The sequence below is a fragment of the Myxocyprinus asiaticus genome, chromosome 29 (genome assembly GCF_019703515.2).
Source record: "Myxocyprinus asiaticus isolate MX2 ecotype Aquarium Trade chromosome 29, UBuf_Myxa_2, whole genome shotgun sequence".
Classification (NCBI taxonomy): domain Eukaryota; kingdom Metazoa; phylum Chordata; class Actinopteri; order Cypriniformes; family Catostomidae; genus Myxocyprinus; species Myxocyprinus asiaticus.
Genome location: NC_059372.1, coordinates 11,879,531 through 12,023,709, shown reverse-complemented (window position 1 = coordinate 12,023,709; position 144,179 = coordinate 11,879,531). Strand labels below are relative to the sequence as shown.

The 144,179-nt window shown below is 37.9% G+C and overlaps 10 protein-coding genes and 1 long non-coding RNA gene across 14 annotated transcripts; 5 read left to right on the top strand and 6 right to left on the bottom strand.

The window, feature by feature from the left end:
* Nucleotides 1-14,579: 14,579 nt before the first annotated feature.
* LOC127419929 (transmembrane protein 18) lies at nt 14,580-19,337 on the bottom strand. The gene is made up of 5 exons (XM_051661753.1): nt 19,162-19,337; nt 18,845-18,962; nt 18,562-18,616; nt 18,364-18,457; nt 14,580-14,920 (listed from the first exon to the last, which is right to left on the bottom strand). Exons 1-5 carry the CDS (start codon nt 19,252-19,254, stop codon nt 14,822-14,824), a joined length of 459 nt encoding a protein of 152 aa, XP_051517713.1. The 5' UTR covers nt 19,255-19,337; the 3' UTR covers nt 14,580-14,821.
* Nucleotides 19,338-25,983: 6,646 nt separating this feature from the next.
* LOC127420062 (cyclin-T1-like) lies at nt 25,984-43,311 on the top strand. Of its 2 annotated transcripts, none has more exons than XM_051662014.1 (9): nt 25,984-26,176; nt 28,090-28,171; nt 28,273-28,401; nt 33,445-33,505; nt 34,091-34,153; nt 34,244-34,289; nt 37,563-37,726; nt 38,072-38,142; nt 38,665-43,311. In XM_051662014.1, exons 1-9 carry the CDS (start codon nt 26,007-26,009, stop codon nt 39,901-39,903), a joined length of 2,025 nt encoding a protein of 674 aa, XP_051517974.1. In that variant the 5' UTR covers nt 25,984-26,006; the 3' UTR covers nt 39,904-43,311. The 2 variants fall into 2 exon arrangements, with proteins under 2 accessions (XP_051517974.1, XP_051517973.1); XM_051662013.1 differs by having other exon boundaries at nt 34,223-34,289.
* Nucleotides 43,312-45,058: 1,747 nt separating this feature from the next.
* On the top strand, nt 45,059-54,921 carry LOC127420065 (melanocyte protein PMEL-like). 2 transcript variants are annotated; one of them, XM_051662017.1, is made up of 12 exons: nt 45,059-45,163; nt 46,109-46,222; nt 50,129-50,275; nt 50,437-50,577; nt 50,673-50,834; nt 51,290-51,655; nt 51,748-52,020; nt 52,109-52,243; nt 52,345-52,450; nt 52,529-52,734; nt 53,813-53,903; nt 54,121-54,921. In XM_051662017.1, exons 1-12 carry the CDS (start codon nt 45,109-45,111, stop codon nt 54,257-54,259), a joined length of 1,935 nt encoding a protein of 644 aa, XP_051517977.1. In that variant the 5' UTR covers nt 45,059-45,108; the 3' UTR covers nt 54,260-54,921. The 2 variants fall into 2 exon arrangements, with proteins under 2 accessions (XP_051517977.1, XP_051517976.1); XM_051662016.1 differs by having other exon boundaries at nt 53,810-53,903.
* Nucleotides 54,922-55,050: 129 nt separating this feature from the next.
* Nucleotides 55,051-58,561, bottom strand: LOC127420066 (tubulin alpha-1B chain). Its single transcript, XM_051662020.1, has 4 exons — nt 58,403-58,561; nt 56,548-56,770; nt 56,307-56,455; nt 55,051-56,225 (listed from the first exon to the last, which is right to left on the bottom strand). Exons 1-4 carry the CDS (start codon nt 58,403-58,405, stop codon nt 55,245-55,247), a joined length of 1,356 nt encoding a protein of 451 aa, XP_051517980.1. The 5' UTR covers nt 58,406-58,561; the 3' UTR covers nt 55,051-55,244.
* Nucleotides 58,562-63,158: 4,597 nt separating this feature from the next.
* On the top strand, nt 63,159-66,307 carry LOC127419765 (tubulin alpha-1A chain). The gene is made up of 4 exons (XM_051661474.1): nt 63,159-63,284; nt 64,295-64,517; nt 64,610-64,758; nt 64,861-66,307. Exons 1-4 carry the CDS (start codon nt 63,282-63,284, stop codon nt 65,839-65,841), a joined length of 1,356 nt encoding a protein of 451 aa, XP_051517434.1. The 5' UTR covers nt 63,159-63,281; the 3' UTR covers nt 65,842-66,307.
* A 1,432-nt stretch (nt 66,308-67,739) lies between these two features.
* Nucleotides 67,740-72,643, top strand: LOC127419766 (tubulin alpha-1C chain). The gene is made up of 4 exons (XM_051661475.1): nt 67,740-67,843; nt 70,981-71,203; nt 71,297-71,445; nt 71,532-72,643. Exons 1-4 carry the CDS (start codon nt 67,841-67,843, stop codon nt 72,504-72,506), a joined length of 1,350 nt encoding a protein of 449 aa, XP_051517435.1. The 5' UTR covers nt 67,740-67,840; the 3' UTR covers nt 72,507-72,643.
* Nucleotides 72,644-76,617: 3,974 nt separating this feature from the next.
* Nucleotides 76,618-101,884, bottom strand: LOC127419764 (junctophilin-2-like). Its single transcript, XM_051661473.1, has 6 exons — nt 101,039-101,884; nt 96,553-97,372; nt 85,808-85,926; nt 83,317-84,266; nt 78,153-78,249; nt 76,618-77,977 (listed from the first exon to the last, which is right to left on the bottom strand). The coding sequence occupies exons 1-5, from the start codon at nt 101,415-101,417 to the stop codon at nt 78,169-78,171; spliced, it is 2,349 nt and encodes a 782-aa protein (XP_051517433.1). The 5' UTR covers nt 101,418-101,884; the 3' UTR covers nt 76,618-77,977; nt 78,153-78,168.
* Nucleotides 101,885-105,232: 3,348 nt separating this feature from the next.
* Nucleotides 105,233-122,191, top strand: LOC127420256 (ganglioside-induced differentiation-associated protein 1-like 1). The gene is made up of 6 exons (XM_051662338.1): nt 105,233-105,432; nt 108,809-109,001; nt 116,057-116,230; nt 116,842-116,936; nt 117,452-117,566; nt 118,421-122,191. Exons 1-6 carry the CDS (start codon nt 105,253-105,255, stop codon nt 118,762-118,764), a joined length of 1,101 nt encoding a protein of 366 aa, XP_051518298.1. The 5' UTR covers nt 105,233-105,252; the 3' UTR covers nt 118,765-122,191.
* On the bottom strand, nt 111,332-122,474 carry LOC127420257 (uncharacterized). The gene is made up of 3 exons (XR_007893782.1): nt 122,186-122,474; nt 117,442-117,538; nt 111,332-113,439 (listed from the first exon to the last, which is right to left on the bottom strand). It is a non-coding gene; the product is annotated as an uncharacterized LOC127420257 (long non-coding RNA).
* A 967-nt stretch (nt 122,475-123,441) lies between these two features.
* On the bottom strand, nt 123,442-125,965 carry LOC127420255 (molybdate-anion transporter). Of its 2 annotated transcripts, none has more exons than XM_051662337.1 (3): nt 125,815-125,965; nt 125,530-125,640; nt 123,442-125,163 (listed from the first exon to the last, which is right to left on the bottom strand). In XM_051662337.1, exon 3 carries the CDS (start codon nt 125,042-125,044, stop codon nt 123,599-123,601), a length of 1,446 nt encoding a protein of 481 aa, XP_051518297.1. In that variant the 5' UTR covers nt 125,045-125,163; nt 125,530-125,640; nt 125,815-125,965; the 3' UTR covers nt 123,442-123,598. The 2 variants fall into 2 exon arrangements, with proteins under 2 accessions (XP_051518297.1, XP_051518296.1); XM_051662336.1 differs by having other exon boundaries at nt 125,530-125,587.
* A 2,843-nt stretch (nt 125,966-128,808) lies between these two features.
* LOC127420468 (nuclear receptor subfamily 1 group D member 1-like) lies at nt 128,809-143,976 on the bottom strand. Its single transcript, XM_051662788.1, has 8 exons — nt 143,404-143,976; nt 137,279-137,566; nt 137,036-137,124; nt 136,408-136,552; nt 132,520-133,094; nt 132,127-132,312; nt 130,403-130,613; nt 128,809-130,289 (listed from the first exon to the last, which is right to left on the bottom strand). The coding sequence occupies exons 1-8, from the start codon at nt 143,417-143,419 to the stop codon at nt 130,093-130,095; spliced, it is 1,707 nt and encodes a 568-aa protein (XP_051518748.1). The 5' UTR covers nt 143,420-143,976; the 3' UTR covers nt 128,809-130,092.
* Between the last annotated feature and the right edge of the window lie 203 nt (nt 143,977-144,179).

Genomic DNA, 144,179 nt, shown 5'->3' with positions numbered 1-144,179 from the left:
TTATAAATTTGATCTTTTTAAGATGTTTAGCAGAGGCTAATCAGATTGTGATGCTTTCCAGATGAAAAGATCTCAAATATACATCTCAGAGATGTACGAGTACTATCTGGGACAACTATGGACTTCTAACCAACTATTATTTTCTCTGTCACTTATGAAGCTTATGGTGCTGTGTAGCATGCCCTTTCGAGAACATGTTTGGGGTGAGGAGAAAATTCATGTGTTTATCAGGCCATGCATTTTTCATTCATGTTAAATACATAATTAATGATCTCATAACATTCACCCTACTTCCTGAGCCATCGTTTTCACCCCTGGTTTCACATTAATTAATCATTTTGTTTTATTCTGCATCAACACAGCCTGCTTCTGTCATAACAAATGGTGACACAGTCAACCAGCCGTCCAAGAGATGTCCCCACCCATCCCAGTAAACCCCAGTAGGCTGTGTTCACGAGTGACGAAGATATTGCGCAGACATAGAGATTGTGCGATATGTGCAAAGAATTCATGTGCTATTTTAGGAGACATTTTGTTTGCACTTCAATAATTCTGACATCATTGTTATGCAAATTGTCTGACCAATCAGATGAAGAGATACGAAAAAACTGTTTAGGTTTGTAGATTGATAGTGTACAGACATGCGTGTATGGATTTACCACCATTTTACGATCACATAGATGATTTAAGGGAAGATAAGATTTAGTTTGAAAGAGTATGTTTCTGCAATACACAATATAACTTCATATAGTCTTGAAAACTTCTTGGCAGTGACAATGATTTGGAGATCTTTTCATCCACAAAGAGCTCCAGCCGAAAGATAAACAAAGAGATAAACCTAAATAGTCATTATGTGCACTGTAAAAAAAATCTTGTTGTTTTTACAAAAAAAAAAAAAAAACTGGCTGCTGATACAATAAAAATGTAAACAATTTTACAGAACAACTTGTACATTTTTACAGTTTAAAACTGTGGTTTTTACGATATATTTTATGGTGCAGTACCGTCCCAGTGAATTCTGGGAAAGCCCGATTACTGGTTACATATACTCTCGTTAAACATAATATCAATTTTAACCGTTAATTATATGGGAAAATGCCACCCGGATTGAGGCGGGTAACTACGCCACCACGAGGACTTAGAGTGCATTGGGAATAGCATGAAGCCTCCACACGCACGATGTTTCTGCGGTAACACGCTCAATAAGTCACGTGATAAAATGCGTGGATTGATGGTCTCAGACACAGAGGCAGCTAAGATTAGTCGTCCACCATCTGGATTGAGGCGAGTCATTACGCCATCATGAGAATTGGGCATTCCAAATTGGGGAGAAAAGGGGAGAAAAAAACTCTCCTAGATCACATCTAATTTTCCTCAACTCATGTTGTCTGGAGTTTTTTGTAAACTGAAATTTCTTGAAAAGATATTTTATTCAATGTTTCATCAGTGGAATGATCCAAAAACACTTTAAACGGGGGCCTGGGTAAAGACGCTGACTACCACCCCTGCAGTCACGAGGCAGACGCAGAGCCAACTGAGATTCGTCCTCTGCCACCCGGATTGAGGCGAGTCACTACGCCACCACAAGGACTTAGAGCACATTGGGAATTGGACATTCCAAATTGGGGAGAATAAAAAACAAACAAACAAAAAAACACTTTAAACAACTGTACAGCACATTGAAGTGACGGTCAGTCTTTCTCTCACAGCCTCGTTGTCATTCCCATCAAAAATCAAAGATGGTGCTGCTGTGAATAAGGTCTATTTCTCATGGGTTCTTATTCAGAAATGCATGCATATAATGGCAGAAACAGCAGCCTTTGCACTTTGAGTTGAATGAGGACACCTTTGAATTTATGTTTGTTTCATTCTCAGACCTTTAGCAATCCTGTCTTGCCATGGTTAAACAAAAAAGTGTGTATGTGTGTGTCCAAATTTGTGTTTTTGAACAGGAGTGTCATAAGTGTCCCTTTGTATGCCTTTAAAGTGCAAATGGAGACACCCACTGAAGCCTACACACATTGTTGTCCAGTTTGAGAGAATCCTTGTCGATCTTTAATGATGCTTTCTGGAGGAGGGAAGACACACTGCACTTTTACATGATACAGGGCAGAAAGAGAGATTAGATAGTTGGGGAGAGACTGGGAGAAAAGGTCAAACCATTGGTCGTTGAGTGGCCAGATGATCTTAAGAAAAAAGATGGACACACCCACCTTCTTCACTCCCATCTGTTTGAAAGTAGACTACACTTCATACGCCCATGTCAACCACATGTTTTCCTGGTAAAAAACAACCTTTGAAATTGTCTTTGCTGGCTTTGGGCCAAAAAGACAACACAGAGAAATGAGTGGTAGATATAGGGTTGGTCCTGGAATGTTCTGTTTTTTCCTCCCAAAATGAAAATTAATCTTAATATAGCCTCTCCCAAGTAAAAAAAAAAAAAAAAAAAAAAGTCTAAATAAAGTTTAAACTTAAGGAGAGTAAATGGACAAAGAAGAACATTTCTTCTCCGACTGCAGACATTCTGGCCTCTCCAAATCTGATTTGTAGAGGACATGGATTTTTCTTGGTCACACACAGACAATGATAAAGTCTCTGGCTTGGAGAACACAAAACCCATAAGTGAGTGCAATGTCCCAAAGGAGCTTGTAATGCAAACAAATGTGGATGAGACAGAACCCAGATCTGCAAAATTCAACATCAGTTTGAAGACAGTATGATCGTTCAGCGTTTAGGTCAGTGAACATTATTAATGAACACAGAATCACATCATTTCCATGCGGACATACATATACTGGCGGACAATGTTTGGAATAATGTACATATTTTGCTCTTATGGAAAGAAATTGGTACTTTTATTCACCAAAGTGGCATTCAACTGATCACAATGTATAGTCAGGACGTTAATAACGTGAAAAATTACTATTACAATTTGAAAAACATGTTCATAACTTCTTAATCTACTTCAAAGGTTTCTCATCAAAAAATCCTCCACATGCAGCAATGACAGCTTTGCAGATCCTTGGAATTCTAGCAGTCAGTTTGTCCAGATACTCAGGTGACATTTCACCCCACACTTCCTGTAGCACTTGTCATAGATGTGGCTGTCTTGTCGGGCACTTCTCACGCACCTTACAGTCTAGCTGATCCCACAAAAGCTCAATGCGGTTAAGATCCATAACACTCTTTTCCAATTATCTGTTGTCCAATGTCTGTGTTTTTTCTGTTTCAAAAGTGGCTTTTTCTTTGCAATTCTTCCCATAAGTCCTGCACCCCTGAGTCTTCTCTTTACTGTTGTATATGAAACTGGTGTTGAGTGGGTAGAATTCAATGAAGCTGTCAGCTGAGGACATGTGAGGTGTCTTTCTCAAACTAGAGACTCTGATGTACTTATCCTCTTGTTTAGTTGTACATCTGGCCTTCCACATCTCTTTCTGTCCTTGTTAGAGCCAGTTGTCCTTTGTCTTTGAAGACTGTAGTGTACACCTTTGAATGAAATCTTCAGTTTTTTGGCAATTTTAATCATTGTATAGCCTTCATTCCTCAAAACAATGATTGACTGACAAGATTCTAGAGAAAGCTGTTTCTTTTTTGCCATTTTTGACCTAAAATTGACCTTAAGACATGCCAGTCTATTGCATACTGTAGTAACTCAAAAACAAACACAAAGACAATGTTAAGCTTCATTTAACAAACCAAATAGCTTTCAGCTGTGTTTGATATAATGACAAGTGATTTTCTAGTACCAAATTAGCAATTTAGCATGATTACTCAAGGATAAGGTGTTGGAGTGATGGCTGCTGGAAATGGGGCCTGTCTAGATTTGATCAAAAATGACTTTTTTCAAATAGTGATGGTGCAGTTTCTTACATCAGTAATGTCCTGACTATACTTTGTAATCAGTTGAATGCCACTTTGGTGAAATAAAGTACCAATTTCCTTCCGAAACAGCAAATTCTGTACATTATTCCAAACTTGTGTACATACATACATGTCATTTACTAATTTCGAACAAAATCTGTCCTAAAAGAAGGTTTTTTGGAAATTCAGGAAAACATTGTACCTGTTAATGTGGCTGTTAATCACCTTCATACAGCCATTGGTCCAGTCATTGCTGGGTGTGAGCAAATTCTTCATTGTCGCCAAAGGTTTGCTGCAGGTTCACTACTACCAGTGAAGAGCAGCAAACTTCTGGCAAACATTTGTGGCGAATCGCAAGCTCATTTGCATGTAAAAAATAATGAGTGGTAAATTTGCGGCAAGTTTGTCAGAACTCTAGATTTTTTTGAGGGATGGTCACGTATAGAGTGTTAGTGTAAGCATTAGCATGAGTGCCATGAATGCAGAAAGTAAACATGATGAATTACACATTATCTACTGGATATACACTACTGGTCAAAAGTTTTGAAACACTCAGTCCTTATTATAATTTTTTTTTTCTCACATTTTAGAATAATAGTAAAGCCATCAAAACTATGGAATAACATAAATGAAACTATGGGAATTATGTTGTGACTAAACAAAATACAAAATAAATCAAAACTGTGTTATATTTTAGCATCTTCAAAGTAGTCACCCTTTGCCTTGAATTTGCAGACATGTACTCTTGACATTTTCTCAACCAACTTCTTGAGGTTTCACCCTGGGATGCTTTTTAAACAGTACTGAAGGTGTTTCCATCTATGTTGGGCACTTATTGGCTGCTTTTCTTTATTATTTGGTCCAAGTCATCAATTTCAAAAACTTTTTTTTTATTATTACATTTTAGTTTTATAATGAAATACATTTATATGATGGCACAATTATATTTTTGTCTACAAAACTAATTTCAAATATTTAAGCATACGCCCTTCAGATCAAAAGATTTTTAAGATCATGAGAAACATTTCAGGCAAGTGACCCCAAACTTTTGAACGGTAGTGTATATATTATATTAAATCATAACAGAGTGGTCAGAACAGCTTCTTTTTACTGATCTCATGTGGATTCTGTTCATAGAATGAGGCATTAAAGGTGCTGTAATTTGCGGCAAGTTTGCGGCTAGTTAATGGTTAATGCAACTACAGTAACTACGAGGACACATTTTTGTTTGCTTTTTACAGAGTCTAGAGCTGTCACGGAGACTGTTGAGATATCTCATGACACTTATTTCATTAATATCTTTCAGGGAGTTTACTTTTTTTTTAATACCTTTCCATGGGAAAAAAAAGGTTACAGCACTTTTAAGAGGTATTTACTGATAACACATTTTAATGTCACATTGGTTGTTTTACATGAGTCTGATCAAAAACAACAAAAAAGAAGCATTTAATTTTAATTACAGCACAGGTGCATTAAAAAAGCAGTGCAACTCTACTCTCGTTAATATGCGCTCAACAAAAACACTTCTGATGCTGTTAACTGCTGGTATTCTTAAAAAGTACTATTTTGTTCTACATGCCAATGTAAATACTTGTAAATAGTACAAATTATGCATGAAAACAATAAACATATGACAAAATATAGTGAATATAATATATGCAATTTCAAGAGATTATATTTTTTTGATGGAATGCATGGAATTTGAACATTTTTAAAAAGCTAAAATTTGACCAAAACTATGAAAATCTAATGATAAAATAAAATGTGTAAAATTAATATTTTGTAATATACCACGTTAGATGGTCCCATGTATTATTAACAGAATTAGTTGAGAGATCATTTATTTCATATGTAGATCTAAGCAAAATGGTCATTATAACTGAATTATATCCAAATTAATCGAATCAAATTGAGAGCATGTGAATTGGAATCGAATATGGAAATCCTTATCAATATCCAGCCCTAATAAGGATGCCAATACTGATCGAAAAATAATAATCAATATTAATGATTATGATTACGTTAAATGATATTTAGTCTTTGGTACACATCTTTGGTTTTGTGTCAGTGAAGTGGTACTTGAGCCTTAATTAAGGCAAAAAAGGAAACACTGATAAAACAGAAAAAACAGAAAATCTGGCTGAAAAATCCCATAGAATTACTTTGAAGAACGGACCCAAGCCATAACAGAATATCAGATTTGGGGGTGGGTTCTTTTGAGTTGGACCAATAAGTAACCATGTAACAACCACCCAGAACACTATAGCAACAACCCAGAATATCCTGGCAACCACCCATGGGCAAGCATCACTTACACTTTCTTTAGAAAATGAACAAATCTTGTTGTGGAGTTGTAATATCAGTGACACAGCGAATAAAACTTGTGTCACATTGCAATGCAATACACAACAACAATCCAATGAAAATAAATGTGACTCAGCTATATAATTCATTCTGAGAGCAACCTGTTTGCTACATCTTAAATTTCTCAGGCTAATGGCTTGTCTGCTAACTCACGATTTAGCTTTTCTGTGACGTGAATATATTCACATTCATCTATGCATCCATCAGTCTATACATTTTTAGCCATTAACCCAAGAAGAGAAATTCCTGTTTTCTGGGATCGTAGAGTAGTTGTAATCAACGTCATCATTTCCTCTAAATGAACATATCCTTTACATTACGATAAGTGCTGTGTGGCAGCACAGTTCCTGTTAGCGTCGTGCCACTTCCTGGATTATCACTAGAGGCTGGAGATCTGTCTAGATATTCTCTAGATGGGCATCAAAAACCTTCAGTGTTAAATAAATGCTGCCAATCAATCAAACCAATATTATGCAATCAAAGCATTAATTATGCTTTCAAGGAAATCATTAATAGGGGTTTTCTGACTTATCGATTATGTGTGCGGGTAAGAGTGGGTGCCATCTCCAGTTTCTCTGCAGGAATCACACTGACCCACTCTGCTCTATGATGGGAAAATGTAGCTTTTGGATCACATGACTGGATGGAAGTGTGATGCAGTCAACGTTGGGGATGCTGGGAAAGAGGAGAAACCTGATCAGTTCTTAGCAGCTGCTGGATGGCATAACTGCCATGCTGGGCTGATAGTCTTCAAATAAACCACCCCACAACCAATCAATAGCTATGATATGTTTACAGTAAACCATGTTGGTTTAAAGCACAAAGATGGAAAGAGCACATGCACATTAACACACTCACAGAGAGAGAGAGAGAGAGATTTTCATTTTGGTGCAATGTGTCACCATGTTGTCCTTAAGTTACAACAATGAGAGAAAAACATTGAAAAACATTTATGCTGATGGTTTTTCACCAAGGTAAAAGTCTTCTTTGATATTTTCTATATTAGACACTTTGAATCTCTTCTGTTATTGAAAGTAAGACTATCAATCTTAAATTATTATTTAAAAGATTAATTCCTTAAAAAAAAAAAAAAGAAAATATATATATATATATATATATATATATATATATATATAGATAGATATAGATATAGTATATATATATATATATATATATATATATATATATATATAATTGTAAAAAAAAATGACATTAATTCCTAAAAGAATTACCAGCTAACTGGCCAGTAACAAATTTTTTTTTGTTTCATAGAGGTATACTGGCCAAAGCCGATTTTTACTCGCATGTTTTGCTTCACGAGTGTTCATTTTAGTTCCTGGCTGGTTCTCATCAGTCTGTGGTGTTATTGTAGACACGATACTGCAAGCTGCCTAATACACATATTTTAGATTTTTTTTATTCTTTCTGTAAATATTTATGTGAATCAGAAACAACCTTGCATAAGAAAACGGTGAAAATTCAATGTTCTTTCCAATTTTATTCTTAGACACTAATGACAGCACTGGTAAACATTGGTAAATCTTTAAACACTTAGTAGGGTGCCGTTTATATGTACAAGAGTAAAAGCAAACTCATCATCATCTATCAGTGCCATTTCTTGCTGGGTTCCCTCTTAAAGAGTTCATAAAAATGACTGGACGAGTGCAGTTTTCTTTCCTGTATTGATGTATTTCTTATTGAAACAGGAAGTTGGGGGCAATTAGACATTGAAGGGCTCATCCCTTTTTTCCTAGCCACTAGCCTTTCGTTCACATCACTTCACCAAATTGTGGGTAAAGAACATTTCTCATTCTCAGAAAGCAGCTTCTCCTTTGACATCCATTCAAAAGTAGTAGTGTAGTATTTGTAGTAGTAGTAGCAGTTGTTTTTGAATGGCTTTTAACAGCATGATATATAGCCTATGTTTTCCCTACTACAAAGAGTTCTAATATGGAGTGATTAGTCATTTACAACTCAGATGATTGGCTCAAAATCATGTCTCCGGAACTGAGTACCCATGAAGGAAAAAAAGGCTGCACCCAGATCGTATAATTCCAGGGTTGCATGCACTGTATCTGAGCAACTGCCATGGAGATTAACTGCACTGTTGACAAATAGCTCTTTCATAGTAGATTATAACATTTAAGGCCATATACACACTAACCTGTTTTTGTTTGAGAACTTGTTTTTAGTTTCCTATCTACAAAAAGATCACATGGGAAGTCGGCATGTTGCTTCCGAATGTACCAGTACTCTGACATCAGCCTCATTAAGCCAAGTTACTAACAAGCGCCATCTTCCATCAGACATTTTTGCACCAGTTCAAAAGTGTTTTCCATCTCCTGTGACTAAGCTGTGCAGGAGACCTGTGTTCTTGTCCCATGTTAAAATTAGGAAGTGATCATGTTCACTGTGGAGATATGGGTGTGGCCGAGTGACATCTGTGGAGAGGGAAGCCAGGAGAGTGGGAATGGTAAGGATTGACACCTGTGGGAAATTATCTCTGACAGCTGTTTTATGTTAACAGTGAGAGCTGGAGGGAGATAAAAGGAGCAGGCAGTGCCGTAGTGGGGGAGAAGACTTGAAGCTGAAAATGCTGTGGATGGCAGTGGTTCTTTACATTTGTGTGAAACCTTATAAATAAGGACTCTACATTGAGTTTTGTGTGAAAGCTGAAATAAATCACCCTGAAGAGGGTAAGATGGTTCCCGCTTCCTAATTTTCCCCTTTTAACTGAGAGTGTCACATTCGCATACTGTAAATAGTGACAAGCGCAATTCAGTGGTTCCATTTTCCCTCTAAAATTTTATTTGTACTCAACTGACTGTTAGGTTTGGGGTAGGGGTTTGGGTTAAGGCAGTGTTCGAAGTGGAACCGTATTGGTGTCAGTAATCCTTTATTTCCCCTGTGCGTTTTTCCATCCGTCCGGGTCAGGGGGTTGTCCCCCTGCACATTTCTCCATCCTGGTGACTACTGTCATCACAGAAGAGCGATTTGTGTTATGCCAAAATCGGACTCCCTGCCAGATTCTTATGCTGCATTACATTCAAAGTCAGATGTGGGAAATTCTGACTTGATATCTCAGATTTCCAACAATAAAGGCATTCCACTGACCAATGCTCAGAAGTTGACGTATAAGCAAACAAAACTGCTATTTCCCCGTTAGCTTAGCAGTTGTCTGATTGTCACCAGAGATGTCTCCTAGCAACCAAGCTGATAAACGATGCTGCAATTCTAGCATTTGTTGTACAAGTGTATGATTATCAAAAGACAGTATAATTTACCATATTTTTCACACTTGTCTCTGCAGATTTGTATATGATGTAATGTAGGAACTTTGACTTGACTTTGACTGAAGGATATTACATTTTATGTATTTGGCAGACACTTTTATCCAAAACGACTTAGAGTGCATTCAAGGTATACATTGTATCAGTTTGTGTTCCCTGGGAATTGAACCCATGATCTTGGCATTGCTAGCACCATGCTCTACCAATTGTGCTTCAGGATCTACCTACTACTTTTAATAAGCTATTTAATAAAAGTGAATGTTTATCATTAACTTTGTACATATCCCCGCTTGCCGCCATGTTTGCGTGAAGTCATACACCTGTATCTCTGCGAAATCAGAGTGGAAGTTTTCTGCATGAGTTTCCAAGTTGGAAGTCTGACTTCAAGGGGCATTCCAGTGCACTTTTCCTTATAGGAAGTTGAAAATTCCAACTTTCCGAATTGAATGGAATGCAGCATTACTACCTATTCTTACTATGTGACTTGATTGGTCCTTTTCACTAAAGCCCACCAGTAACCCTAATCATACGTCAGAAATCAGCACAACACCGTTACTGTGATGTCATTTTGTCATAGTTGCTGGTACTGTGTACCGTTGCTTACTGGGTTAATATTGCATTCCTCTTTACTGTATTACATAATTTACAGCTAAATACAACTCGCTTAGTGCGCACCTCTGTTAGCTCAAGAAAAATCAGCCTACTGTTTCCGAATTCATTGTGAGATCAGTGTGTTTCCTAACCTCATCATTTTCCAAAATATGGGGAGTGTTTTCAAAACACTTCATTTTTGGTGGAGGAAAACGCTATTTCAGTATGAATGAGAGGTGTACATTTAGCAAAATCCATGTATTTTCAAACAAAACCTTAATAGGCCACATCCATCTGTTTTCTTTTAAAAACTCTATTTTAGACATTTTATTCTGTTTTATTTCTCTATCTTTTTTTTTTTTTTTTAAACCTTATTTTTTTCAAACAGAAAAGTATTATTGTGGACGTGGCCTTACATTATTAGAGGACATTCTCAATCTAGTGGGCATTTTACTGGATACACCCATAAGACCCATGAGTGATCTGTTTTCCTTGAAGAGAAAGGCTGTATATTTTAAATATATATCTGCTAACAATTAATATTAATGTTTTACTTTTAGGAGTAAACTGGCATATAAATAGCCTCAAAGCTAACAGAGATGTATTACAAGGCACAAAATCCAATTTTGATTTCATGTGGTTTTTAATATTGTGCTAAAGTTGACACCTTGGTTAACACCAAGAATAAGACCCAGTACATAGTGGGTTCCATCAGTTCATAGTGAGTTTGACATTAATATCTCATCATTTATCCAGGATGTTCAAATTCAATCATAACCATCCATTGTCACCCTGGGGAGGTCTGGAAACAGAGTTGAGATGGAAGGAACATGTTAAGAATGTGAGAGTATTTGTTCACCCCTTGTTGTTTTAACTTGGCTCTTTGGCGTCCGTGAGTGCCTGGAGTTGTTTTAGGCTTGCTGGATGGTTTGCAGATGCTCAATGTGAAATCCAGTCTGAAGCCTTTAGAACAGGGTGATCCAAAGCTACAGAGAGATATCAGAGAGAATGGTGGTCAAGGAGTTGAAATGACAGTGCATTCAGAAAGTATTTAGACCCCTTCATTTTTTTCACATTTTATGTAGCAGCCTTAAGCTAAAATGCTTTTTTTTTTTTTTTTTAATTCACATCAATCTACACTCCATACCCCATAATGACAAAGAAAAAAAAACAGATTTTTGATAACTTTAACAATTTATTAAAAAGAAAAAACTGAAATATTACATTCACATAAGTATTCAGAACCTTAAATCAGTACTTAGTTGAAGCACCTTTGACAGCGATTACAGTCTCAAGTCTTTCTGGGTATGATGCGACAAGCTTTGCACACCTGGATTTGGGCATTTTCTGCCATTCTTCACCGCAGATCCTCTCAAGCTGTGTCAGGTTGGATGGGGACCGTCGGTGGACAGCCATTTTCAGGTCTCTCCAGAGATGTTCGATTGGGTTCAAGTCCGGGCTCTGGCTGACCACTCAAAGACATTCACAGAGTCATTCCGAAGCCACTCTTGCATTGTCTTGGCTGTGTGCTTAGGGGTCATTGTCCTGTTAGGTGAAACTTCGGTCCAGTCTGAGGTCCTGAATGCTCTGGACCAGGTTTTCATTAAGGATATCTCTGTATTTTGCTTCATTCAACTTTTCTTCAATCCTGACCAGTCCCTGCCACTGAAAAACACCCCCACTGCATGACGCTACCACCACCATGCTTCACCGTTGGGATGATGTTGCACAGGTGATGTGCGGTGCCTGGTTTCCTCCAGACATGATTCTTGGAATTGAGACCAAACAGTTCAATCTTCGTTTCATCAGACCAGAGAATCAGAAGAAATGGGATGTGCCTGAGCTAAATTTCAAGTGTCATAGCAAAGGATCTGAATACTTATGTCAATGTGATATTTCAGTTTTTTATTTTTAATAAATTTGCAAAGCTATCAGAAATCTGGTTTTTGCCTTGTCATTATGGGGTATGGAGTGTAGACTGATGTGAAATATATATATATATATATATATATATATATATATAGATAAAAATAAAAATAAAAATTTAAATGTTAGGGCATAAGGCTGTAACATAACAAAATGTGAAAAAAATGAAGGGGTCTGAATTCATTCTGAATGCACTGTATATCCTCATCAAATTATAATCTGGTAACAGAGGAATCTGATGAGAAATATTTGAGAATACTGAAAGATTGAAAAAAAGATTTTTATATCTTGGCACATCTGAACTCAGTCTGTGCACAGAAAATATATTTTTTTAAATAGTTCTTCTGTCAAGACACCATAAATCTTCTGTTGTTCCATCTACAACTCCTAAATCTTCCTTTTAAGTGCACAAACAGACATCTGAGCACTCCCTGGAGTGCAGAAAGCATCGGAGGAAAGCAGAAACCTGCACCTGCTTCAAAGCTTGTACAATTCCTCTCTTGGTCTGAACATAGAAACAGCATGGAAACCAGACCCCAAAAACTTCAGACATTATGAAAACTCACACACACAAGGGAAATACTGGACCAAAACGCAAATCCACCACAGCTTCCTCACATTGAAGCATAAGAACATTTAATCTCAGGGCCATTGAGGAGGATTGTTAGGATTACATTTGACATAACTAGAAAAGAACATCATATAACATTACAAATCGGATTTGAAACACAGAATACATTTTACAACCCACAGCTGAATCTAGGCGTCAGAGCTCTCACTTTCATGTGTGTAGAATGATGGAGAATGAGAATGATCAGTAAATCCCGTGAAGTATGACTTCATTTCATTGCTTTGGGCAGCAATAGTGACTTTGAAGTTTTGCCACTATTGGCTGCAGGTAGAAAACTAAGACTGTTAAGAGGTGTGATATCTGATCAATATCACCATCATTACACATAAACATTTCTAAATCTTGTAAAGGTGCTTCAGATGCAATCCTAATCATTATGAAAGTCATTTCCACCTCAGTTTGTTATATAATCCTGAACTCTTAAAAGTTGCTTATAATACTTCAATTATGTATGCATGCTTGTGACTCAGAGCATATTGGGTGCAGTGCAATATTTATGGACTATGCCAAACCCTGGGGAATTGGTATATTACCTCCCTCTACTGGTTAAAGGAAGTTATTTCACTGACACTAGTGAAAATGGACATGGAAAATGGATTTAAGAATTCCCATTTGGTATGTCCCCCTTTTGACAGCATGCACTCAAACTGAAATGGACTCCACAAGTTTGTTTAAAACTCATTTATTCTCTGCTTTTGACATCAAACCATGAAGAGTCATGCGCACAACACTTGAGTACATTGGTTAAGCTGGTAAAGGTGTTTATATGCAACAAGAAATCGGGGTTATGTGCAAAAATCTACATGCGTTGATCAGTTTATTCTTAAAATAATATTCCTGGTTCAATACAAGTTAAACTCATGGACAGCATTTGTGGCATAATGTTTATTACCACAAAAAATTATTTTGACATCCCTCCTGTTCTTTAAAAAAAGCAAAAATCAAGGTTACTGTGAGGCACTTACAATGGAAGTGAATGGGGCCAATTTTTGGAGGGTTTAACGGCAAAAAAGACAAGCTTATAATTTTATAAAAGCACTTACATTAATCTGTTAAAACTCAATTATTATTATTATTATGAGCTGTAAAGTTGTGTAAATAACGTTTACAGTCATTTAGGGTTTGTTGATTATATTGTCATGGCAACGAAGTTGTACAATTGGCTATAACTTTTAATAGAAAAGGTTAGTTAGCAATTTTCTCACACTAAAATCATGTTATTATGCATATTGTTTAATGCATCTTGTGGCTTTACTTTTGAAATAGTATTTTAACGTTTACAGATTGGCCCCATTCACTTCCATTTTAAGTGCCTTACAGAAACCCAGATTTTTTTAAAAGGAGGAGCAAGTCCAAATTTATTTTTGTGGTAATCGATATTATGCCACAAATGCTGTCGATTGATCTTAACTTGTATTGAACCCAGATTGTTCCATTAAGCCATTTATGACCTTACACTGGTTTAATGCATTTACATGAACACGTCTGCTTATTAAGCTTAATCGTAATTTTTTTTTTAATGAGCTGATTTTTAGTTGCTGGTGTGTTTAGTTTTTAAACAGGTTTAGAGTAACAAAGTTGATTATATTTGACTAGTGACCTAGAAATAATGTGGAATTTTCATCATTTCACATAACTTTTGTTTTTTTCTTCCAAAATTCTAAAACTTTCTTCATTTCCAGGATTAAATAAAGAAATGTGATCTCATTTGGTCCCCACTGTCCGTCCTAGACTCTGAAGTAGTGATACTATCACAGTACCAAAGTGAAATGGCTTCTAAATAAAACAGCATTCATATTATTGCATAAATATACAATTTACATTTTACACATTCATTGCAAGACTTTACAAGTTTATAGAACCTGTTCAATTTAACAACAGACACGTTAAGCTATAAATCAGAATGAACTACAGTATATGTACACAAAGCAGTTTTTATAGTAAAGTTGGTGGCTTTGTCCAATAGGTCTTTGGTAAGACATTATCTTCCATGGAGCGTTTGTTAGCTGGCAGGGTAACAGGGCAATCAGAGTTAAGTACTGTATACAAGACCCTCCACCACTTCATATTTGTGTCTGTCCTTTTGCCATACTCAGTGACAGCCACATGTTCCCTCCACCACTGGACACTACAATGTTAGGACATAGATGTGTGTCTTCTACTGGGATTTTTTCTGGCTCTCTCTGGCAGCTTTTCTCTTTAACTGCAATGTCTTCAGTTCTGTCATGGTTGAAAAGGTTCTCCATACCCACACAGCCTAAAACACACAAAGTAAACACATATGCATTTATATATATATATATATATATATATATATATATATATATATATATATATATATATACACACACACACACACACACACACACACCAGCCACTTTATTAGTTACTTATTTACACATATTTTAGTTACCCTACTGTAAGTGAGAGTGCGAGCACGAAACAAGTTACATAAAAAAAATATTTTTAATTATATATTAAATAAATGTAGCCTGTATTATATTAAATATATCTATACTCTATATTGAATATAGACACTCAACGGCCACTTTAGTAAGTACACATTTACATCTACTTATTCATACGATTATCTAATCAACCAATCATGTGGCAGCAGTGTAATGTATAAATTAATTCAGATATGGGTCAGGAGCTTCATTTAATGATCACATCAACCATCAGAATGGGGAACATTTTTTATTTAGATCATGGCATGATTGTTGGTGCCAGACAGGCTGGTTTAAATATTTCTGTAACTGCTGATCTCCTGGGATTTTCATGCACAACAGTCTCTAGAGTGTATAGAACAACCAGTGAGCAGTAGTTCTTTGGACAAAAACACCTTGTTGATGAGAGAGGTCAATGGAGAATGGCAAGACTGGTTTGAGCTGACAGAAAGGCTACGGTAACTCTGATAACCACTCTATACAATTGTAGTGAGCAAAATAGCATCTCAGAATGCACAACATGTCAAACCTAGAGACAAATGGGCAACAACAGCAGAAGCCCACTTTGGGTTCCACTTCTGTCAGCCAAGAACAGAAAACTAAGGCTGCGGTGGGTCTACCATTTGTGTACCTCAGCAGAAATCCAGATTTGTCAGACCAGGAGATGTTTTTCCAATCGTCTACATTCCAGCCTTGCTGAAACACCCCCAGATCATCACCGATCCTTCAACTGGTCATCTAATGGTTAGACAGAGACCTGGAGAGGCCTACAAGCCACAGTGTCTCGCACCCACTTTGAAATTTGGTGAAGGATTTGTGATGATCTGGGGTGCTTCAGCAAGGCTGGAATCAGGCAGATTCGTCTTTGTGAAGGATGCATGAATCAAGCCACATACATAAAACTTGCTTCCTTCTGCTCTGACAATGTTCCCCAACTCTAAGAATTGTTTTTTCCAGCAGGACAATGCTCCATGCCACACAGCCAGGTCAATCAAGGTGTGGAGGACCACCGGATCAAGACCCTGTCATGGCCAGCCCAATCTCCAGACCTGAACCCCATTGAAAACTTCTGGAATGTGATCAAGTGGAAGATGGATGGCCACATGCCATCAAACAAAGCCGAGCTGCTTGAAATTTTGCACCAGGAGTGGCATAAAATCACCAAACAGCAATGTGGAAGACTGGTAGAGATCATGCCAAGACGCATGAAAGCGGTGATTGAAAATCAGGGTTATTCCACCAAATATTGATTTCTGAACTATTTCCAAGTTAAAACATTAGTACTGTGTTGTTTAAAATTGAATATGAACTTGTTTTCTTTGCATTATTCGAGGTTTGACAATACTGCATTTTTTTTTTTTTTTTTTTTTTTTGACCAGTTGTCATTTTCTGCAAATAAATGCTCTACATGACAATATTTTTATTTGGAATTTGGGAGAAATATTGTCAGTACTTTATAGAATAAATTGAAAAAGTTAATTTTACTCAAACGCATACCTATAAATAGTGAATCCAGAGAAACTGATGTTGCAGTGGTCTCTTGATTTTTTATATACAGTTGTGCTCAAAAGTTTGCATACCCTGGCAGAAATTGTGAAATTTTGCCATTGATTTTTAAAATAGGACTGATCATGCAAAAAAACTGTCTTTTATTTAAGGATAGTGATCATATGAAGCCATTTATCATCACATAGTTGTTTGGCTCCTTTTTAAATCATAATGATAACAGAAATCATCCAAATGGCCCTGATCAAAAGTTTACATACCCTTGAATGTTTGGCCTTGTTACAGATACACAAGGTGACACACACAGGTTTAAATGGCAATTAAAGGTTAATTTCCCACACCTGTGGCTTTTTAAATTGCAATTAGCGCCTGTGTATAAATAGTCAATGAGTTTGTTAGCTCTCATGTGGATGCACTGAGCAGGCTAGATACTGAGCCATGGGGAGCAGAAAAGAACTGTCAAAAGACCTGCGTAACAAGGTAATGGAACTTTATAAAGATGGAAAAGGATATAAAAAGATATCCAAAGCCTTGAAAATGCCAGTCAGTACTGTTCAATCACTTATTAAGAGGTGGAAAATTTGGGGATCTCTTGATACCAAGCCAAGGTCAGGTAGACCAAGAAAGATTTCAGCCACAACTGCCAGAAGAATTTTTCGGGATACAAAGAAAAACCCACATGTAACCTCAGGAGAAATACAGGCTGCTCTGGAAAAAGACGGTGTGGTTGTTTCAAGGAGCACAATACGACGATACTTGAACAAAAATGAGCTGCATGGTCGAGTTACCAGAAAGAAGCCTTTACTGCGCCAATGCCACAAAAAAGCCCGGTTAAAATATGCCAGACAAAACCTTGACACGCCTTACAGCTTCTGGCACACTGTAATTTGGAGTGACGAGACCAAAATAGAGCTTTATGGTCACAACCATAAGCGCTATGTTTGGAGAGGGGTCAACAAGGCATATAGTGAAAAGAATACCATCCCCACTGTGAAGCATGGTGGTGGCTCACTGATGTTTTGGGGGTGTGTGAGCTCTAAAGGCACGGGGAATCTTGTGAAAATTGATGGCAAGATGAATGCAGCATTTTATCAAAAAATACTGGCAGATAATTTGCATTCTTCTACACGAAAGCTGCGCATGGGATGCTCTTGGACTTTCCAGCACGACAGTGACCCTAAGCACAAGGCCAAGTTGACCTTCCAGTGGTTACAGCAGAAAAAGGTGAAGGTTCTGGAGTGGCCATCACAGTCTCCTGACCTTAATATCATCGAGCCACTCTGGGGAGATCTCAAACGTGCGGTTCATGCAAGATGACCAAAGACTTTGCATGACCTGGAGGCATTTTGCTAAGACGAATGGGCAGCTACACCACCTGCAAGAATTTGGGGCCTCATAGACAACTATTACAAAAGACTGCACGCTGTCATTGATGCTAAAGGGGGTCATTTAATTTTTTTCTTTGTTGCCATGTTTTGTTTTATGATTGTGCCATTCTGTTATAACCTACAGTTGAATATGAATCCCATAAGAAATAAAAGAAATGTGTTTTGCCTGCTCACTCATGTTTTCTTTAAAAATGGTACATATATTACCAATTCTCCAAGGGTATGCAAACTTTTGAGCACAACTGTATGTGTGTGTGTGTGTGTGTGTGTGTGTGTGTGTGTGTATATATATGACACATCCTCTGTAAACTTAATGAGACGAAATGTATTAAAAGAATATTATAAAAGGAAAAACTTACCACAATAATAACAGTGTTGATCAAGAGTGGAACTGAGTATACTAGCGATATGAACATTCCTTTTGAATCAAAGTATTGGAACTTTGAAAAAGACCTAAAAAAGACATTTAATAATATTTTATATATATATCTATATATAAATAACATAACTTCATAGGCTTTTATGGTTGTGGTGTGTGTGTGTGTGTGTATACTCACCTCCAATTCATTGCAGCCAGCTCGTTCAGGTATTCTGCACTGTAAACCATAGCAACTGCAGACAGATGAAACGATATTTAAACTGCTGTTCTTTTAACAAAATCTGAAGTGATGGGCTTTCAATCGAATAATGGAGGAGACACGAGACACATCATATTGTTTGACTTTTTGTTCCTGTTTGTTGTCTTTCCTGTTTGTAATAGTTTTGTGAAGTTCCTTTGACATGTTATATATTTACCATGATAAACCACGGTCATTAATATTTCCACTGGCAAAAACTCACCCATCAATAGAAAGTGGCATATCTGAAGGCGATAGTACTTGCAGGAGAGGATGGTGAAAGCAAAACAAAGGACATGAAGCACCAATAGACCCATCAGCCAGGGCTCAGACCAGTCAACCTGGAAATACGATCACATTTTTACTCTTAGTTCCAACTAAATTATATATATATATATATATTCGTCCTCCTTAACATTCCCTATTTATTCCACATGGCCCCAGTTATGCTAAACAATGATAACTGGAAACTTGACCATTTCCAGGGTTAGCTCTTTCTTAAACACGAAATATACAAATCTAATGTTGGTCTAAACTTACAGACTGGAGAAAGGTCCAAGCTGATGTAATGCGAACATTGCTGTATCCATCAATGGGAACTGAGCTAATATTTTTTGATTTTGGCTCGGTCATTTTGTTTCTTTTTCTTGTTTTATGGCGGTTATCAACCCAGCTTTTAGTGCATTTCCGCCACCTAATGGGTTGAAGTGTGGAGCATTGATGTAATGGGGGAAAAACACCCTATCGGCTAAATCCTGCCATTCAAATTTGTTTTCTTAAAGGTGCACTCAGTAATTTTAATCCAATACACGTTTTGTCAAATTCTGCAAATATCTCCTCACAGAATCAGAATGAGCTTTATTGCCAAGTATGCTTACACATACAAGGAATTTGTCTTGGTGACAGGAGATTCCAGTACACAACAATACAAAAACAATACAAAAACAGCAGCAAGACATAGATAATAATAAAAAATAAAAAATAATTATACACATACAATTATACACACACACACACACACACACACACACACACACACACACACACATCACACACACACATACATACATACATACACGCATACGTAGTGCAAATCTAATACAAATCTGTTATCTGTTATGTACAGTGCAAATACAAATCTGTTATTTATTTTTTGTATTCAATTTGTAATAATTTTTTTAAAGTCTTGTTGCTGTTTTGTGTTGTTGTGTACTGAAAGCTTCTGTCACCAAGACAAATTCCTTGTGTGTGTAAGCATACTTGGCAATAAAGCTCATTCTGATTCTGATGTTATATTGATATTTTTAATTATTTATTATTAAAGCAATAAAATAAAAATGATGATGATAATAATAATAATAATAATAATAATGTATTAGCAGCTCAAAAAGAAACGTAGATGCTTCCGCATTCGTCACGATCTATCTATTTCAACCACGCCTCCTCGCCGGCCGTCCTGACATTTTCCAGTAGAGGGCGTTGTTGATAGCAGTTTATTCAAATACGGCGACAGACATATCAAATATGTTTAATATTCTGTGTTTTCTCAATTTGATACTGATTTTACATAACATGTTTTTTTTAACACTTCAATCCTTAAAAAAGAATGAAAATGATGTGTAACTGAGATAACAACATCCACGTTTTTAGAGAGACGTGACCATAGATGTGTGTGTGTGTGCGTGTGCGTGTGCGTGTGTGTGTGTGTGTGTGGACGTGACGGTCAACTAGCGTGTTACGACAGTAAATCACCGTTTGCGGATACCATGCAAATGAATGGAGAGTGCCGTAAACTGACACCTACATGTCGCACAATTATCAGCGTGTTCTATTATAGTAATGATTTATCGTAGTAAACTCCACACATAGTTCCTTACAAAAGGATTTTTAGTATAACATATGTTGAAGATTAGTGGACAGGCGGCCAATGCATTAAATGATGAGTTATTTCCTCACAAAAGCAGTTTATTCAGCACACTGAAGCATCTGTTCCATAGAAATCCATTATAAAAACGGCCTCTTGTGTCATCGCCTGTGTACCGCCCATAGAATGTCTATGGGTTCGCCGCGTATTTCATATATTTTAGGCTAACATTGTAGGCTCACCCATAGATATCTATACGGGCTCACCTATGTAGAAGTGTTCTGGTTTTTATATTTTGGTAGAAGGTCTCTGGTGTAGCTGGTCACAGTCTTACATTATATTTCAAAATAAAGGTCCTGTGCAATTCTTCTGCAGGCGGCTGGAATGACATTGCAAAGAAGTTAAGTTTAGTTAACTCACAAATGTTATGACAAATTTAGACCGTCATCCGTAAATTGTATCATTATTATTTGATAATATTGTAAAATGTTAAATGTAATGTCCAATGGTATGACCATTTAACTTTTACTTTTCATTTGAACCATACAAAGAATAGCTGGTCCTGGCTTTATATACACTATATTGCCAAAAGTATTCACTCATCTGCCTTTAGACGCATATGAACTTAAGTGACATCCTATTCTTAATCCATAGGGTTTAATATGACGTCGGCCCACCCTTTGCAGCTATAACAGCTTCAACTCTTCTGGGAAGGCTTTCCACAAGGTTTAGGAGTGTGTTTATGGGAATTTTTGACCATTCTTCCAGAAGCGCATTTGTGAGGTCAGACACTGATGTTGGATGAGAAGGCCTGGCTCGCAGTCTTCGCTCTAATTCATCCCAAAGGTGCTCTATCGGGTTGAGGTCAGGACTCTGTGCAGGCCAGTCAAGTTCTTCCACACCAAACTCGCTCATCCATGTCTTTATGGACCTTGTTTGTGCACTGGTGCGCAGTCATGTTGGAACAGGAAGGGGCCATCCCCAAACTGTTCCCACAAAGTTGGGAGCATGGAATTGTCCAAAATCTCTTGGTATGCTGAAGAATTCAGAGTTCCTTTCACTGGAACTAAGGGGCCAAGCCCAGCTCCTGAAAAACCACCCCACACCATAATCCCCCCTCCACCAAACTTCACAGTTGGCACAATGCAGTCAGACAAGTACCGTTCTCCTGGCAACCGCCAAACCTAGATTCGTCCATCAGATTGCCAGATGGAGAAGCGTGATTCATCACTCCAGAGAACGCGTCTCCACTGCTCTAGAGTCCAGTGGCGGCGTGCTTTACACCACTGCATCCGACACTTTGCATTGCACTTGGTGATGTATGGCTTGGATGCAGCTGCTCGGCCATGGAAACCCATTCCATGAAGCTCTCTACGCACTGTTCTTGAGCTAATCTGAAGGCCACATGAACTTTGGAGGTCTGTAGCGATTGACTCTGCAGAAAGTTGGCGACCTCTGCGCACTATGCGCCTCAGAATACGCTGACCCCGCTCTGTCATTTTACGTGGCCTACCACTTCGTGGCTGAGTTGCTGTCATTCCCAATCTCTTCCACTTTGTTATAACACCACTGACAGTTGACTGTGGAATATTTAGTAGCGAGGAAATTTCACGACTGGACTTGTTGCACAGGTGGCATCCTATCACAGTACCACGCTGGAATTCACTGAGTTCCTGAGAGTGGCCCATTCTTTCACAAATGTTTGTAGAAGCAGTCTGCATGCCTAGGTGCTTCATTTTATACACCTGTGACCATGGAAATGATTAGAACACCTGAATTCAATTATTTGGATGGGTGAGCGAATACTTTTGGCAATATAGTGTATATATAGACACACACACTGGCAGCCAAAAGTTTGGAATAATCAAATCAAATCAAATCAAATCACTTTATTGTCACACAGCCATATACACAAGTGCAATGGTGTGTGAAATTCTTGGGTGCAGTTCCGATCAACATAGCAGTCGTGACAGTGATGAGACATATACCAATTTACAATAACATCAAATTAACACAACACAATTTAAACATCTGTTATACACATAATTACACTCAACAATATACAAATAATAACATACACTGTACAGTATACAATATGCTGTTTTTTTTTGTTTTTTGTTTTTTTTTACTATATAGATACACATTATTCAATAAAAATTAAAAATAAAAAAATATATAAAAAAGTATATATATATATATATATATATATATATATATATATATATATATATATATATATATATAGAACGTACAGTATTGTACTGTATTGACATTCAGGCTGTCGGTTGATAGTCAGTTGTTAAGAGAGAACATAATATAATAATAATTATATAATTTATGACAGTCCGGTGTGAGATATAAGAGTAAGGGTAATAAAGTGCAGTGCTGATGTATTTTCATCGTGGGAGATCAAGAGTTCAGAAGTCTGATTGCTTGGGGGAAGAAGCTATCATGGAGTCGGCTGGTGCGGGTCCTGATGCTGCGATACCGCCTACCTGATGGTAGCAGTGAGAACAGCCCATGGCTCGGGTGGCTGGAGTCTCTGATGATCCTCCGAGCTTTTTTCACACACCGCCTTGTATATATTTCCTGGAGGGAGGGAAGCTCACCTCCGATGATGTGTCTGGCAGTTCGCACAACCCTTTGCAGTGCTTTGCGGTTGTGGGCGGTGCTATTGCCGTACCAGGCGGCGATACAGCCAGTCAGGATGCTCTCTACAGTGCAGGTGTAGAACCGTGTGAGGATGTGGCGGTTCATTCCAAACTTCCTCAGCCGTCTCAGAAAGAAGAGGCACTGATGAGCCTTCTTCACAACGACTTCAGTGTGGACGGACCATGTGAGTTCCTCAGTGATGTGGACACCCAGGAACTTGAAGCTGCTGACTCTCTCCACTGGTGCTCCATTGATGGTGATGGGACTGTGGTCTCTGTCTTTTCTTCTGAAGTCCACCACAAGCTCCTTTGTCTTACTGACGTTGAGGGAGAGGTTGTGCTCCTGACACCAGTGTGTCAGAGTGTGCACCTCCTCTCTGTAGGCTGTTTCATCATTGTCAGTGATCAGACCTACCACCGTCGTGTCATCAGCAAACTTAATGATGGCATTGGAGCTATGTGTTGCCACACAGTCATGTGTGTACAAGGAATACAGTAGTGGGCTGAGAACACAGCCCTGCGGGGCTCCAGTGTTGAGGGTTAGTGATGAGGAGATGTTGCTGCCTATTCTAACCACCTGGCGTCTGCTTGACAGGAAGTCCAGGATCCAGTTGCACAGCGAGCTGTTTAAGCCCAGAGCCCGGAGTTTCTCATCTAGCTTGCAGGGCACTATGGTGTTGAATGCTGAGCTGTAGTCTACAAACAGCATTCTCACATAAGTGTTCTTTTTCCAGGTGGGAGAGAGCAGTGTGTATTGTAGATGCAATGGCATCATCAGTGGAGTGGTTGTTGCGGTAAGCAAACTGCAGCGGGTCATGAGAGAGAGGCAATACAGAGCAAATGTAATCTCTGATTAGTCTCTCAAAACATTTGCTGATGATGGGGGTCAGAGCAACAGGACGCCAGTCATTTAAACAAGTTATTTTGTTTAAATAATGTACAGTTTGTTTAAATATTGAATAATGTACAGATTTTGCTGTTTCGGAAGGAAATTGGTACTTTAATTCACCAAAGTGGCATTCAACTGATCACAAAGTATAGACAGGACATTACTGATGTAAGAAACTGCACCATCACTATTTGAAAAAAGTCATTTTTTATCAAATCTAGACAGGCCCCATTTCCAGCAGCCATCACTCCAACAACTTATCCTTGAGTAATCATGCTAAATTGATAATTTGGTGCTAGAAAATCACTTGCCATTACATCAAACACAGTTGAAAGCTATTTGGTTTGTTAAATGAAGCTTAACATTGTATTTGTGTTTGTTTTTGATTTGCCACAGTATGCAATAGACTGGCATGTCTTAAGGTCAATATTAGGTCAAAAATGGCAAAAAAGAAACAGCTTTCTCTAGAAACTTGTCAGCCAATCATTGTTTTGAGGATTAAAGGCTATACAATGCTTAAAATTGCCACACACACACACACACACACACACACACACACACACACACACACACACACACACACACACACAAAAAAACTGAAGATTTCATTCAAAGGTGTACACTACAGTCTTCAAAGACAAAGGACAACTGGCTCTAACAAGGACAGAAAGAGATGAGGAAGGCCAGATGTACAACTAAACAAGAGGATAAGTACATCAGAGTCTCTAGTTTGAGAAATAGATGCCTCACATGTCCTCAGCTGACAGCTTCATTGAATTCTACCCGCTCAACACCAGTTTCATGTACAACAGTAAAGAGAAGACTCAGGGGTGCAGACCTTATGGGAAGAATTGCAAAGAAAAAGCCACTTTTGAAACAGAAAAACAAAAAGAAAAGGTTAGAGTGGGCAAAGAAACACAGACATTGGACAACAGATAATTGGAAAAGAGTGTTATGGATCTTAACCCCATTGCACTTTTGTGGGTTCACCTAGACTGTAATGTGTGTGAGAAGTGCCCGACAAGACAGCCACATCTATGGCAAGTGCTACAGGAAGTGTGGGGTGAAATGTCACCTGAATATCTGGACAAACTGACAGCTAGAATTCCAAGGACCTGCAAAGCTGTCATTGCTGCATGTGGAGGATTTTTTGATGAGATCTCTTTGAAGTAGTTTAAGAAGTTCTGAAATTTTTTTCAAATTGTAATAGTAATTTTTCACGTTATTAATGTCCTGACTATACACTGTGATCAGTTGAATGCCACTTTGGTGAATAAAAGTACCAATTTCTTTCCATAAGAGCAAAATCTGTACATTATTCCAAACTTTTGGCTGCCAGTGTAATTATATATAATTACACTGGCAGCCAAAATATATATATATTTAGCATATTTAGTATTTATTTAATTATATATTTTTATTTGGGAGAAATAATAACAATTATATATATATATAGCATATTTATTTTTATTTTGGAGAAACTCTGTTAAAGCCTAGGTGGGTTGCTTATAATTCCAAAGTAAATTACATAGTATACACGTATGACAGTATTATAACAGATATGACAGTATTATAACATGTTCAATTTAATGTCCAGCAGAATGAAGACTTAACCTGGGGCTTTTACTTTTCATTTTAACAATATACATGTGTAACTAGTCCTGGATTGTTTTTAGTCATTAATTTTTTGACTAGTCAAAAAATAGTAATTATATTTATTAATTTATTTATTTTTAAAACACAATATTTGGGGAAAATATTAATTGAACAGGTCTTTTAAAATCCCATGTGTGTTGCTTGTGATTCCAGAGTAAATTTCAAAAAGTATCTTTCCTTCCGTTTTTCAAACATATTTTCATTCGTCTTTATTTTACACTGAAACAACTTCCAAGTCAAACACGTCAGACAGTCGCGTTCCAGAACCGTCGATGACGCGCTTCCTGTGACGCAGTGAGATTTTAAAACATTGTACTTCTCAGTAATGGCGGCTTCGTTCCCTGCGCCTTCGGTAAATCACAATAAATGGTACTTCACACGCGAACAAATCGAAAACAGCCCATCTCGCCGAGCGGGACTTGATCCCGACAAAGAGCTGTCGTATCGACAGCAAGCCGCGAACCTGCTGCAGGACATGGGACAGCGACTCAACGTGTATCTTTCTCATTTTGTAAGGCGTCGTTTCGCTATAGCCGCTCAGGATACTGAAGCCGGTTTGGGCGGCATGGGTGGTGTTGAGTTTCTCCATTATAATGTCATGAAAACACTTCTGTATACAATAAACACGCATTTTTATGGGGAGGAAGTGGATTTGGGCGTATTGAATAAAAGTATTGTGTACAAATATATTTGTATGCTTAGTTTAGGCCTCAAGGCCTAGTTGGAGGTGTCTCCCCTACTGAACAATAGCACAGCCGGTGGCACTCACTTCCCCGCCATTAATTTGTTAACTATGTAATTTGTTTGAATCATTTGTTTACATTCCAGAGTCAGACTTGAAAATCTTTTGTCTATGCCATTCGTTCATATATAGTGCAGTTCTTAGTATAGACATGGCTTGATTTGCCCTGTTGAATAGAAGTTCTACTCAGGAGATATTTTGGGATAGAATATAAGCTTTCCTGCTTTGTTTTTGCTTTAGGTTAAAGATGTGCTTTAGCTTTAAATACAGATAGTTCTTGTGCAAGCGCTTTCACTCTCTGCCATTGAATAATAGTGCTAATATGAAAGATGGGAATCAATGGGCTGTTTTGTCTATTGCAGATTTTATGCATTTGTTATTTATGAATTATATCCTCTAACCCTTTAAAATACAAGGATGTAGCTAAGTGCTCAAGATGGTAGTCAGATGTACATGTTTAAAAGTGTGTTCCGGGTTCTATACAAGTTAAGCTCAATCGACAGCATTTGTGGCATAATGTTGATTAATACAAAAACATGGACACGTCCCTGATTTGTGAATAGGGCCAGTCTATCAACGTTAAAATGCACACTGCTTAAAAAGTATAGCGACAAAATGGAAACATTTACCAACGTTATGGCATTGACCAGATATAGTTTACAGGTGTTAATATTGGCTATAACTGTACACAGATAAGGTTAGTAAACGATTTAATCAGACTAAACCCTTGTTAGCATGTATAATGTTTAAGTTGTATTTTAAAGGGTTAGTTCACCCAAAAATGACAATTATCTCATTGTTTTCTCACCCTCATACCATCCCAGATGTGTATGCTTTTTTTTTTTTTTCTGCTGAACACAAAGATTTTTAGAAGAATATCCCTGCTCTGTAGGTCCATACAATACAAGTTTTTTTTTTCTTTCAATATTTAAGTCCTTTTTTAGTATAAATTCTCCTCCCTGCTCAGTAGGTGGCGATATGCGCAAAAAATGAATCGCAAAAAGCAACAACAAAAAAAAGTGAAACTGGAGATTGATGGTTAAAAAAAAAGACTTAAATATTGATCTGTTTCTCACCCACACCTATCATATCGCTTATGAAGGCATGGATTAAACCACTGGAGTTGTATTGATTTCTTTTATGTGTCCTTTATGCTTTTTGGAGCTTCAAAGTTCTGGCCACCATTCACTTAACATTGTATGGATCTACAGAGCTGAGATATTAGTCTAAAAATCTTCATTTGTGTTCAGCAGAAGAAAGTCATACACACCTGGGATGGCATTAGAGTGAGTAAATATTGAGAGAACTTTAATTTTTGAGTGAACTATGTTTATTGACTGGCCCCATTCACTTCCATTGTAAGTGCCTTACTGTAACTGGTTTTTTATTTATTTTTTATCAACATTATGCATCAACTACTGTTAATAGAGCTCCACTTGTATTGAACCCGGAACATATTGAACTCACTGACATTGAAAAACCCATATTAAATGGCCACTTATCTGACCTTTCCCCCTCAATGTCTAGTGAATATGGCCTTGTTAAAAATATTGTAGGTCTCACTTCTCTGAAGTTATTGAGATTGTTGATGTCAGTAGTTGTGGTGTTGTCCTTCTATGATTGTAATATGTCAAAACTATTATAATCCTTAACTTAAGATGAACAGGTCACAACTTACAATAAACACTGCCATTGTGTATATGCATCGGTTCTACATGATCCAGTCTTTCACCCGCTTCCATCGGAATGTGAGTGCCCTTTGCAAGCTTTTCATGCAAGCAGGTGTGTTTTTGAAATGGCTAGTTGCATCGGTCTCTATCATAACCTCTTTGTTTTGTCATATTTTCAGGTGATTGCCCCTGCAGCTCTATTTCTAGCAGCGAAGGTGGAGGAACAGCCTCGGAAGCTTGAGCATGTGATTAAAGTGACCCATGCATGTCTGAATCCTCAGGACCCGTCGCCAGACACTAGGAGTGATGTAAGTTATGCACTCACAATGTCAGTCTGCAAATGGTGTGCGATTACCTCAAAACTGAAACTACCCATGAGTGTGAGCAGTTCCATGCTGAGCTAGCCAAATTAAAATGAAGATACGTCGTACTTTGGATTTTAAAACTTAACTGACAAGAGAATAGTTCTTTTGCAGAACTGGTTTTTATTATTTTCTCATGTGCTCTATGAGTGGTTGATTTTCATCAAGTTTTTTTTAGTTAATATAATTACATTTTAGGGATGCACCGATATTAAAAATTTTGGCTGCTACGGATTTTAAAAAAAATCTATACCAATACCGATATTTTGCCGCTTACCTTATTTTGTCATCAGATCACCATTTTGTACAGGAATTATGTTCTTAAAACATTTACAAATATGTACAAAAGCTTTTTATTGTTATAAATTTTTTTTATTTCAATTGAACACGGATTGGATCTGTTAAACACATGACAGGCCAAAATTTTAAAGAGAGCCACAATGAAAGATAAATAGAAGATAAAAAGATTTTAAAAAAATATTTAAAAAATAACTAAATATCAAAGAATGATGATTGATGTGAAAAAAAGATTATTTTGTACTTCTAAAACATTTTTGCACTGCTGTGTTTGCAATTCAAATCAACAAAATGCCCTTTCAAAGAGTTAGTTCACCCAAAAGGGAAAATTCTCCCATCATTTACTCACCTTCATGCCATCCCAGATGTGTATGACTTTCTTTCTTCTGCTGAACACAAACAAAGATTTTTAGAAGAATATCTCTGATCTGTAGGTCCATACAATGCAAGTGAATGATGATCAGATCTCCAAAAGCTCCAAAAAATAGATAAAGTCAGCATAAACAATCCATAAGACTTAAGTGGTTTACTCTGTGTCTTCTGAAGTGATCCAGTTGGTTTTGGGTGAGAACAGACCAAAATATAACTCCTTTTGAACTGTTCACCTTGACAGCAGTCTCCTTTGCAATCATGATTTCAAACTCAGTTAAACTTCATATAGTGCCATCTAGCACTCTGCGCATGCGTCAATCACTAAGAAGTGTAATCACGCTTGAAATCATGATCGTGCTTAGAGAGACTACAATGACAAGATGTACATTGAAAAAGGAGTTACATTTTGGTTTGTTCCTACCCAAAATCAATTGGATCGCTTCAGAAAACATTGATTTAATCACTGGAGTCGTATAGATTACTGTTATGCTGACTTTATCTCCTTTTTGCAGCTTCAAAGGCCTGATCACCATTCACTTGCATTGTATGGATCTACAGAGCTGAGATATTCTTCTAAAAATCTTTGTTTGTGTTCAGCAGAAGAAAGAAAGTCTGGGATGGAATGAGGGTGAGTAAATTATGAGAATATTTTCATCTTTGTGTGAACTATCCCTTTAAGTTCTATTGTGGTATAATGGATAATGGAAAATGCCGTCCAGACCGCGAGAGGGTGCCGCTTGCTTACACAATGCTGACTGAAGCACTGACTGAATCGTTGAATGCAGTCTATTTTTAAGCTTTCAGGGTTAGTAATCGTGCAAGACCATATTATGTTTTCAATATTAACTCAATCAGTTGTGCAGCCTTAATAGATACTATACCAATGTCTAAGAAGTTTGCTGGTTTCAAAGAGTTTTGGATGGTTTTACCTTGTCATGTATAGGTAAGTGCTGCTTTCACAACTGTCACATCTGAAACATTGGTTTTTCCTCATTAATGTGAGAATGAGACTGATTAAAAATTCAATATTACATGTTCCTAGGAGTGCCAACCTTTTTTCAATTTGTGGCTGTCATTATTTCTGGACTGTGCATTTGAATTCACAGAGTTTTTACAATGTGTGTTTTGATAATTATAAATCAACCATCGGTTTTTCATATCACCGTTTTCATGCTTAAAACCGATTTGTGGATGGTTTTAATTTGGTCAATGATTGGCCAATAAATATCAGCAGCTGATTCATCGGTGCATCCCTACTACATTTCTATTTTAAAGATTTATAAATAAATAAAAATATTTGGCTTTAAGAAAATTCTTTAGGTGATACAAGTCCATGGAATTGATATCAGACCGTGGGTGTTTGTTTCAGCTAATCAAAAATATCAGATTTGATCAAAGTCACCAGAACCACACTGATAACATTTGTTTTGTTTTTTCTTCGTTTTTTTCGGTTGTTTAACCCACATAGTCTAATGAACAATAGCCCAATATTACAGTCTGTTTGCTTTTACCTAAACATTGCTGAAATTAATTAATTTTCTTCCACATAGGTTGGTTATTTATATTTTTTTTAACTATGCTTTTACGATATATATCTCTCAATGTCATATACTGATGAATTGGCATAGAATGAATGATAAGGTGCTAAATTATGGAGGTAGAATGATCTCAAAAATAATATATTTACAAAATACAGTTCATAAATGCACAGCACAATACACATTCTCAAAATCAGATTCATAAATTAAAAATTCAATTCATACACATACAAGTGAGGGCACAAATATTTCCCCAATTGTCCACACAAATACTTCTCACTTAAATCAATTCAAAACGTTTTTTCAAATATGTATTTATCTTGTTCATTTTCATAAAAACATTTGTGAATGTTGTTACATTTATTTATGGATTGTTGAATCTGCATTTGCAAATCATCACATGCATGTGGATTGATTTGGATTTGTGTGTGGCTTTTTCAGACTTTCCTGCCAGGTTTCAATTCTCAAATTAAATTTTGTTTTTTTAAGGAAGTCCTCTTTAGCCAATCACATTGAGCTTTTAATCCACCAATCACAACACACCTTGCTGAGCTCTGGTGGATATCGTCGGAGATTCTTTTATATATGTAGATAACAACCTTCGTGGTTCTAACGAACGAGCATAACGGATAGTAACGGTCAACTAGTGTGTTACAACAGTGAGTCAATGTTTGAGGATAGGGAGAGCCGTAAAGTGACACCTACCTGTCGCAAAATTTTCCATGACTTCCCTTATAAAACATAAATTTATCGTAGTAAACTCCACACATAGTTCATTCCAAATTGATTATTTAGTTGTTTCCTCACAAAAGCAGTTTTTCAGCGTACTGAACCATCTCCTCCATAGACATCCATTCAAAAAAAGAACAGCCTCTTGTCTCCTCGCCAGTGTACTGCCCATAGAATGTCTATGGGAGCACTACGTTATGCTATTTTAGGCTAAGCTTGTAGGCTCCCCTGTTAGAAGGGTTCAGATATCGTTTCCCTGTAACCATAGTTACTCATTCATTCCTATGAGAACAATGGGAAGAAATATCAGATAGAATTGGCTATTTAACAACGAAAAAGTTGACGAAAAGTGGTTGTAGTTTTTTGCACTTCAGATAAAGCTATATATATATATATATATATATATATATATATATATATACAGCTATAATAAAATTATTTTTTACCGCCTTTCTCCAAATTATTTTTTATCACCTTTCAACCTACAAAATAGAAGCCTAAAGAAGAGGTTGTGGCTGTAGTCGACCAAATGCAGGATACATAGTTTAGTGTGTTTGAGAAACATCAGACGGGATTCAGTTGATCATCATATCATCACATCATCACAACAGCAGTTCCAGTAAAGACATAATGGTGAGTTAACACCAGAGAACAAGACATAACTTGACATGATCGGAGTGGACTGCTGCTTATATTGGTTTTCATACTTTAATTAATCAAACCTTGTGCTTAACGTTCAGTTTGGCGAAGTGTTTAATTAATGAGGTAAAGTTGCTGTAAATGTTTAGGTACACAGTACTGGTTATGAATGTATACTCATCACCATTAGCACTGTCTTTACTGCCAAACAAAGTACTTATTAAGAAGAAAAAAATCATGAAAACTACTTATGATTGTAGGATAAATTATTACATTGCATATTACTGCATATTTCTTGTTTAATACAATTTATTTCATCCACATCATTATTGCATCCATCATCTTTGTGTTTTTTGTTTATAGTTTTATTGTATGTGTACTATTTTAACTTTACCAAAGTTTAAGCCTTCTTTCATTGTCCACTGAGGTTGTAAATTGTAAAATTAAAATAATTAAAGGTCTTTCATTGAAATCGCATTAGCCATATCACAGGTTTTACCTCTATTTTTCAAAATGTCATTAATGACACTTTAATGATCATATTAAAAGATATAAATAAACATGTTTATGATGTAAACAAAGCAGTTAAATGTTGTAGATACCAATAAAATAACAAAACATTAACGTGAAAATCGTAAATGTAAACTTATGTGAGACTACTGAACTGTGTGACTCAACAAGCACTCATCTTGAAGCCACAGCGCTCTTCTTTAGGCTCCTATTTTGTAGGTTGAAAGGTGATAAAAATAATTGCATATATTTTTTTTTATTTGTCTGAAGTGCAAAAAACTACACAACAGCTTTTCGTCAAGTTTTTCGCTGTTAAAATAGCCAGTTCTATCAGATATTTCTCCCCATTGTTCTCATAGGAATAATGAGTAACTATGGTAACGGGGAAGCAATATCCACCAGAGGTTCAGCAAGGCGTGTTGTGATTGGTGGATTAAAACCTCAGTGTGATTGGCTAAAGAGGACTTCCTTCTAAAAAGGCAAATTTGTGAATTGAAACTGGCACAAATCCAAAGCGATCCACACACTTGACGATTTGCAAATGCAGATTCAACGATCCATAAATAAATGCAACAACATTCACAAATGTTTTGATACAAATTAATTCAAGAACTTGATAAATATGTATTTGTAAACACGTTTTGAATTAAAGTGAGAAGTATTTGTGTAGGCAACTGAGGAAATATTTGTGCCCCCACTTGTAAATTTATGAATTGTATTTGGGTTTTGTGAATTGTGCTGTGCATTTATGAATTGTATTTTGTGAATATATTATTTTTGAGATCATTCTGGCTCCATTCTAAATGGCTTGGTGCTCAACGAGGGTCTTAATAATTTGATGAGAGCGAGTGAAGTCCATGACCAAAAGACCATGTGAGTAACCTGCCTGTCCTCTCAATCTCAGACATACCTGCAACAAGCCCAAGACCTGGTCATACTTGAGAGCATTATACTCCAGACCCTGGGTAAGTTTGGAAGGGCGAGAACGGGTCACTGAATCACCATATCAGATGCACCGAATAACCACATTTACTCTTCATTCACTGCTTATTCCCAGGGTTCAACAGGACAATTACAAGCTCCTCTTAAAGAGCTATTGCTACTGACTCACCCTTGTCAATTTGTTGTTGACATGACAATGCAACCCTTCCTGTGTGCAGTTTTACAGTGGTACAATTTACAAGTATTTTATGCAAGTCTTATTTGTGATGATATTAATCATCCTGGGTGCACAGTTGTCTGCTTGGGTCTCCACCAGTTTGGCTCACAATTAGATTTCAGAAATGTTCTTCTGGTGCCCTTTAATGTTTTAAAAAAAATTTTTTTTTACTATAACCAAATTGCCTGCAGGCACTTGCATGGGGTTTGGCTCAAAGGTATCCCACCAAACAAGCACAGGAAGATCTGCGTTTGTGATTCACTCACTCATTAATGTGTATCGTATGTAGCGGGTGTCACCTTTGAAGAGTCAAAGCACTTCATTGCAGTTCCAATGTAAAGTTAATAGTCTCTCTCTCTCATTCTCTGCTTCTTTGCTCTGCTCCTTCCAGCGTTTGAGATCACTATTGACCATCCACACACACATGTTGTCAAGTGTACCCAGCTTGTACGAGGTAAAACCATCTCTTTGCTGAATTGTCTGGATTATATTTGTGGATTAGCGCTTTTAACTTCTCATTAAGACCTTTCCTTTGTTGTTCCAGCAAGTAAGGATTTGGCTCAGACCTCATATTTTATGGCAACAAACAGGTATGTTGATTTTAAAGAAAGTGTGCCACATTCTTTTTAGTATGCATATTTTAAGTATGCATGGTACTGGGGCTGGGCAATAGGCAAGAAATATGTTCACAATATTTTTATTTAAAAAAATATTGCAATACCCAATTACATCGTCAACCCCCTGGCAGAGGGATCGTGAATATTCTTGCTCTATTGATTTTGCTTTAAAAATGAAATAAATTTGTAGAAACACAAAAAAATGTAACTAAAGATATTTCTAAATTCAAATTGCACTTCAAATGAAACGAAAAAGCAATCAAAATAACAAAGTGGTCCAAAAAAATCATATTTAACCCCCCTTCCATTTGCTGTCACTCAAGTATCCATAATAAAACATAAAAAAATTACATAAAATTACAACATAAAAATATAGCTGCAAGCAGCGATCATGGGCCCAAGCACCATGGGTCCGTTTCCACCCAGTGGCTTTCGGAAAACAATGCAAGATGGACACATGCATTTGGCCATTGATTTTATTCTGAACAATTTTGAAGCAATTTGGGTAAATATTAGAGGATCATTTTAAAGTCTGTTGTAAGAGCCACACTTCCTGCTGCCAGGTGGTGGCGCTATGGCCGTGACCCAAAATTGTCACATCCATGTGATTAGTCCCCAAGACTAAACATACAACTCAATTTTGATCTAAATCACACATTGCACACAGAAGATATGAGACACTTCCTGTTTCCCATTTTTCACCATTAATTAAATGCCTCACCATGGCAACACCGTTCGATTTATCAAAAATCTGTTCACAATTTAGCATCTTCAATATCTTGTCATAATATTGTCTAAAAGTGGTGACAGTCTCATAAATCCCCTAGGAGGAGTATTTAAAAGTTCAGTGACTGCAGTATTCAATAAATCCAAAATGTCCGACTTCCTGTTGGGCAGAGCTAATAATTATAATTATAAAAGTTGTCCGGCTTGATGAGAACTATATATGTACCAATTTTAGTGACATTAGGTGAAAATGGGGGTGCTGCAGAGGCCCTCTTACATGCCCATATTAAAGGGGGCGCTACAGAGCCCACCCCACACACTCATGTGTGAACTTTTGCCCAGCCCTAATGGCCAACGACTCTTAAAATTTCAAGAAATTTTAAGCATGCCAAGTGCCTCAAAAACACCCACATATAGGAAGAAAGGAATAATAGCAATGAATGCATTGCCATGGCAACAGTATTTAAGATATCAAAGATTTCTTTACAATTTTACATCAGCAGTGTCTGAAGCAATTCATGTAAACATTAGGGTTATTTCATAGTCTGTTAAAAGTGCCATACTTCCTGCTGCCAGTTGGTGGCTCTATGACCGTGACCTGTTATAGCCACATCAATGTGATCAGCCCTCATTACCAAACATACAGCTGAATGTTTATCAAAATTACACAATGCACACAGAATGTATAAGGTACTTTATGTTTTCCATTTTTCGCCATAAATGTATTGCTTCACCACGGTTCAAAATATCAAAAATCTGTTAGCAATTTAGCATCTACAATGTCTTGGCATGACGTTGGACAAATTTGGTGCCAGTCACATGAAACCCCAAGGAGGAGTATTTAAAAGTTCAGATCCTGCAATTTTCAGAAAATCCAAAATGACCGACTTCCTGTTGGGCGGAGCTAATGACTGTGAGTATGAAGGTTGTTCGGCTTTATGAGAACTATATATGTAGCAATTTTGGTGACTGTAGGTGAAAATGGGGGTTCTACAGAGCCCCCCCTTACATTCCCATTTTCAAGGGGGTGCTACAGAGCTCCTCCTGCACTAATAATAATAAAAATAATAATAATCCTTAGAAGAAAAATAGGGCCTCTGCACTTTCAGTGCTTGCGCCCTATTAATAATAATCCTTAGAAGAACAATAGGGCCTCTGCACTTTCAGTACTTTGGCCCTAATAATAATAATAATCCTTAGAAGAACAATAGGGCCTCCTCACTTTCAGTACTTGGGCCCTAATGAATGGCATAATTAAGGGAATTAAAGATAGATTAAAAATAGAGTCCAACAGCAAAAATGATATAGGCCTATTTTTTATTTTTTTCTATTCAACACCTTCATGACATATGACATTTTATATTATTATATTGCATTTCAATTTCTTTATTTGCAAAAAAAAAAAAGTACATTAATCATAAAAATTACTTTATCACATTTCAACAAAACATTACATTTCAGTAACAGACCAGTATAATAACATTTACTTACATGGCTTGAAACAATTGACGCATACACGAGTGAGCTGGTCTTCAACCTGAGTTTTTCTATTTTTGAAAATTCTATTGCTATGCCAAAATATACCTAATTAAAAAAAATCATGTACCAAAAAATATATATTTAGCATAATATAATAATCAATCAAATATTTTTTTTTAATTATTTTACGGACCCCCTGCAATTACGCCACGGACCACTGGTTGAGAAACACTGATATAGGCTACCTGTGTTTGGCGGGTGCTAATTTCATACACTGGGCTACAATTTAATATATTTGGCGACTTCCCAGCTCCATGGTTTGGTCTTTTCCCGCTATTGTTGATCATTGTCAGTGAGTGTCACAATCAGCATTGGGATATTTTTCAGATATCATTGATATCCGATTACATCATCCTATCGCTCAGCCCTACATTCTACCGTATTTATACTATTTTTGCATTTTTCAGTATGCAAAAATACTATGCAAAACATTTCTGTATGCATGGAATACCCAGAATGACCTACATTTGTCAAAATGTGCAGTATGCAACCAGAGCACACTGCACAAGATGCTGTATCCTAGAATACAATGTGCTCAGCTTGACCTTCCATTTGCAGTGTGATGAAAGAAGCATTTCTTCATGGCTCATTTGAACTGACACTTTAAAATGCAAAATTAACCATATTTATGTCTTATGATATACGGATGGTACTCACTGATTTAAACATGTAACATAGTGAGGTTATGTGATAAGTGTAGCCCATTACAATTTAAAATGTATATAATACTGTGTACAATTTCACATACTATTTTTAAACAACAATAGCCAGTTGTTTATAGTGCACATTATTCAGCAAATAGCACACTAGTATTCCAGTCCATGCATTGCCTACGAAATAGTCCGTATTTGGTCAGTAATGTTTTTATTAACCTTTAGATTCATTACTGTAGTATAAAAGTAATATTACAATTTCTCATAAATATTTTGTATTGTCTTTCCTGTGTGTATTTTGTGACCGTGCGTGAACTCGTCGTTGCAGTCTCCACTTGACTACGTTCTGCTTGCAGTATAGCCCACCCATCGTAGCTTGTGTTTGTATTCATCTGGCCTGTAAATGGTCCAACTGGGAGATTCCTGTCTCCACGGACAGCAAGCACTGGTGGGAGTATGTTGAACCCACAGTAACCCTTGAGCTGTTGGACGGTATGTCAATTCGTTGCACTTTATTGTCTTTGCATTGACCCTTGGAACTTTTAAAATGTTGTCTTTCTAATTAGAGAGGAAGTTTAATGCTAGAAATATGGCATGTGTAGTCAAAGCTTTTCTTATGTTTAGTGTTTCATTGTTCAAAATGTCATTTGGTTTAGCTAATGTTTAGGCATTTTTCTGGAATTTTTCAATAAACAGCCTTTTGTAACAGTTTAGTGTAACCTTGGGCTAAGTTTCAGTTGTGTCCAGGTTAAGAACCTAGAAAGCCTTTTTACTGAACTTTTTAAATAATGGGTCCTTTTGTCCCAAGTCCTAAAAATTTTGATAATAATTTAACAGAGCTCACTCATGAGTTCCTGCAGATCTTGGAGAAGACGCCAAGCCGATTAAAACGCATCAGAAACTGGAAAGTAAGTCAGTTCTTATGTCTGGTTTATTGCAAATACAGTGGCCCCAAAAAGTATTTGGACACTTAAAGGAATATTCCTGGTTCAATACAAGTTAAGCTCAATCAACAGCATTTGTGGAGTAATATTGATTACCGAAAAAAAAAATTTTTGAAAAAAAAAAAAAAAAAGCACAAATCAGGGCTACAGTTACTATGTTTACATGCAACCAAATAATCCGTTTATAATCCGACTGATAGCTCAATCGGATTGAAAAGCCTTCATGTAAACACAAAAATTATCCGAATTGAGCTGGATCTGAATGAAATTTTCAATCCGATTGAGGGGGTGGTGTAGACCTAAAATAATCTGATTAAAAGAAAAATATTAACTATCTAAAGTAGTTTCCAACTACTTGTATACAGATCAACAGAATAAAAGGTTTTGCACTAATTTTAGGTCAAGCTGCTTTACTGGTTTATGAAGCATAGTTTTTTCTAAAGTAGCATCCTCATAATTTTCTCTTATTTATTTTTTTTGACTCAGGCTGCAGGTCAAACTGGCAAGAAATCAAAGGTTCAAGATGGTGATCAGTCAGATACCATTATGAGCATGATCTCCATGGCAGCATCTGACAGCGCATTGGCCGGGCTGATGAGCCTTTCTGACCCTCCATCCGGTTCCTCAATGTCTTTGTCAGCAGATGACGCTACAGCTTCATCCCAACACTGGCAGCCTGCTGGTAAGGAGCAGCAGGGCATTAACGAGCTCCAAGCACCTGCAAAAGTGGTGTCTCTGAGCGAGTACCGGGCTAAGCATGCGGACGAGCTAGCGGCACAAAAGAGGAAGCTGGAGAACATGGAGGCCAACGTGAAACAGGGTTACGCCACCGCTGCCCAGGCCCTCATGAAGCAGAGGAAGGAGAAACACCATCATCACCAGCAGCAGTCCAGCTCTGGGTCATCAGGCCTGGGAAAACCCTCACCCATTGTCCTAAAGATCCCATTGGACGAGCAGTCGGAGCGGAACTCCCTGAAGATGCGCTTCCCTGTTCCAGCCAGCCAATCGGCAAGCAGTAGCAGTCGAGCATCCGAGCAGGACATTAAGGTGCGGATTCGGGTTCCAGAGAGGCGAAGTGGATCTGGAGAAGACGGGAAGAGTCGAGAGAAACACAGAGAACGCTCCAACCATCACCACCATCATCACCATCACCACCACTCTTCCACCAGCAGCTCTTCATCCTCCTCGTCTTCCTCATCCTCAGCACATAAACATTCAAGTTCTGCCAGTGTTTCTGGAAGTAGCAAAAAGGTCTCAGGTGACTCTGTGCGAATGAGTTCTTCATCATCTTCGTCATCAAGAAAAAGGACACATATGCCGGGACCTTCTGCTGGTATCCACCCTTCAAAAGTCAGCAAATCCTCTAGGAACTCATTTCAGTTACCCCAGCTTTCCGGAGCTCCTGCCCACTCCCTGGGTCTCTCGTCTGACATCCTCCCCTCACTAAGCCTCTCGCACCATCAGGGAAACTATTCACACTCCAAGACGGACAAGGCTGACACAAACGGCCACAATACGGGCAGCCAGTCCAATGAGTTTCAGGACACTTTTGACATGTTGAACTCATTGCTCAGTGCGCAGGGGGTGCAGCCAGCGCAACCACAAATGTTTAACTATCGCCCTCAGTACGGAGAGTACCGATATAGCAGTAGCGCTCGTGGAGGAACCCACCCCCCGCCACTTCCGTCAGAACCCCCTCCCCCATTGCCGCCACTGCCCAAATAACTTATAACATGTATGCTGATCAGATCAGTCATCTTTGGAATCCTGAGTTCCTCTTGTGCGTCCAACTTTCAGTGATATTCAGTTTGACAGCAAAGTAATTTAAGGCAAAAATGTGTACCTTTCTTTTTAGTCTGGTAAATCAGTCATCCTACTTTGCCCCCATGTGGTTTTCTGTTTGTTTTATGTGATTGTGTGCACGAGTGAGTGTGTTCACAACACACATCTGTGGCAATAATGGTAAAATAGAACAAAATATTGCAAAAAAAAATGAAATAAGGATAAGCAAAATGTTATTTATTAAAAATTGTACAAACTATTTTTGATGTTGCTTGGTTTTATATCAGCACTATGTCCAACAGAAATACATAATGGAAAAGGGGTGTGTATAACTGAACGAGAGGGACCTTGTGTTTTAGTCATTGTCCTCTTTAAAAAAGTGTAACTTTGAATGCAAAAAGAAAAGTTTTGTCTTGCTAACAATGTAAGTGTCTTTTTTTAATCAAGTATGGTATTTATTATTAGCCTTTTAAAACTATAGTCATTAGCAGTCATTGCTTGAATGCGTCAGACGATATCTGGATTTATTTTTATACTGTTGTAACCTACTTCCCAGTCTGTATTTACTTGATAAGTCATGTATGTTTTGAGAATGGACATACAAATCCCCATATTTGCATCAAATTTTATGTTTCTAATATATGAAAAGTCACTGAAGTAATGTTATAATTTTGTTTGGTAAATATTTGTGGGCTTTTTTTGTCATTTACACTGCATTAATTATGTAAATGACTGAAAATTCACAAACTATTTTAAAACAAATTCTGAAAACAAGAATATGCCTAACTTAGGAAGTATGTCTGGTGGTATCTTGGATTTTGGATCCCGAGTCAAATGCAGTCATTGTTTAAAATGGTTGTAGAGTATCACACTCATTTATAATACACTAAAACAGTTTGTCCAGCTTATAATAGTTTCATTTATTTTTTTATTTAAAAAAAAAAATGTAATAGCCAAACCCAATTTCAGTTTCAAGATATGGGCTATTTGTCATATTTGTGATGGACACTGACTGTGGTGGGGATATTAGTTTTTCCACGTGCCGTTCTGTCTTGCATACAGCCAAGTGCTGAGCCTTTCAAAGTATACTCTTTTGACTGCGAGTCCATACGGACATGTTCGATGCATACACACTATGACTGCTTTATGATACTCTTTTATCACAGTTGATGCACAAAGATGCAGACAGTCCATGTGTCTAGAAAAACTAGGCTGCACTCGGACAGCCTACGTGTACTGTGTTTATGACATTTGCCTTGCACGCACTGTGCGCAAGATGTATCGGCACGTGGAAAAACAAAATATACTTTGGCCTTAAGTTGGAGTAGATGGCATATTTAATTGGATATGAACAAAAACAAAACTGTGATGGTCTAAATTACAGTCTGTTCAGTGTGTCGTACTGTTGTGTCGGGGAATGGGGTGTGATGTAAGCCATCGAAACATTGAAAATGCATTAAACTTTTTTTATGTTTCTGCATAACAATGAACAACAGTTTGACATTCAAAAGAATCTGTCAGTTTACGCACTTGTGTACTACCGGTACTTGTGTTTTAATGAATGAGGCCAATGGAACAGACTGTACTTTTGTCCAGGCTGTAGTTTTGTTGAGTCACTGCCTCATTTTCATTTGTCAAATTAAATATGCTTTCTACTATTTTAATGTCCACATTTGTCATTCATTTGTAATTAAAATGTCAAATTGACACTTGAAGATTGAATGGCAAGCATGCTGACCATGACATAAAAATACATTCATGTTTATTTGTAATTGTAATTTTTCTTTAAACATTATCACAGTCTCTCTGTGATTTTGGCAGAGTAATAAGCCATCCGATAATAACTCCATGGATGCTAATGTGAGCATTAAAGCTGGTGAGAACTTAAGTGTTTTGGAGCAATCAGTCTTTGTCTCCGTATTCATATCTTGCCTGATCATGTCTAGCAAATTTGTATGCAGAAAATAGCACAATAATGCAGATTACAATATTGATCACTATGATACTATTTAACTGTCCTCCTCTTTGGAATTTCATGGCATGCCTTTAGTTGCTAAATCCACAAGACAAAAAATGGGAGCATGGGATTTCTATCAGAGTAAATTGAATAAATGTTGCATTCTTTTAAGGTTTTAGCAGGGATTCCTTCATACTTGTATCTATTTCCTGGTGTTAACATTGTGCCTGTGAGGAACATTTCAGGAACATTTGTGAAATTATATGAAACACACTATAAGCTATATGAAAGATCTTATTGTTTGTTCACAATTTTGGCATATATTCCCTATATGATGCACTCCTCATTTACCATCCTAATGCTTTGTCATTTAGAGCTTGAAATGTTTAACATCCTGTTTTATTTTTGTGTTTGCTGGTTTTTAGTTGGTTTAAGAAGATTGAAGAAGGCGGCGGCAATGTGTGGGTCTAATACAATTCATGTTACCACTGTATTTTCTAAGTATCTCTGTCTGAAGAAGATAGCATTTTATCAAATGTACATACTGTTTTCTGTGTATTAGTTGTATCACATGAACTCTCAGGTTTTGAATTCAATTGTTGGGATGTTTCTTGTCAGAAGATAAGGTTTGCATTTTTGTGGACTCAGTTCCTTTTTATAAATGTGGTTGATATAATCTGTAAATTAATGTTTTATGAGAAACAACTTGTGAGTGTCTTTCTTAAAGATTGCACTGTACATTATTATAACGTGTCGGACATTCTAATGCTATTTGCAGTTAGTTACTTCTCTAATTTTTAAACAAGTATGAAGTAACCAGTTTGGCTTCCACCTGATGTCAACACCTTCATGGTTTGCCTTTGAATTCAGTACTGGAATAAAGCGATACAAGAATACACAATGAATGTTAGACATAACTATTTAGGACACGATTCTGAAAATCTGATTAATTTTTTTGTAAGTATACTTGAAAAGCTAAAAATCCGGGCTAACCAAGTCACAGGAGCTGCTGTAATCCTAATCAACTTTTCATTCCAGGGATTTTTGTCTAGCAATATTGTGTGACTTTTTGTTTTATTGCCACCTAAAAACAAAACATTAATGAACTAGAGTACGTCATAGGTCAAGGGTTTCAGTTCAAAATAACTGAAAAAAATAAAATGAAATCTGGGTCATATGTAACCCCTAAATCAATAGAAAAAAGAAAGAAATTGTTTTGCAGAGAGAAAATGAATGTGGAACTACTGTGTCAAATATCATTAGAAACTATTTAAATTGCAAAGTAATGTAGAATTTGTTTTACTGTCTTTATGCTTGATTTCAGAGTGATATATGACCTGAACACAATGTAAACCCTAATGAGTTAGCAGAACTCAAAAAATTTGAGGCAATCAGTTACATACATTTTTTTAATAAAACTTCCAGAATTTAAATATGTATTACAAATGCATGTTAATTGCTCTTAACTTGAAATATTGAGTAAGCTAATTCATACATTTTGATTGCACAACCTTAAATGTAACTCCTTTCTGAAGTTAAAATTAACAAGTAATTTCAATTTAAATAATTCAAGTAGAGAGAATCTTGCTAGTACTAGCTCAAATTAGCTAGCACATTTAATGCTAGCATGCTGAATACATGCTAATTGGTAACACTATGCTTTGATTAGCATAGTGATTATTAAGCAATAACCAGTAAAGCAATGCAAAACATTAGTAAAATGTACCTGTCCTCAACCTATGTTCAAGCTCCACTATTTACCATTACGGTAATCCCCAAAACTCCAACATAACAGAAACTCTTTTAATAACACAACAAAACATTAAACACTAACAATTCATCTTGCACAAACACACATTATATAACACTTATTTTTAACATTTACTATCCCTGTCGAGTGCCATGCAAAGCATGCTGAGGAATCGAAATCCCCTGCCCAGTTAAAGTTAAATTTAAAGAAAAATGTTCATCAAACTCAAAACAATGAAATAATTCAGGTTACTTAAAAGGTGTCAGTTTTGTGAACTCAAAAGAAAAAGAAAGTTCTAAATACTCATTAAGGTTCATTTATTTGAATTAATTTGTATGATTAAATTTTTCCTACTTAAAACAATTATTTTGCACATTAGGGTTTACAGTGATGAGATACTCAGAAGTGCTGGTACTTTTGTTTGTTCAATTTTACTAAATAGTTTAAAAACTAAGTCATAAACCTCTGTGCATTAGTGTTCACATGACTACTGAGGATTCTCTAGCACAGACCTGTGAAGACTCTGTTGTTCTGTTGTCAGCCATCCTTGATCCTGCATGACTCTTCATTTATAGGTCTGACCGTTTTTCCCTGCCTAACATTGTTATACATTAGCTTTAAACCTTTATGTCATTAAGCATCTATGTCACCTGTCCCAATCTTAAAAATAGTAATTAGCAACACATTTCAGCAAAACCTATTCTGTTGCATTTATAAGCATATAAAAAATGTATTGCCAATGGCCCACTTAAGAAACAAAGCTTTTAAAAATGTCAGAAGATGTCCAGTCAGATGGATTGCTCCTGCACAAAGGGTTGATATCATGTGCACATTCTCCAGGCTCATTAAAAGAGGCTCAGCTTGGAAAAAAAAACTGTAATCTTAGCGTGAACCTGTGACCCTAAGTAAAATTTAAGCCCCAAAATGTCAAATCTATTGATTTTACACTTATAAATACTGATTCTTCAATGGCACTTTAGGTTCAGCAAAGAATCATTTTTGCTGTATATAGGGTTTTGGGTTTGACTATATGGTTCTTTGGAGAGAAAAAACTCATTATAGGTTCTTCAGATCAGAGTATTGGTTTTGGGGTCCTCCTATTGCTTGCAGCTGTAAAACCCTTATTGGCTCTGAATGGAACCTTAAGATGGTTTTAAATGGAAGAGTATACACGCTTGATTAATCACTTTTATTAATAAATTATTTAATCAGTTAGTGTGATTAATATTTAAATATTTAATGGCATCCTAATAACTCTCTCTCTTCTCTCACTCGCTCTCTCTGCCTAACTGTGTGTGCATGTGTGTGTGTGTGTTTGTGTGTCAGCAAGGTCTTAAATGTTAGGAGTGGCTATGCAGGCAGAGATGGAGGTCATTGCTATATAAAGAGCAATTCCTCTGTAGTAGAACTTGAAGAAGTCATTAAAGCATGAAGTGGCAAAATGAAGCTACTTTCAAGAATACTGGTATTGACCTGTTTTTCTATGGTCCTCACAAGTAAGTAAATGTTTTTATAATTTAAATGCTTGCATATTATATTTGATTTTGTATGCATATTATTTGGAATTTTATAAATCAGTAATCTTGTACATTATATTGTTCTGTTGATAAGTCAGAAACCTCAAAATGGTCATGAATTTCATAATTAATGGAGAGTTCTTATTTACTGTATTGAAAAGATATTAGAAATGAATAAATTAAGATACTGAAGCCAAAGTCAACAATGACAATTAAATCTTAGTTATCTATATCTTAGTTGTCTAATATTGCCTGAGGCTATTCCTGTTTCTTTGCTGGGAATCAAAATTATGTGGAACAGCATTGGTTGAGTGACTACTGGCCTGAGGGTGGATGTCTTTGACTTTAAAACATTAGCTGCTGCAATGCTTAAACCCTACGAGCAGGATTAGTGCTTCACAGCAAAGTCCTGATCTCCTTGACCCCCTTAAATTCATTTTACGTTCAGTGCCAATGTGGCAGGGGAGAATGTTTTTTTTTTTTCCTGTTCATGAGTAGCCATTTTGCGTAAGACAATCTGTCTACAACATGTTTGCAAAAATAATTAATGCATCTTGTTGCTCAAAAGGATTGCTCTGTGGGAGTGCATGTGCCAGTTGCTTAATAACCGTAATACAGGATTTGACTAAAGCAGCCAAAAAAAAAAAAAGATGCAGTTCTTCAAAATTCTAGCATAGCATTCCGGTTTTTAATTAGCAAGCCTAGGAAGTAAGCCTCTCCATAATGCAGGAAAGACAAAAGAATAGTCACATGCACAGTTGACCCTCACATGCAACGGATTTTGAGTAAATCTGCAGAAAGTATGACATATTGCCCCGCCTCTATCTTTCTTTCCACCAACTGTTGATTTTAACAGATCATTACTCAGTCACAGTATGTAATTTAAATTCTGAAACTCATCTCTCTCTCTCTCTCTCTCTGCAGGACAAGTTGATAAAAGCAACTCAAATTCCAAATTCAACCAATATCAGACATGGAATGCAAAACTGTACCCAGTGTGGAAAGATGGAGACCTTCACCATAAAAACAGCTGGGCAGGTACTAGAAAGGAAATAAAGAACATTGGATGACTGATTTTACATTACATATGTATGTACTGTGTATATACTCTATATACAATATACTGTGTCTATAATTTTTTTACATTTTGTTATGTTGCAGCCTTATGCTAAAATGCTTTAAATTATTATTATTAACATCAATCTACACTCTATACCCCATAATGACAAAGCAAAAACCAGATTTTTGTTAGCTTTGCAAATTTATTAAAAAGATAAAACTGAAATATCACACTGACATAAGTATTCAGACCCTTTGCTATGACACTTGAAATTTAGCTCAGGTGCATCCCATTTGTCTGGATCATCTTTGAGATGTTTCTACACTTTGATTGGAGTCCACCTGTAGCAAATTCAATTGATTGGACATGATTTGGAAAGGCACACCCCTGTTTATATAAGGTCTCACAGCTGAAAATGCATATCATGTGTGAAGATGGGAGAAACTTGCAGAAGGACAACCATCATTGCAACACTTCACCGATCTGGGCTTTATGGCAAAGTAGCCAGACGAAAGCTTCTCCTCAGTGCATGACACACAAAAAGCACCTAAAGGACTCTCATACTGTGAGAAACAAGATTCTCTGGTCTGATGAAACGAAGATTGAACTGTTTGGCCTCAATTCAGATCGGTGGAGTGTTTCAGTGATGGTTGTCCTTCTGCAAGTTTCTCCCATCTCCACACATGATCTCTGGTGCTCAACCAGAGTGACCATCGGGCTCTTGGTCACCCCTCTTACCAAGGCCCTTCTCCCCCGATTGCTCAGTTTGGTCGGGCAACCAGCTCTGGGAAGTGTCCTGGTTGTTCCAAACTTCTTCCATTTAAGAATAATGGAGGCCACTGTGCTCTTGGGAACCTTCAATGCAGATGAATTTTTTTTTTTTTTTGCAGCCTTCCCCAGATCTGTGCCTCGACACAGTCCTGTCTCTGAGCTCTGCAGGCAGTTCCTTTGACCTCATGGCTTGGTTTTTGCTTTGATATGCATTTTCAGCTGTGAGACCTTATATAGACAGGTGTGTACCTTTTCCAAATCATGTCCAATCAATTGAATTTGCTACAGGTGGACTCCAATCAAAGTGTAGAAACATCTTAAAGATGATCCAGAGACACCTGAGCTAAATGTCAAGTGTCACAGCAAAGGGTCTGAATACTTATGCCAATGTGATATTTCAGTTTTTTCCTTTTTAAAATATTTGCAAAGTTATCACAAATCTGTTTGCTTTGTCATTATGAGGTATGGAGTGTAGATTCATGTGGAATGTTTTTTTTAATTTCATTTATTTATTTATTTTAAAAAGCATTTTAGCATAAGGCTGCAACATAAAAAAAAATGAAGGGGTCTGAATGCACTGTATATACAGTATATATATATATATTATGGGTGTGCAGTGAAGCCATTATCAGTGTTTGTATCTGTATCTGTTCATATGACAAAATTATCTGTATCTGTTCTCTGTATTCGGATAGAACAGGGAAGTGCGTTAAACCTAAATGAAATGCCGATTTTTAAGTGTTACTCCTACATTTATAGTTTCTATTAAAATATGCCTTCATAATAATATCCTAATAATAATAATAATAATAATAATAATAATTATTATTATTATTATTATTATTATTATTATTATACAATTGTTATTTTAGAAAATATTATTTTAATCATTTTAATTTTCTTATCAGATGAAGCTGAATTTGTAGGCTACATTAAATGTGGAATATGTTGTTAACTTTGGTTTCTCCTGGTATTTCTGATATTAATATCTGCATGAAACAGAATTTGTGTTTGTCTGTTCATGTATAACAACATTATTCTGGAGGCAGGAGGTGTCAAGCAAAAGTGAAATGTCAAGCACACATTTTGCAGTGAATAATAAATACAAATTCAAACATTAAAATAAATTAAAATAAAATCAATATAGCCTACAAACAGGTGAAAGTCCCGTAAGTCTATCAGAAATGTCTATGATAGGACTCCATTATTTAGTTAAATAATAATAATAATAATAATAATAATAATAATTATAATAATGTTACATTTATATTGCGCCTTACCAGAGTTCAAGAACACTTAACATTTACAAATTTAGCACAGTTTAAAGAAGTTTCAGTTTCTTCGTTTTACATAAGAAGGAATAATCCTAATAAATAGATGAATACTCTATGGAGCATTTACACTTTTTTCGGAATAAAGTCTTAACCAGTTAATAACCTTAATCGCTGATGTGGATATAAATGTGGTCTAAACCACTTCAGGTCAGGAATTTAACATCCCGCTCAGGTTTAGGCTATAAATTAATACATTGGAATCACGTGTGAATAGTGTGTGTGAAACATTAACATAGACATTTCAAGAAGTAGAAAGTGTATCTTAATTAATGTTACACTTGACAAGCTCCAGATGCAAACAATTATAACAGAGACCAGGGGCGGAATGGGAAGAGAAATCGTGACGCTGTTTAGTGGCCCGTTCGCGGCTCAGTTCATCTTATCACGGCCCATTCGGGCCATTTCGCAGCCGGCCCTTCGGGAAAAGTCCCGGTTCTACGGATGGCCAGTCCCCCCCTGACAGAGACCGCAAACGGAGTCGAGACAGCGCCCATCCGATCTGAAATTACACCGTGCGCATTTTCATTCATACGGTTTACACTTTTGACATACTGGCTGCACAGATTCATCAATTATCTGAAATTTTGGATATGTTTATTTAAAATGTCACTTTATCTGTGTGCTTTTTGGATAATCAGTCATACAAATATTTTTTATGTTATTTAGATGAATCCATTATTCATTTTGAAGTCATTATTCTTGCCTTTCCAAATAAGGTATTCCAGAACTATATATATATATATATTCAGGGTTGAGGAGTAACGGAATACATGTAACGGGATTACGTATTTAAAATACAAAATATAAGGAACTGTATTCCACTACAGGTACAATTTAAATCATTAGTAATTAGAATACAGTTACATTCAAAAAGTATTTTGATTACTGAAGAGATTACTTTGCATTTTACTGTCATTTGTTTCATTTAATATTTAGTCCTTTCAGATGGAAAACATTTATACAAATAAATGATGTGATCCAAAGTGCATTTGAACAGCGGTGAAACACTTTCTTATGATGTGTTACATTCATACGAGCAGACAGAGAAGTAAGATTGAAGTAAGATTGGAGCAGAAGAAATAGAAATAAACCTTGTGTTAACTGTCAGCTTTACATTAAGCTAAAATTCTATTTCTAGCCATTTTTCATGTACGTTACCAGGCATGACTATATTTTTTATCAAGAAAATTCACGCTGGATCATAATTTCTTTTTTCTAGTAAGGCCTTTGATATTAGGGCAAAAAATCATATTCTTGATGATATTTTTTGTATTGTTTTCCTGTAAAAATATCTAAAAATCCTTAAAACAAGATCAATTTGATTGATCTTGTTTTATAAACAACATTGCATATGATATTTAGGTTTTTCAGAGAATGTATTTTTAACATGTGTATTTTGTCTTACTGTACTGGCAGAGTTTTTGTAGTCAAAACAACTGAAAAAAATCTACCAGTGCTGAAGAAGTAATCCAAAGTATTTAGAATACGTTACTGAACTTGAGTAATCTAACGGAATACGTTACAAATTACATTTTACAGCATTCTTTAATCTGTAGTGGAATACATTTCAAAAGTAACACTCCCAACCCTGTGTATATATATATATATATATAGTTCTGGTTTTGTGTTACTACCAATAGTAACTAATTATATACTATATTATATATTATATTATCTTATTATATAAATATATAGCACCATCATGTTACTATTATGTTATACTGCTATTTTTTGTCACTTCCACCTTTTTAATTCATCTTTTTACACTTACGTCTGCAGGTGGAGAACTAAAGTTTGACGTGAGCAATGATGCACCCACCTTGACCGGTGCCAAAATCTCCTTCACAATTGACATTATATTCCCTCACAACCAGAGAGTCTTGCCCAACGGACAAGTTGTTTGGGCCAAAAACTGCACGATCAATGGTATGTTTCTCTAATCCTCACCATCCTCGAACACTAACACAGAATCAAGATTCACTTTATCTACCAAGCTGAGAATACATATTTTGCAGTGAATGCAACACAGTTGTATTATTCTTGCACAAATGCATAAATGTTCTTCTGTATTCTTTGATTCTACTCAGGCACACAATTTCATGAAGGAGAGCCTATCTATCCAGAGGAGAACTCTGCAGATGCTTGGAATGCTGTGTTCCCTAATGCTCCTCCTCTTCACAAACAGGAGGATGAGAAACCACCCTATGTCTTTGTATGGAAAACCTGGGGTAAAGAAATAAGCACTTACAATATAGACTAAATGTATTTACTGTATTCTTTTGACCTATTGACCTTTCTTGTTGTTCCTTATTGTGTTTGACAGGGAAATACTGGCAGGTGTGCGATGGCCCCTCCTCTTCACTTACTATAAGCACTGATGGTGTTCCTCTTGGCTCTTACATGATGGATGTTGTCATCTATCACTACAGGAAGAGGGATAAATTCATTCCTATTGGATATGTCTCCACACAGTTCAGCATCACTGGTCAGCATAAAGCGAACAGAAATGTTTGAAAGTTGACCTGTCTTTAACAGAAGGGATACTAATTAAATAAATGTAATTGAGCACAATCTCACACGATTATGCTTAATAAGCGACAATGTGTAAGGTCATGTAAATGGTTTGATTGATTTTTGCCCAATGCATGTAAACACCTTTACTGGCATGCTTACCGACTTATCCAATGTGCACAAGTGTTGTGCCCATGACTGTTTATGTTTCGATGTCAAAAGCAGAGAATAATCAGATGATTTCAAATCTCATGTAAATGTGAGTTTCTTATGTTGATGTTTTTTTTTTTATTTTTTGTTTTTTTTTATCTGATTTGTGAAATTTATCAGCGTATTGCAGTACATTGAAACGCACTCACAATGTTTATGTTATTACAATTCTTGGTGTTAGATTTAATGCAATACCATGTTATTCCTCTGTGTTTCTAGACCAGATTCCCTTTGCGGTTTCCCTGTCGCAGGTGCATGACAAAGATGAAGGAGATCATACATTCATTCAGAACAGAGCTGTGGCCTTTATCATCACCCTTCATGACCCTAGCCAATACCTGAGCAAATCAGATGTGACCTTTAACTGGGACTTTGGGGATGGCAGTGGCACTGTAATCTCTAGGGAACTCACCGTCACACACACTTATATTTCATCTGGTGCCTTCAAGCCCCAAGTAGTCATTCAAGCAGTCATTCCAGACCCATCTTGTGCTACTCCACCAAACCCTCCAACTGAAGCCAATCCTACAACCAGTTCCTTCACCTCTGAGAACCACATCCAATCTAATTGGGACATCACAACAGGTGCACATCACGGTTTTCCTGTTTAGCAGGGCATGCATTAAGATCTACAACTTTGTAAAACTTTATTTCTCATTTACCTTACAATTCAACAGATCGTGCAGCCAAGCAGTCTTCAGATCCTGTTGTAAAATCCACACCTGCATTTGCAATTAAAATAATTCCACCTGCACCTCCAAATGAAGATGTAGGCTTAGTTCAGAGGATAGAATTTACTCTTCCAACAAGATCCAGCCAGGAAGAGCAGCCTTTAGGACAACCTAACCCTAATCCTAGAACATCCATAAAAATCCCTGTGTCAAATGTTGCAACTGAGTTATCCAATATATTGACTACTATGACAAAGACCACACAAAAGGCATCAGCTGGTGAGTTGAAATTTTCTATCAAGATTCTGTCTATATTTACAGTGATAATTTAAAATGAGTTATGCTATGTTAATTTCCCAAACATCAGCAACAGACTCAAGGATGTTGAAAAAAGACACCGTTCAAGACCTGGCCGTAGCAATAATGAAGCGCCAGGCACCAGAGACAGACAACTGTGTTATTTACCGTTATGGCTCCTTCTCAACTGAGGTTGAAGTTATTGGTAAGATTTCTCCCTTAACCACATACTGTATATCATTGTATTTATGGTTTATTGTACATATAGATCCTCATTGATGGACAATGGCATATTTGCATCCTTAGAGGGCATTGAGAGTGTGCAGATCGTCCAGGTGGCCGTAGCTGATGGATTTATGCTGTCAGAGATGGACCAGAATGCTGTTGATTTCACAGTTACCTGTCAAGGAAGGTGAGTCTGGCAAAACACATTGGAACCAGAAAATTCAAGCTTGATGCAGGATTCATTACCTTAACTCCCTCTTTTCAGCCTCCCCACTGAGGTGTGCACTGTGGTGTCGGATGCAGACTGCCATATGCCAGTTAGGACCTTCTGCAATGCTGTGAGGCCCTCTACAGAGTGCCAACTCATCCTTCGACATTTCTTTAATGATTCTGGGATCTACTGTATCAATGTGTCAATGACTAATGATGTCAGTTTGGCTGTCACGAATGCCAGGGTTAATATTAACATAGGTATGTTATTCCAAAGAGTGCATATACACAAGGATGTGCTTTTGTGGTTATTGAATACACAAACCATTTCCTAAGTTTATAGTGCAAACATGTAGTAAATAGAGGATGCATCCTTCTAAAGGGACAATAGGCGAAAGTCAAAGAGAGTTTGGTAATTTGAGGCTACAAGAACTACAGCAAGCACTAGCAATGCAAAAAAGGTAAACTTCATGCAAATATGCAGCGATGCAAACAACTATCAATGGATGTGCAGACAGTGAGACTCACATTATCTGCAGCCTGATACAGTTGAAGACAGCAGTCGAGTAGTAATGCCAACTAGCAAGCAACAACACAGCAATTTTACGAGCTCCCAGCTATTTATTTATGAGCACATTTACATGCGCAATCTAACACACCAATGTTGCTTAATAAACTGACATCAAGTGTTTCATATAAATGCATTAAACAGTTTTTCTTTATCGTGGCAAGGTCATAAATGGTTTAAGCAAAAATGGATAGACTTTTGGATAGTAGATTTTTGCCTGTTACTCTGATTTGCCGTTGCATGTAAATACCTGTGCCGGCATTCTTACTGTTTTTGTCAATTTCAAAGTGTTGTGCGCATGTCTGTTTACATTTTGACATCAAATACAGGGAATAATCCAATGATTTAAAATCTCATGTAAATGGGTTTTCATCTTTAATCATCTTCATACTGAATCTCAAGTAAAAACACGTTTACATGAGACTTGAAATAATCAGATTATTCTCTGCTATTGACGTTAAAATGCAAACAGGCAAGCACACAATACTTGTGCACATTGGATAAGATACTGGTAAAGGTGTTTGTATGTAACGGCAAAATGGGGTTATGGGCAAAAATCTACCTGTGCCTTTCGGTTTATGCTTAAACCATTTATGACCTAACCTGATAAAGGAAAAACATTTGACATTTTCATGACATTACACGTTGTTGTCTTATTATGCATAATCAATGTTAAAACATGCGTGTAAACGTGCTCAGTGTGAACGTAATGGTGTTTACTGAGTATTATTGTGCTAAGTCATGTATCTATTTCTCTGCTGTAATTAGCAGGTTCCAGATTCACATCTGCAGGTGCCATTGTTATGGTATTGGGCATCCTGACTGTCGCATCAGTAATGGGCTCTGTGGCTTTTGCATATAAGTGAGTCATTCTAAACAATGTACATTATTAAAAGCACTGCTTTATTATTATACTTTGAGAACTTTATTATCCTTCTTTGTAATCTTTTGGCTGGTACGACCAGTGAATTATTCAACCTATTCTTCTGGGGTTTTAAGGCTTAATCAGTAAGCAAATTAGTGTATCATTAACTGGCAAAACTGGTTTGAAAACTGGCTTAATTTCTCGACCTTTCTAGGCATCTCAAAGGGTATCACAAACTCACTGAGGTTCCTGCTGCATGCCAATCTGATGGTGCTATCGTGAGCTCTATGGCAGCTCTCTTCTGGAGCCTGGTGAATCAGCGGGCATTGAGTCAGAAACTAGGAGAGGTGTGAATTTAATTTTTAAACACCTTTCAATAATTAACAAAAATTTCAAATGAATGTTACTTTGGCACTATTTTACATGTATAGCTTAAGTTAAACAAAGATGCATTTAATTTTTGCTTTTTACAATTTTTAAGTCAATTATTGAATTGGGATGTTGTATTCTTTTTATACTCACATGTGACCCCAAAGTAATTTTTCTACAAAAACAAACTAATGTTTATCATAGCATTTGCCTTAAATTTTTTACTTTTTTAAACTTAAATTTAAAGAGGAAACCAGACAGTAATTTGGGTCAGCATCATGTATTCTCTATAGTTGACACTGTTAGTGAACCTCCAAAGCTCCATCCATGCATTTTTTACTGCAATTGAATGAAACATCAAAGAGCTGCTGTTTGTCATCGTTATTTTACACTTTTTTTCAAAAATGTTCATGTAACTTTCTCTTCTGGATTATATTATGAACAATGTTTTATTTAATTGAAGTAAGCTTTTCAAGTAGAGCTATGGTCTTTATTATGACCTGTATTCCTTCAATCATTAAAGCATATCACTGCTGTAACTCATTTGCACCTCCCCAAAAACCTAGAATGTCCTTAATACTCTGCTTTGTGACTACTAATCTACTTTTCCTTTATCCGAAGCAGTTGGAAGCCAAACTTGGCAAAGGCCATCAGCTGCACTACTGAAATCGTTTAGTAAGCAGTCTTCTTTTAAATGCAAATAATTCCTTGTAAAAAGCTGCTTCAATATTCTTTAACATCCACAACAAAGATTTTTAAAGGATTGCACACAGAATTCATTTTTGAACATCAGCATCAATTTATTCAGTCACATTTCAAAATTTAGCAAGCAAATTTCACAAATAATAAGTCTTACTGGCCATCATAACTCAACAACATTTAGGAGTAGACTTTACACTTGATACCTCATGTATATCGTGTGTAAATTAACGGTCTACTATTTTCCATTTTAGACATTTAGTGAGCATTTTAATACTCCTCACCCTCCTCCTCTCCTTCACCCTCGATAGAATCAACACCAACTTCCTCATAATCTTTCTCCAGGGCGGCCATGTCCTCTCTGGCCTCTGAGAACTCACCCTCCTCCATACCCTCACCCACATACCAGTGCACAAAGGCACGCTTGGCATACATCAGATCAAACTTATGATCAAGACGAGCCCAGGCCTCAGCAATAGCTGTGGTGTTGCTCAGCATGCACACAGCCCTCTGCACCTTAGCTAGATCTCCACCTGGAACCACAGTGGGGGGCTGGTAGTTGATGCCAACCTTGAAACCAGTGGGGCACCAGTCCACAAACTGGATTGTACGCTTGGTCTTGATGGTGGCAATAGCGGCATTCACATCTTTGGGTACCACATCACCACGGTACAACAGGCAGCAAGCCATATACTTGCCGTGGCGTGGGTCACATTTCACCATCTGATTGGCTGGCTCAAAGCAAGCATTGGTGATTTCAGCCACAGAGAGCTGCTCATGGTAAGCCTTCTCTGCTGAGATCACTGGGGCATAGGTAGCAAGGGGGAAGTGGATACGAGGATAGGGCACCAAGTTGGTTTGGAACTCGGTGAGATCGACATTGAGGGCACCATCGAACCTGAGGGAGGCTGTGATGGAGGACACAATCTGACTAATGAGCCTGTTGAGGTTGGTGTAAGTAGGACGCTCAATATCGAGGTTCCTACGGCAAATGTCATAAATGGCCTCATTGTCTACCATGAAGGCACAATCAGAGTGCTCTAGGGTGGTGTGGGTGGTCAGGATGGAGTTGTAGGGCTCTACTACAGCTGTGGAGACCTGAGGAGCAGGGTAGATGGAGAACTCCAGCTTGGACTTCTTGCCATAGTCGACAGACAGGCGCTCCATCAGCAGAGAGGTGAAGCCAGAACCGGTTCCACCGCCAAAGCTGTGGAAGACCAGGAAACCCTGGAGGCCTGTGCATTGATCAGCCTGAAATATAATTGAATATTGATATTAATGTAAAGTAGATACAACCACAACTCAAATGAATAAATATTTAAAGATACCCACCAGCTTGCGAATCCTGTCCAGAACCAGATCAATGATTTCTTTGCCAATTGTGTAATGTCCACGGGCATAGTTATTGGCAGCATCTTCCTTTCCTGTGATGAGCTGCTCAGGGTGGAACAGCTGACGGTAAGTCCCAGTGCGCACCTCATCTGGAAAGGTTATGAACTAATGTTTAGCAAACAGAACACACACTAAAAAAGCAGAATAATGTTTTAATTATAATAAAGAAGCCTCTTCTTACCAATGACAGTGGGCTCCAGGTCTACAAACACAGCTCTAGGGACGTGCTTTCCAGCTCCAGTCTCACTGAAGAAGGTGTTGAAGGAATCATCACCTCCACCAATGGTCTTGTCACTGGGCATCTGCCCATCTGGCTGAATACCATGCTCAAGACAATAGAGCTCCCAGCAGGCATTGCCAATCTGGACACCAGCCTGACCAACGTGGATAGAGATGCACTCACGCTGTGGAAAAAAATGGGACAACCATTATAGGTTGTGTATTTTTGTTTTATTGATAATGTTAAGAAGCCCTCCTTTTTTTGAGATGTTGAAAGGTTGCCACTTCTCAAGACTTGCACACAGACACCTGCTTCTTTGTAGTATCATTTTGTTGACATCTCCATGCATTCACTATTTTAGACACAACAATAGACATCTTACTGACATTCCTTTGATTCTCAACTGTACTGTAAACGTCTAATGGTCTCTATTTTGATCCATGAATGCACTTTAAACACCTGCTCTCCATTTAAACAATATTTACCTAACGACCAGACACAGAAGAAGTAAACAAGCCATATTTAAGTATTTGTAGGCCACCAAAAAGGAAGAACAAAGAAGCAGTCAGTTCTCTTTATTCAAAGGGGAAAGAGGCAGCAGAATTGGAACAAGGCAGATGCCCCACCCACATAGTACAGGCTTGCCAGACCATGCCTGCCTACATTGAAAGTGAACAATAAAATGTTGACCGAATTGCTCCCTCACTAAATCCTCATTTATTGTAATTTATAGTGTGCTTCTGCGTCTGGGTTTTGTAAATCATTTCATAAAATCTGCATGATAAAATGAAAGGTGGAGAGCTGTTGTTATACATTCAATAATGAAAATCTCAACAAATGCATGAAAATATTGAAAGTAAAATCCGAATGGAGACAATGACAGCTGTGGACCAGCACAGGAATAGCAATGCAGTAATTTGCTGCACAGGCCAGACATGAGCTTCTGCAGACAGCTGCAGTCCCCACCCAGTTCCTCTCTGCGCATGGGAGGAGGAGAGGATGCAAATTTCAGGAAAATTCTCTCAGACTCTCTGATGACAAAGAGCTAATGGAAAAGCCAATCATTATATTTGTGCCTATTTGATAAGATCACGTTTGTGTCACTTTAACTGTTCATAAGATGTAGTGATGTGGCATTGGCAAAATAAATAAATAAATAAATAAAAAATCTTGGTCACGGCATAATTAAATAATGAGGAAAACAATGCACTCTATTTTTGCAATGTAGCCCACATAAAAGGGTGATATTTAAAAATGCATATGTCAAAAATGTAATTTCACGTTAAATGGTGTTTAAAATGAGATTACATGCTCCTGCTCAAAACAGGTGTATAGACTAAATGTTTTTTTTTGTTTTGTTTTTTTGTGATGTTTTAAAAATCTGTAAATAAAAAGGTGTCTTATCCACCATGGAACAAAATAATCATCATATTAATTTTATCGACATTTTCCAGACATTTGAGCGTATTTCAAAGGCGTTATAAATGATTGGATTAATGCAATCTGGTACGCATTTGCAAACGCAATTTCAAAGCCTGTGTGACGAATAATATTTAACATTTTTTCAATGTAATACTTAAGATTATTTGCACACACACACACACACACACACAAATATTTGCGCGGTCACGTCGTCGCAATGTCGCGAGCTCTGTTTCCATTTCAAGGGAATAGGCGCGCGCCCGAATCCAAAGAAAAGCCGCTCGAGCCTCTTTGAAGAATACCGAACGGAGATTAAACCACACGCATATTTGTGGATGAAAACAATGACCACGTCGTAGCAAGTCTAATTGAAAATAAATAATAGGTTACTCACCATTGTTCTGGATGGGATGAAGCGATGCGGCGAATATCAACGACAGTAAATTTCTGTATTGTTGAGAGTATACAGTGGATATACTGTACAAGATTGAGACAGGCAGTTGAGGATGGGGAGGAGGAGTAAGAGGGATCGTGACGTCAAAGTGGGGGAGGGATCAACCTGTCAACGCTGACGAGATTAAAATGACGCAGTCGGTACTGACCGATATAAATCAGTGCAGTGCACATCTGAATTAGTTTTACTGGTGCATTTGTTTCTGTATTATTCACACTGGAATGCACCACATATTTAAGATAATTAGTCAGCATCACACATGCATGCCAGTCATACAGCATGAGATTGTGTCTTTTGACTTCGGAATACACATAGAAATATGAAGGCAATGACGGATAATACATGCATTATCTATTTGAATTCTAAATAGCTGAATATTGGTGCAGTCACACTGTTGCTGCTATCAGACTGGACTCTGTTTCATGGTACCACGAATCCTCCCACTGTTCCATTTGCAATCTCTCCTCCCTCTGTGTCCTAGATTTTGTTGAAATGATGTCATCTTATATATCACGTGAACAACTTGTTTCTCTCTCTCTCTCTCTCTCTCTTTTTTTTTTTTTTTTTTTTGCTGTCAGTGTCAGCAAGCTGTTCACATCTTTCACTGCATTTCCGCAAACTGAATAACCCAAGACATACCCATGACTGCACATTCCTAATTACAGGGTCTGGACATCTGAACACTACAATCACCTTTAGCCTCCTACTTGCTTTCCCCATTCAGATATCTCTGGTATTTCAGGCTGTTTGTTTGGTCTGCCCATTCTGGTTCTGCCTATTTCATCAATGATAACTGTACTTTCATTTAGTTAAAGGGGTTAGTTCACCCAAAAATGAAAATTCTCTCATCATTTACTCACTCTCATGCTGTCCCAGATGTGTATGACTTTCTTTCTTCTGCTGAACACAAATGAAGATTTCTAGAAGAATATATTTGCTCTGTAGGTCCATATCATGCAACTGAATGGTGACCAAAAATGTGAAGCTCCCAAAAGCACATAAAGGCAGCATAAAAGTAATCCATAAGTCTCCAGGGATTTAATCCATGTCTTCTGAAACGATCCAGTCGTTTTTGGGTGAGAACAGACACAAAGATAGCTCCTTTTTCACTATAAATCTTTCCATTGCAGTCTCTAGGCATGATCATTATTCCAAGCTTAATTACACTTCCTAGTGCTTGACCCATGCGCACAGCGCTAGATGGTGCTAGGAAGTGTAATCAAGCTTGAAATCATGATTGCCTAGCGACTGCAATGGCAAGATTTACAGTGAAATAGGAGTTATATTTTGGTCTGTTCTCACCCAAAACCAACTGGATCACTTCAGAAGACACAGAGTAAACCACTGGAGTCTTTTGGATTACTTTTATGTTGCCTTTATGTGCTTTTTGGAGCTTCAAAATTTTGTTCACCATTCACTTACATTATATGAATCTACAGAGATTTTGTTCTAAAAATCTTCATTTATGTTCTGCAGAAGAAAGAAAGTCATACACATCTGGGATGGCATGAGGGCAAGAAAATGATGAAAGAATTAATATTTTTGGGTGAACTATCCTTTTAATAGATACTTTGTAATCTCATGTATCTAATATTCTGTGCATACACAAATGCTTACTTAATCTCATACATTACAAATATTTCATATAAAAAGACTTATAAAATGTCAAAGTTGCTTATTGGGAAATTGGTGAATATAACGCCACATTCAAGATAAGCATTCCACTGGAAGTGTCCTATTGGCTGGAATACTGCAGGGTCACAGCTGCTGCTATGAGAATGGGATGGGTGGGACAGAGTTGTGTGCAGTTGCCAATGGTGAGCAAACTTTAAACATAAACTGCAGAACCTCTTTGGTATTCTGCCATCGACTGTGTGTACTTAATGTTAGTCTGTAACCCATATTAAATGAGTCATGGACTCTGCTATTAAGCTAAATGCTATCAGTTGTCTGTGAATACAGACCTCTAAACTTAACTCACAAAATCATCTGTTGTGCCTTTTCTCTGTCTCTTCTTTTCAAATGTTACAAGGTTATTAATGCCAATAAATAATGCAGAACTTCTCTTTGGCATCATCAGAGGAAGCATTTCTGTATGTTCACTGCTGTTACTGTAGTCTGTTTTACAACATACATTTTTAAGATATGATCATAAGCAAAGTAAAAAATGTCTACCTAACATATATTTTATGTATTTATTTGTTTAAACTCACATTTTCTGATATTAAATTGTCTCCATTGTGGGGTTGGTAGAGGATGGTTAGCAGATTGCAGCATTTAGTAGATAAGCAACAAAAGAGCTCTGAGCCAAGTAATGGCTTCTTTTGCATGTCAAAGTCAGTCATTATCTTGTTCTCATCTTATTTCCCCTTATCCATACAGCTGTATAGTCCTTTTAAGGCCTGCCTCTTTGGCAATATTGATTTCTGGTCCTTGTCTTGATGGGTTGTGCACTGCAGTGAGCAGAATCAGTGATTATGCTTAAAAAGCAACAGAGATGCAATGTGCCTCAAAGCAGTTGACTGATATTGCATTAGGACCTGTGTACAAAATGATATTACTAAACATTCATGGACATTCTTTGCTTTCTGTCCAGTGCAGAAATTATAGTTATTTAAGAATAAGATTATGAACATTAATATTAGCCTATTATTTAAGTTCCAGGTTAAATACAAGTTAAACTCAATTGACATTTGTGGCATAATGTGGATTACCACAGAAAATAATTTTGTCTCGTCCCTCCTTTTCTTTAAAAAAAGCAGGTGACAGTGAGGGACTTACCCTTAAAGTGAATGGGGCAATTTTTTAGGAGGAATAAATGTGAAATTTATAATTTTATAAAAGCACTTATACATTAATTCTACTGTTAAAACGTGTATTATTTGAGCTGTAAAGTTGTTTAAATCATCATCAGTGTTGGGTGTAATCCAATTACAAAGTTATTAGTTACTGTAATCTAATTAATTATTAATCAAACAAAGTGGTGTAATGCATTACATTTTAAATTCTTGTAATCAGATTACAGTTAATGACTTTAAATTAATTTAATTACTTTTAAGTACATTACAGGGTTATGCCTATTTCTTTTTTTTTCTTCCCCTTTTCTCCCCAATTTAGAAAACCCAATTCCCAATGCGCTCTAAGTCCTCATGGTGGTATAGTGACTCACCTCAATCCGGGTGGTGGAGGATGAATCTCAGTTGCCTCTGTGTCTGAGACGTCAATCTGCGCATCTTATCACGTGGCTTGTTGAGTGCGTTGCTGCGGAGACCTATAGCGTGTGGAGGCTCACACTATTCTCCGCGGCATCCACACACAACTCACCACGCACCCCACCGAGAGCGAGAACCACATTATAGCGACCACGAGGAGGTTCCCCATGTGACTCTACCCTCCCTAGCAACCGGGCCAATTTGGCTGCTTAGGAGACTTGGCTGGAGTCACTCAGCACGCACTCGATTCGAACTCACGACTCCAGCGGTGGTAGTCATCGTCAATACTCGCTGAGTTACCTAGGCCCCCTAGGGTTATGCTTATTTCTAATATATTATTTATGTTGAATATTTGAATTATGGCTTCTGTCCGGCCCTCTATAACTGCCCCTGCATGAGACAGAATCATCTTTCAAAGGCCACATTTCTGTTGATTATATCTCTCTTGATAAGGTATGGTGGATGACCGAATGTTGTTTTGGGGTAACTAAATAGTACCAGATGGAGGAGTAGGAGTTAAAAAAGGATGGCCCACCCCTATTCCCTGCTTGGGCAGCTGCATCCTCCCCCTGAGTACCGCCATTCATGCAGAGTCATGTGATCTATACATAATGGCAGTTAATGTCGGCTTGTGTATTATCTCCAGGATACTGGTCAGTATCTAAGCAACTCCGTTATTCATCGCCTAGCAACGGACGGAGATTGGGAAGAGGTCGTGGGGGGTTGGGTGCCTGTTAGTCCCTGGCCTATATAGCCTACCTCTACGTTCATGCTGGGTTATTTCACTGCATATATTTATGACAAATTTAAATGTGAAACATTTTCAAATGCATTAGCATTCCTTTCTGGACATTTTGACACTGCAGAGGAGATGCAAATAAAAGACTGCTCACTTTGATGCAATAGGTCTTAGTACTTTCAATGTAGTGCCTTTTCTGTGCACAAGTAAAAATTCTTATAAAAATAGAGAATGGAAAAGACTATGTGATCAATAAGACCCAAATGTACCCTAGGCCAAGCTCTTGGAAAGTGGCAGAAGGTTTCAAAGAGAACAGATGGAGAATGGGATGATCAAGTTCCACAAAGATGCTAGTACTAAACCTTACATGTAAATATTTTGTCGTGTAAACATATTACCATAATAGATTGCTAAAATCTATTATGGTATTAATTAAATCAGCTTTAATGCAAGAATTAGTAAAAAGAACAAACACCATGGCTAATCATAGCTTTCAACAATTTTCTCTTTTCTAGCATGATAAAGAAACGTTCTCAAGATGTTATGGTAGATGATGAACAAAATCTTTGATTCCTGATCAAATCTTCATTAAAATGACCTGCTATAAAACGTTTTTCAGTGTTTCAGTACTGGGTGAGGTTCTGGGAGGTGTCTTACTTACCCTCATCTTTCTTACATCCAATAGAAATTGGTCCAGTTTTCAGAACTGGGCAGATCTTTACTTGATTGACCAATAAAATGCGGGAAACGTAGTCGCCAGGGCGCACTCATATATAAAGAGACATCATTCCGTTACAACGTTATTCTTCTTACATCGACCCCTTAGTTGTCGAACGGTAAGATCTCTCCGCGAAGACATTAAGGAACAATGGTGAGCATCATCTCAAATCCTTCATGTTGATTATTCATAGACATTTTGTTTTCGACCTAATGAAGGGCATTTGCTCATGATGTCGATTCAGCATTTGAATAATATTTCAGGAATAAACTAAAATATGGGTGGGGATACATTAGGAGTGCCTAAAAGGGAATTCTGAAATACACATTTGATTTTGTAAATGGCTCGAGCTGGTGTATTTGACATATCAGTTTCATTTACATATCTGATTGCATTAAAATGATTAAGTGTAGACTAAACTCACGTATTTTAATAATCCATGGGTGATTTGAATCTATTAATAAATATATAATAATAGTTATATATACATTTATAATCTAAGAAAAATAAGAGAGGATTTGGAAATGTGATGCACGGCGGATCGAGACAACAAAGAGAGAATGGAGCCGCATAAATAATCTGGGTGTAACCGCGGCTCCATGCTGTCCGGTACAGTGTCATACTGAACCACTAAAAAAAAAAAAAAGAGAGAGAGAGAGAGAGAGAGAGAGAGAGAGAGAGAGAGAGAGAGAGAGATGCAGCGCCTCCCAAAGGACGTGGTCTTTTTCTGACTGCTGGCAACCTGATACCAAACGTCTGATTTTAAACTATATTTCAAATCCGTTTTATCGAGCGTCAAACAGCGCGATTAATTTAATTATTTGTAGAAACCCTATCGGATTTCAGGGCTGTGTGGGTGAAGCCGTTAAATATTCATGATGGTGTAGGCTGCAGCAGTACTAATGCAGCTAATGGGCAATATAGTCCTACCACTAAACCCTGCTTTTGTGAGTCAGTTGTGAGTATTATGTGATCACTTCCTCTGACATTATATCTCACTGGTAGATAATTGTACAGAACTGGTGGAACTTGCGTGGATAGGTGGTCCTAAATTTTAGATAAAACAAATTAAGTGACATTTATTTGCTACAGTGATGTTATTTCTTTAGTTTGATTCATTTAGTTAGACTGATTTTCAACTTTTGCCCTTTTTTTCCCCACAGCGTGAGTGCATCTCTATCCACGTTGGTCAGGCTGGTGTCCAGATTGGCAATGCCTGCTGGGAGCTCTATTGTCTTGAGCATGGTATTCAGCCAGATGGCCAGATGCCCAGTGACAAGACCATTGGTGGAGGTGATGATTCCTTCAACACCTTCTTCAGTGAGACTGGAGCTGGAAAGCACGTCCCTAGAGCTGTGTTTGTAGACCTGGAGCCCACTGTCATTGGTAAGAGGAGGCTGCTTTATTATAATCAAGACATTATTCAATTTAATCAGTGTTTGTTCTGTTTGCTAAACATTTGTTTGTGTCCTTTTCAGATGAGGTGCGCACTGGGACTTACCGTCAGCTGTTCCACCCTGAGCAGCTCATCACAGGAAAGGAAGATGCAGCTAATAACTATGCCCGTGGACATTACACAATTGGCAAAGAAATCATTGATCTGGTACTGGACAGGATCCGCAAGTTGGTGGGTATCTTCAAATTTTAGTTAAGACATAAATACATGAATGAACAAATTGGGTTGTGGTTGTATATTCTTAGATTAATCACAATCTCCAATAATTTTCAGGCTGATCAGTGCACAGGCCTCCAGGGTTTCCTGGTCTTCCACAGCTTTGGTGGTGGAACCGGATCTGGCTTCACCTCTCTGCTGATGGAGCGCCTGTCTGTCGACTATGGCAAGAAGTCCAAGCTGGAGTTCTCCATCTACCCTGCTCCTCAGGTCTCCACGGCTGTGGTAGAGCCCTACAACTCCATCCTGACCACCCACACCACCCTAGAGCACTCTGACTGTGCCTTCATGGTAGACAATGAGGCCATTTATGACATTTGCCGTAGGAACCTCGATATTGAGCGTCCTACTTACACCAACCTCAACAGGCTAATTGGCCAGATTGTGTCATCTATCACAGCCTCCCTCAGGTTTGATGGTGCCCTCAATGTTGATCTTACTGAGTTCCAGACCAACTTGGTGCCCTATCCTCGTATCCACTTCCCTCTTGCTACCTACGCCCCAGTGATCTCAGCAGAGAAGGCTTACCATGAGCAGCTCTCTGTATCTGAAATCACTAATGCTTGCTTTGAGCCAGCCAATCAGATGGTGAAATGTGACCCACGTCACGGCAAGTATATGGCTTGCTGCCTGTTGTACCGTGGTGACGTGGTTCCCAAAGATGTGAACGCCGCAATTGCCACCATCAAGACCAAGCGCACCATCCAGTTTGTGGACTGGTGCCCCACTGGTTTCAAGGTTGGCATCAACTACCAGCCCCCCACTGTGGTTCCAGGTGGAGATCTAGCTAAGGTGCAGAGGGCCGTGTGCATGCTGAGCAACACCACAGCTATTGCTGAGGCCTGGGCTCGTCTTGATCATAAGTTTGATCTGATGTATGCCAAGCGTGCCTTTGTGCACTGGTATGTGGGTGAGGGTATGGAGGAGGGCGAGTTCTCAGAGGCCAGAGAGGACATGGCCGCCCTGGAGAAAGATTATGAGGAAGTTGGTGTTGATTCTGTTGAGGGTGAAGGAGAGGAGGAAGGAGAGGAGTATTAAACACATAATGAAGTGTACAACCTTCAAGAACCATCATGTGAAGATGTCTCTTAAAATGACATTGTTACAGTTCTATGGACATCTGAAATAAACCTTTTCAAACAAACTAATTTGTGTCTTCTTTTAAATTGTTGTTTAAATACATGTATAATTAAAGGTACATTTTAAAATAAAGAACAGCAACAATCTACCAGTAAATACATTTCAAGGAAGTGAAAGTAAATATGTACTATGATGAAACAAACATATTTCTCAAACCAACTTTTGTTATGCTGTCAACCAATATATGTATGATTTTCAATTTTGTTTTGCTGCAGTATACATCATTGTCTGAAGAGATATAATTTATTGATTGTTAAGGGGAAATTTTGTGTAAAAAAGCTGCATTAAAAAGAGAGTGCACAAAATGTGTCTATAAGTGTGTATTAAAATGTGTATTAAAGTCTATAAGTGCAATAAAACTGTACATACATGCATTTATTTGAATACAATAAGGATTTCCTGACTTGGGTACCATGATGCAGAGTAACAAGATGACAGTTGTAGGTGGCGAATCATTAGCCTGAACAATAAAGTAACATTCTGCGAATTACTGAAGTAAATGGCAACTATTTGTATGGACTCCATTCATGAAAGCATGAAATATTATTTTCTGTACAATGATACTGCTTTAAAGCAGATCAAATAATTTCCCTATAACAACATTTCCATAAGAACAATACTGTCTTTGTATGTATGTATGTATATGGGCTAGTTATAAAATGTCATGCAAATGTATGATTCCTTAGCTATAATTGTGTGGTGTCCTGTTGCACAAGCATCATTTGCATAAAATGATAAGAATTGGGTGTGACATATTATTTTACTTATGAAGATTAAAATTACAATCTGAGTTGTCAGGCCAGCACTGTTTCCTCATTACAAGCATATTATAAATCATCTAAACGCTGCATTTATAGATATGTTTTAATGATACACAATCGTGTGTGTGTGTGTGTGTGTGTGTGTGTGGGGGGGGGGGGGCAGGTTTATGTGGTTTACGAGGACAATTTTTTAGGTTACAAACTGGTAATTACAAGGGTATTATGCTATAAATGTGGTTTATAAGGACATTTATAGTGTCTCCATAATTTTAATCGCTTAAAAAACATACTAAATGATGTTTTTTTGAAAATTTAAAAATGCAAAAAGGTTTCTGTGAGGGTTAGGTTTAGGGGTAGGGTTAGGGGATAGAATCTATAGTTTGTACAGTATAAAAATCATTATGTATATGGAAAGTCCTCATAATGATAGGTAGACCAACATGTGTGTGTGTGTGTGTGTGTGTGTGTGTGTGTGTGTGTGTGTGTGAGAGAGAGACTTCCTTAACAGGTACTGTAAAATGAAGGCCTATTTAAATCAGAGATCTAAGTACATTTGTTGAGTACTTAAATTGCTAAATGCCAATAATTATGTACCATGCTACACACCTAACATTTTACGTGCACATTAAAGGCAGTTTCATTAGCAGTAAAAATACTAACAAAAGAAATCAATCACGTTAATTTAAATAATTAATTGTTAATTTTCATATGTGTCATCCGTTATTACTTGTGTTCTTCGTCCTGCCTCATTCCGCGATGGGAGAAAGGTGCCTTAGGTTGTTCCTTGCAGGGTACTCAGAATAACAGGCTCCATATGGTTAGGATTAGGGTGGAGGGCCTTTGTACAATGGGCGCCTAATTCAGTTTTCACAACAAAGGTTATTATTCAAAAATTGAAATAAGCCAATGGCGTGCCGCTAATCCAAGACGGACCAATGGGGATGCGACAGGAGGCAAAGCACCTCCTCCCGCGCGCTCCGCCTTTGTGACGCACGAGAGGAAATGTATAAATATTCCACCCCACATTTTCAAACACTTCATTCTCTCACCAGACTCATAAAAGTCAAGCTGTGAGAGTGTAAAACAGCAAACCTACCTCCTTTCTTCATTCTTCAGCTAAAACGTCAGTCTAGAAAATGGTGAGTATGAAAGCGTTTTGCGTAATTTATAAAAGTGACAGCAAAATCTGTTTTAAATAATTGATGTTTTTCGTTTCCTGAGGTAACGAGTGTCCTTTGTGCACTGCATCTAAAACTGTAGATTTTTTTTATTTTATTTTTTATTTTTTTTAAATAAAGTTAGTCTATTTAGGTGATATAAACCTTATTTCTATGGGGTTTAATATCAAACGGATCTTACGAAATAATATTCTATCACATTTCATGTGGCATTTTTACTTATGGAATAAGATTATTAAAACGAGAAACTGTCTGATCTTAAATTGATAATTTTAGGATTATTATTTTGGTCAAATTTTACTGATAATATTGGTCAAGGAAGAATGAAAATGCATCTTGGATAAAAGGGAATGTCCCCAGGCTCAGTGTAGGTTAGCACAGTAGTGATGGGAAGTCCTATTCTTTTCAACAAACCGATTCTTTCGAACAGTGTTTTATTTGTTATACTTTCTGCTGTTCAGCAAATACATTTAGAAGCATTTATTTCGTCCCCCTGAATGAAGCCCTCGACAGTCGGCACACGCATGCTCAGTAGCAGCAGTTCATCGTCAGTTCCTTTGTCGCACATGTCCGAAAGTGGCGGTTCTCAGTTCATTGTTCTGTTGACTCGAGAACTGTTCCGACCGGTGCGTTCAGTCCGATTTGCGAGCTAGTCTGGGCGGTTTATTACAAGGAAGAGTTGGCAAAATTAGACATCACTAGTTCTAGGATAATATATTACTCTGGGTTATCCACTCATTTCGAGTCGGAGTGTCAGCCACGCCCAAAAGCGAGTTATGATTGATTTACTTGTAAATCAGAGTTGACTCGAGACGCGAAATGTTCCAAACGATTCAGTCCAATTAGGTGAACTGGTTCCAAGAACCGATTCAAAAGAACGATTCGTTTACAAACGGAACATCACAATAGCACACAAGTCATACACAATAAAAATTGTATGGTTTTCTTCCTTGTTCAAAACAAATCTATAAAAAACGCAAATCTCAAATTCGATGCTATTATAAAGAGTATATGCGCTGATGTTTAGTAAAATGTCTTCCTTTTGTTCCAATGATTATGCAAAGTCACTTCTCTAAAATATAGTGCTGGAAATACCGGCACAGGAAGTGAGTCAGTACCATGTGCTTTCTAGAGTAACTTGATGAATTCCAGTGCTGGTGTGTCTGGAGGTTTAATAAGGCGTATTGACCTCATCACTAAGCTTAAGTGGATCAGTAATGTGGCCAGCCGAGAAGTTTAGTGGTTTACTTAATTCTGTTTTGGCTGATGAGTTAAACGTGATGAGGATGTGAAGTTTAAATTCCATTCTAGGGTGAATCTCACAAAACCTTTGGAGAACATGTGTTGTCTTAGTACAGTAAAGTAATGAGAATCACCAGTGGAAATAATAGGTTTTACAAAAAAAAATAAAAAAATAATAATAACCTTTTAAGTAAAATATCTGGATGCATTAGAGTAGGGAAAGTTTGTCTAATCTTATGTATTTGTATTTGTGCTGTCGATCGATTAAAATATTTAAACACAATTAATTGCAGATTTTGAAAGTGCTGAAATTTGACTATATACTGTAAATACTACTTTTCCTGTCAAAATGCAATCAGTTCCTTCTTAGAAAAGAAAAGAAAACAATATGTAACAATGTTTTATTAACATTTTCCTAACAATGCATTAGGGTTGCACTGATGTAACCAATTTGCCAATTATTGACAAAATTAAAACCATGGGCATATCAGTAATAATCATGAAAATGGCGATATGGAAAAACCGATGGACTATTTATAATTAATTAGTAACACACTTTGTAAAAACTCTGTGAATTCAAATGTACAGTCCAGAAATAATAATAGCCACACTATGTAGAGTGTGCACTCCTAAGAGCATGTAATATTTAATTTGCATTCTTGTTCTCATGTTAATGCGGAAAAAACACCATAAATGGATGCGACAATTGGGAAAGCAGCACTTACCTATAGGCAATATGAGGGAAACCATTTTTAAGCATTCCCAAGTAAAACAGTGATCTGTTGACAAAATAAGTTACAGTAAGCTGCAAAATATCGGTATAGTTATCGCCCTTTTTATTTTTTTATTATTTAGAAATGCATTAAAATAGTACCAATTTAAGTAATATTAAATGTTTCCCAAATTCTAAGTGGGTGGTTATCTAATTGAAATATCTCTTAGTTTGCGTTTTCATAGCAATGGGCATTAAATCTCTTAAACCCTCATCTTTCACAATATTAATAGTGGCTATCCACTTTGCTACTGCAATCGTGAAACTGCATTTACATGATTTGCCGCTTTGAACTCCACATGAGAAGTGCTTGCAGAGATTGTCTTGTTTTACTCCAGCGGGTCATGTGAATGCAGCTTATCACAAGTCCCATCTAGGTTTATTTAAAAAAAAAATTTTTTTTAAAGGTCCTTTCTCCACTTGAGGATTGACAGAATTGTTGTTGTGTTTGCATCAGTGCAATGACCCTGGACACAGTGCAAAGGTTCTGCCATATTCCAAACAGTGTTCACTGTTCAGCACTCGTGTGAAGCTGAATAAGATGTCAGAATCGAATGTGAAAATTGGCGAATGTGTTAACTGCGATTAAACGCATTAAACATTTTAAGTTAATCGCATGAGTTAACATTTTGATACTCAAAGTTTAGTGTTTAAACTAATATCAAAATATTTGTATCTTATAGTTCTTAAATGCTGCAACAGTTGTGGGCTACATGTTAAAACCAAAGGCACACTGGCTACACTAATGAAACAATAGATGAGAGTCCCCCCTCCCCCCTTCATTTAAACAAGGGCTGATCTGTTTCATCAGTTGTTTGCATGGTCAGGGCTTTTGTGTGCCTATCGCAGTTTCAGATCTGCTGTGTGGAGGCAGTTTCTATCAGTGCTTCCCTTCATGCAAAGATGTGTGTATCTTGATTTTAAAAAAAGACTGCTTTGTTAAACAAAAATGCCGTCTCAAAGATAATTTTTTAGCTGTACAAACATGCACACGATTGAACTGATAAATCATTGCCATTTTTAGATGATGTTGACTAAAGCTGTATATTGACATTGTCTATAAATCTGACTAATTGCTCCGCAGCGTGAGTGCATCTCTATCCACGTTGGTCAGGCTGGTGTCCAGATTGGCAATGCCTGCTGGGAGCTCTATTGTCTTGAGCATGGTATTCAGCCAGATGGGCAGATGCCTAGTGACAAGACCATTGGTGGAGGTGATGATTCCTTCAACACCTTCTTCAGTGAGACTGGAGCTGGAAAGCACGTCCCTAGAGCTGTGTTTGTAGACCTGGAGCCCACTGTCATTGGTAAGAGGAGGCTGCTTTATTATATTTGACACATTATTCAACTTTATCAGTGTGAGTTCTATTCGCCAAACATTTGTTCTTTACCTTTTTTAGATGAGGTGCGCTCTGGGACTTACCGTCAGCTGTTCCACCCTGAGCAGCTCATCACAGGAAAGGAAGATGCTGCCAATAACTATGCCCGTGGTCACTACACTATTGGCAAGGAGCTCATTGATCTTGTGTTAGACAGAATTCGCAAACTGGTATGTTGTGAATAGATTACAATTAATTTGTAATATAAAAAATACAAATTTGATACATTTTCTTTAACCTGAATTTTGTCCTTTAGGCCGATCAGTGCACAGGCCTCCAGGGTTTCCTGGTCTTCCACAGCTTTGGTGGTGGAACCGGATCTGGCTTCACCTCTCTGCTGATGGAGCGCCTGTCTGTCGACTATGGCAAGAAGTCCAAGCTGGAGTTCTCCATCTACCCTGCTCCTCAGGTCTCCACCGCTGTGGTAGAGCCCTACAATGCCATCCTGACCACCCACACCACCCTAGAGCACTCTGACTGTGCCTTCATGGTAGACAACGAGGCCATTTATGATATCTGCCGTAGGAACCTCGATATCGAGCGTCCTTCTTACACCAACCTCAACAGGCTCATTAGTCAGATTGTGTCCTCCATCACAGCCTCCCTCAGGTTTGATGGTGCCCTCAATGTCGATCTTACTGAGTTCCAGACCAACTTGGTGCCCTATCCTCGTATCCACTTCCCCCTTGCTACCTATGCCCCAGTGATCTCAGCAGAGAAGGCTTACCATGAGCAGCTCTCTGTATCTGAAATCACTAATGCTTGCTTTGAGCCAGCCAATCAGATGGTGAAATGTGACCCACGCCACGGCAAGTATATGGCTTGCTGCCTGTTGTACCGTGGTGATGTGGTGCCCAAAGATGTGAATGCCGCAATTGCCACCATTAAGACCAAGCGCACCATCCAGTTTGTGGACTGGTGCCCCACAGGTTTCAAGGTTGGCATCAACTACCAGCCCCCCACTGTGGTTCCAGGTGGAGATCTAGCTAAGGTGCAGAGGGCTGTGTGCATGCTGAGCAACACCACAGCTATTGCTGAGGCCTGGGCTCGTCTTGATCATAAGTTTGATCTGATGTATGCCAAGCGTGCCTTTGTGCACTGGTATGTGGGTGAGGGTATGGAGGAGGGTGAGTTCTCAGAGGCCAGAGAGGACATGGCCGCCCTGGAGAAAGATTATGAGGAGGTTGGAGCTGAGAGTGTTGAAGGGGAGGAGGAAGGTGAAGAATATTAGATTCTCTTTTGCTTCAATTGTTTCCTGTCTGTTGTCATTATTTGTGTGTGTTCTTTCTCACTTTTTCCAGTTCTTAACTTGCTGAAAGGTCAATTTTCCTTTTTAATGGTTATGAATTAAAGTTTGTAATCCTTAAATGTTCTCCTGTTTTCATTGTCACATCTGTTAAGTGAGCCACCATTTTTATCCCTAAAAATGCTCAGTGTAAGACTAAATATTGTTTTATTTTTTTTTTTACTCTTGATTTTAGATTGCTGCTAAATTTAAGGCAACAGACAACTCAAGCAAAACAGAGCAAGTTCAATACAACTTTGTGCAGTATTAAACCTCAATGCAGCTTAAAAGTCAACATGAACTCAATATTGATCCCATTTACTTTCTTAAAGGGATAGTTCGCCAAAAAAAATGAACATTTTCTCCATTACTCGCCCTCATGCCATCCCAGATGTGTATGACTTTATTTTCTCTGCTGAACACAAATTATAATTTTTAGAAGAATATCTAAGCTCTGTAGGTCCATACAATGCAAGTCAACAGGGTCCAAAACTTTGAAGCTCAAAAAAGCACATAAAGGGAGCATAAAAGTCATCCATACTACTCCAGTGGTTAAATACATGTCTTAGGAAGCGATATAATAGGTGTGGGTGAGAAATAGACCAATATTTAAAGAGCCCATATTATGCTAATTTACAGGTTCATGATTTTATTTTGGGGGTCTACTAGAAGAGGTTTACATGCTTTAATGTTAAAAAAACATAATTTTCCTCATACTGTTAAACCTATTTTCATCCTCTGGCTTAGACGCTCTGATTTAACTCCTGTCTCTTTAAAGCCCCCCTTTCCGAAATGCCCAGTCTGCTCTGATTGGTCAGCTGGCCTAGTCTGTTGTGATTGGTCAACTGCGTAGAGCGTTTGTCAGAAATGTAACGCCCCTTACCATAACTGAGTTTCAGGCTTCCTTAACAGCTGTAAACACTATGGTAACAATGGCGTCGTTTTTTGCTGTACCAGTTTGAGTCTGAATCCGATAATGAAAGTTTGGAAGAACAAGATGATCGACCCGAGCCGCCTTCGCAAGCACGACTTGAGCAGGATGTTTCACAGTAGTAAGTTTTAATTTAGTAGCTTTCTTACAAGTACACTGTTGATTATTGTGAACCTAACAAAGCTTCAAGTAAAAGACACGTAGTGCATCTAAGTTAGTCATCTTTTGCTGGAATGGGTGTAGCCGAACTTTTTTCACCAGAGATATGAACGGAGAACAGAGGCTTACTCCCGGTTGGACATTACCGGGTGTATTAGAGAGTGAGTAAGTTAACTGAGCACTACCGATAGCGGCTGTAACATTACAGCTTGTAATTATATAAGACTCTTGAGATCGACCATTTTGTTACACAGTTTTAGGTCAAAGCCGGCCCACAGCTGAATAGTAAACTCATACCAAAACAATAACATTACATAGCAGGTTATCCGAGCAATATATAATCCAAAATAAATCCATCACCACACTTGATCACTATTCATGATAGTAAGAACGACAAACAATCTGCATAATTCTATACAATTGTAGGTAAAAGTGGACCTGCAGCTTATTAGCAAAACTATTTCAACACAATAACATTAGCTAGCAGGTTAGCAAAGGCCTACAGCTTTGTACTGAGTGTAAAACAAAACTACGCTTGTGAACTCTCGGTAACAGATAAATCCATAAATAATCAAGCATACTTACAGGTTGTGATCCTGAAGCACCAGATTGTCCCAACAAAGTGGGAACTGCACCATCTTTCATGAGTAACCGACTGGAAAATCCGCCATTGGTTGTGGTTGTACTGGTAAATAATAATTTTTTTTTTTAACTGATTCTTCAATTCATCTGCCTTTGGAAGTCCAAACAAAGAGGTTTTGCAGTGAAGAAAACAGCATCCTCTCGACATGGCGACAACACTAACCCAACTCATCCTGGCGGGCGGGCCAAAGTAGCCCTTAGGGCATTATGCAAATCTGTTACATAGTGACGTAGATACTTTACGGAAGAAATGGCTGGACTAGAATCCAGCCGTTTTGTGTAGTTCTTGAGCGGTGTTGTCTGTGGGAGAGAATAACTCCCTTTTGTGTGGACTTTGTGCTTTGTAACTTTGCAGACCTTTTATATGCACAAACAGCTATATTACACAGGTAAAATCCCAAAAAGCATAATAGGGCCTCTTTAAGTCATTTTTTACTATAAATCTAATTTCAGATAGCCCTCCAATGTGCATTTCTGAGAGTTTTTCTTAGCCACCTTCTGGGTAGGGAGAAAAACGTGTGCGATAAAGGATAAATAAATATACTTGCACAACAACCCAGTAGGTGGCAATATCGAAGAATGCAAATTGCCAAAAAAATAAGTTAAAAAAGGACTTAAATATTGATCTGTTTCTCACCCACACCTATCATATCAGTTCTGAAGACAGATTTAAACATTGGAATTGTATGGAGTACTTTTATGCTGCCTTTATGTGCTTTTTGGTGTTTCAAAGCTTTGGACCCTGCTAACTTGCATTGTATGGACCTACAGAGCTGAGATAATCTTCTAAGAATCTTTGTTCATGTTCAGCCGAAGAAAGTAAATCAAACACATTTGGGATGGAATGAGGGTGAGTAAATAATGAGAGAATTTTCATTTTTAGGTGAACTATACCTTAAACACTTGGACCTTGTCTTATTGTGCAGGATTCATTAGTGCATGTATTTAAAAAAAAAAAAAAAAACGTCTTTAATCTTTCATTGAATTCCTTTTGTTCTGCATTTTGAGATGATTTTTCCTATCGGTTAATGTCACCTAGACTGCGAAGTTGGGAAAATGTTAACCAATAACCATTTACCCATTGTTCTAGGCTACAATTATAAGTCATATGCTGCCTTTTGAATATAATGCTAGTAAATACAAAGATTTTTGTTTGTGTTGGTATGGTCATGAGGATAAACTTGACCTTAAGCGTCTACATCCCAGTCACCATTGAGGTGGCTCAAATATATAATTTTTTTTCTCCAAAATTAACTCCAAATTCAGTCAGGTCTGACTTCATTTTGGTATGGAACACCCATATTTCATGATCCAATCAATACCCACCTTTTTATAATGTTTCAATTTTTATTTTAGATATAGGATTCACATTATAGAAGTTAAATGGGTTGTGAATGCCACGTTATATAGACTTTTAACTTTTATATTGCTCTGCAGGCTTTGCGTACAGAGGGCAGTGTTGCAGTACAAATGGCTATTCTAATCTCATCAGTGCTCTGTCTCATAACTGATGTTGAACAGTACAAGGGGTGATCAATAGAAATGAGCAACCACCACAAACCTGAAATAAACAATCTGAATTGTAGGCTGTCTATTGCCGATGTTAATGCTTGATAGTACAACTTGGTGGCACTAACCAGTGTATGCTAGTGAACATGAAATATACTTCCCATGTTCCAGAGTACAGTCATAAAGAGAGACCAGTTCACCACCCTAATCTAAAATTGGGTCTGGCATTCAGACCCTGTCAGGGAAAGATATGTCAAACTGGTGAACAGGTGAAGTTTAAAAATATATTCTTTGTTCCCCCTTGTATGTCTCTTCTTGGACAAGAGAAGACAGAATATTGATACTGTAGTAGTCAAGTCTGAAGGCTTTGAGTGATCAAAAAGCAAAGCCAAACTGTAATATGCAATGTAACAGAATGCTACAGACAGGAGTAGAGAAGAAATTATTTTAACTGTAACTTTGAAATGGAGAAAACATAAACTAAGTAATGAAATCATAATCATGTTGTATATTATTGCTTCATCAATAGCCAAATGTAATGCATTTGCAAATCATATCACAGAGACCAATTGATAAATAATTTGTTATTGTATGGCTTGATCTAAAATTCTCTCTGAAGACACATTTTGAAACAACATGTTACAAATACTGGTAAAAACAACACAACGAATCTCGTGAGTTTATAGCATTAACAACTGGTTAATGTCTTTGTATCATTTGAGCGGTCTCTAATTTGAATGTTTAGTATTAGGACTTAATCTGTAGCTTGTAGCACATTGATTAATTAACTTAGTTGTGATTCTAGAAAAAAATAAGTAATTTAAAACACCCCTTTATTTCATCAATAAATAACATTTTGGACAGTTAACAGAGTGCTTACATCCTCCTGTAAGACCTGGAGTTCCAATATATATCATATCTTCGCAAATCTGACATAATATTAACTACTCTATGAAGGTTAAAGAAGTTTTGCAGTTAGATAAAACCATGAAATATGCATTTTTAGAACAAATGTTCTGACAGAAAATCCATAGTTTATAAATGTACAAAACACTTCTCAAATGTGCACACATGCATATAAAATTTGGGGCAAATATTTTTACTGAGTTTGTTGCACAATCGGGCTTAAATATTCTCAAATCTCTTATTTTATGTCTAATACAGGCAGAAAAATGCTGAAAAACCATCTGCAAGAACTGACAGTCATCACAAATTCATAGTAAAACAGCCAAACAGTATTCCTTTTTTCCCTGTCCCATTCAGTAAATAGTATAATTTAAAATCTCTCAGCCCAACTGTTGGAGACCATATTTATAGAAGGAAGCTTGTGCTATCTTTACAGACAACATGATACCCTCTTAACATTAACCATCTTACACATTTAGACATCTAATTTTCTCATTAGAACTTTCTCATTACAACTTAAAAAATTTAGTTTTCTGTTTTTCAAGCTTTTCAACCATTCAGCTAAATTCATCTTCAGCTATGTTCAAAGCAAAGACGATGATCAGAATATTTGTCCAGTATTCATACAAGGAATACTATACAAATATTCATTTTTTTTATTATGGAATATACTTACAGGCACGACTTTTGTTTTACAGTCAGGATCTCTCTTTGTCATGCAGGGCAAGTTTGAGACTTTAAGACATTTTATTAAATGTGCATTTTTCTACAGCATCTGAGATTTCAAAATGTAACTTGGTAAAACTTTAGTAGTGTGACCCAACCTGGTGTTAAGCTAAGTGCACTGGTGGACTGTATGTTTTTTACAGCCATTGAAAAGAAAAGAAATGTCATAACCGTATTTATGTTTATTCTCCAAAGTAGAATATTGCATGCCAATTGACATGTCCAGCACAATTGAATATGTGACATGTGATTGTGAAACATACACAGTATAAATTAGCCCTTTTAACAGATTAACTATCAAACTGAGTTGAAACTGTTAAATTCAGCAGTACCTTTTACAATCAGCAAATGTGTACAATTGCTTTACTCTCAAATGTTCAGACACCGAAACACACCGATCATTTGGGATCACTCAGTTCAACCACAGATGGCAGCCATCTTTAGAGTAGCTCAGGAGGGCCATTCTGAAACTGGATATCGCAACAACAGAGCCGTTAATGGAGTGCAGTGCATCTTTGCAGCTCCCCATGGTAGTTTCTGTCACCTGGATGAGTTTGGCAAGAAAAAGGTGTGTGTAATAATACCCACAGAGTCACAAGAAAAATATAATTTTCCCTACTAAAATTTAAACTTGCATTATATTGTCTATCTATCAGGCTGAATCAAAAATAAATAAAATCCATTCAAATGTGAACTGTTATCATACAGTAGCAGCTTACCTTAGGCTTTGTTGCCTCAAGACAAGATGTGAACAAAAAGAATCGCCAAACCAATGTTCAGGAGTATAACCATGCAGATCATAATCGTATTTGTCCCCTGAGAAAAGAGTGTTGTTTACAACTGTTAGTCTGTGTTTTTGCAAGTATAATAATCAAATGCCACTGCTTGGTATTTGCTTGAGGAAATACTCAAAGGAAGAACATTTCAACCAGTTCTCATGACAAGTCGTAATAAGAGTACAAGATGGCAAAGAGGGTGATAAAACATTTACTGAAGCCGGTCGTGGTCAGGAAAGGCACAGGTATCACACACACACAGGACGAGCTAATGTGGCGCAGCAGATGGCCGTTCAAAGTTACGAAGGTTTTTGTACTTCTTCAAGCGGCGGCGGTGTGCGTACCTTCATAGAAAATAAGTTTTGAAATGTAGAACGCGCCATGTTGTCCACCAGACGCATCCGGTTTGCCACCCCCTTTAATATATACTGTCGTTCACACTTTACCAAAGTTGTGTTGAGAAACATGTTTGAAAAGACTATTGTGCAATGAGCAGCCCAATTTATATCTGAAAAAAAAATCTATATTGATATATATTGATAATCAATGGAAAAATCTTCTGATTATCAATGCATGAAAAAGGCATCGATCTCAAGCCTACATCTTTAAAAAAAGAAAGAAAATATCAGGGTTTGGAACAAGACCAAGGGAGCATATTACAGGTTATTGACATACATCAATATCTTATTTGTATTGCATTTATAAATATGTAATGAGTAACCAGATTTGTTCACAGACATTACCTTTCTTAAAATAAAATGTTGTACTGTATTGATTTGAAATTCTGTTTGTTGATTGGTTGGTCTAAAAGCAGTGGCGAATTCTCAGGGCCAGCAAAGCCTTCTCTGCTGGACTAATATGTATAATGCCAAATAAATAAATATTTTTCATCCTTTCATTCTCAATCACCTTTTTGCCTATGCATTCTTAATCGCTTTCCACTCTTAATTAATCTACAAACAAATAGAGAAAAACGAAAAATGTATCCAGTCAGAATTTATTCCTTGATGCTTACAAGCGAAGCGTGACAACTGTTTCACAAATCGCATGCCCGAAGCCCGAAGCAGCGCATGAGTCTGAGCTCCACCTCCTCGGGCCTTCAGAATTTCCACAGAATCCCTCAATAGTGCAAATGAAAGCACATCTAATGTCAGATGGTCAGATTCATCAGCCAATCAGATTGAGTTATTTGTTCTTGGTGGGTGTGATCTTTAGGAAATGTCCCGGTCCAGGCCTTCTAGCTGGCCTTGAGTGATGCAATCATGCTTTAAGTGATGTACGTAACTGACGAGTCGGCTGTCATCACTGCTATCGCCGTTGAGAAAGAGATCCTTATGGATTTAAAAACACGAGATGTTCTGCATGACCGTGTGATTGCTTAATTTATTAAACAGGAAAGGAGGACTGATTTTCACTTCAAGCAAATTGGTAAGTGCTTTTTGCATTCATCAGGAGTTTTCTAAGTGTAGATAAGGTTGTTTGAGCATTCAATGACGGATCAAGTTTTGAAAAGTAGTGCTGCATTCCATTCAACTCGAAAAGTCAAATTTTACAACTTCCTACTAGGAAAAGTGCAATGGAATGCATCTTGAAGTCAGAATTACAACTTGTAGTCTCGTGCAGAAATTCTCAACTCAGTTTCGCCGAGATGCAGGGGCATGATGTCACACAAACATGTCGACACTCAGGGAGATATACAAAGTGATAAACATTCACTTTATTAAGTTTAATATCGATAAATGAGTTTGTTTCCACATTACATGATATTAAAGCTTGTTTAACAAATGCCTGCAGAAACAGCTGTATAAAACATTATAATCTCTTTTGTTAATAGTACACCTGTAGCACAAATGCTAGCGCTGCAGCACTGATTATCAGTCGGGTTACTAGGATACATCTCTAATGAGAGTCAAACCCCTGCTAAGCTAACGGGAGCGTTGCAGTTTTGTTTCCTTAAATATCATCTTCCGAATATCAGGGAATGGAATGCATTTATGGTCGGAGATATCAAGTACGAATATCCCACATCCAACTCGCATGGAACGCAGCATAACCATGTACCCTGACGAAACAAAATTTATTGCAAGCAACATTTAAATCGCAAATATTATTAGATAGGTTTTTCCAGGTATTATAGACCTCCTTGGTAGATTCATATGAAAAATTATGATTTTTGAATGTCTGTTCGGGAGACGTTCATTTTACAAAACAGTCATGCTACAGTTAAAATTAGGCTTGCTTGAGCATTAAGTGTCATTTCAAGTTCTGGCTTTCGTGCGTGGACATATTTTTAAAATGCCAATTGGTATTATTAGTTAGCTGCAATATAATGTATGATACCCAAAGGCATAGGGTGTCTTATTCATTGTGAAACTGTGTTTTCTTAATGGCATGAATCACACTTAAGGCCTAGACTTTTAATGCATGGCCCGCCACTGTCTAAAAGTCCTTTTAGTACAGGGCAAGTCATATGTTATCTTACGGTTTAGCCATCTTGTACAAATTATTACCAAGTTGTCATGAGACTATGTTGGACATTTAGAGTGAAAAATCTTTTCAAATCAGTCACTATCGCAAGTCACATTTCAAATCAATCAAAGGTCACATTTATGGAACCTTAATATCCTGGGAGATTTTTATGTGCACACCAGAAACTTTAATATACTGTACGTGAATATCTTGTGTATGTGAAAATGTCTTGTGGACATGTGAAGATTTTATGGTTTTTCCAGATAATCTTTTAGGTAAAACACCATGCAAATTCTTAAATGCTTTTATGAAATATATTATGGCTTTCATATACGATGAGCTCTTTGATTCTGAGAGCTTTCTGTATTAGAAACAGCCAATCTGTGTTAGCCATGAGATGTCGCTGTGATGCAATGTGATACTGGGTTTCTGAGGGAACACAAGGGGCTTTCTCAAGGTGAGAATTTGTCATTTTGATGCTCAGCCTTGCATACAGTAGATATGTCTGATTGTGAAAAATGTGGTCATAGGACTGGAGCCAGGGCTGAATTTCAAGGAACACAATCTGTCGGTGTCAGCTATGGTTCCCTGAGCAGTATGTTCCAGTCTACTCAGGAGCTGTTGGCGTGGCCGGGCCGTGACGGTGCACGCCTGGCGCTGAGTGGCTCAATCAGTGGGAAAGAGATAACAGGAGGTGTCGGGGATGCCAGTGAGAGAGAGAGACACACACACAGAGCTGTGTGTGTGTGTGTGTCATTGACGTGTATTATTATGTTCCAGTTCAATTTGATGTTAATTTATAATTGAAGTCTTGTTGAATGTTGATCCGGTTCCTGCCTCCTCCTTTCCCAAACCCCATTACACTGGTGCTGAAACCCGGGAAGGAGAAGGGATGCGCTGTTGTGGAGTCCTCGCCGCTGCCATCCACCAGGGGACGGAGGAGTCACTGCTGGCCCCGGGAGTCGGAGGAACCATTGTCATCTGCCAGGAAGGGGAGGAGCCGTTCCGTCCGCCAATGGTCGGAGGACTCGCTGCTGTCCGCCAGGGGAGGAGCGGCTGTCATCCACCAGAGGGCGGAGGAGTGGCTGAGGACCAGGCGACGACGTGTCCGTGGACTGGCGAACGAGTTTTTCTCTCTCTCTCCTTTCTCTCTCTCTCTCTGTCTCTCCCCTTCGCTCTTTCCCTCCCCCTCTCCCAGGACCGCTGTGTGTGTGCATCTATGTGTTTTATGTTATGTTCATTTCTTTTATGTAATTAATGTTATGTTGACTGCTCTGCCGGTTCCCGCCTCCTCCTTGCCAATCCTTACCCGTTACAATGGCCAATTGGGAGGACAGCTGAAGCTAAGACAGACTGGCCAGTGTACACTGAATTGAGATTCAATAATTCATGCAAGGAAACAGGGCTTTAATTATTCAAATAGATGCACATTCTAAGACCAGACAGAATGTGTTTCAACATGTTCAGAGTGAAACAAAAGGTGCTTTTCCACCAACAGGCCGAACAGTTCTGAGCACGGTAAGTAACAGTTCCAATAGCATTTACACCTGAGCACGGTTTGGTACGGAATGATAGCAAAACATTCTCGGCCTGGATTTTTCAGCACAGTTAGCTCACCTTACTAAGGATAGAGAACTGTACTGGTATGATTCCTTGTAGTGACGTGACAACTACCGATTGGACACTTCCTAAGTCCATTCATGTTAACCCTGATTTCGCAGCACTGCAGGGTAAAACAAAAACTTGTAAAGTACTCTAAAATTCTATAGAAATCTAGGGAGAAATGTTTGTATTGTAAAAAAAAATCTTGTTGAATTTTTGTTATGCTATGGTGCAAAACTTGATCTTAGAGATTTATGATCTCTGAGAATTGAAGAAATTACAGTGGAGCAAGAACTATTTACACTAAGTGTAAATAGCACCTGCCACACAGCATGGCTATTTGTACTCCAATTGTCTAGTAGAAACACACAAATTGAAGACAAACTGCGCCCCCAGTGTCGCTGCAGTGGTGTGTGGTGTAAAGATGATGAAGATGTGCGATGTGTGTTTTTTCGATTCCGCCTTTTGTCCCACTTTTTCCCATCCTGTTTTCTGTCTCCATTCTTAATATTTCCTTTAATACTACTTATAATAATTAATAAAAATAAATCTAAAGGTTGATTTCCTCACAGTGATGGAGGAAGGTTTGATCCGGGTAAAATTAACCATGGCTTTTCTATAGTAATATTGTAGTAACCATGTTTTTTTTTTTTTTTTGCAGAAGTCATAAATTTAATGCATTTAACCATGGTATTACTATAGTAATTTGATGTTAATATAGTAACCATGTTTAAATTTGTGGTTACAATGATTTTACCACAAAATAACATGGTGATCCAAATGTTTATAAGGGAAGGTTAGGATTAGGTTTAGTGTTTGTTGTAGGGTGTCTATCGGACTCTATATAAACACAATAAACACGTTGCAGTGATGCCCTGATACTGTATGTTAGTAGTAGTATTAGTATGGTAGTAGTATTTAATTAGAGGTGTAAAAAGTATCTACCACTAATATTTGTCATGATTAATGGAACTGAAATACCCACTGAAAGAACCATGTGAACCAAAGGCATCAAGGTTTGATTTGTTTACCTTACCTCATCTAGCTCCAGAGACTCTTTTGCTGTTTCGCTGGGGGCTTTGACCAAAGCCTTCTGCCTCAGCTCTACTTTGGCCTCAACCTTGGCAACTGGTTTAACAACTGGCTTGACCACAGGCTTAGGTTCTGGTTGAGGCACTAACTTGGGCTCAGGCTTTGGTGCAGCTTTTGGGGCTAGGCTTGGTTCTTGTTTTGGCGAAGGTTTAGGCTCAACTTTGCTGGTTAATTTCTTCTCCTCCATAACTTCTGTCCTTGACTCAGACTTGCTTCTTATCATAGAAGCTGGGCGCTCATTTCCAAGCTGTCTTGATTCAGCTCTCTGTTTGACTTCAGGTGCCTTTGGCTCAGGGGTGGCTGCTTTGGAGGACAGCTTGGAGGCAGGACGAGGCAGTTCTTCTTCATCGGTGGAGACGACGAGGCTGGTCCTTACCGGCATAGCAGCGGGGGAAGGTTCTGCTGCTTTTGAGTCCAATTTCTGCAGTGGTTTGATTTCCATTTCGGAACCCTGCTCAGCTTTGATGCTCTGGCGGCTGGGGGTACGAGATGTGCCCTTGCTGCTGGGAGCAGGCTGCTCCTCATGAGTGGGTGGTGGGGCAGCAGCTGGAGTAGGAGCCACAGCTGTAGTGGAAGACGGAGTAGTAGGTCTACTGCTCGGCCTGCTACCTGCTCGACTGCTGCCTCTGCTACCACTACCTTGACTGTTCTTGTCTCCGTTCCAGCTCCCTGGACTCAAGAGGTTTGAATCTTCCTTGCTGGAGACCAGAGGGATGATGGCAGGAGTGGGTGAGGGTGTGCGTGCAGAGGTAGAGCTTGGTCTCAAATTTTCAATCTCATGCATGAAGGGGCTGTCCGGGGGTGTTGGCTGGGAATCTTCAGCTAACAAAGTGTCAGTGTTCTCACTGTTCTCAGCGATCTCCTGCAAGGCTCGTTTTTTCAGATACTCTGGGCCTGAGGGACACAGTGTAACATATCCATTAAAATACAGGCTCATGATTCTTGTTTTACTGGCTAATTATAAGTTGACACTAGCATATTGTACACAATAATAATTTCTTGTCTTGAATGATTTCGCTAGATCCTATTCCTCTTCACAAACAATAAGCAATAGAACAGCATTAAGGCTAGGGTATACTTTGTTTTTACGTGTGCCAGTATGTCTCACGCAGGGTCGAAAGCTCAGCCTTTAAAATTATACTCTTTAGACCATAAGGCCGTACGGACACGTTGGACACATGCACACTACTACGCTTTCTGATATTCTTAAAGTGCAGTCAGTGACAAGTGTATGTGCAGATGGCACACACAGACGTGCATTGCCTGTGTGTCTTGAAAATCTAGGCTGCATGTGGACAGTCAGGCTTACCTTTCTAATGATGCAATTTGCATCATGCGCACTGTGCGCGAGACATAGAGGCACTGGGAAAACCAAAGTATGCTTTGGCCTTTAGCCTCTTTGCTCTGGAGCACCCCAAGAGTTTCTGTGATGTAACTGCAGGTTGACTAGTGTGAAACATAACAAGTTGAGGCATTTTTTTCTGCTCTTAACTTGACTAGTCTTCATCTCATGTTTGTGTACATAATTTCTTAAATATAAATGTATTTGTCAAAATTACTACTAATTTCTTTAGCTGTAAAACTTTTTTACTGTAAAATTATGTAATGCACCTTTAACTACAAATACACTTTCTCAATTAATATGTTGTCCCGATTTTTTTATTTAACCCAACATTTACTCTACTAGTAGTCCATACACTTGCTCGTATACAATGCTCAAAATAGAGATGACAGAAACTTTTCCCATTTTTTTCTAATAAAATATAGTAGTATAAAAATATAAGATAATATAAAAAAATCTACGTTTTTATAATTTTGTGTTAAATTAAATTAAATGTCTTAAATAGCATACCCAGTTTCAGGCTGACAGGTAACTGACAGAGGCCAGATTGAAACAGGGAATGAGTAAAAATTCCTGACTTTAACAAGAAAGAGGAAATGTGATGGAACATTTGCAGAAAAACTTCACAAATGCAGATTCTTACTGTTGTTAAAATAGCAATCAGCTATAATTATGTGTCTTTTGTCTTGCTCTTTGTCCAAGATTTCTGAGACAGACCCTTGAGATATTTGTGCCAAAATAAACTTGTCAAGAGCTTAGCAGTGCCCTTAAGAAGGGACAAGACACAGGGACGTGGTGAACTGCTGAGAAGCTTGTGTCTCATAAATCTAATCCTGTTTCAGACACCAAGAGAGGTTTACATGAAGACTATGTACACATTAACAGCACGGAGTATGTTCTGTAATTAATGCTGCTGTAATGTAAATCTGACTTTACGGCTGGACAAACGAGCATCCCAGCTGCATTTACTTCAGTGAGCTACTACCTCCATTGATCAAACACGCTGTCTTTGGACAGAGACAATCTTAACCAGCCTCTGCTCCTGTGGCCTCTGTTAATACACAATTAGTAAACAATAAAATCTTGAACCTACCTGGTTGATAGAAGGAGGGTGAGAGCTCTCTTGCAACCACACGAGCAATACTAGACTCATTATTAGCCGCGATGGCGGATTGTTCTGCGGCCTCTCCTTTGCTTTTGGCATGAGTCGTTCTGTGGAGAAGGAAAAAGGACATTTAGTCAGGCTCTATGTGGCTGGACCAAACACATCTTGGTACACTTGTGAATTCTGTGGACTAGAAAAAGAAACAGTAGTTCATTTGTATTACCATTGTCTTCATTCAAGATAACTTCGGGAGGATTTATAAAATTATATTGGGAGAGTATTGGAATGTGTTATAAGAATAATAACACAACCTTCTTCATTAGAAAAATGCTATTTTCAAATGTAAAGAAATATATTTTGTATAGTTATTCATTGTATTGGACAAAAGCGTATACATAAGAAAAATGGGCTCTCTGTAAACCAAAACCGGTTCATGAAGAAATGACACACATAACCTTTAAAAATAAAACAAAACACATGGAAGTTTTTTTTCTAACAAGCTGCTGGTTTCTCTTTTCTCAAACAATCTATAACTAATACATTTTCATTTATTCATTTGGTTAACACTTTTATTCAAAACAACTTACAAAGCTTTCAAGGTATAGATTTTTATCAATAGCCTAAGTACAGTATTCCATATGAGACTCAAATCCATAGCCTTGCCATTGCTGTCATGCTCTACCAGTTGAGCTACAAGAATCAAAACTTCCTATAGCATCAATACAGCCAAAATATTCTGGACTTCATGTGATGACCTATAAGCAACAGAATTAATGTAATACACTGTGGCAAAGTTTCAGAACATCACTATTAAAGGAAAGCTGTGTTTATTTCTAAATTTAATGTTGCAGCTGTTAATTTATCCTGTGTCAAAGATAACACCAAAGGTCTGACATAGTTAGGCTGCATTGGAAAACACACCTACTTTTGTTGTTATGAAAGGTAATATGGTCAGTCAATAATATTGTGCTGATATTACAGACAACAGTATGTTTACATGTGCAGTTACTGTATAATCAAGCTATGATTAATTTTTGCATAGTTGAGTTACAGTCTGTGAAAGTATGCATGACATAATGTCAGCTGAGGAACTGTTAAACACATGTTACGCGCCACCTTTCGAACCACGTATGCAATGCAGACACCAACTGTGGTCTGATTAATGTGTATACATGCAGATGAAGCAGAGCTACAAGTGCATAATCAACAATGTAAACCCTAATGTTGTCATTACTGGAAAAATCAAGTTGTCTTAATTAAACATTAGTTGAAATGTCAAGTTTTGAGTTTATAACTCAGATATCTAAGTTCCTTTAACTTAGTTCTCTTAAAAATCCAGACTTAAGATTTTAAGTGTTAATAACTCAAACTATTGAGTACAAAAATGAGGCTATTGGGAATACTCACAATGCCTTGCGCTGTTTCCTTGATCAAAGTGAACATGTATGGGCATTTAAATAGTTGCTATTAAGAATTCAAAGAGGTTTTAGCTCTTTTGAAGTATTATTTATGATGTTTTGTTGCAAATAGTTGTTTTGTGATGTCACCATTAGGGTGATCTGTGTCCCCTTTGGTCAAGTTGGACCTTGTTAACATTATCTCAGTTCTTCTCATGCATGTGCAACTGAAGTATAGGCATATATTCATTTATATGGTAAAGTCAGTTTATTTAATGATTGACCTAAAATCAGTTATAATCATCATTAAGCTGTGTTACTGTATGACCTAAATTTGAGTCCATTCAATTAAAATTATTAAGTTGAAACAACAACATTTAAATAGCAAATCATTTAGAGAGTTAAGTCTACTTATATCTAGTTACCTTAACTTAAATAGTTAAGTTTATTCTATATGAACACCAAGTTAATTGAACTTAATTACACAAGTTTTGGAGACACCTTTACTCATCTCAGTTGAGGGAACGAGTTTACTCAATCAATTCAGTAGAGTCAACTTATTAGGATTTTCAGTGTAGGTTTGTCAGTCCAACTTTGCAAAAATCAGACTGGTGTGATTTCTGTCAGACTAAAGTGTAAAAGAAGAATGACTATTTCAGTCTGACTGAAATCAAACTTTTAAAGTGCATGTAAATGTATTGAACAGAGTATTTGTTTGATGTCAGCCCATTTCTTTGGACTAGCTGTTCTTGCTAGTTCAATCAGAGCACCCCAGAGACATCCCCGCCTCGTCCTTATTTGGAGAGATGGGTTAGCAGTTGTCTGCACTAAAAAAAGCAACATTAACATCCGTTCAACACTTAAGAACCCCATGCAGTTCTCATCCCAGTCAGTGCAGGAGCCCAGTACAACAACAACAATATAACAGAAGAATGTTCCAGAGAGAAGCCCCAATGACACAAGAGTTTGGGTTGCTCAAAGTGTGTTTGAAATAAATACTAGAGGAAGATGTTTGGTGAGGGTCCTATGGCAGGAGGTTATTTATAGCAGAAGACGGTGTCCTCTTCACCCATTGAGCTGGAACTAAAATAAATCTCTCTTTTAACACCCAGCACCTCACAGTGAGATATGAGTGTTGCTCTGCTGGGACAGACTGTTTTAGAGCAGGGCAGGCCACCATTTATTGTCTACCACATGCATTGATTATAATTGCAAGTGCACAATTATTCATGAGCTAAATTATTCTTGTGCTACATTAAGAAATACTTCACCACAAAACTAAAATGCAGGCTAATAAATAGTTTCATCTGTATAATGCATTTAAAGCAAACACCTATTTTCCATTTTTTCCTATATTTCTTTAAAAGATGTACTTATTTTTATAAAGAGCAATGACTTAACTTTGCCCTTGCAGTTTGTTTAAGTGATTTTGTAACATATCTGCCTTTCCTGTACCAATTTTGTTATGAAGTGATGGTCACTAAGATGTAATACACTCATATATACAATTCACATATGAGGAAACCTCCACTGTAAAATCTCAGGGAAAGTTGTTGTCACTCTCAGTGAGTCTCAATCGTTGATTAGAACAGCTATGAAGTATTTGCTCTGTGATATTTTCCATGCTGTAATGTTATCCTGGGTTCAAAATAGCCAGACCCCTTAAAGATACTATACTAAAGGTTGCTCCCAATGGTATATCATAGAGATACAGCTGATTCATATATAATTAAGTTCTTGGCAGGAGCTTTCTTAATGTCTTATTAAAGTAGCTATTTATAATAAGTCAGTAAAGTTTTGAACATTTTACCACCACTGACTTAGCAAGCTTTTAAAAGTTTGATCCTACAGGTTACTACATTTCTTGCTATAAAATGTTTGTGACAGCAAAGACTCACAATTTAGTAACTAATTTTAAGACTTTTAAAAACATTATGAAACTAGTGAATAGTGAGAATAGTGAATATCTTCATTATAGATGCAATTCCATGTTATTTAGTAACACAACAGACCATAGTTTCTTTATGTTGCCATATAAAAGTAAAACAAAACTGACCATGTACGAACAGAAAATATTCAGCAATGCTTTCGAAGAAAATAGTTGACAATTTGTGTGTGTAGGAATATATTGTTCTGTATTGCTAGGTTGCCAGCCTGTTAGTAAAGACGTGTGACCGACTATATAGAAAAGTTAGAAATTTCCTGTAACTCCACATTTTGAGCTGTAAGTTTGCACAAGTTACATCAAAAGAAAAAAATCAGTAGACCTACTATACTAATACGAGGTAAATATGATAAAAGATATGTCTTACATTAAATAATTTTTTGGTAGATCAAAAAGTTTGATGTTGTTTCCCTGTTCATCATTCTCATCTTTCATAATGTATCAACTATCAACATTTTTTATACCAAAGCTTGGACTTAACATGACTGCTGTTAATCTGTATAATACAGAGGTCTAAACTCTGACATTGTCTTTCTTTAGATCCATCTGAATAATGCTTGCATTGTTCTGATACTTTCATACAGATACACTTACAGAAAACATGAACATTATCTATATCAATATCTTTTTCAATTTCACTAAGCAAACAAGAAAGAGGTTCATTATAAAACTGCATTTAAAGCTGTTGTAAAATTACTATAAACCCACACCTGTGACCGAACAATGTATTTTAATGCACCAATTTGCTTCGTTACTTGGCAAACGCAAACTCCTTTAGTTAGGATAATGAACTATATTACTTGGCGGAACAATTGTATATTCAGATTATAAAATAATAAAATAATCTGTTGTCTTTTATCATATTGCTCTTGTCACTGTTTTATAATAGCTCTGGTCACTTGCAAAAAATGCAACTGGATATGATGTATTTAGATAAACTCCAATAAGTACTGTAATTGCATAGAGGGCAGTAGGCTACAGTGTGCAGGATTTAAGCAGGGTGTTGTACATCTATATACCATCAGCCTTCTCACTTATTTGCAGGCTGGGCAATATTTATAACCTCTGAATGATCCGACACCATTGCTGACATGCACTTCTTCATGTAAGACCAGCACAAGTGTTTCTGTTGAAGTAGTCAAGTGTTTCCCTAACTTACATTAAAGTTACTTTTAAACAAAGCAAATAATTAACTGAATAACTTAAAGAAATTAAAATAAATACCCCTAGTTGGGAATTACTGCCCAAGACCAGCACAAAAGAAAACAGCAGAGTTTTACAGTATTATTTCAAAGAAAGCCACTGAATTATTGTATTGAGCAATATGTTATACTGTTATTAGGCAATAAAATAAAACAGATTTTATCTTTGGATTTGGATACATAGCAGATTACTCAGCTGGGTTTTTAAACTCAAGAATGTGGTCCGTCTGTGTGTGTCTAAGAAGATGCAGATAGAAGGGACTATCAGCTGTTGCATTCCCCTGTGATTGTGATATAGCAACAGTGCCTGTCCTTTTTTAGGCAGGCCTCTTTTCTGACACCAGACCCATGTGCGTCATTTACACTCAGTGCCACGGCCTCCGAGGAGCCTCGTCTTCCACACAAGACCCTCTGCTGTTCTAAATACACTGTGATAAAGCAAAGGGGGCTAACCTGCACCTGGACCCGGTCGAACAAACTACAAGTCACACTATTTTTATCCAGAGTCAGAGCCAGAATTATTTACCCGAGGGGGCATTTGAAATTTCGAAGGGGGCACAGATTTGCCACTTTACCATAAGATTTAACATTGTTTAAAAAACCACACAAACCTAAACACCTCCTAAAGCAGAGTGCATGATATATGTTCACTTCCTGGTAACTGTTGTGAAGCAGAGGCTGCAGCCAGAATATGCTTCTTTATCGCATGCCTGTACATGTGTCTGAAATTGTGGCATGTCAGCACTTTAAAATATGCCAAAAATATACAAAATTGACAAAAAGCTAAATTTAAAAATGTTTGTTTAATAAATGTCTAATCAAATGATCCTCTGGAGCGCACACTCCAAAAACTTTCAAATTTATGCATTTCAAATTCATAACAAAATTCCATGAAATTTAACTGAGTAATCTTTAACAAAATTAAATGAATAAAAGCTCAATATATTTAAATTTTTATTAATTAAATTTTTATAAATCTTAATTCAATTTGATGGAACTTTGTTACGAATTTTGTTTGAGTAAATGAAATTCTATCCATTTATCAACCTAAATAATGTTTAAGTCAGCTTCACTTATATTCATTAACAAAACACAGCAAACGTAGTAAACTGCTGTACTCACAATTAAACTTAACGCATCGAGTGCTGGTGTTAAAACTCTTGTCTTGAGGACCACATCTCTCCACTTATGCTTGCACTTTTTAGTTACATCTATTACATCATTCATTCATTCATCCTTATCCTAGGTAAAATCCTTTTCTTAAACCATTTCCTTCTTTTAGCCTTTGAGCCTCTGAGCTCTGACTGAATTACATGGCAGAAAAACATTTTCTAATTAAGAAGAGAGCAGTCAACTGGCCAGACAGTGTAACTCCTGTCCCCACATTCCACCTGAAATGTTCAGTTACTCACTACAAATAGTTTAAGGATTAATTTGCTTTATTAATTTTATATGTAGTTGAATATTTAGGCTTGCAAAACAAGTTAAACACATTTAAAAGATAATAACTAAATTATAAAAATGGGTTAAAATACAACATTTTGACAGAAGGGTCACAGTGGTCTGGCTGAGGGGTAAACAGCCCCCTGGTAAACACCCAAATCCCACCCCCCGTGACGCCGACCCTGTTTTTATCTCTGATCTCACCACATTGGAAGAAGGAAAGGAAGTCCATTAGGATACATAGAGGGGTTTTTAGAAAGGTCGTTTGGATTATGTAAGGTAAATGTAAACCCAAAAACCATGTCAGTTGGCCTGTAGGGACAAACGCAGTTAAGTTTTCTCTTTTTTTCTCTTCAATTCTAGCATTCCATTTTGCACACTGAATGTGTGATGTGTTAACAAAAATCAGGAATATTGTATTATTCTTCAGCTAGAAGAAAAACTGGCTATTGCTGCTGATTGTGTGCTGGTTGTGAACTTTCTTTATTGTGAGTTCATTGATGTAATAAAAAAAAGAAAATCTGTAAAAACAAGGTTTGATTTAAAGGAATTTTAACCCTAGTATAAACCTTAACATATTTTTTTCATATTATGTTCTTTTAACATATAATAACAAACTCTAAATAAAAATCAAATTTTGTATACATAAAAAAATAAATACAAAAAAATTTGAATTTACTTAAAGGTACTGTAAGCGATTTTAGCTGTTCTACTTCCATGAGATTGAGCCATTGAATTAGCCACGCCCCCTCTTTCCAAAACCCTGCATTCCAAAGATACCAAAGGCAGACATCATGCAGAAACGGTTGCCCACACACATTCTCATTACTTTACTGCAGTGCTTCATAATCTTTTTTGCCACAACTACCCCCACAGCACCATAAGTAAGGCTTAAGTACCACTACATATTTTTTCACATTACAGTAATAAGAATGAGATTTGTTTGCATATAGTAATGAGAATTTGGGGGAAAATATGCTTGACTGTCATAAAAATTATGACCATCTGAATAATGCAACTGCAATTCAAATAATATATATTTTTTTATTTAATTGCAAACCTCTTTGAATTTGTAAAAAAAAAAAAAAACTCATTTCCAGAATACACCAGAAACCAAATTGTTTATGTCAATTTGATATTTGATCCCAGATTTTATATATTCAATGATTCACTAAACAGTCAATGTCAACATTGACACTGAGTTGTCTGCCAAAGGATGTGCTTTCTACTGTAGGGTTTACTTTAGGATGTGTAAAACAAAGGGGCCTGGGTAGCTCAGTGAGTATTGATGCTGACTATCACCCCTGGAGTCGCGAGTTCGAATCCAGGGTGTGCTGAGTCACTCCAGCCAGGTCTCCTAAGTAACCAAATTGGCCCGGTTGCTAGGGAGGGTAGTCACATGGGGTAACCTCCTCGTGGTCGCGATTAGTGGTTCTTGCTCTCAATGGGGCGTGTGGTAAGTTGTGCATGGATCGCGGAGAGTAGCATGAGCCTCCACATGCTGGGAGTCTCTGTGGTGTCATGCACAATGAGCCACGTGATAAGATGCGCGAATTGACTGTCTCAGAAGTGGAGGCAACTGAGACTTGTCCTCTGCCACCCGGAATGAGGTGAGTAACCGCACTACCACAGGGACCTACTAAGCAGTGGGAATTGGGCATTCCAAATTGGGGATAAATAAAGATTTTTTAAAAAAAAATAAAAAAAAATAAAAAAAATGTGTAAAACAAAACATCCTCATACCACCTTGCAAAAGCAAACAGACTCAAGGCAGACTACATGCTCCAAGCTTATTTTCTATTCATGGCGTCTAAATGGCTAGGCCTGACTCCAGACATGATAAAGAAGAGTCTAAGGCACTGACACTAATAATACCGCTTGCCTCCAGAATAAAATATTTAGATTTCCACACACTCCTGACAGCATCTGCAGTTCATCATACTGATATAAACAGCAGGCCAATTTCAGGTGCAATGGCTTTGATAAAATCTTTCCTCCTTGTAAGGAGATGCACAAACTAAAGACAAACAGCCCTGCTCTCTCAGTCATTAGATGCACGCCACTGTGCGTGTCCCATAAAAATGCATCTGTGCATTATTAAAAATTATGCCCTTACTTATTGCACAAGATAGTATCAATCAAATAAAGAAATTAATGTTTAAAACAAAAACAAAAGATTGTATTGTTTTCATTCCTTATTAATAAGCAAAATATTTATACTCAACAAAATAACATAAAAGTAACTTATATGTTCGAGTAAAGATAAGTTGCTTATTGTTGCTGAACACATTGATGTTTGAGTGTAGGAGGAGAGAAATTTAAACAAACCTTCATAGACAATAAGAGACCAGCCCAGACAGATCAGTGAGGTGAACCGGAATTTGACACTGACACACAACTGACTGCAGTGAACCTGGCAGTAACATTTCTGTTGCCACTGATTACTACTGTACATCACAGAGAGGGAATTTTTTTTGTTGTTTTGCTGCAACTAACTGCCGTACACTGAAAAAAAGTGGTAACCTACAATTGTTAACTCAGGGATCTATTTCAACTTGATTTAACCCATAAATATTACTTTAGTTGGTGTGACATAATTTGTCAGGTTGATTTAGTCCAATGAAATAATATTCTAATAATAAACATTGAAATATTTTAAAATAAGAGCCAGCTTTCTTATGATTGCATAGCCTAATGGCTCTTGGTTAACTTATAAGTTGTAGTTTCAAACCCTGCCATAACAGTATATGCTAGTTAGTTTCTTTCTTACTCAGGATTCATGGCCCAAAGTGGCATTATAAAAGTTGAAATCAAAACAATAATAACAATAAAAAATAAAAAAAAACATTGAAATATTTAAAAATAAGGGCCAACTTTCTTAAAGCTTAAGTATGTAATATATGCGGCACTAGCGCCATTGAATGGAATTGCAAAAATAAACAATGTTTTCAAAACAGCTTGCTGAATGCACCCCTCGTCTGCAGTTGTTCAAACACTCAGATAGCTCTGCCCCCAACTCACGCCATTGGTGGAGTAACTTTGTTGGGTCTAAGTGAGTCGCTCAAAATAAACACAGAATTTTTATATGGCCACAGAGACACAGTGTTTACAGTTTTTGAGAAAATTAACCTATTAATGGTTTACTTATAGTTGCCTCTGTATATTAAGCTGGGATAGAAGAAAGTAACACTGAAAATGTCACATACTTCAGCTCGAAGATTGCATAGCCTTGTGGTTCTTAGTCTCACGTAGCCTACGACTACGTACCACTATGGCATAGGTCTGGGGTCTATAGCTGCTTTAATTGGCCAAAAACCACCCATTTAGCCAGGAAAAGCCATCTAATTGACAGGTTAAATGACCAATCACAGTCAGTTTTGTAATTATGGGGTGTTTAGGGGTGGGTTATCAGCAGTGTTGGCTTTAATCCAATTACAAAGTAATTAGTTACTGTAATCAAATTACTTTTAGTCAGTAAAGTAATGCAATGCATTACATTTTAAATTCTTGTAATCAGATTACAGTTACTGACTTTCAACTAATTTAATTTCTTATAAGTACATTATAGAGTTATGCTTATTTCTAATGTATTATTTATGTAGAATACATGAATTATGGCCCCGTAACTAGTCATTATGAAGGAGACATGTGAGGTGCTGAATAAATTACTTGTGTGTAAAAATGAACAAGAAAGAAATATAGACATTATTTTGAATTTGTTGAGCGGAAAAGCATTTAAGTAAGTAACATAAAATTAAAGTAATTAGTCATGTATTTACTTTTTAATGAAGTAATTAGTAAAGTAATCTGATTACAATTTTAGATAAATGATTAGTAATTTGTAGTGGATTACTATTTTTAAGTAACTTGCCCAACACAGGTTATCGGAGATGAATCATACCATAATAAAAGACCGACATGGGGGAAAAAATTTATTTATACAGTATAATGGCGCGCGAGTTTTCGCAAGCGATTGCGCAGAAAACACATGGGAGAATAGTGGAAAATGTGTAGAGTGTCTAAGTACAACACAGAAAACCTCATTATAGAGAATTTAACAGACATAACTAAGTAAACATAGCAGAAAATATAGCTCTGTTAGTAGATATCCGCTTCTCTTTTTGCTTTGTGCCTCAAACAAAACTCTGAATATCTTTAAAAGATTTGATGTCACTAACCTGGCAAACCTGGGCAAATTCTGTAATTATTTTATCCTCAATAACGCTCATTCTATCAAAACAAACCTTTGTGAACAAAACTCAGCTTCCTGGCGTCCTGTGCTGCTACTCGCGGAAGTTATATCGAACCAGCCAATCAGATTTGCGCTGAGTTGATCGAGAAAGCGTTTTCCAGTTTTGTGTGCTAAAAGCACGGTTAGAGAATGGACATTGGGCAGTCTGTGGGCACACCTTCTGAGCCTGAGACTATGTGGTTCTTGGCTGGTAACTTAAAGGTTGTATGATTAAACCCAGGAGGTGGTGAACCATAAACTATAACCATTGTCTCCTTGAGCAAGACACTTAAACTCAGGTAACTCCAGGGTAGACTGTCCATGTAATAAATGTACTTTACAATAACTTTGGATAAAAACATAAGCCAAAAGACAAATTCATAATAAGATTACTGAGATATCTATAATTATTTTGGAATTTATTTCATGCAACCAGAAGAACCTCTGAAACTAGTTAAAATCCTAAAACTTGCAGTTATGGCTTGCAAAAATAAGTTAAATGTTTTATTCTTTACCTTGAGTTGGCGATTTCAGCTTTCTGTTTGGCTATGGCGGCAGCCCTATGGGCTCCTTCGACACTCCGCTCCACTTTCTGCTTAATCTTCGTGCCCTTCAGCTGAATGACCTTCTTCTTAACCAACTTCACCAGCATGTTGTTAACGTACTTGCCTTCTTCTTTGCCGCCCTCTGCGAAAGTAGTGCAGCCGTAACCGTGACGTTGATTGTTCAGCCATTCGCCTTCATATTTAAGCCCACTAGAGCGTTCGCTGATCCCATAACCTGAGCGCTTGTCATTCTTCCACTCGCCCATGTAGACTTCAGTGGTGGTGGCGTCAATGTCCGACTCCACGGGAGGAAACTCGTGACCCTCCCCTTCCCCCTCACTCTCACCCAGGCTGATGGTGGAGTTGGCATCACTGGCAGTGGAACTAAGAGCCGACTCAGTCCTCAAGAAGCTGATCTTGCTCTTCTGACTCGATAGGGATGTGCGGGAGTCTGACTTCTTCAACTTACCCAGGAGCGAGCCACGGCGGAAGAGGCCTTTCTTCTTGGGCTTGACTGCATCGGGGTCCACGTGGAGGGTGAGGGCAAAGCCTCCACGAGACGGGCCAAGGGGCGTGGGAGCATTGACCAAAGTTTCCTGGCCAGATGCATTAGTGGCGGTGATTACCGGGACGTCCTGATGCAGTAGTGTGCCATTGCTGTGTTCACTGCGCAGGGAGCTTAGCGAGTTCCGCAAAGGAGAACGCACCACCGCTGCCATGCCATAAGGAACGCTCTGACGTACCCCATAGCCATGTCGCATCCCGCCGGTAAACTGGCCCTGGAAGGTACCTGCAGTACCAGAGACATTGTTCAGGGTATGTAAATAGTCTGCAACTGACCAGAAATGACATATGAAATGATGACAACAACTCTAAAAAGTGTTTGATGGAGTTCATCTAGTCCTGTCAATCACAGTCTGAAGGGAACTATGATCATTTCCACAATACAGTTTCCTAAGGTCATTGTTTTTCAAAGTATGCAGCAATGGAGAGCGCTTTCGAAACTCTCTGTTTTAAGTGCGCAGGAAAAGGCCATTCTAGTGTGGATGAGAGGCGTTAACGTAGCAAAATCACTGTGTTTTCAAACGACAACGTATTAGTGTGGATGTGGCCTTAAATCACTCCAGTAAAAATAAATTGGTCCACTGTTACTTCTAGCATCTCTGATGTAAAGCGACTAACTTAAGTAGTCTGGGGGAACTAATGCCATGTCCGTACTAATTCACTTCCGTTTGAAAACTCAGTTTACAGTTAACTAACTTCATAATTTTCCAAAGTAAGCGGTAACAGATATTTTTTAAAGACTGTGATAACACGTTTCAACCTTATTTAGCTGCATAAAACTAGCAAACATTTATATATTTAAAAAAATGTATTACGTGTAAATTTATAACATTATGCTTTGTGTTATATAAAGTCTTAATCAGCTGTTGTACTCGTGATTTGTGTGAAATTTAATAAAACACAGTTGTTGTAGGAAACAGCAGCAAAACATAGAACGTGGCATGTAAAACGTTTGCAAAAATTTAGTTATAATAACATTCATTCTATGCGACAAGGTTGCAAAAAGAAGTTACTACAGCTGCGAAGGGTTAGATGCTGAGGGAGTGACAGTAAATTTCTTAATTCACAACTCTCTATTTTTCCTCTTGTGAAAAGTAATGGAAACGTAATGCTTTTGCTGTTGGAGCAAAATAGTAAGCAAAAATTGTATTTGCTGTGGTCTCCCATTCACTGCTATAGAAGTGTACACTGCAATAATTTACTTCTATGTTTCAAAACTCAGAAATGTGAAAATGGTATATGGGGAGGGTTGTGGAAATGCTCCATTTTCGGTGGAGGAATTCTCATTCCAATTTGTATGAGAGGCATAAATGTTGCGAAATCTCTGCGTTTTTAAACAAAAATGTATTAGTGTGGACGTGACTTGAGTCAGGTTTCATGAGCTCCTTCATTACAGACAGCAAGCCAAATCTGTTTATCTTTACCACTTAGATGAACATGTGAACTTGTGAAGTATTTTTATTGCATTGTAAGCCAGTATTAAACTGGACATTAATATGATATCTTGTACAGTATCATTTGTACTTATAATAACACACACAAATGACACAACGCAGTTGTCAGAATGAAGAACAAACATATACACTGAGTGGTTAAAAATGAAGACATACAGTATAAGGCTATACTTTGATTATATGAAGTATAAACCGAAATTTGTGACAGCAAGATCTCTTAAAAAAACTAGATGTAATAGTCCAAATGTCCTTCAGGCAAGTCACTTGACTCGAAAATAAAGCCACAATAAGCTGTGCTTTTTTCAGGCATGTGAGACAAAGGTATTTACAGCTATACAACTGCTAGCGAATCTTCTCTTTCATAAATACCTCTGGGGAAATAAACCACGTGCAGTAATTTATGTTACTGCTTTGGGTCTGGTCCTGTCATGCAACACATGTCTGAGCTCCATCAGTCCTGAGGGACAGGTAGGGTAGAAGGACACAAACACAGCTATTTTTGTGTCTTCATTAGCACAGTGCAGCACTGGCACCAGCACTTAACATTACTTATAGTGATGACTCAGCTACAGGAAATGCATATACACTCACTAAGAACTTTAGGAACACCTGTACAGCTACTTATTTATACAAATATTATCTAATCAGCCAATCGTGTGGCAGCAGTGCAATGCATAAAATCATTCAGATACGGGTCAGGAGCTTCAGTTAATGTTCACATCAACCATCAGAATGGGGATAATATGCGATCTCAGTGATTTCGACTGTGGCATGATTGTTTGGTGCCAGACGAGCTGATTTGAGTATTTCTGTAACTGCTGATCTCCTGAGATTTTCACGCACAACAGTCTCTAAAGTTTACTCAGAATGGTGCCAAAAACAAAAAACATCCAGTGAGCGGCAGTTCTGCAGACAGAAACACCTATGATGAGAGAGGTCAATGAAGAATGGCCAGACTTGTTTGAGCTGACAGAAAGGCTACGGTAACTCAGATAACCTCTCTGTACAATTGTGGTGAGCAAAATAGCATCTCAGAATGCACAACACGTCGAACCTTGAGGCGGAAGACCACGTCAGGCACTTTATTAGGACCATGGTGTCCAAGTGCTAAGTGAGTGTACAAGAGACATACACAAGGCACACTCCTAACATGGTGTAATTGAATCCTAGTCAACCAATAAACCGTGGCCCCAAATAGTATTTGGACACTTAAGCCACACTTACAAATGTCTGAATTACATTGCATTAGATAACAAAACATTAAAACAAGTTGCATCTGCAAACAAACGATGTTAGACCTTTTCTCAGAAATAACTTCACATATTAAGGTAATTTTTAGTGGATGAAGTCACTTCACACAGGTGTTCTAGCAAAGTAACTCATTTAGTTTATCACTTTAATAATGACATGTTCCACTAAGTTTAACAACCAGAAAGTGTCCTTTTTATGCTCATTTTAAACAGAATATATATTATTTAATTAAAGTTATTATTTAGTTAAACACCTGTTTAGAGAACTTTGCGACAAAATACATATTTGCCATTTTCAATTGTGTTCAAGGTAATTAAATCAAAAGTTTTTAAATAGCGGTCTGATAAGTGAAAGAATATTAGCCTGTTTGGAGTAAAAAGCCCCCTTGTTGCAGTGGCTAAAGGCCCCTATAAAAATAATAGATTTGTTAGGAGAAATGTTTAAAGTAGGCTTACACTGAGTGATCCAATCACAATGGAGATTAATTTGTGAAAATAATACTTGAGATGTTATAAAATGCCAAATGTTATTGACATTAACAGAAACTGGTACACCCTTATTTGAAGTAGTTATTTTAAGCATTGTTTTAATTTGTTACTCAAAAGTATTTGCATTAGTTGACAAATTTTGCCCCATATCTATTGCTATTTGGAAATGATTAAAATCGTAATTGAAAGAATAAAATAAAAAGGGAAGAACTTTTGTCACAAATGCCCTGTTTCCAACATATAAGACATTCATGTCTAACAGCCGAATATGTGGCTAAATAAAACAAGACTTGGCCACTAGTGAAAGAGTCCTTTTACTTGTACTTATATCACAACTACAGAAAGAACAGACTTTGCGACACCTCTAATTTACACTCCACTCTGCGCTGGCAAATGCTTCTTGGCAACGGGAATTTATCCAAAAGGCCATCTGTGGCACCGCCAGGGTCTCATGCTTGTTAGTTTATCCTACAGTGTACTTAATAAATCCGCATTCATCTAAATTGAATAAAAATCGATTTCCTGAAGAACAGACAAATTCACGAGATTTTAAGCCGTGCGTAAAAGAATAGTCCTATCCATACATTGTGTGGTCAGGTATTGTGTTACTGATCCCTTGTATTTGAATGTCAGCTCACAATGTCTCAGTTCGCACACACGCTGGGAAAACACTCACAAAAGTTCATTCTGCAACCTTACCGCCATCCGCATAGGTCTCCGTGCCATAACCGTCCTGCAGTCCGTTATTCCAAGTGCCCTCGTACTTGGCGCCGCTGCCCTGACTCATGCGCATCCCGTATCTCCCTTTAAATCCGTGCGTCCACTCTCCCTTGTAGACCCAGTGTCCCTTGGTTTCCACACCTAGCCCATGGCGCTTCCCTTGCGACCAGTACCCCTCGTATGTGTTTCCGCTCGGCCATGTGTAGACTCCCACCACCTCGAAGCCGTAATTCCAGGAGCCGGAGAACTCGCCCTGTCCTTTAGGTCCGGTACAGATCCCGTGGCCGTGCGCTTTACCTCCCTCCCAGCCTCCGCAGTAAGCTCCGCCATCATCAAACTCAAAGCGCCCTCCGCTCATTACTCACCAATGCAATTATTACAAACTTTTGAATTCGAATTTTCAAATTTGAATTTTTAAATCAACACTAAAGGACGATTTAATCACTATCAGTCTACGGTATCGTGTTAAAATCATGATAAAGCATTACAAATCATTCCATAGGCATGCGTAAATTGGAGAGAGCGCTTTCTCATGTGCAAATTTACACGCATCATTTGCTGAGGTATATCCTTGAACATGTAAAAAATGATTTTTCTTTTTATCTCCGTTTTCGTCGCAAAAGAATAAACTTCCTCAAAAGCTTGTCGTTGACGAAATTACTTGGGAGAGGGATTGCCTTTTTTAGTTACATGTTGTTGTTGTTTTTTTTTTTGTTTGTTTTTTTTTTTTTTAAGTTAATAACTATTAATCGAATCGTCGAGGCAGTGGTGTTGCATGGCTTTCAACCACTCTCCCCTCTCCCTGCCTCGCCTCTTTGCACTTGGTGCTGCTGAATATGTTTTAGCAGTCCCAACAAGGCTAGCAGGTCCCAACGCCTGTTCCAAAAATACAGCCCAATCGGCCCTCGGCACCCAGGCACTTTTAAAAGTGCTGCCAGATCACTTGCAGAATATGGTTTGGAATGAATGTCCATATCAGGGGCCCGTGAAGCTTGTGACAGTCATGTTAAGTGTGTATTTTCAGGAGAGACTAATGAAATAGAGAGAAAGTGAGAATACCCTAGAAGCTGACACTTCATTAGATAATCCTAAACAATCAGTGGGTCGAGAAAACAGATTGGATAGATTTGATTTGACCTTTGAGTTCTGCAGAGCTCAACAAAAGTTTCTGAGACTAAAAATCAGTCGAATAGTGCACTAAAGGGTATTATAGAACTATAATATTCCTATTGTATTGTATTCTATTTAATTATGTATCCCCCTATTTACTGCATCTTATTTGTTTTCTGTTTTTATTTTTTTTAACTTAGTAGCCTACTTTATATGCTTTATAGGCAATAGAAGGGTTCGACGGGGTTAAAGGCAAACCTTAAGGAAAAACAATTATTTTCTGGTCACAAAGTGTATCAAGATTCTTTTTATTGAATATTGATGGAGCAACACAATTTGTGTGAAAAGAAATAATATCAGAAGGTTGTTTTTATTTAAATTAATTTAAAAAAAGAAATGTGGCGAGGGGCCTTTTACCCAATACTTGAGGTAGAACGAACGAACGATGGATGGATGGATGGATGATAGATAAAACGATGGACAGACAGCTAGAATGATAGAACGATAGATATACAGACAGACAGATGATAGACAGACAGACAGACAGACAGACAGGTGATAGATAGATAGATAGATAGATAGACAGACAGACAGATGATAGATAGATAGAACAATATACAGACAGATGATAGATAGATAGATAGATAGATAGAATGATAGACAGAATGACACAGACAGACAGACAGATGATAGATGGATAGATAGATAGATAGATAGATAGATAGATAGAGAGACAGACAGACAGATGACAGATAGATAGATAGACGGATAGAACGATAGATAGATAGACAGACAGACAGACAGACTGACAGACAGACGATAGATATATAGATAGATAGATAGATAGATAGATAGATAGAACGATAGACAGACAGAAAGATGATAGATAGATAGATAGACAGACAGACAGACAGACAGACAGACAGATGATAGATAGATAGATAGATAGAAAGACAGACAGACAGACAGATCATAGATAGACAGACAGACAGATGATAGATAGATAGATAGATAGATAGATAGATAGATAGATAGATAGATAGATAGATAGATAGATAGAATGATAGACAGAACAACACAGACAGACAGACAGATGATAGATGGATAGATACATAGATAGATAGATGGATAGATAGAGAGACAGACAGACAGATGACAGATAGATAGATAGATAGACGGATAGAACGATAGATAGATAGACAGACAGACAGACAGACTGACAGACAGACGATAGATATATAAATAGACAGACAGATGATAGATAGATAGATAGATAGATAGATAGATAGACAGATAGATAGATGATAGATAGATAGATAGATAGACAGACAGACAGATGATAGATAGATAGATAGATAGACAGACAGACAGACAGATGATAGATAGATAGATAGATAGATAGATAGATAGATAGATAGATAGATAGATAGATAGAACGATAGACAGACAGAGATGATAGATAGTCAGACAGACAGACGATGATGATAGATAGATAGATAGATAGATAGATAGACAGACAGACAGACAGATGATAGATAGATAGATAGATAGATAGATAGATAGATAGATAGATAGAACGATAGACAGACAGAGAGATGATAGATAGATAGTCAGACAGACAGACGATGATGATAGATAGATAGATAGATAGATAGACAGACAGACAGACAGATGATAGATAGATAGATAGATAGATAGAACGATAGACAGACAGAGAGATGATAGATAGATAGTCAGACAGACAGACGATGATGATAGATAGATAGATAGATAGATAGACAGACAGACAGACAGACAGATGATAGATAGATAGATAGATAGAACGATAGACAGACAGAGAGATGATAGATAGATAGTCAGACAGACAGACAGACGATGATGATAGATAGATAGATAGATAGATAGATAGATAGATAGAACGATAGACAGACAGAGAGATGATAGATAGATAGTCAGACAGACAGACAGACAGACGATGATGATAGATAGATAGATAGATAGATAGATAGATAGATAGATAGATAGAACGATAGACAGACAGAGAGATGATAGATAGATAGTCAGACAGACAGACGATGATGATAGATAGATAGATAGATAGACAGACAGACAGACAGATGATAGATAGATAGATAGATAGAACGATAGACAGCCAGAGAGATGATAGATAGATAGTCAGACAGACAGACAGACAGACGATGATGATAGATAGATAGATAGATAGATAGATAGATAGATAGATAGATAGATAGATAGATAGATAGATAGATAGATAGATAGATAGATAGATCTTCTCTATGGTAAAATGACCTGGCTCTCTTGGAATAAGTGGAGTGACTGTTGAACAGAGGCCAGCTTCCACTCGTTGGCACTGAATAGTTATCCATGCTGATAATGCTGACAGTGGAGAAACGTCCAGAAATCACACAAGAGAAAATGAATGGAGAGAAATGCGCCCTCTGCTGGGTCAAAGTTAATATTGCGTTTTTGCCCTGTTACAGTAATATTCGCATGATCCTTATCAAATAAACAGACATAACATGCCATAACATTCAAGATGACAGATCATAATTTGCTTATTAAACATGCTTTTAACATCACTGTATTATGCCGACTTATGAATAAGCGATACAATATCAGAGATTACAGGCCCTAACATAAACAGACACTGAAAAAACTATACACTGAAAATAAAATGCGATACATAGGCATATATAAAACAAAGCAGTTTGATTGTTAATAGGCTACTTTTAGGGCGTCTGCACTGACTGTGACCTTTCTTCAGATGCCCCCCACGGAGCGAGGACGGATGCAAAAAGAAAGACCCTTTGTCCACTGCGCCCCTGCGTTTTTTAGACGCCTTTTCTTGATAAATATAACTGCAACTGTTAAACACGCTTTCTTAGGGCAAGGACGCGTTCGGTGTGAACGGCCCTAAAGGAGCAGTTCGCGCGGGAGGATGATGCCCCTGTTCGTGGTGCTGAAATCCCCCCCGCGTGCTGCCTCTCTCCACCTCCCCCTCCCTCTCTCTCCCTCTCTCCCTCTCTCTCTGATACCCTTTCACACGCACAAAATCCTCTGTCATGGCGTCTTCCAATAATGTTAATCCCACCAACTGTAGCTGGTGGCCCATATCAGCCATGGACGAAGATGGCAAAATCACAGATGGAGAGGAAAGCCACGAGCCCACGATAGAACACAAGCCATACTCCAAAGACAGGCTCGTTCTGTACCACTGGACTCAGTCCTTCAGCTCTCAAAAGGTAAAAAACAACACAGCTTGAAAATGGTGGAGCTCTTAAAGAATGTGTACTACCCTATGCAGTGGGACAGGAGAGTTTAAATGTCAAACTAATAATTGTGCGCTTTCTGTGAATGGTTATGCATTTCATTGGCCGACCTGTGTATTCTATTGTGTCCTTTATACAGACATTACGAAACCTCAGAAGAAGGTGGAATATGTTTTACTTCACTAGCTCAAAGTAAACAGTATCTGTTAAATGCATAGTAAACAGCAATGTTTTTCATTTGGCAAAAATGCTAATATACAGCAGGTTTGATCGCTTATAGCCTTCGTTATAGCTTTGGAGGATGGCACTCTAAATTATTCAATAAGATGAATAATGAATAATAATGAAATGTATTCACCTGTCAATTGTTTCGTGCAAATTTGAGCCAGGTGTGATGCTTATTCTTATTGTGCAAGAGAAACTACTCTCTATGGTGCTCATCATGTCTGCTGTTGGTAGTTGCTTGCTTTGAATGAATGTCACGGTTTATCACAGGCTAAATCTGACACCTCACAACACTATTATATTGACCAGAACATTCGTTTAAGTATGCTGATCACAGTAGTTACAGACTCGTATGGAAAGCTGAGAAAATGAAAAGAAAAAAAGAAGAAGAAGAAAAAAATCAATGGCCTGCCAAAATCCACCTCTTAATCTTCAAGACTGAGAAATCGAGTTAAATATGGCTCTGCACCACTGAATGATTTTTTGGTAACACTTTACAATAAGGTTCCAATAGTTAACATGAACTAACAATGAACAATACTTTTACAGCATTTATTAGTCATGGTTTTTAAAATTAACATTAGTTAATGTACATGAACTAACAAAGAACAATTGTATTTTTATTAAATAACATGAACAAAGATTAATAAATGCTGTAAAAAATATATATTGATAGTTCATGGTACCTAATGCATTAACTAATGTTGACGATTGGAACCTTATTGTAAAGTGTTACCGCTTTTTCTTTATGCACAGTAGTTTTCTGTCTAATCTTTTTATTGAAATATCAACTGGAGAACATTTAGTTGACTTCAAAACAACCATTGGTGTTGCTGACCTTTTAAATATTTGATGAGGAATTTTTGTTTATTTAAAGTTCGGATAACATCCTGTCTGAGTCTCATATTCTGGCTCAAACACAGACATTGCACAACTGATGTAAAATGCTTCATTAGATGTGTCCATTGGCTTTAAATCACCTCCAGTGGCCTCACAGTTAAACTTGAATGCAGCTTGACATTCATTAGCCATTCCTCAAGATTGATGCTTTTGTCACTTTTCAGTCAGAGTTGCCTTATCTTGATCGTCTAATCTGGATTTGTGATGTGATGTAGGATTGTATCTTTTCAATCGTGCATTAAACAGGATCAGCTGTGTTCCTGTTGTATATCTCGTAAGACTTTAAAGTAAATGGACTTTTAGTTATTTTCACTTTAAATAACTGTCTTAAAACAGATAAACACATTGCATTCTTCATCTTAAAGAGATAGTTCACCCCAAAATTAAAATAATTTCATCATCACTCACCCTCATGCCATTCCAGATGTGTATGGCTTTCTTCTGCTGAAAACAAAAGAAGATTTTTAGAAGAATATTTCAGCTCTGAAGGTCGTCACAATGCAAGTGAATGTTGGCCAGAACTTTGAAGGTCCAAAAAGCACATAAAGGCAGCATAAAAGTAATCTGACTCCAGTGGTTAAATCTGTATCTTATGAAGCGATATGACAGGTGTTGGTGAGAAACAGATCAATATTTAAGACATTTTTTACAATACACCTCCACTTTCAATATCACATTTTTCTTCTTTTGTTTTTGGCGATTCATATTCTTTGTGCATATCGCCACCTACTGGGCAGAGAGGAGAATTTATAGTAAAAAAGGACTTAAATGTTGATCTGTTTCTCAACTTTACCTATCATATCTCTTCTGATACGGATTTAACCTCTGGAGTCTTATGGATTACTTTTATGCTGCTTTTATGTGCTTTTTGGAGCTTAACATTTTTAGTACCCATTCACTTGCATCGTATGGACCTACAGAGCTGAAATGTTCTTCTAAAAATCTTTGTTTGTGTTCTGCAGAAGAAAGAAAGTCATACACATCTGGAATGGCATGAGGGTGATTTTCATTTTTTGGGTGAACGATCCCTTTAATGCCATAGTTTTGGAGCTCAGTTTAAAAAAATATGTGGGCACCGCATGCATTAGACAGGGCTTTTTCACATACAGTACTGCAATGTTTTATTTATATTTACCATATCTATTGTACAGTTACTTTAGGGGTCACTTTTGCTGCTTGATAGTGAATTTATGAACTATATACAAACAGGCTTTTAAAACCTTGCAAGCCTTTTAGGCCTTATAAAGTTCTTCTTCCTTTTGCCTGTCACATTGGTTATTACAGTTTAGAACCAAATACTGAACAAGAATAAAAACTAAAGTTATCAGACCTACAGAACATATGATAAGCCAAAAAAAAAAAAAAAATAGTACAAAGTATACTTTGTGGTTTGGTGTGTAGAGAGCTGAAATGTTTAGGTTGCTTAAAGGTATAGCTCATCCAATTGTGAAAATTCTGATATTATTACTCTTATGTTATTCCAAACCATATGACTTTTTTTCTTGTTCTGTGGAACACAAAAGTAGATGTTAGGCAGAATGAGGCCTCAGTCACCATTTATTTTAATTGAATGCAAAAAGATGCAGTAAAAGTGAATGGTGACTGAGGCTTTTAGTCCCTAACATTCTCCATTTTGTGTTCCACGGAAGAAAGAAAATGAGTGAAATTTCAGTATATAATGACTGAATTTTCACTTCTGGGTGAACTATCCTTTTAAGAGGATGTAATATACATTTCCTCTTTGACCTTTGGGGATGGTGGAACTGAGACCTTTCTTAAAAGACTTATCATTCCATATATACAAACTATCCACAGAACTGTAGACTTAAGTTTCAAGCTTTACATGGGATGTTCAGATTCATTTGTTGCCCATAATCACTTAGATTTGAAATCTCTCAGAACATTCCCTCTAATTTACCTATTTACATTTATGCATTTGGCAGATGCTTTCATCCAAAGCAACTTACAGTGCCCTTATTACAGGGACAATCCCCCTGGAGCAACCTGGAGTTAAGTGCCTTGCTCAAGGACACAATGGTGGTGGCTGTGGGGATTGAACCAACAACCTTTTGCTTACCAGTTCAGTGCTTTAGTTCACTATGCCACCACCACTCCTATTAATATTAGCACTGCATTTTGGGTCCACCGAAAGCATTTTCTCAGTCAGTGAATGGCGAGGCACTGCAACACTGTGATGTCATCTTATGTGTGTTTTGTCTGGCAGGTACGTCTGGTAATCAATGAGAAAGGGCTACTGTGTGAGGAACGTGATGTCAGTATGCCTCTCACTGAGCACAAGGAGCCTTGGTTCATGAGGCTTAACCTAGGAGAGGAAGTGCCAGTTTTCATCCATGGAGACACTATCGTCAGCGACTACAACCAAATCATTGATTACATAGAGACCAACTTTGTCGGAGGTATGGCTGACAGTAAAATTATCAGCGACTTATGATTAGGTCCGGATAGGATCTGCAGACATTTTCCAAAATTTTACGCTGACTGAACGCACTGTGTATTCGATAACAATAGGTAGAAAGTTTTGCTGATAAAATTGGTCTTGCTGAAATTCGAATCACTGCCCCCAGTGGCCGAAGCTGGAAGTGTTGTTGAACATATGGGCATATGTGAGCTCCAGGTTTCAGGTGAAATGTTCACAGAGTGGCGATAACAGCTAGTATTCTGAGTTCTAATTGATGAAATACAGTCAAAAGGAATGCGTAATTTATAGGGCTGTGAATCGATTACACATTTTTAACTAATAAATTGCACAGTTTTCTGTAATTAATCACGATAAAAAAAAATACATAGTATTGTGGCAGATCTCTTGCTCTCAACTGATGGAGGAAGCAGGAGCCGGGTAAACATAAGACATTTATTTTACACACACTTTTCAGTCACACATAACAGTGTGCTTTTCAGCACCACATAAATACATGCACTGCTTTCAGCAGTCATCTTACACACATTGACACACACACACACACACACACACACACACACACAAACAGCTTTGTGCGTTTCTCTCTTTCTCTGACTGTGGCTCTGGCTCCTCTTTATCTCTCTCCCGGCTGATTGCGATAATTCTCCACCAGCCATCCATCCTTATCGCTCGGCCACACCCTGCTCGCACAAATATATAATAAAATATATTTACTTAATACTTTGTCTCAAAGAGCTTGCAAGAAATTAGTCATCACTAATTTTAATTATTTAAATATGTACATGTTAATATGTTCAGCTTTTTTGTGGATAGAGCTAATTACACACATATTTTTAAATTGTTTTGCTTTTGACACTGGTTCAGATGACAGTGAGTGAGTGATTTCAGGGAATGTAAAGCGATAAGTCAGCTTGCCCGTATCTCTCCCACACCTGGCTCATCACTTGTGGGGGAAGTCTCCATTCTCCATACAGTAAATTCACTGCTGTGTTTATTATGCCTGGGACATGCATTGCATGTAATAAATGGGGGCAGTGGTGGCTCAGTGGTTAAGGCTCTGGGTTACTGATCAGAAGGTTGGGGGTTCAAGCCCCAGCACCACCAAGATGCCACTGTTGGGCCCTTGACCCTATCTGCTCCAGGGGTGCCATATCATGGCTGACCCTGTGCTCTGACCCCAGCTTAGCTGGGATATGTGGGGAAAAAAAAAGAATTTCACTGTATATGTGCAAATGTGTGATAAATCAACAAAAATATTAAAATTAATAAATAAGCATACACTTATGCACATCCTAGAAACTGATTGTGTTTCTAGGATGTACATGCTTATTTATTAATTTTAATTTCAGTTGAGTCAAGCATGTGCCTCCTTGCACATTATATGCAAATATTAGCCACAGGAAGTGGGAAAAATATTAGTGAAGTTTCAGGTCACTGCATTTATTGCATGAAATTTATAAGCAATAGTATGCTCTTAAAGGCAGTTCCGCTTAAAAGGGCACCTGCAGCCCCCGTACTGTACACATAAGTGCTCTTCACCCTAACCCCAACCTTAAACCTAACCGCCAGTGGAGTAAAAATTTAATTTTAGAGTGAAAATGCAACCTCCGAATCGCAATCTCCATTGTTTATGTGAGCAGGATTACTAACTGGTCCCCACAGGACCAGAACCTGTCTTTCAGCGATTGCAGTGCACTATCAGCAGTGCTTGACGGAAATGTATTAATACTTAAATTGACGCAAAAAATGACTGTTGAAGGATGCCGCTTGTCAGTAATTCAGCTGAATTGAGTCGATTTCAGGGTACATGAACTTTTGGAAGCAACATGTCAATATCCTGTGTGATCATGTTGTTTTTCTGTGCTGATTGTGGGGAAAATCTGCAAAATTGTGCATAATATATTTAAATATGGTAAAATGTGTTCAGTGGAACTGAGATTACTATGCTGTAGCTGAAAACATTGTGCAATTAGGCAACAATATTTACATTTTACCTAAATAATTTTACCTTTTACTTTTTATTTAAAACTCCTTTAGAATTCAATTATTATGAGGGTAAAGACATAAACACACAAGGGATGAATAATATTGTGTGAATAATTGGTATTCAAATTCAGGTGAAATCAGTGGAGCTTTCTGTAGAATTCTGCCAGCAAAGATTCCATGCAGTCCTACACAAAACTATAGAAAGATGCCTTGTTTAGCCACTGAGTTAAGATTCTGACTGTCAGTGTGGTAATTAGCTGTCTAAATAAGTAACATGACCTAAAACCATTCCCTTTGTAAAAATGCCTGACTGATCACAGTTTGTGCTCAAAGCGAACAGCAGAGCAATTAAAACTCTATCTTACTCTTTCTTCCATTTGTTTCGCCCCTAGCCTTATGTATGCAATACAAGCACTAAATCACCACTGTTGTACTCTACTATATCATCTCTCACACAATTGCTGTCATTTTGAATGTCCTCACAGTTTGAGTGTGGGAGGTGGAATGTTTTCACAGATTTTTTGAAGCTCTTTTTTGAGCCAAGCTCACTCACTCAAGTGAAAAGAGATCAGTGTTTCTCAGTGGTCTTAAAGAGCTAACGGAGACTGCTCTTGACACCAAAATATTTAAAAAGGTTTTAGATGAAGTAGTAAGATATATGATGCATTTATTTTAAATAAACTAAGGCAGAATTCTTTTAGATAACTTTAAATGCACAAAGAAACACAAAGCATAAACACTATGTAGACAGATTTACTTTAAAGGAATATTCCGGGTTCATTACAAGTTAAGCTCAATCGACAGCATTTGAGGCATAATGCTGATTACCACAAACATTTATTTCGACTTGTTCCTCTTTTACTTATAAAAAAAAAAAGAAAAAAAAAAAGAAGCTAAAATCTGGGTTACAGTGAGGCACTTACAATGGAAGTGAAGAGGCCAATCCATTTACGTTAAAATACTCACTGTTTCAGGGCGTAACTCCACAAAAGGTAAACAATATAATTTTAGTCCAATAAATCCATTTCTGTGTAAAGTTATATCCAATTTTACAACTTTGTTTAACCCAAAATGAGAATTCTGACTTCATTTATACACTCTCATGTTGTGCTAAAACCGTAGAAAACAAAAGGAGATGTTAGGGACTGACAGCCTTTTCAGTCACCATTCAGTTTTATTCTATGTACAAAAGATACAATGAAAGTAAGTCTTTACTGGTTTGAAACAAGTACATGATGAGTACATGATGACAGAATTTTCATTTTTGGATGAACTTTATCTTTAATGTCCTGCAGTGCAAGTTGTGAAAATGCTTGCTCACACTTGTGCTGGATGCTATTATGTTGGCCAACTTGACTTGCAATAGCTGTCCACGGTTTTAATTTGTAATTAGACTTGAATGGATGGGACAAAAACCCAGCATAATAAACTTTTGAGACAACAAACTCTAACGCTGTGATACTATGACTGTACTGCAGTGTTACTCTAGCAGTCATTCAGAGTTATGTGTGTACCTTGGAGGTATGGGCAAGTTTGCTTGAATAATGGAAAAACCATTTTGGATCCTGCAATTGTAGGATGAATTGATCCTCCACAGATAGCCTGGAGAGATGCAGGTCAGCCTTTGGCCCAGGAACTGATTAATCAGCATGTTGGAGGTCATCCAGGTGCAGCCCTGCACTCTCTCTGCCCTAGTAGCAATAGTGTCAGGCACATTATTACTAGGCATGACAGCTTTATCTCAGTGTAACAGTTCAGGAAAGGAGGATGCGGGAACCGAATGAACAATCAACAAGACTTTAATTATACAACATCAAACTGAAAACACAGCAACATAAAACACACACACGCAGAGCGGCCACGTGCGTGTCTCTCTCTCTCTCTTCCCCGGCTCTTCCCTTTGCTCCCTCCCGCTGATTAAGCAACTCACGCCCCCCTCCTCGTCACACTCCTCCACCGCCCGATTCAGGCCGAGGCGCAATCCGGACTGGCTTACCCCCCCACCCCCAATCTCTGGAGGGGAGACGCTGCCTTTCTGGCTGTTCCGCCACCCGATGGTCCTCCCCGCCTCCTGAGAATCTGAGAGAGACCAGAGGAGGGAGGGGGAGAGAGAAAGAGCGAGTGGGGGAAGAGAGAAAGAGCAAGTCCCCTGGTGGACGGCAGCAGTTTCTCTGCCTCCCGGCAGACGGCAGCGGGTCCTTCATCCCCTGGTGGACAGCAATGGCTCCTCTGCTTCCTGGCGGATGGCAGCAACTCCTCCGTCCCTTGGTGGACGGCAACTACTGCTCCTCGGTCTCTTGGTGGACGGCAACTACTGCTCCTCGGTCTCCTGGCGGATGGCAGTGGCGAGTTCTCCCAGAGAGCGTGCCCTTCCTCCTTTCCTGGGTTTCAGCACCAGTGTAACAGTTCAGGAAAGGAGGATGCTGGAACTGAATTAACAATCAACAAGACTTTAATTAGACAGAACTTCAAACTGAAAACACAGCAACATAAACACACACACACACACACACAGAGTGGCCGAGTGTGTCTCTCTCTCTCTGTGGCATCCCCGGCTCTTCCCTTATCTCCCTCCCGCTGATTAGGCAACTCAGCACCGGGTGTGCATCCTCACAGCCCGGCCACACCCTCCTCATTATCACACTCACTTTGTCACTTTTCTTGTAATGAATCTAGTAAGTTTTGACAATTTAATTTCCTGTGTCTTGATTATATTTTCACTTTATATCACCACATTTTTCCATTTCTTTTTCAATGAATAGTTAAAGGGATAGTTCACTCCAAAATAAAAAAATCAGTCATCATTTACTTACCCTCACGTAGTTCCAAACCAATATTACCTTTTTTCTTCCGTGAACACAAAAGAAGATGCTAGGCAAATGTTAGGCAAAAACTTGCTTTTGGCACCACTCTGTAGACATTTCACCCAGAAACTGGAGCTAACATGTGCCCATACATTCATCAACACTTCAAGCTTCAGCCTCTGGGGCAGTGATTTGAATTTCCATAAGACCAGACCAGTTTCAGCAGCAAAACTTTCTACCTATTGTCGCCGGATACACAGTGCCATCAATCTGCAACATCAACTTTGCTTTTCTATTTTATCACGAATACAATAAATGGACATCCTACTCATTTGATGTACTCTTTTTTTTTTTTTATAATATGCTGCAGGGAAGAATGGATATTTGGTTATCAGAGGATGCTATAGAGCCTTGCTTATTTGCAGGAAGTTTTTGTTGGAAAGCAGCAGCTTCCTTCAGGTGTCCTGCCATGGACACCATGCCTGTTTAATGTTTTTCTTATAGTAGACTCATGAACAGAGATGTTAACCAGTTCCATTAATTCTTTCAAGTCTTTAGCTGTCACTTTAGGGTTCCTTTTTCACCTTATTGAGCATTCTACGGTGTGCTCTTTGAGTCATCTTGCCTGGATGGCTACCTCTAGGGAGAGTAGCCACAATACTAAATTGTCTCCATTTATAGGCAATTTGTCTAACTGTGGTTAGCTGAATATCTAATCTCTTCGAGATAACTTTGTAACCCTTTCCAGCTTATGCATAGAAACAGTTCTTGATTGTAGGTCTTTTGAGATCTCTTTTTTGTGAGGCATGGTCCACGTCAGCAGATGCTTCTTGTGAATAGCAAACTCAAAATGTTTGAGTGCTTTTTATAAGTCAAATTAGCTCTAAAGCACACCTTCAATCTCGTTTCATTAACTGGATGCCAGGTTTGCCAACTCCTGATTTTTTCCAACCTACACTGTGAATGTTTGAATGATGTGTTCAATATGTACAAGAACAATACAATAATTTGTGGGTTATTAGTTAAAACAGATTGTACACATGAGCCAAAACATTATGACCAATTACAGGTGAAGTGAATAATGTTGATCATGTCCTAACAAAGCCACATTTCAAGGTCTGGGTAGATTAGATGGTAAGCGAACAATCAGTTCTCATAGTGAACGTATTGAATGCAGGAGAAATAGGCAGGAGTCAAGACCTGAGCAACTTTGACAAGGGCCAGATTGTTATGGCCAGACGACTAGGTCAGAGCATCTCTGAAATGGCAAGGCTTGTGTGGTGCTCCCGGTCAGCAGTGGTGAGTACCTACCGACAGTGGTCCGAGGAGGGACAAACCAAAAAACCGACAGAAGGTCTACTGTTGCACAAATCACAGAAAATTTTAATGATGGTTATGGGAGGAATGAGTCACAATACACAGTGCATTTCACCCTGCTGTGTATGGAGCTTCGTAGCCGCAGACTGGTTAGAGTGCCAATGATGACCCCTGTCCAACGTCGAAAGCACCAACAATGAGCACGCGAGTGTCGGAACTGGACCTTGGAGCAGTGAAGAAGGTAGCCTGGTCCAATGAGTCCCGTTTTCTTTGACATTATGTGTATGGCCATGTACGTGTGTTCTGTTTACCTGAAGAAGTGATGGCACACGGATGCACTGTGGGAAGACGACAAGCCTGTGGAGGGAGTGTGATGCTCTGGGCAATGTTCTGCTGGGAAAACCTGGGTCCAGCCATTCATGTGGACGTCAATTTGACACGTGCCATGTACCTAAACATCGTTGCAGACCAGGTACACCCTTTCTTAGCAGTGGTATTCCCTGATGGCAGTGGCCTCTTTCAGCAGGATAATGCGCCCTGCCACACTGAAGACATTGTTCAGGAATGGTTTGAGGAACATGATGAAGAGTTCAAGGTGTTGCCCTGGCCTCCAAATCCAATTGACCATCTGTGGGATGTGCTGGACCAACAAGTCTGATCCACGGTGGCTCCACCTCGCAATTTACAGGACTTGAAGTTCTGCTGCTAATGTCTTGGTGCCAGATACCACAGGACACCTTCAGGGGTCTTGTAGAGTCCATGCCTTGGCAGGTCAGTGCTGTTTTGGTGGCACATGGAGGACCAACAGCAGGTGGCCATAATGTTTTGGCTCATCAGTGTAAATGCAGGTAATTCCAAAGGATTCACATAGTTTTTCTTGCCACTGTATATTAAAATAGATATAAAATACTGTATTTTATTTCAGACACAGTAGCCCAGCTGATTCCTGATGAAGGCACTCCCATGCATGCAAGGGTAAAGCAGTACCAGGAATTGCTGGATGGGTTGCCCATGGATGCTTACACACATGGATGCATCCTCCATCCTGAACTAACGATTGACTCCATGATCCCAAAGTATGCCACTGCAGAAATACGTAGTAAGTGAAGCCACAATGCAGTACTCTCTGACTCTGAATAACCATTTTTTCAAAAAGAGATGAATTCAATATACAGTGGGGTCCAAAAATATGAGATCACATTGAAAAACTGGGATTCAAAATTATGAAGTACGTAGATAGTTCAGACAGACAGACAGGCAGACAGGCAGACGACCGATGTAAAATGATCTGCCAGTCCAGTGTAAATCAAGCCAATGAGTTGATCCAGCCACAGTATTGTAGTAGAATAAATGATGTCATGGAAATCCGGCATAATTGCAAATAAATCTATTTTATGGTTTATAACTTGGACGGAGTCCCTCTTATAGGTGCTGTTTATCAAAGTCACTGCTTTGATGTTATGTGTAAAATCTTATTAAACTCCTTAATTAGTTGTCAAGGGCATTAAAACTAGAAAATAGTGCCTGCTCATGCTGTGCGGTCCACAGCGCACACCCCACAATATTAAATATACATAATTTATCATGAAGGAACTTACAAGGCAATAGCCAGATAACGTCACAGATTTCTGGGTATTTTACAATGTGATTATGGAATGCAGATGAAAGCTCTTTTACTGAAGTAGTCAATTTGGTCTATGTTTCTCTCAGGACATTTGGCCAATGCGGCTTCTGAACTGATGAAACTGGATCATGAGGAGCCCCAACTGACAGAACCATACCTCTCCAAGCAAAAAAAGCTTATGGTAAGACAGCAGTAAATGCTTTACTGCACTAATGGTACATTACTGATGCAGTGTATTGCCCATTGTACTACCAGCATTGATTAAAGGCATGACAAGGTCAATTTTGGTAATATTGCTTATAAAGTATGTTTGGAGAATAAGCTTATATTTTGAGGAGTAGTTTGATTGCAAGAAAATTCTGTCATCATCTACTCACCCTCACATTGCTTCAAACCAATATGACTTTTTCTTTCGTGAAACACAAAAGGAAATGTTAGAATGTTAGCCTTAGTCACCATTCACTTTCATTGCATATTTTTTCCAAACAATAAAAGTGAACGGTGACTAAGGGATAATATTCTATCTATAATCTCCATTTGTGTTCCACAGAAGAAAGTAAGTCTTATGGGTTTGGGACAATGTAAGGGTGACGTAATTATGACAGCATTTTCATTCTTGGTTGATCTGTCTCTTTCAGTCATGTTTGTATTTGAAAATGAAATGTGAGCGTCTTTTGAATACTTACATGTTTGTAGGCAAAGATCCTGGACCACGACAATGTGAACTACCTGACGAAAATCCTCGGTGAGCTGGCCATGGTACTAGACCAAGTAGAGGCAGAGCTGGAAAAAAGAAAGCTGGAATATCAAGGTATGTTTTTTTTGTTGTTGTTGTTGTTTTTTATTGAAATAAAGTAAAATACAATCATGAATTCTAAATTCTTGCAAGGTAATTCTTGCAAATCAGTCATTAGAGGGTGTTTCTTCAACTTTGGGCATTTTTAGCACTGTAAATTTCTAGAAAGTAGTCTCAAAAAAACATTTTAATATAAAACATTTTTCAAACTGTCATTCGTTACTATATTTAATTAGTCTGCTAACAATGTCCATAAGTGTATGTACATGCATCACAGGAGATTTATGTCATTTTTTGTCATTTTCCCTGAAAGTCAAAGCAATTCTAACAACATCTCAAATTCTGTGATGTGTTTAATATAATTCTGTGGTGAATATGACATTTATCTTTTACATTTTTGAACATTTAAATACAGTTTAATATTTTCACACTTTTTGCATAATTTGTCAAAATTACGTTTTGATCGGAAATGACGCCCAATAATAATATTCTGCTCACGAGTGATTTCTACCTTGATTTTTCCATTTTCTTTTCAAGCATGCTATTACTCTTCATCAACTTGGTTAACAAGTGCACTAATTAAAACAGATTTTAATTTGAAAATAACCCAAAATAAATTAAGGCATAGTAAAATTTGTCAAAGTCAGTTTTTAATGTGACCTTCTTATAACAAAAAGAAAACATTTGAAATCTGTTACAAAAATCAACCCCTCAGACATGAAATCACCAAACTTCCAAACACCCAAGAATTCACATTTCTTAGTTTTGGTGTAATTGTTGTTGTTCTGATTTTATACAATGTTTAAAATATTAAAAGCTAAAATATTAGCTAACTTCTGTTTCTGGTCTTGTCTTTTCTGTCTACACAGGTCAAAAGTGTGAATTATGGCTTTGTGGACCTAATTTTACACTAGCTGATATTTGTCTTGGAGCCACATTGCACAGGCTAAAGTTTTTGGGACTCTCAAAGAAATACTGGGAGGACGGGAGCCGGCCATACATCCAGTCCTTTTTTGAGAATGTGCAGAAGCGCTATGCTTTCCGTAAGGTGTTGGGGGACATCCACACGACCCTCCTATCTGCAGTTCTACCTAATGCATTCCGAATGGTAAAAAAGAAGCCACCATCCTTCTTTGGGGCATCCTTCTTAATGGGGTCTCTTGGGGGGATGGGCTATTTTGCCTATTGGTTTTTAAAAAAGAAATACATGTAGTGAATGTGCTCTTGTAGTGTTTTGTGTCTGTGTATCTGTGTGACATTCAAACTTTTCGGTAACACTGTTTTACAAGAGCAGGAAAACAAGAAAACATACAGAGATAAACTCTTTACTTATTTGGGTGAATGAATAAATAAATATATAATAAGAACATTCCAAGACTAGGAATTCTTCTAAACAGCACCTTCTCTGGTAATCAATTCTATTTACCACTCGGTTTACTGATTTAATAGTCTGCTCACATTAGGGTTGCACACAGTCAAACAATATTCCGTTAAAATTATAAACACTACACATTCTACAATATTGGACACCTGTTGTACAATTTGATTAAATGGTATAGCTCAACAGCTAAGTAAACTTCAAGTCCATTATAAACTTAAAGCCCAAAAATATGGTACAGTTGAAGTCAGAAATTTACATACACCTTAGCCAAATACATTTAAACTCAGTTTTTCACAATTCCTGACATTTAATCGTAGAAAACATTGCCTGTCTTAGGTTAGTTAGGATCACTACTTTATTTTAAAAATGTGAAATGTCAGAATAATACTAGAGAGAATGATTTATTTCAGCTTTTATTTCTTTCATCACATTCCCAGTGGGTCAGAAGTTTACATACACTTTGTTAGTATTTGGTAGCATTGCCTTTAGATTATTTAACTTGGGTTAGATATTTTGGGTAGCCTTCCACAAGCTTTCACAATAAGTTGCTGGAGTTTTGGCCCATTCCTCCAGACGGAACTGGTGTAACTGAGTCAGGTTTGTAGGCCTCCTTGCTCGCAAACACTTTTTCAGTTCTGCCCACAAATTTTCTATCTGATTGAGGTCAGGGCTTTGTGATGGCCTCTCCAATATCTTGACTTTGTTGTCCTTAAGCCATTTGCCACAACTTTGGAGGTATGCTTGGGGTCATTGTCCATTTGGAAGACACATTTGCGACCGAGCTTTAACTTCCTGGCTGATGTCTTGAGATGTTGCTTCAATATATCCACATAATTTTCCTTCCTCATGATGCCATCTATTTTGTGAAGTGCACCAGTCCCTCCTGCAGCAAAGCACTCCCACAACATGATGCTGCCACCTCCATGCTTCACGGTTGGGATGGTGTTCTTCAGCTTGCAAGCCTCACCCTTTTTCCTCCAAACATAACGATGGTCATTATGGCCAAACAGTTCAATTTTTGTTTCATCAGACCAGAGGACATTTCTCCAAATAGTAAGATATTTTTCCCCAGTTGCACTTGCAAACTGTAGTCTGGCTTATTTATGGTGGTTTTGGAGCAGTGGATTCTTCCTTGCTGAGCAGCATTTCAGGTTATGTCAATTAAGGACTCGTTTTACTGTGGATATAGATACTTGTCTACCTGTTTCCTCCAGCATCTTCACAAGATCCTTTGCTGTTGTTCTGGGATTGATTTGCACTTTTCGCACCAAACTACATTCATCTCTAGGAGACAGAATGTGTCTTCTTCCTGAGTGGTATGATGGCTGCGTGGTCCCACGGTGTTTAAACTTGTGTACTATTGTTTCTACAGATGAACGTGGTACCTTCAGGCATTTGGAAATTGCTCCCAAGGATGAACCAAATTTGTGGAGGTCTGATTTCTTTTGATTTTCCCATGTTGTCAAGCAGAAGCACTGAGTTTGAAGGTAACCCTAGGCCTTAAAATACATCCACAGGTACACCTCCAATTCTGTACACCTCCTATCAGAAGCTAATTGTTTAATGGCTTGACATCATTTTCTGGAATTTTCCAAGCTCCTTATTAGGCAGTTAACTTAGTGTATGTAAACTACTGACTCACTGGAATTGTGATATAGTCAATCAAAAGTGAAACAATCTGTCTGCAAAAAATTGTTGGAAAAATACTCATGTCATGCACAAAGTAGATGTCCTAAACGACTTGCCCAAACTGTAGTTTGCTAATATTAAATCTGTGGAGTGGTTAAAAAATTAGTTTTAATGACTTTTTGTATGTAAACTTCTGATTTCAACTGTATATTAATCATCATAGTACCCTGTATTCTTATTTTAAACTTTCACCTTTTGTCTTATTTGCCATAGAAGGGTTTCTATTTAAACCCTGACATTTATGGCACACAAATGTTTTGCAAAACTCAAAATTATGACAAACCTAGTCATTTTTTTTTTTTTTTTTTTTGCCTCTTTCAAAAAGGTATGAAATCAGCATTCAGTCACACATTTTAGTGCAGTCACATAAAGCACACTGCGATTTGAAACGTTCATTAGCAGAATGCAACACATCACTGTATACATGACAACTTTCTGAATGGTCCTAACAGTTTGCTGCTGTAACAGTTGGTGAGAAGAATCAGAGCTAGCAAGCAAGGATATTTTTACAGACCTCCTATGCAGAGGTTTTAAAAAAAGACTTAATGAGCTTTTATTTTTGGAATATTACAAAAATCTTACTAAGAAAGCAAAGATTAGAGTTTCATTCAGAAATCACTGAAGAGAACAGAATGTGTTCCCTTTATACAAGACTGCCAGCCTGAGCATATACTGTCTTTTTATTTATTGTATATATATATTTTTTTTATTTCTTTATAATTGTATGCTTTTTTTATTTATATTATTATCACTAATGAAGTCCACAAAATTCTATTGAGGCACAGGTTGAATACATTTTATTTCTTGAAATGGAGATAGTGTAGAAATTGAATGACGAGTGCCAGTACTGAGTGTAAAAGATACTGGGACTTTTGTTATAAAAATCAAAAACACCACAAATTCAATCGAAAAACTAGACTCGTAATAAAAATGTAATGATTAAACTAGTGTATCCATTTTTCCCAAGCATGCCACAAGATGTAATGGGCTTATAACCAAAGACAATGACAAGGTTCAGAAGAGAAATGTTTATGCTAATTCAACTTAATCTGATTTATGAAAAACTGTGAGAAACTATGAAATGTATGATTATATGAAAGTTCTCTACCACCTCACATACAAGCCATATACAACTTTGCAGATGTATTAATACACTGATTAAATGTTATGTACTGCTGATAATTCTGCCATTTACAACACTTTTCCAGAGTACAATGTCTGAGATTAATATCTTAACATCTCTTTTGAGATGTGAGAAATGAGTTGAGAAATCTCATTTAGAAAGACACAATCTGGAATGTTTGTTATAAATTGCTAGTGGTGGTCACTGGGTCAACTTCTCTCTAAGTTACTCTAAAATGGAATGACTACGTTGGTTAAATTAACAGATGAAAAATATTATATTGATGTCTGTGGTCAGTAGACTTCACAATATTTTTTATTTTGTAATTTTTATTTTTATATATTTAAAAATATGCATTTATTTACAGTGCTCCTTAAGCTGTTTGTTCATGAGCCTTAATTTGTTCAGTTGCCATCAATTGAAATAAATGAAAATGCTTACCTTAAACTCTTTGTATGGTCTGTTGGAGCAAAAACTTGATATAGCAATTATCAGATTTTTACAATTTCAGACTCACTCTGAAAAAAAAAATGGTCTATAAAATATGTCTTTACACTTTGAGACTTAATTACAATGATATGGCATATGTAATTGGTCAGAACACATTTGGTCTTTCTTGGTTGGCTGGAATGCTGATAGCTGAAAGCAAAATACATTAAATACAATAGAGATCCTGTTCAAAATTATGCTTTCTTAAAGTGACAGTTTAACCAAAAATGTAAATGTTGTCATTTACTCACCCTCAAGATGTTCCAAGTAAATCCTAGTAGTTATATTAAAAAAATAAAATAAAAAAAAAAATAATATATATATATATATTCTTGCTAGTTTTAAGTAAGTTACCATTACTCTCTAAACCCTAAAGTTGTTATTAATAAAATAATTTAAGTGGTCCTAATTAAACAGAACTTGAAGTGTCACATTTTGAAATCATAACTCAAATATACAGTATACATTCTTTAAAATTTGGCTTTGAGTACTACTAACTCAAAATTATCAAGTACAAAATTGCAGCTGTGTGGAATACCCATAAGCCCTTGCGCTTGAATAAATTATGTATGTTAGGTCAAAACAAGGTAACTTATGTATAACTGTTATTTAAAAATGTGCATAGTTTTAATTTTGATGACTATTGTTGTTGTTTTTTGTAGCTGGTTGATAGTTGTAATTTGTGTGAAGTCACCATTAGGGTGATTAGTGTTACCTCTGGTGAACTTGGAGCCTGTTCAATTTAAATAATTAGTCTCTACTCAATGGTACTTTTCAAAAGTGCAGATTTCTGTGCACCAAGAAGTACTGAGTAGAATCCAATGTGCCATTTGGCTAACCGAGATTCCAGTCATAATTTCCCTTATACTGTATATGCTATAACTGAATTTAAATAATTAAATAAAAACAATGATACTTTAATCAAAGTTAAGTTTACTTGTAGCTAATTAACTTAAAAATGTTAAGTTTACTTGAGCCAAATAAGTACTGTATGTTTACTTAGAAAAAAGCATGCAAACCAATTGACTTAAAAAATGTAAATAAGGTCAACTACTTAGATTTTACAGTGTGCATGAAACAAAATCAATGGCAAAATGTTCATTTTTGGGTGAACTTTTACATTAAAGGTATCCCTTTAGCATTGTCTAAAAACTGTTACTCATACATATGTCCTTGCATTTTTGGCCGCTCAAAGTAAAAACATTAAACAACATTTAAGGAGTTTATTGGTTCTATTAACAGGGAAATAAGAAGGAAGCAATTAAACCATATACTTTCTGATCTGTTCTACCTATAGATACAAATGATATACAATCGATATACATTTATCTTCATTTTGTAATCCAGTGTCCATCTCTACTATACTCAGATTTCTCCTTCCAATTTGGTCCCCTCTAGTCTCAAATCTGCATCATTCCTGCCCACAGTGAAAAGACTGACCACAGCAAGCAGAGCAGCCAGCATCATCCCAGCACAGCCAGCAAACATATGTCTGGTGCCACTTCCAGCCTCACCCGCACCTGCCCCAGAAACCTCCCCATGAAGAGCCAGCAGCCCCAGGCAAGCCAGGAGATGGAGAGGCAAACGGAACCACGCCAGCACCACGGCTCGGCGCTCCATGGGGATCACACGCCCCTGTAGAAAACTCACCGCAGGGAAATAAAGTCCGCAGGCTAGTTCAAGCAGAAGAAAGGCAAGCAGAGACTCCTTTGGCCTGGGTTGGCCAGGCACGGTGGAAAACATCAGCATGAAGAAGGAAAAGAAAGCTAGTAGCACAGCCAAGCAGAGCAGGTGACCTGGCTGGAGTCGATAAGGTGCTGATGTGGCTAGCCGGAAAAGTGTGGAGCCGGCCATGCTGGCAGCCATCAAACTAGAGAAAATGATTCCCAAAGGAGGGCCGTGGGGGTCCAGCACAGGGGTCCAAAGAAACACAAAAATGTAGAGGACACTTTCGAAGAGTGCTTGCACGCCACCCAACAGCATAACACGACGGTCCGACAGTAAGCAGCGCAACCCCTCCAGACAGCCACGCCAGAAACGGGCCTGTGCTGATATTTGCAACTTTGGGGCATTTTGAGGGTTCAAAAGGGGGCCGTTCCTGTCTCCGTGCGCACCCTCTAGTCTGTCCTCTTGACCCCATTCAGACAGCACAAACCAGCCGCAGGCAGCAAGGCTCGGGATCGCCAGTAGGAATGGAGCAACTGGTCCCAGCCCCAGCCATTCTGCAAACAGGTTCGCCACGAGCCCGGCGGCTACCGCCAGTCCGTGATTCCAGTTGGCAACTTTGGTAAAGGTAACAGGAATCCATTCTTTGGGAAAGTCATGGACATCTATGTGACTATGCACATACCAGGCCTCAAACGTGGTGGTCAGCAGGGAAGTGGAGAGGCCTCCTAGGACACGTCCTAGCATGAGCATAAAATAGTCCTGGGACAGCTTGGTAACACAGCAGATGGAATAGGCCAGACAGAACAGGAGACACGTCCGTCTTTGGCCCAGAAACTGCGGTAGCCAGCCGGCCACTGGAGCAAACAGCACACAAGAGGCGAGACCACATACATATAGGATGGCAATCTGAGACTCCAGGAAATTGTAATGTCGATAGAGTTTATAAAGGTAAGGTCCCTGCAGCCAGTCAGCCCAGAGGGCCAGGAGATAGGCCTTCAGAAAAAGGTTCTGGAAACGTCGGAATGCCGGATTAGCAACAGCGGTCTGTGTGGCCTGGGGTGAGGTGAGACGGCGAGCAGTGATCTCTAAAGCCACGCATAATCCAACCAAGACTGCAAATGCCAGATATGCTGTCACAAACATGATGGACCACAATCTGTCTTCAAGCGCACATACGCGATAGGAGATCTTCTAAATAAACCTCAGTAGTGGACCATCTCCCTCAGATAGCTCTTGCTCCAATTAATAAATGTATGTTTCTGCTGTGGAGTCAAATCAGAAAAACAACAATAAACAAAAATAGTAGAAGATATGACACTATTTAAAGAAAATACTAAAAAAGTATCAGGTTTTTTGGATAGGTTATCATGGTAATCCCATGTGTTTTTTGTTTTGTTTTTTTGGATATGTACCATTGTAGTGCCATAGTATTCTTTAAAGTACTTTGGAGTAACATGTAAATATCTTGGCATACAAATATGGTAATAATTCAGTATGGTGTTATCAAAGAATCATGGTATTAGCATTAACTGTAACATGGTGCTACCACCACAGCACTGTTTTGTAATGGGAGAATTGTGTAAAAGAGCTCAATAATAATACAACTAATAAAAATACAAATGTCTTACCAAAAGTCACAGTGTCCATAATGAGACTTTGAAGAACTACCATGCAGCTGGATAAAGCCTATGGAGGAACAATCCTGGCAGTTACAACTTGACTTCCGTGTCACACGATCACTACAGATCCATTAATATAAACAGACACAGCCCCATAGTAGATAACACGAAAAACATGGAATTTGTAAGCATTTTATTTTGAGTTAAAAACATATGAATCGATAAATGGCATCTTATTGAACTTGACTTATTTTACAGGCTGTTGAATAAGTTTCAAACATTCAAAACACTTACCTCCTTTATGTTTAGCATTGTCTCAGATGGTTTGGGGGACTATATACATTTTTCATTTGATGATTTCGAAATATTTTACAGCAGATCTGCCAACAAAACTCACTTATCTATTCTACCATATCCGGATGCGTTTCCGGGTTATTAAAACGTAATGACGCAAATGAGGGACGCTTGTGGTTGGCTTATGAATGTTAAAGACGTATCACAACGTTCACCTAGCAAGGCTACTGATTGGCTGCAAACAGACCAAGAGTCATTTATATTCATAAGGAATCTATAATATTCATGAGATAAGTGCTACCTGATTGGTCTGAGAAACTATAACCCAACCCTAACCGCTTTGCTCATGAATATAAATGAGCTTTCCCTGCCATCCCACGTTTCAGCAATCTGCGCCCTGGATAGTCCACGAAGTTTATCAAGCGACGATGGATTATTAGGTATTATCATTTATAACGAGCTTTGAGCATTTGCTATAAAAATAAAGGTAATAAATAAATACATAAATAAACATAACGTCGGCATGACACAATTAATATTCATGAGCAAACTGTGCTACCGCAAGTATGGCCACTGGATGTCACTGTAACACCCTTTTCTATGCAATGCACAAGCTTTAATAACTTAATAGACGATACCTCCGTGGTAAACTAATGCACAACACTGCTATCACGATAATGATGTAGCTTCTGTAAATTATTTTATACCATAAGGAGATACATTTTCAATGAATCTATCTGATACATTTATTCATGAGTTCGTACTAATTAATTCTAAATAAAGAATGAAGTGTATCATGCTTTTTCAGTGTTCTAAATTAAAACTGAGTCTGTTTGTCAACCAAAACGTGACTGACAGTTTCAGGCCAGTTACAATTATTTGTACAACACTCTGAAAACTTTTGACATAAAGTCTGCTAAATAAAAGCACGAAAGCCTTTGGTTTGGCTTCTCTACTTAATCTTTATAATGCATAAAACCTACATTAGTGTTCCGATATGTGCTTTAAAGGAATATTCTGGGTTCAATACAAGTTAAGCTCAATCGACAGCATTTATGGCATAATGTTGAATACTGCAGCAAAAGACAAAACAAAACAACAACAACAGCAACAAATTCTACTGGTCCCTCCTTTTCTTAAAAAAAAAAAAAAAAAAAAAAAAAAAAAAAAAGCTAAACTCGAGGTTACACTGAGCCACTAACAATGGAAGTGAATGGGGCCAATTTTTGGAGGGTTTAAAGGCAGAAATGTCAAGTTTATAATTTTATAATAGCACTTACATTAATTCTTCTGTAAACTCATGTGTTATTTAAGATGTAAAGTTTGCAATCATCGTTTTATGGTTTTAGGGTTTACAGGGTTGTGTCACGGCAACAAAGTTGTAAAATTAAATATACACTGACGGCCAAAAGTTTGAAATAATGTACAGATTTTGCTGTTTTGGAAGGAAATTGGTACTTTAATTCACCAAAGTGGCATTCAGCTGATCACAAAGTATAGTCAGGACATTACTGAAGTAAAAAACTGCACCATCACTATTTGAAAAAAGTCATTTTTGATCAAATCTAGACAGGCCCCATTTCCAGCAGCCATCACTCCAACACCTTATCCTTGAGTAATCATGCTAAATTGCTAATTTGGTACTAGAAAATCACTTGCCATTATATCAAACACATCTGAAAGCTATTTGGTTCATTAAACGAAGCTTAAAATTGTCTTTGTGTTTGTTTTTGAGTTACTACAGTATGCAATAGACTGGCATGTCTTAAGGTCAATATTAGTTTAAAAATGGCAAAAAAGAAACAGCTTTCTCTAGAAACTCATCAGTTTCAATCATTGTTTTGAGGAGTGAAGGCTATACAATGCTTGAAATTTCCCAAAAAAATAAATAAAGATTTCATACAAAGGTGTACACTACAGTCTTCAAAGACAAAGGACAACTGGCTCTAACATGGACAGAAAGAGATGTGGAAGGCCAGATGTACAACTAAACAAGAGGATAAGTACATCAGAGTCTCTAGTTTGAGAAAGACACCTCACATGTCCTCAGCTGACAGCTTCATTGAATTCTACCTGCTCAACACCAGTTTCATGTACAACAGTAAAGAGAAGACTCAGGGGTGCAGACCTTATGGGAAGAATTGCAAAGAAAAAGCCACTTTTGAAACAGAAAAACAAAAAGAAAATGTTAGAGTGGGCAAAGAAACAGACATTGGATAACAGATAATTGGAAAAGAGTCTTATGGATCTTAACCCCATTGAGCTTTTGTGGGATCAGCTAGACTGTAAGGTGCGTGAGAAGTGCCCGACAAGACAGCCACATCTATGGCAAGTGCTACAGGAAGTGTGGGGTGAAATGTCACCTGAGTATCTGGACAAACTGACAGCTAGAATGACAAGGATCTGCAAAGCTGTCATTGCTGCACGTGGAGGATTTTTTGATGAGAACACTTTGAAGTAGTTTAAGAAGTTCTGAACATGTTTTTCAAATTGTAATGGTAATTTTTCACGTTATTAATGTCCTGACTATACATTGTGATCAGTTGAATGCCACTTTGGTGAATAAAAGTACCAATTTCTTTCCATAAGAGCAAAATCTGTACATTATTCCAAACTTTTGGCCACCAGTGTACATTTATACAGAAAAGGTTAGTAAGCGATTTTATCACACTTAAATCATGTTAACATGCATGCACTTTTAAAAATTAAAGGAAGTCAAAATACATTTGTGGTAATCAACATTATGCCACAATTGAGCTTAACGTGTATTGAACCTGGAATATTCCTGTAAATAAATCAGCTGTACATGAAAGGAATAATTTAAAGCTCAATCATTTGTTTTCCTATTGACAGATGATGCCATTTTCATAATCTTTTAGCACAAGCTTGGCAAATGAGTGTGTCTCCATTTTACCTTTTAAAATGGAGTTTTATGCAATAAAACAAATGCATTAATTTGCAGAGGGCAAAAACACAGAACACAACATAATATATAATCATTTTTATATTGGTTCTACAGCAGAAAAGAATTTACAAAATATACATCCCCATATGATTGAATTACACTATTTTAACAACCATAATAACAATCAACTCAACCACTCAAATAAACCACATGAAGACGGTAGTCAAAATGTTTTCTTCACATGCTCTGTGATCTCCGTGAAGGGATTATGCTGGTGCCAGAAGATCAGGGGCTCTTTCCCAAAATACACAAATGAACAGTCCTTTCCTTTACAAGGCACCAAATGCCCCATCTCAAGCCAAACACACAACTGCATATCCCTCTTTCTCTGATCTGAGTATTTACTGATGCAACTGGGCAGTTAAATCAGACAAAACTGCAATTGTGCAACAATTACAGTAAGAAAACAGCAGGGGGGAAAAAACCCTACAAAACATGCGTAGGAGAGAATGTCTGCTGGTTTTGTATCCCTAGATTCAGATATTAAAAGAGGTGGTAATATACTTGACATACTGAATTCAGTATTATACTTGACATAATGTATTAAAAAAAAATGCAAATGAACAAATATGACACTTGTATTGTCCAGATTTCAAAAATGAAATGGCATTTTAAAATCAGTTTCTTTCAACATTTTCAAAAAACTTAAATGGTAACTAGAGGTCATGTTCTTGAAGATACATTAATTTTGTGCAATTATATGTTACATACTAACACAGGTGATACATGTATTGTTTAATGTTTGAAACTGATGTACAAGTTATATTTATGGCTTATTTACATGGTATTTCCATCCCTTTCTCAAACACACAGGCACACTCACTCACACAACTGGCTTAAAAATGGTCCCTAAAATTGTCCTTTTACTTTATACATTGCGTACTTGCTGACTAAAGACTCTTGTGCACTTGAATTGCAGACTACAGGGTTTGCAGGTAGTATTGAGGAATGACCCGTTTTTGGTCTTTAAAAGTTCTGCTGTGAGCTTATTTATGATATGATATAAATATAAACAATGCTCTTGAGGCCAGTTGCACAGAAGGGCAGAGGGTGAATGGGCAGTGTATGTATGAATGCGATCAGAAAAAGCTTAAATGGAGATTTAGTCTTGTTTTCAGAATGTCAAAACAGCCATCTGTTCATTGCGCTCCTTTTTATTAACGCATAACATAATCAATAGCTCCTATGGGAATGTGCTCAACGCGTCTCCATCTAAATGAGCATTGTGCATCCTTAATCAGGGAAGGTGTTCTCTGATTGGCCGGTCGATGGCTTTTGGTTGAGTGGCAGCTGCAGTGTCTAATCAGGATAGCTCAGGGGTCGATACGGAAGGCCAGCAGCTTGTCGGAGTGAAGGTTGTTGAGAGTGCGCAGGTCTGGCAGGCACAGGAGCAATTTGGGAAAGAGGGAGCTGTCGTCTGGGTGACGACGGGTCACTAAGGTGCGCAACGCCTGGATGAGGCCCTCCTGTAACTGTTCAACAGCCACTGTATCCGAAATGCCAGCGCAATCTGTTGATAAATGAATGACAATTTAACATCTTATCAAAACAGCAACAGAAAAAAACAGTTTAACATCAAAACTTTGCCAATATTAACACTGTTTTTTCTCCTTGTGTTCTTACCTGCAGAAACCAGCACCACAGCCATAAAAAGTGCCATCTCATCTGACTCCAGGCCCAGAGAGCAAAGCTTTGAACTGAACTCAAACATGGTATCCAGCAACGAGCCCATGCCCAGTCCCCTAAGGGTTGCCAGCGGATATGTCTGCCCATTTAGGAAAGTCACTGTTCTTTCTTTTGGGTTTAATAGTGAGCAAAACCTCACCATAAGCACCTGAAAACAAAAACAGGATACCTGAATCAGATGAAGGAAAACTAAATGTGTTTAAAATGTGATGGTTTAAAGGAAAAGTTCACCCAAAAATCTAAATTTGCCATTTGTGACCCGCTCCATCATTTTAGTCACATTTTGAGTTTTATTTAAAATTATTATATCAGCCAACATTTAAGCAATTATATCTAACAAATGTTTTGGAGTAGAAACATAATAATGATATTGTTAGAAAGCTGAGATGTTCCTTTTTACTATATCGCAAAAACTTGTGATTTTCTTTTTTCCACGAAACACAGAAGACGACATTACGTAAACAAAGTCAAAGCTTCTCTTTTTTTTGATGCAACTAAAGTAGGTGTCAACTTTGGATATGAAGCTCCAAAAAGGACAGAAAAAATATGATAAAAGCGGTCCATATGATTTGAGCACTATATTCTTTGTGTTCTAAAGCCATATGATAGGCTTTTGTAAAGAACAAATCAAATCATGATAAATCATTATTTAAACCGATGGAGGTGATTTTCAGTGAATAATAGCTTAAATTTTGGTCTTTGCATGTATGGCTATTGTATTGTTTTAGAATACTTGGAATATAGCGCAAGAGTCCTGTAAGACTTATTTTATGGGACTTCGTCCTTTTGGAGCGTGACAGCAGTAGTCACAATCCACTTTTGCTGTATAAAATAAAAACAAACAGCTCGGACTTTCTGCTGAAACATTTTGTTTTGTGTTCTACAGAAGAAGAAAAAAATAATTCAGAGGCCAGATTCAAGAAAATCTTCATAAGAAGAAAAATTAAGGACATTTAAGTTCATAAGAATATATCTAGCTATAAATGTTGACAGTTTAAGAAAAAAAAGATAGGAAAATTTTTTTAAAGTCTGTTCTATGTATTTTTAGTTTGACTTCTGCAGACCACAAACAAAGATATTATCATAGATGTATGTTTATATTCATAAAATGCAAGTCAATGTGATCCAACACTTTCAAGCTCCAAAAAGGACATCAACATAAAGGTAATCCATACGACTCGAGTGGTTTAATCCATGTCTGCTCAAGCGATCCGATCGGTTTTGGGTAAGAAACACCAACATGTAACTCCTTTTCACTATAAAGCTTGACACCTGCAGTTTCCTTGATGTGCTCATGAGAGAAACTTGTTCAAACTTCGTATCGCTTCAGAAGACATGGATTAAACCACTTGAATCATGGATTATGCTGATGTCCTTTTTAGAGCATGAAAGTTTTGGACCCCATTGACTTAATATATCCTTTGTGTTCCACAGAAGAAAGAAAGTCATACGAGTTTAAGAGACATAAAAGTGAGTAAATGATGAGAAAATTATCATTTTGGGTGAACATCCCTTTAAGAATGTTTTGTCAATCCGGCTCCAAGTTTGCAACAACATGAGGGTGAGTAAACAATTTTCATCTCCGAGTGAACTATTCCTTTAACGATAATTAATGGGTGTAAAATGTCAGAAGAGAGTTAAGGGGCTCATGTTATCAGTACCTGGAAAGTGCCTGCTTTAAGCAACATGACTTGATCATGCTGGCAGAGCTCCTGGAAGCCTGGAATGCCCTTCGCAAACTCAACAACTTCACGCACAGCTGGGGTGAAGCACTGCGAGAATGTTTCCCACACCTGCTGACTCGAGACGCCAGGTGCCGACACGGGGCATGCGTTCAATGGACAGGCCTGGAAGAGACACAGAATGAGAGATTTTTATTACCCCATTGTAATGGTTTCATATGCTCACTATGAGAGTGTAATTTATTGATCTATTCCTTTATTATGATCTTAAATTTCTTTTAGTTTAAAGGACTCCAGACAAGGCCCCATAAACGCAATATTACTGCTATATATATAACGACACTATGACATATATCTTTAAACACTCCTCACCAGCACTTTGGAGCCAGCAGCCAACTTCATCGGACACGAGGTATGGCTTTGGGACTCGCCAACTGGGTAGCTGTTGTGATTGGCCTGGGAGGCCTGTGGGGACGGGCTTACACTAGAATGGGAGTGATTTTGGCTAAACGAAGGAGCGTAGCTGTATCGATTGTTGTCCATCAATGAGACTGGGCATTTGCTGTCATTAGAAGAAACTGGGCAGCGAGGTGGAGTCGAGAAGCTTTCGTGGGAAGCTGAGTGATACCCCGCAAGTGGGTTAGCATGATGGTAGGTGGAGTCCTGAGAAGTGCTGTTTTGAAAAGTGCTTGATCCATTGCTGGTGTTGATGTTGCCCACTCTCTTGTTCAGGTGGTCCTGTGTGTTTGTGAAGATGTCCTGGTAGGCTCGGGATAAGACACCAATGGCCTCTTTGGATTGGCTCTCACTGGGACTGGGAGGAGTTTCGCGTTGTGGGGAGGTTTCCACGGCCATGGTGGACGATTCGTTGAGGCTGTTCATGTAGCTCTGCATCTCGTCCAACAACCGTTGTTTCTCTCGTTTAGGGATGCGGCCAAAGCGCACAGCTAGGGGTTAAGAGTGAAACAACATGAAATTTCAACTGACCCTAATTACTTTCTCAATAAATGTAATTTGTGTTATTGTGATTTATCAGTGCAGTTTGTATTTATCAAAATGCAATGACTTTCTCTGTCTCTAAAACACCTTTCCTTTTCTGCTGAAATAACCAAGGCCACACAGGTGGGGGAAAATAATATTCTGATTCAGACTGATTTGCAAATGAATATTTTAAATCTATTTGTCAAACATTTTGACTAATTCAGTGAAAAGAACAGCCTATAACAATAATTAACTGACGAATTTAACATCATTATGGCTTGTGAGCAAATTTTATATCAATATCTAGCTCATGAAATATTTTCAAGGCCTGGAAAACACAATTTAAAAATTCCCTGATATTTCTAGGTTATCCATGACCGTGGGAACCCGGAATAGAGTCGTCAGACTGCATGCAAAAATCTACGAAAAGTTGAGAAGCCATTGCATTTATCATGGAGAATCACTGATAAACCAGAGCATAAAGACATCCTATGAATATGTATTTAACAGTTCCTTTCATAATGAAGCACATGGTAGTTTTAGAAATAACCTAACACAATAGCACAGCCGCCGTACAAAAGACAACTTGCGAACAGTATGCCTAACCTCTGGTTAAATATGTTAAATATGGATGAACATAAAATGTGTTGGTGTAGAGTCTTTTACCCCTCACTCTCATCTTCATTGCCACCCCCCTCCTCTAAGAAGGTCAGTCAGCTGTTGAGTCAAAAAATAGCATCTATGGTACAATATGTTGCCTCCCCCCAATCTTCATCTCTCTCTCAGTCCCTACCTCCCCTTCTTCTCCTCATCCCTATGCTACTCTGCCTCACTCTCTCAAGCCATAAGTAGGGCAGTAGGTCAGGAAGAACGTAATGACAATGCCACAGTAATTGAGAGAGAAACTAATGAATGTGAGAAGAAAGAGAGAGGAGAGGAGTAGAAAACAGACAAGGAGAGAAAAGGAAAGGAGAAGAAAAAGAAGCAAAGATGGAAAAAAATATGAAAAGGAAAGGAGAGAAGGATACGCAAGGAAAGGGAAAGAAAAAGGGAAAAGGGAGAGGAAAGAAGAGTACAGTAAAGTAAGGGGAAAAAAGGAAAAGAAAATGGAAAGGAAAGAAGAGGAGAGGAGCACGATGCAATATTTGGTAGATTGAGGTGACAGACATTGTGAGGGTTTGGTGGTACATCTTGCATACAGAGGGCGGAGCTGGCCCATATCATACATGTCCCATAACACCTGCATCTGAGAAACTGAGAACAGGGGAACAGCATGATCTCCTTTGCAGCAAAAAATCAATGACTGCATGACATATTTTTCTATGCCAAGACTGTCTGACTTCCCACTTACTCAAACATTTGACCCTGAAATAGAACTAAAATTTTTGGTAGGAATTTGCTGTCAAGATCATCAACAAAAGGTCACAATTGGTTCATCACGTATGAAACAATGCGACACATAAACCTCCAGAGTGCTGCACTGATTACTAGTCTACGAAATGGCAAGAAAATGGCGGAAGTGAAACCATGCCATCGTGTCAAAGCAAACATCTGTTTTAATTACACAACCAAGATCATTGACTGCAATGAAATCAGGGTGCCTGTTTATTGTGGGTTTTGAGGCATTTGCATGAGGTTTTCCTGTTTTTGCAATATTAACTGTGAGAGAAACAGGTTTCTAGGTTGTGGGTCCAAGCACTTTCAGGCACCAGGGTTAAAATGAGTGTTTACCTCCCGCACTCTGTACACAGTGGACTCATTTCTATTGGTGCCCGCTTAGAACAACATCTAGCGCAATCGCCTAAAATAGCCAACCCCTACACTTTCACTCATATCCACTTCTGCTGCACTGCACGATGGTTACAGCGCATGATATGCTGCCGAGAACCCATCAGAAGTCAAACCCAGCCTAAATAGGTCACAATGTACAAGTATAATATGGGTGTCATTTTTGCTATCTAGGTCTTTCAAAAATTCCATCCTGGTCTCATAGAAAGAGGTTACTATACCTTTGTCTTTGCACAATGAATTAAACGGGCTTGTTGTTTATATCACGTCAGTTTCCTGGTGAAATGAACAATAGAGGCGCTAAAACAATGAGTTTCATTTCACACATATCACGAGTAAAAGAACAGATAAACGCTTACTTTATTCCTTTTTCTCACACAATGATATCTTATGATATAAAAATACTTTTACTATAGCGCATGACTTATGGTGCATGATGTACGCCGATTCATTACCTAACCAACTACATTTACAAGCTTGTTTGAGGGTAATCAAGTTGCGTAGACGCTCAACCAATAAAGCATTGCACTTGCGATGCAAAGGACCAGGGTGTGAGTCCCAACGAGCATGCGAGTCAACACGTGAGCCAAAATGATCACAGAAACATTACAAAATGCTCCAGCAATTGCGTTTTTCGTGTCATATTTTAATTTTTATGACACTACTGGTTAGGTTTAGGTTTAAGGTTTAGGGTAGGGAGGAAAGGTTTTGTTTATTTAAAACCTTAAAAACCTCATGTTTGGAAGATAATTTAACTTGCTTTTTGCACCACCCAGTGGACATTTCACTTCAAAACTGCCCCGAAAAGTGTAAGGACCCACGCAATATCATTTTGCAAAAATGTCACCACAATCAGTTAATTTTCATGAAATCAGGCTCAGAATTTCCTACATCCATTAAACAAGATCATTCCAGTCTTCTTTAGGGTTAAAAAAAGGTGGCAAATGGATGAGACAATGTTCTACTGATGGGAGGGACGAGTTCAGATGCGTGCCTTTTTCTGCATCCCTTGCTAAATTTTTACTGCTGCACAACATTAATTGCGGAGGATGTTATGAGGGCACAAGCATGGTAATCAAGTCGCCGTTGTTCCAATTTCTCAAAATAATTCCTGTATTTGCAGCAGTTTTCAAGATAACAGATAGCTTCAGGGACTGCGTGACTCCATCCCTCATAAATCACTGTCTCAACGAGGGATCGGGAGGCAGAGCTAGGGAACAAGGACGGGTGGGGGGTGGGGCGGGTGTAAACCAACTGAGAGAAGAAGCGAGAAAAAGAAAGGACCACAAAAGGGCAAGGGAGAAATGAAAACGAGCACACATTCAAACTAAACGAAACTTGCTCTCTTGAAAGTTACCAACGGTTCAAGACTAAAAAGGAAAGTAGGTTGAGGCGAGTGTGGTGCTGGGATGTATTATGATATGAAAGTATGCCTTTTTGCTTTTTGTCATATATCAACACATGTCCTTGAAAAACTCTTAAAATCCTCACCGTCACGGGACATGCCAACAGACATGCATTTTTTGAAGCGGCAGTGTTGGCAACGGTTACGGTTCATGCGCATGATCAGACAGTTCTCATTCTTCACGCACATCTTGTAGTTGATGTTCTGCTGAATGCTACGGCGGAAAAAACCCTGGAAACAACAGAAGACACATGATATAATGAAAAACATTGCTTTGTCACAAAAGACCTGCATTGGTCACCAGCATTCAGTATATTGTCTTATACGATTATTGTTATACAAAATTTAAGTCATTTTGCAGTGAAAATCTTGATATCCATTGCACATTCATGGAGCGCTATGACGGAATCCTCCTTCACAGTGGCTCGAATGTTTATGCGAGAACTTGCGTTGTTTAGATTTTAACTTAAAAATGACTTAAATTTCAGGTTGTTTCTCACTAAAATCTATCATATGGAATATGATGACCGAGCCATATGGACTTCTTTTATGATAATTTAGGGTCCTTTTTAAGCTTTAATGCAAGTCACTTTAGGGTTTTAACTGCCATTATATTCAAAAGACGGACCACAATATTCATTAAAGAAAAGTCACATGGGACTGGAATGCTGGTCTAAGCTGGTCTTTTCAGCATAGCATTTCACTCTGTCTTACCTTGCAGCCTTCACATGCATGGACACCATAGTGGAACCCTGATGCAATATCTCCACATACTTTACAAAGGAGCACCATGCCTCCAGTTTCTGCTCAGATGAAGAGATAAAATGGGAAAAAGGGGGTCAGGATGTTGAAAAGACACAGAGTATCTTAAGTATCATGATGCACTGGTTCTCCTTTTTGGGAAAGAAGAATCTGTAGGCTACAGGTGAACCTACTGTATAAAGGGAGGCCACTTACTGGTAAATCCACAAGGCCTATTACCAGCGATGGGATGGGAGTAGCTGTGCTGGTTCGAACCTGCTGTGGAGTTGTTGTAGACTTCAGGGAACTGAAAGACCAGTTTTGGAGATGATGGGGATCCTCCACCTCCCCGCTGCTTGAGGGCCCCAATCTCAGTGAAGGTGACCTCCTCTGGAGACGAGGGCTGGGAGTGGGAGGATGGAGACTGGGTTTGATAGCCACTAGAGGGGCTTCCTGGGCTGGGACTGGCACTGCCATTGGAACCAGCATAGAGTATCACACCCCCTGTAGAAACACAGATATCAAGAAAATGAAGCCTTTGACCAAAGAGCAAAACACTTGAGCTACAGAAGACCGATGCTTTAATCAAAATATTTCACCACCTGAAAATAAACAAAACTCCATTTTCATACGTCTAAAGCAATCAATTAAGAATCCTCTTATAATAACGTATTAAGATCCAGCTGGATAAAGTGAAATTACTACAGGATGTTTTGATTCAAATTCGATTCTTACAGAGTCTTATAGGACATTGTGTAAACTTCGTGTAAACAAGCTCGGGTTTTCGAACAATACTGGAAAGATGATATAGCTCCTGAAAATCAGGAAAGATTTTCTTTAAATATCTTTTGATGTCCTACAGGTGCATTTTATCCAACTGGAAATCATATTAGTCCTATTGGAAACGGCTCTAAAATATCTATTTTGTGTGTGTGTGTGTGTTGGAACCTATAGGGAAGTTCTAATTCAAATTTAAATAACAGGTTAAAGTTTGATGTTGCATCCAGGATTTAATAAGAGGGAGATATGTAATGATCTAACTGGCTGGGAGTGCGCTCTGTTCTTTCAGAGTGGTTGCCATATTGCTCTGAATGCAATAGACTAACAGTATGAGACTGAACGATCTCGAGTGCTAAAAATAATGGTTGCACAGCAACAGATCGCTAAGTTCCCCTTTGAAAAAAAAAAAAAACCAACAAAAAACATGATGTTACATGGCTTTATTTAATGGCCTTCGCTATGTCAAATGAAACTATCGACGAGATTTATTTACAATCCCCCGCAGGTCTGCATGCTACCGCATCCTCTCCTGACATGCGCGGAGGATGAGCTGAGACACAGTCTCACGTGTTCGCGAGCTCTCCTGCCTCTCCAATAATAGCCCTGCATGGCTCTGCTGGCATAGTGCCCCAGCCTACTGCACAACACCTGACCGCCGCCTCACATGGAATCTTGACACCGTTCCTGCCCAAACCAAATCCGCAGTCTCGTGTAAACATCTACAACAATCGCGAATCGCGCGCGCCCACTCGCGCGTCGGAGGACGCTATTGTGTGTCGCCATTGCGATTATGATGCATTCCCATATGGACGAATGCAGGCATTGCCTTTGAGAGACGGGCAGCTTGGAGTCACGTTTTGTTAGAATGTGCTCCGTGGCTTTAGTTTGACTTTTTTAAACAACCAAGACACGGTCGGTCGGATCTGGGCCAGGGAACTGCGGTTAAAGTGTGATCTTGTGAATCATTCTGATCTGCAGCATGGGTCTTGGTTTCCCACAGCAATATGTGAATGCATGAAGTTTGACAATTAACTTACAGTAGGAAACTTTGAACCTAAAATGCATACACGAGTCAAAAATAAATGTTTTCCCTACATTTTTCACACAAAGTAGTCTGACATACCAGGAATTCCACAATTATGGTATTTTAGATCATAGTTGGCTATTTTTTTCTATATTAAAAGAGTGTTTGTATTAAAACGTGGGTCAAAATGTATTTATTTTTCCATTTTCCATCTGTTATTTTCATATGCAATTACAGCGAATGTTAAATAATGCCATGTTTATGTTTAAATTTAGATTTTAGTAAGAAAATAAGTAACAAGCTGTCATTTAGCAGATGCTTTCCTTAGTGATTTTAGGTATACGTATTACAGTGACAGTTCCCCTTGGAGAAACCTGAGATTAGGTACACACACAGGTAATATAGAATATATCTAATTGTATCCTATATGCATGCATTCTAGCGGGAGAAAGTTTAGATTCAGACTGACACAAAATATGGGAATTATTTTAATACTGTTGGATTTGCGCACAATGTCAAGTAGCAGAGCAATGACTATAGGCTAGATTGCAGTTTTGCACATTTTCGTAAGCAGTTTTTCATTTACAGTCCACAATGTGAATCTTTCCTTTTTTTTTTTTTTTACACGTCATCATGTGGAACTCCTCTGTGGGAAGAAGAAAAGGGTAAACAAGATCAAACTACCACTACACACCACCTTCCTTACTCCTGCTTGTGTTTTCTCACACTGCACATGGCATTTATTTAGCTCAAGTGTTTTTGTAATCCCTTCACTGGCACGTGCAGCGGGATTTATTGACATACTGCAGTGCTGTATTTTACAGCCGTGTGATAGAGAGCCCTACCTGAGCATGCTACTCAGCCCTGCCCAGTTTAGTAACCCCACCAAACACACAGCAATACTCACACCTGGACGCACGTGAGGCCACTGAGGTTAAAGAGAGCATGACATTATGGATAACAGAACGCGTCCTTTATTAAAGAAGAGCATACTATAGTGTCTGAGGCGCAGCTGTTTTATTAGCACCTGTTTTGAATGACTGTAAAATAACATAAGGCTTTAATTATATTTATGTGAAAGTAATAGGTGTGATAAAGGATGTTCCCCACCCTGCCCTTCACATTGGGTTTGACATAAACAATAGTACAATCACAATACAGTTTCTACAAGCAAAATGAAGCCATGCACATGTCTATGCAAGCCACTGTAAATTGGGGTCAGTAGAAACACCAGCATAAATGGAAGAATCAGCAGGTCTCCACCAGCTCATTGTAAGCTTAGGCTACCCATGCAAATGCTAATCTGTTAGTGAGCAAAGGCAGGCGTAGAAACGTGAGGACTTTACAGGGACAACAATTCCCTCCTCCCACAAATGCTGCCGTGGTTCTAGGAAAAGAGCTGAATTACTCAGCATTGCATGCCTTGTGGATTTGCCCTGATAAACAGTAGCCTATCTTCCATTTCAGCTTCAGAAGAGGAGGGGGATGCATGTTTGTTGCTTTAAATTTGTATAATCAACTGTTATGAACTAAATATGTATGTAAAGCTTGAGCACCTTTTATGAAGTGTTTATAAAGCGATTTACAGAAGACATGCTGTAAACATGTACATAAATGTTCGCATAATTAGATACAAGAAAATACATATGACAAGAGTAAAAACACAAATAAGAGAATAAATGGGTATAAAAATAAGGACATAAAATGGAAAACCAAAGAGAATAGAATAACGTTTCAAAATGTCAAGTTTGTTATGGAATGGTTTTGCTGGTTATGATTGTTTCCTCTCTCAACAATGGACTTTAAAGTGACTAAAACTGAGACCTTTTATTCTTAAATAGGTCAAAAGCACATGCACCATCCATGTTATGAAGCAAAGAGACCAAATTTAACCATTCATCTCGAATCAGGAATCTATAACATCCCAAACTGCCTTCAAAATATCACAAAGCTAGCACTGATAATGTACAAATGAGCTCTTTGTACAAAGCATGGACAATGCAGAATATTCTCATGCGGACAGATGTCATGAGGCTGTTTTTGTAAAACACTCCAAAGAAACAAGTTGCATGAGGCGGGAAAACGTGATGAGGCGCTAGATTGACTGCATGAAATCGCTGACCCACTGACCAACCTCCCCCTTTCCACCGTACAATCTGCATCAAAACATTAGAGTCAGTGAAAGAAGCGGAGGGTGGGGACTTGGATATCACGCGGCAGAGCGAGTGCATGCACGTGAGGATGACTGTAGGAGCGAGGGATGCGTTCAGTGGTAAGATATAGCGCGCGATGCGCTCGCGGAAGCCCTGTAGCGGAGCTAAAAGCCTCCAGCTTCCATTATAATTAAAAAGTGCTACAAAAGGGAGCATGCTACTATATATATTGGTGGGGGGATGAATGATCCGTTACTCTGCGCAATTCACTTGTGCAGCCTCTACCTCACATCCTATGCCCTGATGTGAATAGAGAATAGCCTATAATTGCCCGTAAATGTCACAGTATTGTCAGTTTTTAAGAAGAATAAAAATAAAGCGCTAACCACAATTTAAGGTCATTTTTTGTTGCACAAATGTCACAAGTTCAACACAGGTTTCATAAGTAATATTTCAAAAATGTCAGTAGGTTAGTAAACCAAACCATAATTCCCATAGTTTATTCAGTTCTGCATTAGGGACAAAAGTCAGGGTAGGCAACTCTAGTAGTGCTGTAGTCACTTTGAAATGTTTTTAAAACATCTGAATAGCTCCACACCTCCATATGCTTGAACTTGGGGATGTACAATATATCGGTGACCATATCGGTACTGGCCAATCAATACGTTTTGTATTTATTTATTTATTTTGCATAATAAGTTCAAGTTCAAGTTTGTATCTAGACCCAGAATAGCCACTGTCTATGCGCGCCGCCATTGGAATATCGGTCTGATTTGGATATTACTGAAAGCAAATCATGCCATAGTTTTTCCAATGTAAAAAAATACTCTTAAAGTACAAAACAGTAATCAATCTTTTGTAGCCTATACATATACATTGAAAAGCAGGTAAAATATTTTATATTTTTAATATCGGCCATTCTATTTGTTATAAAAGAACTATCGACGATCGGTATCGGCCAAAATTTCGATACCGGTAAATTTCGGTAAAATCTAAACTTAAGAGTCAATGATTGAGTTAATAGAGTCTGGGCCTATCTCTTTATTTATATGTAAAACATAACAGAAAATGTCTTTCCCTTTTGAATAGCCGTCTGTCTCTTAGCCTTCAAGGTCATATTTTCAGATGTTATTATTTCCATATCTGTAATGACTTTATGGTGGTCAATTGTTGAGGCGTGCCGCGCCTCATATTTGCATGGCATGATTTCAAAGCTTTCTGTCAACTGTACAGAGTTCAGGGTGCGCCAAGCACGAGACAATGTTTCTATCACCTGTTCCGGAACGTGACTGCAGCTTTTGTAAATGAATCAGCCGTCAATTAACATTGAAGTGGACTTGGTTGACTGAGCTGACGTGTACAGTAAATGGCCCTTGGTTAACCTCAGTGAAGAACGCCACTACCCAAATCAGCTTAACCGGTTAAACTCCTTCAAATGAAGCTCGCTCGAGCAAAGGTACATTATTACAAACTTGACTAAATATATGGTAAACAGATGACAAGTTAATATCCCTGATGGTTGTGTTTGTTGCATTTCCTCAAGCGCACGTGCGGACTTTCCCCGGTTGGTGGGACTGTAAACAATGTTTCTCGAATACATTGAACAGCTTTTTCATATCTAATCTTATTCGATTAGTAATCATACTATAGTTTATACTAGTAAACTCTACTGATATGTATGAGCCAAGTTTGACAGCTTGAGCATCTGCACGTGAGTTTGTTTTCATGGTGTGGAACAGGAAGTTGTTAGCGCATGCACGATATATATATATATATATATATATATATATATATATATATATATATATATATATATATAGTGGTTTCAAAGCAGATTACTCCTACTACGTGATTGTTTATCTCAATTTACGCGATTACTCATACTGAGACTATATATAGATGCACCTTTGTAGTGTTTACACGGAGCACAATCATCAAAGCATGACAATGTTCATCATGACACCTGCTTAGATCATTTACTGCATCAATGAGGCATTATCACTCATGCAATCCATTGCTACATTATAGATATATTCCCAAGGTGTTCTTCACACTTTAAAACATTGAAACACACTCAAATATCAAATGAAACTTGCAGAGGAACTTCTAAACTTTTAGAATTAGGTATCATGTCTATAATATCTTGAAGTTAAAACTGTTGCACTGTACTGTGCATTAAAATAGTTGGACAACTCAAAACACAGCATATAAATGCACTTTATTTTAAGTTCAGCATTTGCGTGAAATACCAGAATGATTACAAAGATTATGATTAGCCTATTATTCTGGCTTTTAACAAGAACATCATTAATACTATTAATAATAATAATAATAATAATAATAATAATAATAATATATGAAGGAATTTACAAACAGTTACTTACCAGGACTGTTATCCATCCTTTATGTTTTTTAAGAGCTGTCTTCAAAATTACGGTCTTTAAGAAAGTCTCTGTGTGTCAGTATGTTGAAGCAAATGTCGACTGAAAACAGGTGAAAAAAGTCGCGAAATACTAGTGCATACAGCGTGCAACTCAAAGTGCCAAGGAAATTCTTCTCGCAAAGAGCATTTGGCAGTCGAGTCAAACAGTCGGTATAAATACACTAGCGAACTGGCAGTGAAGATGCACCTTCAGTGCGGAGCTACCTGTATTCTGCCTCTCTACTATGAACGACGCATTAGTTATGCTGGTGTGATGTACAGAGTACGAGCCTGTGCACTGCCATCAGCTTTCTCCACTTACACTCCTACTAGCCATGCACACCCACCCACATCTATCACGTTTTCAGATGACTGGCAAATGTGACTGGATTTAGGGAAGCCGTCAACTTAGGTTTATCTCACTCTAACGTGCCCTGTGATTTCTTTGGTTTCCCTTTCCCTTTATCCTGCCGTGTGATTTTATTGGCGGGTGCTATGTACTGAGCTGAGCTGAGCTGGATGCGTTTATTCGACAGTGCTATGCACTGATAAAACCACTCTGCATGTGCTCTCTGCATGTGCCGGGGAACACGCTGTCCTACTGACACACATTTTATGCAAAACACAGCGTGAGATGAGGCGACACGAGAGGCATGCACATGGACTGCAGGCGGGGCTCTGCGTGACTGCTGAGGCGCGCGTCTTTTAAAATCTCTTACTGCATGTGAACGATGCATA

Coding starts and splice junctions, on each gene's coding strand:
- LOC127419929 (XM_051661753.1), bottom strand. CDS start 19,254: ATGACCGAGCCAAAATCAAAAAATATTAGCTCAGTTCCCATTGATGGA. Junction 18,617..18,844: donor ATGCCACTTTCTATTGATGG/GTGAGTTTTTGC, acceptor ATCTGTCTGCAG/TTGCTATGGTTTACAGTGCA. Junction 18,458..18,561: donor CTGGCTGCAATGAATTGGAG/GTGAGTATACAC, acceptor TGTCTTTTTTAG/GTCTTTTTCAAAGTTCCAAT.
- LOC127419764 (XM_051661473.1), bottom strand. CDS start 101,417: ATGAGCGGAGGGCGCTTTGAGTTTGATGATGGCGGAGCTTACTGCGGA. Junction 85,927..96,552: donor GCTGAAATCGCCAACTCAAG/GTAAAGAATAAA, acceptor CCTTCTCCACAG/AACGACTCATGCCAAAAGCA. Junction 78,250..83,316: donor AGTCTCTGGAGCTAGATGAG/GTAAGGTAAACA, acceptor CTCTTTTCTCAG/GGGACAAATACGATTATGAT.
- LOC127419765 (XM_051661474.1), top strand. Junction 64,518..64,609: donor CCTGGAGCCCACTGTCATTG/GTAAGAGGAGGC, acceptor TGTCCTTTTCAG/ATGAGGTGCGCACTGGGACT. Junction 64,759..64,860: donor TGGACAGGATCCGCAAGTTG/GTGGGTATCTTC, acceptor AATAATTTTCAG/GCTGATCAGTGCACAGGCCT.
- LOC127420066 (XM_051662020.1), bottom strand. Junction 56,456..56,547: donor CCTGGAGCCCACTGTCATTG/GTAAGAAGAGGC, acceptor TAACCTTTCCAG/ATGAGGTGCGCACTGGGACT. Junction 56,226..56,306: donor TGGACAGGATTCGCAAGCTG/GTGGGTATCTTT, acceptor ATTATATTTCAG/GCTGATCAATGCACAGGCCT.
- LOC127420062 (XM_051662013.1), top strand. CDS start 26,007: ATGGCGGCTTCGTTCCCTGCGCCTTCGGTAAATCACAATAAATGGTAC. Junction 26,177..28,089: donor ATGGGACAGCGACTCAACGT/GTATCTTTCTCA, acceptor TAAGATGAACAG/GTCACAACTTACAATAAACA. Junction 37,727..38,071: donor AACCCTTGAGCTGTTGGACG/GTATGTCAATTC, acceptor ATAATTTAACAG/AGCTCACTCATGAGTTCCTG.
- LOC127420255 (XM_051662337.1), bottom strand. CDS start 125,044: ATGTTTGTGACAGCATATCTGGCATTTGCAGTCTTGGTTGGATTATGC.
- LOC127419766 (XM_051661475.1), top strand. Junction 71,204..71,296: donor CCTGGAGCCCACTGTCATTG/GTAAGAGGAGGC, acceptor TACCTTTTTTAG/ATGAGGTGCGCTCTGGGACT. Junction 71,446..71,531: donor TAGACAGAATTCGCAAACTG/GTATGTTGTGAA, acceptor TTTGTCCTTTAG/GCCGATCAGTGCACAGGCCT.
- LOC127420468 (XM_051662788.1), bottom strand. Junction 136,553..137,035: donor ATGCATGTGAAGGCTGCAAG/GTAAGACAGAGT, acceptor TGTTGTTTCCAG/GGTTTTTTCCGCCGTAGCAT. Junction 130,614..132,126: donor TTAAAGCAGGCACTTTCCAG/GTACTGATAACA, acceptor TTTTGTTTTCAG/GTGCTTATGGTGAGGTTTTG.
- LOC127420065 (XM_051662016.1), top strand. CDS start 45,109: ATGAAGCTACTTTCAAGAATACTGGTATTGACCTGTTTTTCTATGGTC. Junction 50,276..50,436: donor CAAAAACTGCACGATCAATG/GTATGTTTCTCT, acceptor GATTCTACTCAG/GCACACAATTTCATGAAGGA. Junction 50,835..51,289: donor CACACAGTTCAGCATCACTG/GTCAGCATAAAG, acceptor CTGTGTTTCTAG/ACCAGATTCCCTTTGCGGTT.
- LOC127420256 (XM_051662338.1), top strand. CDS start 105,253: ATGGCGTCTTCCAATAATGTTAATCCCACCAACTGTAGCTGGTGGCCC. Junction 109,002..116,056: donor AGAGACCAACTTTGTCGGAG/GTATGGCTGACA, acceptor ATTTTATTTCAG/ACACAGTAGCCCAGCTGATT. Junction 116,231..116,841: donor TGCCACTGCAGAAATACGTA/GTAAGTGAAGCC, acceptor TGTTTCTCTCAG/GACATTTGGCCAATGCGGCT.